Source organism: Gigantopelta aegis, chromosome 6, assembly GCF_016097555.1.
Source record: "Gigantopelta aegis isolate Gae_Host chromosome 6, Gae_host_genome, whole genome shotgun sequence".
Taxonomy (NCBI): domain Eukaryota; kingdom Metazoa; phylum Mollusca; class Gastropoda; order Neomphalida; family Peltospiridae; genus Gigantopelta; species Gigantopelta aegis.
The window spans coordinates 73,432,912-73,577,090 of record NC_054704.1 but is presented as its reverse complement, the minus strand read 5'-3'; the positions used below and the strand labels follow the sequence as shown (position 1 = coordinate 73,577,090).

The 144,179-nt window shown below is 35.6% G+C and overlaps 4 protein-coding genes across 7 annotated transcripts in view; 2 read left to right on the top strand and 2 right to left on the bottom strand.

Annotated features, from left to right (window-relative positions):
• The window catches only part of LOC121375034 (folate receptor gamma-like), a 15,816-nt gene extending 15,735 nt beyond the window's left edge, over window positions 1-81 (bottom strand). Inside the window, exon 1 of one of the 2 annotated variants that reach the window (XM_041502242.1) lies at window positions 1-81. This exon is cut by the window's left edge and continues 48 nt beyond it. The gene's annotated coding sequence lies outside the window, so the exon portion shown is untranslated. The other variant, XM_041502245.1, reaches the window with a different exon arrangement.
• Window positions 82-6,018: 5,937 nt separating this feature from the next.
• LOC121375813 (proton-coupled amino acid transporter 4-like) lies at window positions 6,019-32,053 on the top strand. The gene is made up of 9 exons (XM_041503468.1): window positions 6,019-6,631; window positions 8,126-8,216; window positions 10,020-10,108; window positions 12,374-12,466; window positions 13,963-14,047; window positions 16,684-16,959; window positions 18,019-18,197; window positions 26,903-27,075; window positions 31,449-32,053. The coding sequence occupies exons 1-9, from the start codon at window positions 6,387-6,389 to the stop codon at window positions 31,682-31,684; spliced, it is 1,467 nt and encodes a 488-aa protein (XP_041359402.1). The 5' UTR covers window positions 6,019-6,386; the 3' UTR covers window positions 31,685-32,053.
• Window positions 32,054-46,336: 14,283 nt separating this feature from the next.
• LOC121376353 (CRAL-TRIO domain-containing protein C3H8.02-like) lies at window positions 46,337-99,945 on the bottom strand. Of its 2 annotated transcripts, none has more exons than XM_041504201.1 (8): window positions 99,786-99,945; window positions 96,740-97,072; window positions 94,306-94,441; window positions 57,506-57,532; window positions 56,082-56,278; window positions 52,679-52,763; window positions 50,720-50,931; window positions 46,337-47,879 (listed from the first exon to the last, which is right to left on the bottom strand). In XM_041504201.1, the coding sequence occupies exons 3-8, from the start codon at window positions 94,372-94,374 to the stop codon at window positions 47,783-47,785; spliced, it is 687 nt and encodes a 228-aa protein (XP_041360135.1). In that variant the 5' UTR covers window positions 94,375-94,441; window positions 96,740-97,072; window positions 99,786-99,945; the 3' UTR covers window positions 46,337-47,782. The 2 variants fall into 2 exon arrangements, with proteins under 2 accessions (XP_041360135.1, XP_041360134.1); XM_041504200.1 differs by having other exon boundaries at window positions 94,306-94,405.
• Window positions 99,946-100,148: 203 nt separating this feature from the next.
• On the top strand, window positions 100,149-125,674 carry LOC121375887 (DNA-directed RNA polymerase I subunit RPA49-like). 2 transcript variants are annotated; one of them, XM_041503573.1, is made up of 12 exons: window positions 100,152-100,495; window positions 102,798-102,910; window positions 104,310-104,386; window positions 105,288-105,373; window positions 108,343-108,401; window positions 109,455-109,608; window positions 110,904-110,993; window positions 112,252-112,348; window positions 114,845-114,984; window positions 120,658-120,757; window positions 124,116-124,238; window positions 124,812-125,674. In XM_041503573.1, exons 1-12 carry the CDS (start codon window positions 100,444-100,446, stop codon window positions 124,969-124,971), a joined length of 1,251 nt encoding a protein of 416 aa, XP_041359507.1. In that variant the 5' UTR covers window positions 100,152-100,443; the 3' UTR covers window positions 124,972-125,674. The 2 variants fall into 2 exon arrangements, with proteins under 2 accessions (XP_041359508.1, XP_041359507.1); XM_041503574.1 differs by lacking the exon at window positions 110,904-110,993 and having other exon boundaries at window positions 100,149-100,495.
• The last annotated feature ends 18,505 nt before the right edge of the window (window positions 125,675-144,179 follow it).

Here is a 144,179-nt window from a genome sequence, read left to right as displayed (position 1 = left end):
AACTGAAATTGGACATTTGTTACGTTGATTGTTAACGTCTTTTGTCATAACATTTAACAGATCATTGATTGCCAGTCGAATTAGAGTTATCTGTCCAATTTTGATCATGTGATTTTTATTTTATAGCAAGTGTGACAGATTATCATCATCATTGGTTATAGGACAGGAAGTCTGTTGACATAGTGATGCACTTGATACTAGCAGAATGACAAAGAATGTGTATTCCTTTTGGGCTTTAATTTAATTAACTTGTTAAAAATTCCACATATATCCAATAGCATTTTGAGATGTCGATTTGTTTCCCATGCGTTTCACCCGAACACTGACAACCAATGCGACTGGACATCTCGTACTTTGAACAGCGACTCTTTCAGTTTCCGCTCTATTTAAAAAGTCGTTTTTGTTTTAAAGTGCTGCTGCTACCAAGTATGGATAGTTTATGAACAAGGCTATATTTGTGAAGCTAACATCAAATAACAAAACGTTTGTTCTAGAAGTAAGTAATTGTGGCATGTTTCTGGTTTCATCGATTCATGAGGTCAACCTTTATAACAGTAACACCAAACAATGACCAACAGCCCCAATTTCATCCAGCAGGGCTATCTCTGACATTCGCCAAATTCGCCAATTGTGAAATTTGATAGTAGTTGGCAAATTTTATTTTAATTTGCAAAATAAGTTTATGTAATAATTGACATTTTGTTCCAAAATAACTGGTTTTGTTATAATTTTGCGAAATGTTTCACCAACATTCACAAACTATTTGAAATGTACCTGGTAAATAGACTGATTTTGGGGGTAACCTGGTTCACAGTATTTCACGATACTATTGAACATATAAACCAATCTATTGCGTACATTTTTTTTGCCTGATCTGGCTAAGTTAATACAATTTTACTAAATAATAGTGATACAGGGTATGCACTTGGGGTATTTTTTGACTGGCCAATCGGGCCACTCACAGCAATACTTTGACTCGCCCGTACAACTTTTGAATGACCCACAACCGAATTTTGTTTTTAAAAAAGAACTTAATTAAATTGCAATTTAAAAACATGTTATCATATCATACAAACAATAATAACTCATATCGTTACCATTTTGAAAATTAATATACCAACATTTTAAGCAAATGTGCATTAAATATTGTTGAATATGCACACCAGTCGGAGTCCAAAAGCCTTGCCTGATCATTCCTTTAAGGACATAAGGGACAAACATCGTTAAATTAGGCTTGACAGTTTCACTGCAGTAATATTAATAAATAAAATGACACCAAAGTTGTAGACGTCGATTTTTAATTTTGTCAGAATTATTTATGGACAGTAAAGTCTGGGGCAAGTTGTCCAAACACTCAGGCGAGTTGGCTTTGGGGCAAGTTGACCAGCATTCCTATTTAACACTCGTACGTGCACAGGTAATGATAGCTGTTGTTGACATCATTGGCAGTGACGATTGGGTGTTTGGTATAGTAGACTCGGTATAGTCCGTAAGAAACGAAAACATTCCAACACAATGTAACTTCGGAAAACCTCAGGCTCGTAAACAAAATCTGTTTGCGAAACATACCGTAGCGAAATGTGACGAGTTGTTCCGATTGTAACTAAATGGAAAGTAAAGATGGACATGGCCGAGGTGTTCCGATTGAACCTACGAATACATTTACGTGGCCAAGGTTTTCCGAATACGTAATCAAAACCGGCCGAGGCATTCCAAATGGTTTTAGACTGTTCGATATAATGGGGAAGTGGTCGCTATTATTTCCTATATGGGTTTGATTAACTTACCGATCTCTTACAAACATTAGTTATTTGCATTTTGATACATAATACATTATGCAAAAAATTTCAGTCGCCAAGTGAGCGATACATGATAAGGTTTTGACTTGCCCGACGCTATTTTGACTCATCATGGGCGATCGAGCGACCATAAAGTGCATACCCTTGTGATAATCAGGTATGTCACCTAAAGACACTAACAATGGGGGGGTTGACATGGGGGCAGGATATTCATATTTACAAAATAGACTTAACTGCAACATTTGACAAATGTTTTTCTCTAGCCATCGGGCATGGCAATAGTAGTTATTTACTAGCCCAACATTGAATATCACTAGCCATGGGAGTGGGGCTACCATAATCTAGAAGTCCTGTCAGACTAACCTATAGTTTGAAGTTGGGTGGAGGTGACCAGCGGGATATTTTATCCCATAAGTGGACCAATTGGGCTGTTTTTCATTCCAACTGGTGCTCCACAACTGATGTAAAAAAGATTATGCAAATAAAAAAAATCCTTTGTTGCTAATTGAAAAGAATTGCCTATGGAGTGGCAGCAGCAGGTTTCCTCTCGTTATCTGGGCTGCCTGTCTGTAAAATAGAAGACAGCTAGTGTAATGACCATAAACCTTTCTATTAAAGGGACAAACCCTAGTTTCCAAAACCTGATAACATGACGTAGTATGTATCACAGTTTTAACATCCTGTTCTTTGAGCATGGATCGTTATTTGATGTAAACTTTATCATCATGTTATTGAGTTGTACCAGTCAGTATCAGTGTACCATCATTGTTAGGGCGGGACATAGCCCAGTAGTAAAGCACTCACTTGATGCATACCGGCCTCAGTGGCGTCGTGGTAGGCCATCGGTCTACAGGATGGTAGGTACTGGGTTCGGATCCCAGTCGAGGCATGGGATTTTTTAATCCAGATACCGACTCCAAACCCTGAGTGAGTGCTCCGCAAGGCTCAATGGGTAGGTGTAAACCACTTGCACCGACCAGTGATCCATAACTGGTTCAACAAAGGCCATGGTTTGTGCTATCCTGCCTGTGGGAAGCGCAAATAAAAGATCCCTTGCTGCTAATCGGAAGAGTAGCCCATGTAGTGGCGACAGCGGGTTTCCTCTCAAAATCTGTGTGGTCCTTAACCATATGTCTGACGCCATATAATTGTAAATAAAATGTGTTGAGTGCGTCGTTAAATAAAACATTTATTTCTTTCTTTCACTTGATGCACAGTCTGTTTGGGATCGATCCCCGTCGGTGGGCCCAATAGGCTATTTCTCATCCCAGCCAATGTACCACGACTGGAATATCAAAGGCCGTGGTATTTTGCATATATATAAGATCCCTAGCTACTAATAGAAAATTGTAGCAGGTTTCCTCTCAAAGACTATGTCAAAATTACCAAATGTTTGACATCCAATAGCCAATGATCAATAAGTCAATGTGCTCTAGTGATGTCATTAAACAAAACAAACTTTAACCTTCACTGCTAACTTCAAAACCTGGAAACTGTTGTGTATCGCATTTTCGGAAATGAACTATTTCCCATAAACGGTACATACCAAAGCCTTTGAAGTACTAGACATGATGGAGAACTAGTTGTGTCAGAACAAAATAATGCATCTACCGATAAGGGGTGGGGCGTAGCCCACTGGTAAACCACTCGCTTGATGCACAGGTTGGTTTGGGATCGATCCCCTGTGGTGGGCCCATTGGGCTATTTCTCGTTCCAGCCAGTGCACCACGACTGGTATATCAGAGGCCATGGTATGTGCTATCCTATCTGTGGGGTGGTGCATGTATAACGATCCCTTGCTACTAATAGCAGAAATGTACGGGTTTCCGGTCTGACTGTGTCAAAATGAAAGCTGTACTAGAAAAAACATCTACTGGCACACGTTCTCTAGATGGTAAGGACCACATAGATATTGAGAGAGGAAACCCACTGTCGCCACTTTATGGGCTACTCTTTTCAATTAGAAGCAAGGGATCAGCATATACCACAGCCTTTGATATTTCAGTCGTGGTACACTGGCTGGGATGAGAAATAGCCTACTGGGCCCACCGACGGGGATGATTGTGATCCCACAGCACCAAATTCCTTGTCAAATTACCTTTCCAACAATACCAATTTTATGAAGATTGGCCCAGTAGTTCCTGAGATATGAGGGTTTAAAGGTTGGTGGCCACGCCCATTTTGGCCGAAAATCTCAAAGTTTGGGGGACCATATCTCCCACACCACTGGTCCGATTTTGAATTTGGTGCTGTGGAATCCCAATCAACAAGTATACCAAGTTTCATAAAAATCTGGGTTTAAAATATGTTTTTTGGGGTGATTTGACACAGAATGACCCTTGGGCTGATTTCATATGTCTAGATTATCGGTGGGTTTTGGAAACATGGTTTAAACCTAGGTTAAACTCCGAGTCATGTTTACTGTGGTTTTCAGTAATCCTAGTTTAACACTGGGTTACAATTGTATTGGTTGTTTAAACCTGCCCTTGAGGTGGTTTTTCGCTGGGTTTGCTCAAAGTAACTTCATGGATAATTTCGGAAGCAAAATCGTGTTTTACATTAGTATTGCAGAGCCATGAAATGTGAACGTATTTTAGAGATCATTTGAAGCCACTACAGAAACAGTGGCATAGCTGGGGAGGGGGGAGGGGGGGCATGGCCCCCCTAATCCCGGCAAAATTAGGGGTGATCAGTGGCCTACTCAATATCATTGTTTACTTGGCTGCCACGTGACCCCCCCCCCCCCCCCGCCTACGCCACTGTAAAGAAACGAATACAGGGTGGGGTTAGGGGGTTCGAACCCCCTCCCCCTTTAGACAAGATGCCCTTTTGCCTGGGTTTTTTTTAGCACTACTGTATAATTAGATCCGCTCTTTCACCATGTTCGTGGCGAATGAACAACAAAGTGCCTGAGATATATAGAGGATAATAAACGAAATACCAGTTATTATCAAAATTATGTCCCAAATCAAATAATTTTTAGTTGTCGCGAGCTTTAGCAAGTGACAAATGAAAAGTATTTCACACGGGACATACATTGATAATTACTTATTACACGCACTGGTGAATAAACCTCACCCCTTGTTTTTAGACCGAGTTCCAACCTTTGTTCGTACATAAACCGCACCTTTAACTAAGCTGCAGTTAAAATAAAGCCACAATCTTAATTACAGTTAATTATTGTTTCTATTTAATAATAATAAAGAGATCCATTCTCTCTTAAATTCAAACAATAAATTGTTGATTGTGTTGCTTTCAGTTTCATTTCACCTAATGGGAAAGTTTCGTAAACAAAACACTGTTGACAAACCCCGCTATTTTAACAAAAATTACCAACAGCTATTCAGGGTTCTGTACAATCTAATTAAAATTAGCTCCACTATTACCTGTGGATCTAATAGCAGCCCATTGGAGCTCATGTCCAGTTGACCTTTCATTCGACTTTACTTGCAAAATCATACCAGTGATTTGAAAAGAATTTGAAAACATTCGGGATTATGCTGAGGGTATACAAAATTATTCGGGTGAATTAAGAAGTATGCCGGAAACTAATTGCAATATAAAATTTTATATAAAATTAGTGTCAAGACTAAAAAAAGAACTGTGATGGTGTAGCCATAAAATCTGTTTATGCTAGTATACAATACAGAGTTTATTACTGCACTTTTCCCCCTCTTTTTTCAATGTTGAAATAGACCAAGTTCACCTGCTGCATCAATAGTCTCGCCCGATATTTTTAGAATTTGTATGCTCCCGAATAACGCTATAAAAGGCGAAGTGTAATTGGTCGATATTTAAATTGTTACTTATAGGTGAAATGTCACCTGGACATGGGAGTCCATGCAATGCTGTTAGATCTACTGGCAGACCCAGTAGAGATAATTTTAATCAGATTGGGTTCTGTAAGCATTTGACATGGATTATAACTAATATTGTGAGTAAAATGATGGAAATACATGGTGTAATGTTTTCAAGCCAGCTCATTTTCCTAAATATGTCCATCATTTTTGACAGAATGTGAAGGTTTGCTTCACATTTGGGGGGGGGGGGGGGGGGGGAGGTAGCTAATCCTCCATCTCAAATGTGAATGCTAATAATATACCGGTAACGAGTTTCAACTACAAAGTGATGAAGTGTAAGCTATTCCTCGCTTATGTCCCTTTCCAAATCTGCGGGTAACCCATGTAAAAAGTGTGTGTTTTACCCGTGTTTACAAAACCACGCTTTTTACATGTGAAATACACCACGGGTGTATGTCGTGGTCAGTTTTTTCAGCGTTTTACGTAAACCAGTGTTAAACCTAGGTTTTGATATAACCCAGTGTTTCGAAACCCAGACATATGAAATCGGCCCTTTGGGTTTTTTTTCCAGTTTAACTTCTACATAGGCTAAACTCTGTATGCTTGTTTGTGTGAAAAACATTACTGGTGAGATACATGCACCTACCTGGCTACTTTTGCTGAAAATAAAAAGCGTTTTCTGTAATCAAATTCTGTGAATAGTAGTAGTAGTTTGTATCTGATTCTTAATTTAAGATAAATACTGATGTATCTGATTAATATATTTTAGGATTGAAGAAAAGAGAACATGGCTGATGCACGTGAAACCTCGGCATTGTTGGCGGACATGGCTGATGCACGTGAAACCTCGGCATTGTTGGCGGAGCCACAGAGAGAAGAGGTTTTATCAACCAAAACCACGCCAACAGTTCTAGCTCCTCCCATTGTCGACTCGGAGATCCTGCAGCGTGTTGAGATTGAGAGTTCGTATAGTGGCTACATTGCCCAGAGTGGAAACCACGAGGCTGACTCGGCGGGAGATAATAAAACAACGTTGGTTTATTGGATTACTTATAGTTAAAATCATCATGTAATACCGGGGGGGGGAGGGGAGTTTAAAAAAAATCCCTTGCTCCAAGGACATTTCCATTTTTAATGTATTTTCTGTGGGAGCACAACCCGACCCCCACACACACGCACACACACCTCAGATTGTCACGTATCACAGTTTGGACCCACTCTGCACAATTTACTGTTCACGTGCCTGAATAGGAAGGATGGTTCTTACTGTTTTTCTCTATGCTATACATAGCAGAAAAATACAAAACATGTCTACCATATTTTACTTAAAAATACCCTTTTATGTAGTTGGAGAAAACCCTATATTACTGAATGAATGAATGAATGTTTAACGACACCCCAGCATGAAAAATACATCGACTATTGGGTGTCAAACTATGGTAATGCAAACAAATAAAGTATATCAACATCAATATAAGAACCCAAGATTTAAATAAAAACAGTGTAAAGAACTGTGCAAAAACACAAATATCACAGATAGATACTAACTTTTACTCAAAATTTCAATTTTGTTCTGTATTGGCCATTCTCAAAGAGAACATTACACCCCTGCACCACGGTGAGGTTACAGCACGCGCAGGGGCCTACATTACTGTACTCTTATTATGTTTCCTGTCCCCTCCCCCTTAATTATTGTAGGCTAGGTACAGCTCTGCAATCAGTTACAATCAAATTAATCATTACTTGCCAAATATGAAATACATGTAGTTTTAATTACATGTATAACTGCTTGAGAATTCGTTCAGTCTACGTAACCCAGTGGTAAAGTGTTTGCTTGATCCACGGTCTGTCTGGGATCGATTGGGCTATTTCTCGCTCTAGCCAGTGCACCACAACTGGTATATCAAAGGCCATGGTATGTGTTATCCTGTCTGTGGGATGGTGCATATAAAAGATCCCTTGCTGTTAATCGAAAAGAGTAACCCATGAAGTGGCGACAGCAGGTTTCCTCTCTCAATATCTGTGTGGTCTTTAACCATATGTCCGGCATTATATAACCGTAAATAAAATGTGTTGAGTGCATCGTTAAATAAAACATTTCCTTCTTTCCTTGGTACTGGTTAAAGGGAGAGTAAACTCAAACATGAGACTTATGTGTTGGAAAGATGCATACCCGGACCACCAACACATACTGACACTTTAATAAATGATAAACACATAATTTCCTTCCTTCCTTCGTTCAGTCTTAATATATTTTTATGTTTGTGACCGATGAAAGTTCAAGCTTGCTGTGTTACACACACCTCAGCTCTGTGGGATGTCTTGCCACTTGTGCTACAGAAAATCCAGCAAGTGGTTTTTCATATGCACTTTTCATCAGCAGGGCTATAGCTCTAGGGTGTGGACAATTTCACCAAATTATTTTTTAAATTAAAAAAACATTTGCAGAAACCAACAAAATATCAATCATAACAGGAAATTATTTGACCAAATTAAAACAAAAGTACAATTATTGTTTCTTTGCAGCAACTTGCAGTGTCTAATGCACCTTCTGAAAGGAAATATAGGAACAGGCATTTTAGCAATGCCCATTGCTATTTTGCATTCTGGACTTTGGGTAAGTACAACTGACCCATTGAACTGCAAAACTCATTATTCTTAAGGGGCTATGGAACAAGTGGGGCTGCAGGAGCCATGCCCATCCCTCCCCACACACATACATACTTTTCACTGGAAATGCCAAATTTGAAGACCTGAAATTCTAAATGTTTTCAGCCATATTCCCCCCCCACACACACACACACATATTTCACTAGAAATACTGAATTTGAAAACCTGAAATTCTGAATATTTTCAGCCATATCCCCCTAAACACGCGCACACACACACACACACACACACACACACACACTTTTCACTAGAAGTGCCGAATTTGAACATCAGAACTTCTAAATATTGTCATCCATCTCCCCCCAACACACACACACTTTTCACTAGAAGTGCCGAATTTGAACACCAGAAATTCTAAATATATTCAGCAGATTTCATACTGTACAGGTCTCCGAATCCTGTCTTAACAAGTTTAGGCACTTCAGACCCTCAAGTGTCCTTAACAGTGACGACAGTGCTCCACCACTTTCAAATACACCCTGCTGACTTTGTCCTTCTTATTGTATTTTATATAATTATATTATGTATGTCAGGCCTCAGATAATTGTGAGAGCGATAGATTCATTCATGCGTCGCTCGCGTAAATATAGTTTTGTGTAATCCATTTTTCATTCGCACATTGAATTTATGACATCATTTACATGGTCATGACACATTACGTAAAAAACGAAATGGGTTACCTGAATTTGTTTTTGCTTAACTCATAAATGGTTTGTCAAATGTTCAATCCTCAGAGGTCTTTATAATGTGACATACATTGTTTATACATAGAGGATAATAAATGAGTTACCAGTTATTCTCAAATTTATGTCCCTCGTGAAATAATTTTCAAGTGTCACGAGATTTAGCGAGTGACAAATGAAAATTACTTCACGAGGGACATAAATTTGATAATAACTGGAGCCGAGTTTGTTATTCTATTTATTACCTCAGCTTTTTTTTCCTTCTAAAAACCTTTATTTTCCACGCACATGCACGAAGGCCAACCTGTATAGAAATGATGTAAACCACTAAATACGCACTGTTCTGAGAATTGCTATAACTTTGTAATTTAATCACGTTCATAAATAATTTAAAAAACCCAAAAGTGTTCTTTATTCTGCTACAAACTCTATAAGGAATTGCATTAAAATGACATTTTGTTATAAATTTAACACCAAAAATAGAGAGCCGTAAACGCAAACTCTTTAAACCACATGACGTCATTTTGTGTGTTTGCCAAATCGTGATGACGTCATATTTAGTACCGACAAGGTCATTGGTTTGTGAGCATCAAATTGTCCAATAGTACTCTCCGTTAGAACAATGCAGAATATTTCTCACTGAGAAAATATGGAAAATATTTTCCCTGTTATGAGTGACCGCTGGGGTAATAAAATGTAATAATTACTATAAATCATAACATTAATGCAAATAAGTATTAGTATGAAAAATGTGATGTATCAGTGCAAATAATACTCTGTCAATTTTTGTTTGTTTACTTATACTGTACATAATTTTGTCAAATATTTGCCACTTAAAGTAAAGTATCAATTGTCCATTGTTTATTATACAAAATTAAGGTATTGCACAATATGAAATATTAAATGGTATAGAATATAATCTGAACCACTTACACTAGTAGTATAATTGTATGCATGCAAATTTAAGTTGCCATGCCTCTTTTGGTAGATTTTCTCCATTGAAAATCTTTGCAATACTAATACACTTGTTCATTGCAAGTGAACGTAATTATGTATTTCTGTTTTAGGTTGGGTTTGCTGGTCTGTTAATAATAGCAGTTATTGCCATTCACTGCATGCATACACTTGTCAACTGCAGTCACATATTATGTAAAAGGTTTGTCAGTTTACACTTTGCAATTTTAAAAATGTTTGTTTTTGCAAAATGTATCCTATCTGCATGATCACTAAAATGTTTTTAAAAGGTGCATATTGAGCATATATAACAATAATAAAGTTTAAAGCTAAAATTTAAACATTTATTTTTGCTACAGTGATGACAAGGCTAAGCACAGATAAAAGTGGTATAATGAGTTTGCTTACTTTAAATAAAACTTTATGTTAATTTCTTATAAAGAGTTGTGAGTGTTGTCGTAGCACTTGTTATTTTGGTTATGATGTCAAAGTAGATGTTGGTTTGTGACATAACACGTACTTGTTTGAATTTATTCAAAGAAAACCGCAAAATTAATCATATTTAAGCTGAATAAAAAAATAATTTAAACAATAAAATTATTCATATAAAAGAGAAAAATTAATATTAGTGAAGGAAAGGAAAGGAATATTTGTTTAATAACACCGTGGCACATTTTTATTCTGTGGCTATTTGTAGTCCAGCACTTGATCGAGGTAGGACCGGCCTCGGTGGCATCGTGGCAGGCCATCGGTCTACAGGCTGGTAGGTACTGGGTTCGGATCCCAGTCGAGGCATGGGATTTTTAATCGAGATACCGACTCCAAACCCTGAGTGAGTGCTCCGCAAGGCTCAATGGGTAGGTGTAAACCACTTGCACCGCCCAGTGATCCATAACTGGTTCAACAAAGGCCATGGTTTGTGCTATCCCGCCTGTGGGAAGCGCAAATAAAAGATCCCTTGCTGCCTGTCGTAAAAAGAGTAGCCTATGTGGCGACAGCGGGTTTCCTCTAAAAACAGTGTCAGAATGACCATATGTTTGACGTCCAATAGCCGATGATAAGATAAAAAAATCAATGTGCTCTAGCGGCGTCGTTAAATAAAACAAACTTTACTTTTTTTTGATCGAGGTATATCTTTCATATGCATCTTCTCACAAACAGGGCCGGGACATGGCCCAGTAGTAAAGCACTCGCTTGATGCACGATCGGTCTGGGATCAATCCCCGTCGGTGGGCCCATTGGGCTATTTCTCATTCCAGCAAGCGTACCACGACTGGAATATCAAAGGCTGTGGTATGTGCTATCCTGTCTGTGGGATGGTGTATATAAAAGATCCCTTGCTACTAATGGAAAAATTTAGTGGGTTTCCTCTCTATGACTATGTCAGAATTACCAAATGTTTGACATCCAATAGCCGATGATTAATAAACCAATGTTCTCTAGTGGTGTCATCAAAAAAAAGAAACTTTTTCTTCTCATAAACAAGACAGCACATGCATGACGTTTCATATATTAACCTACTGCAAGTCCGACAAACACTATACCACCGTTGTCCAGTTTGGGATTATCAAAGTTTGAACCTTGATATAAAATCCTTTGACTGTGATACATTTTATTCTTACTATCATTATGTGTTAGATTTGTTTTGCATTTATATCTGGGTATTAAAATTTTACTATTGTAACGGGGGAAAATATCATTATTTCAAAATCTTAGGTAACCCCATACATTTCACATGCTTTTTACCTAGTAGACAGGGCTTCTAGATTATGATAGTCCCACTTCCATGGCTAGTCATATTCAATGTTAGGCTAGTAAATAACTACTATTGCCATGCCCGACGGAAAATATGAATATCCTGACCCCACTCCAACCCCCAATGTTAGTGTTTTTAAGCTCTATCTCCCTCTTTAGGTGACATATCTGATTATTACTATTATTTAGTAAAATTATATTAAAGTAAAGCAGGGCTAGTGAATTTTTAATCCTGACTAGTAAATTTTTTAAATCACTGATCCCATGGCTAGTGGATTTAAAAAAAATTCTATATTGTAGGTAATCGATTGTTCGGTTACGTGAATTATATCTGTACACTGTTGAGTAACCTAATCTTAATCATAGCATGAGTTATACTACATTGATATTCTAAAGGTATTTTACACAAATTGATTTGTAAATGATTTAGTATTTTTTCAAGTGATCAAAATCAGTTTCGAAAATGAAAAAACTACAACTTTGCAACTCGTTAATTTCAAAACTGCTGATCACAAAGTAACCTATTTGTGGTTCTAATGAAATTAAATTTGTATACCAGACACAGAAATACTGTGCCCTGTATTAAGTTTCTAAGAATTTAAGTGCTGTTACAGTATCATTCTTTGATTTGTAAAAACTGTTAAGACCCCTACTAGCCATGTGTTTAACTAAAACAGTTTATAAATGTTTTATATTGTTTTAAATCCTACAGGACATCTAATATAACTCTTGATTATGCTGGTGTCATGGAGGCCAGTCTTAAAACCGGAACGGAAAAGCTTCAGAAGTTTTCTAAAGCAGGAAGGTTGGTATTTAAAAAAAAAACTGCCCCCTTTCCTTTTACTTCACTTCTTTGAATTCCATCTCATTTCTTCCCAATCTGGCAGCTCCTCCTAGCTTTTAACTTCTTTCACTGTCCACCTCCACATCCCAGTCCTTGTCTCTCCAACTGTGACAGGTGCATGCTTGTCTCTTGTGGCTATCCATGACACATACCTATCATTTCCCATCAGCTTTTAGCTGTGGGCTTAGTCTGACCACTTCGGAAAGTGTTCAGTAGTTACTTCTGGCATTGTCAAGAGGCACTTGTAACAACTTACTTTGCCCCCCTACTACCGGCAGTCGGTAGCGCCGTAGATCAGATCAGTTTTATTGATTAATCTTAATCTCTTTAGCCAGTACCCTAAAGTATTATATTATGTTGTTTTATTATTTTTATGTACACAACCCATGTTTTACCCTTGGCATGTGTTGTTCTAATTGTAAACACGGGGCTGGCAATAAAACAAAAAAAAACAAAAAATCTTAATCTCTTTTTTTTTTTTTTTAAATACTGTCTTGAATGTAGGTGCACTTTTGTCTTATAAAATTTATAGATCTGGGCCCACATTTTCGAAGCAATCTTAGCCTACGAAATCGTAAAATTATCGTAAGCTATGACGTCACTATGGCGTGTGCTGTAGTGACATCACACCCTACGATGGTTTTACTATTTCGTAGCACTAAGAGAGCTTCGAAAATATGGGCCCTGAAATGTATAGATCATGAAGGACTTTGAATTTATATGAAATGTATAGAAATGTTTGTTATGAGAATCATCATTTAGACAACCGAAAAAAAAGGAAGATACTTGTTAAAATTCCTGGCAAATGTGAATAACATTTATATAGAGTGATTAAGACAACCAGTTGTATTAAGAGATCAGCATAAGATTCTCTCATGAATCTTATTTAACAGCCAACTATAGGATAAAATATTATGTCTTTTAATTTGCTAAGCAGAGCAAGCTATTGTCTAGCATACTGAGCCCATTTTCACAAAACATCATAAACCTAGTTTTGCATATGAACATAAATCTACGACTAAACCACAGTTCCTATTACTACTAACTACAACAAACATAGTTTGAATATACATTTTTCATTTTCTTTTATCCTTAAACATTTCCATCTTCCATAATGATGTAATTTTTTGCTTGAAATAGATGCTACACGGGGAAACATATGACTGGTATAACTGCTGGTCGCACACACAAATTTAAGATTTTTTATGAAATTGGCTCCTGAACTTGATCTTCATCAGCCATCTTTTAGATTACCTTAATTATGCTTGATGTTTAATCATAGATGGATAGAAACATAAAGGGTTGAAATTACAAAGACCATTTGTCTTACATGCATGTATGGTAACTACATACATTGAACACCTGAGGTTAAGAAAAACAGGCTTCGTAAGTTCGGCCAACATTTTTATTATTGTGTAATTGATTTTAAATTAGTTTCTCCCTTTTTTGTTCTTCAGAATTCTTATCAACGTTTTACTTATTGTCACACAGTTTGGATTCTGCAGTGTATATATTGTTTTTATTGCTCAGAATGTCCAACAGGTGAGTTTTTTCTGTCTCCTTTGATGAGAATATTTCCAGAAATAATCTTCAGTATTATGCAGTGTTTAACATATAATGCAAAATATATTTTTCTTGTTGATTTAGCACATTAAGATTTCAAAATTACTTCCTAAATTGATACAAATAGAAAAAGAGATTATTGCACATACTTGTGCACGTGGAGTTGGTAGAGTATTTGCCAGAGGTGTTTGGGTCATGGGATCAAGCCCCCACAGTAGACCCATTATCTTTTGGGTTTTTTACCCATCCCAATATATATATATATATATATATATATATATATATATATATATATATATATATATATGAAGGGTCCACGGGAAAAACCTACTATGTCCACTTTTGACATATTTGTTGATTATCAACTCCAACCCATAGTTAGAGTATGTACTTTTAACTGCAAACTACTCCAATATTATAACATGTTCATTCACATGGTACATGTATAAGCATATTTAAAAAACAATTAATAGCAAGCGCCATGATATCTATGTATATTTCAGTGACATTACGTCAAAATAGGTCACATGGGTGAACTGTCATGTCATGTCATAGGGTTTTACGTGCACATTCAGAACAAGCTGTTGTAGTGCACGCCTGTCGTGGGCACAAGAGCCGGCCTCCTCCGTCTATGACAGGAAAGGTGTGGGGAGGGGAGAGGAGGGACCGCCTGCACTGGCAGGTGCAAGGGAGCACCAGCAGCCCGATCAAATCGGTAGCAGGTGGGTGGGGGTGGTGGTGGTGCTATGGAATTTGAATGGAGCAGTTAAATGCCAAAGAAAAAAGGGTGTGCAATTTTGATTGAGGGAATTTGGCGCAATTTTGAACGGTCGGTCGAAAGGTAAATGGCCGAGCTAATATAGGTTTTGATATTAGTGAATCGAGAGTAGCTCGTTAATTTTAGACCTTTACGATGCTGTGGTGTCTCCCTAGGTTGCCCATAGGGCCCTTATAAAGGGCCTGACCGCTTCTGGTCAAGGCATCACCAAGTACCAAGTTATTACCAGCAGCAAGTATTGGGGGTTTGGGTGGGGGAGGCCGATATTCTTTTGTTCAGCTTACCCCGGGTGCATTGCAATTGTGTACTCGGAACGGTATTCTTTTGTCTGGTTCCTTATTAGAGTATGTACTGGGCCATTAAATGGGGGCAGGTGCATTGTTATCATTAGTCAATGCACCCTGTGTACTGATGCAGTGAGAGTGTAGTCTGTGTGTGAATCCTAGTTTTGTGTTAAGGTTGTACCTATTGTCTTAAGTCCCTATTCTAGTGAGTTCAACGGTCATTCACGACCACCCATCCCCATCCGTCCTTGTATAGCATTGAATACAATGACGGAGGGGGAGTTAAACTAGCCTAAAAAGCCTAGTGCTTGGCATACTTAACTTTATTACCAATGCAATAAACGAAACTAACGGTGGCAAGTAGCAATTGTATACATATATGCACCAATCTAGATACTTAATTTGAAGAATTTTGATTCCCGCCCCCTAAATATAGGAACTTTCAACATGTAATACACCTAACTTTCAGTCGAGATAATTATGGTAAATTTGATCAATACATAGAAAGTAGTAAATAACGAAATGAAAATAAGGTGGAGTTATTGTGAACCAGACGTCATATTATCAAAAACATAAAATACAAGGGAATGATCTGTGATGTCCAAACAAAGAGTCAATGTTATAAACTGGACAACTTTAGAGAGGTTCTCTGCACAGATTTTTAAAAATGGACCATGAAAAAGGTCCAGTTTTTAGGGAATTCCGGTTTATAGAGGGTTCGGTTTTGAGAGGTTTCACTGTATATATATTTATCATATATTAGCTAGCATATTCAGTGTAATCAAAGTATGTGATAGTTTTCAGATATAGACTTTCAGAATTTGATAACGTTGCAAATTAGATATAAATTAATCGAGGTCACATCATTACATTTATTGACATTTAAACAAACGGACAGTGAAACGTACTATGTACAGTGACACTCCATAACTGATGTATGCATCATGATCATCAAACAAAAACATTTCAATAGCAACTTTACACTAAAAACTGTCCAGCGTTCAGAAGACAAAAATGTTAAGCACTAGTTTATTTTTATGTAATGATATCCAAAATGACATCATTCAAGTTTGATGTCATTTCCATTTAAAAAGACACAGTGTCACATATTCTTACATCATTTGAATATCGGGTAATGGCTGACTGGAATTAAAGTTGCATATACAGTTTACAAAAACATGTTGTATTAAGCTTGAGGTTATATGCTACAGAGATTATTACCCTCATGTTTTGGAATAGTCAATATCATATATTAGGAATAAAAATAATGTATTATGCTTGCCAGAAGCTCACACAATACAATTTATATTCCTATTATTATATGATATTGATTATACCGAAAAACACTGGTAATAAACTATAAATATATATATATATATATATATATATGTATAGTTTATTACAAGAATGTTTTTTGGTATCATCAGTATCATATATTAGGAATAATAATTGTATTGTGCGAGCCTCTGGCATATATATCATTTGGTTTTTAGGTTGGGGGTTGGGGTTTTTTTCTCCAATTAATCTCATGTTTTTTCTTCTTCTTTTTTCAGGTTGTTGAATCATTCCACCCACATGATCTAAATATCCGGATATACGAGGTTATTGTGATGTTTCTCCTCATTCCATACACATTTCTGAAGGATCTGCGAGTACTTGCCCCATTCTCCGCCTTTGCCAATCTGCTTTGCATTTGTAGCCTGGTGATTATCTTTGTCTACATCGTTCAGGGACTGCCAGATGTCAGCAGCAGGCCAGCATTCAGTTCCTGGAGTAACCTGCCCCTGTATTTTGGAACAGCAATTTATACATATGAGGGTATCAGTTTGGTAAGTATGCAAGTGATGAGGAGAAAAGGAAAGAATGTTTAGTGTAGTAAAGGGGAATAACTTATAGTCCATCCCATCCTTCGATGAAAATGTTTTTTGTAAATAATTTCAGTTTGGTTTGATATACGAAAAAAAGTAAAAATGTTTTGGAAATAACAAAATATACTATGTTTGTGTGCAATTTAGAAATCAATTGGCTCAAAAATAAATAAGTAAATTCCATAGTATGAAAAAATGGTTTCCGTGTGGAAAGGACTATCGGCTGCCATAAGTTCTTTGCGCCTTTCCTGATATATATTAGTCTATAATTAAAATATTTACATTATACAATACTTTATTATGTTTGTGGTGTGTAGTTAAAAATATAGAATACATTTTATTGAATTTATTGTTGGTTATCCCACTTTGGAATAGGTTTAATAAAATAACACATACTGAACTTCCTTAAAAATGCACCACCCAGTTGTTGTTGCTATGATCTTATGTGTTAAGTTGCCATAAAAAACACAATAACTGTAAGCCTTATATACAATTTGGGGGATATTTATTGCCTATCAGAATCCATCTAGTTCTACAAAATCAGTTAAATGTTTTATTTTTAATTTTCATTTCCTTTTAACAACCACAAATCTGGATAGAGTGAGTCTAACACTATCAGCACATTGTAAACTATTTGGTGTTTGACACATGCTTATTTTAATACTTGGTCTAGAAAGTAAGAAGGAACATCATCTGGTACCACATAAGCTTCTGCTGAATACCAGCAACTAACAGAGACAGATCTAGGGGGAGGACCAGGGACCCGGGCCTCCCTAAATTTTGCAACAGTTATAATTTTATTATATATTAATTTTCATTCCTCCCCTAAAGTTCCATTGGCATTCAGTGTTGTTAAACATTTATTCATTCATTCATTTTGTCAGTGTTGTTAAACATTCATTAATTCATTCATTGTCAGTGTCCTTATTCATTCATTCATTCTGTCAGTGTCGTTAAAGATTCATTCATTCATTCTGTCAGCGTCGTTAAACATTCATTCATTCATTCTGTCACTGTCAGGTTTTACCTTTGGAGAACAGCATGAAGAACCGCAATGAGTTTGCTGGCTGGACCGGTGTCTTGAATCTTGGGATGATTACCGTGACTGCTCTCTACTCAGCAATGGGATTCTTTGGCTACCTCAAGTTTGGAGACACTGTTCAGGGCAGCATCACATTAAATTTGCCAAATGACGATTGGTTAGTGTCATGTTTTCATTACATATGTTATTTATATTCACACTCAAACAGAAATACAGTGGTTTCCACCGAAACGCATACTGCACAATGGAATATTTGGTCTAATTGCAATATTTGTTGAAACACCGAACCATTTCCTATAGATTATATGCAAAACGTGCTGTTTAATTAGCAAAATAGCAGAAAAACAATTTAAATAGAGAATAACTAGTTCATGACGTCGGATATCTCCTTTATCCTGTGAACAGGATAAAGCAGATATTCGACGTCAGTAGCTAGTTATTATTTTTATCCTGCAGACCATAAAAATTAAGGAAAAAAGCTATTATTTCTGCCACATTGTAGAGGTCAAATGAGCAATTGTTTTTTTTTTAATTGGTTTTTTTTTTTAAATCCCACTGCCCCCTTCCTTTCTCTCCTTTGAATTCCATCTCATTTCTTTCCGATCTGGCAACTCCTATCTTTCAACTTCTTTTGCTGTCCACCTCCACTCACAGTCCTTGTGCTTGTCTCTTGTGGCTATCTGTGTCACACACCTGTCATTCCCCAGCCATTCCCCATCAGCTGTTAGCTGTGGGCTTAGTCTGACCACTTCGGGGAGTGTTTAGTAGTTACTTCTGGCATTGTTAACAGGCACTTGTAACCACCTACTATGCACCCCTACTACCGGCGGTCATTAGTTAGTGCTGTGGGTCAGACCAGCTTTATTAGCGGCAGAGGACGAGGATGCCAGGTGGGTGCAGGGGAAATACACAGAGACTGCACCCGTGGAGGAAGTTGAGACAGGTAGGCGATGGTGTAGACAGCTCAGAAGACAGAGTCGGAGGAAACTGACAAAAAGGGTCGAAATAGATTGAAATCGTGGGAGAAATTAAGCAAATGAGCAATTTTGTAATGTAGCTATGTGTGTGACGTCAAAAGTCATAATCTGCTAGTATACGTTTATGACTTTGCTGTAATCGGTCATCATAATCTGTCAATAGAAACAGTGGTTGCAGGATAAAATGTGTTTAAATTCAACAAAATAAATTAAGCATGCCTTTATTGCTTGTCAATAGAAGTTTAAAATAAATTATGTAAGTGCTGTAATCACCAACTGCTAATCCACTAAAACATGCAAAGTTGTCCATCTTTGTTGTGTCACGTGAATCAGCCGGATATCGTAAGCCTGTATTACAGTCTGTAATCATCGATAAAACTTGATTGGTATATGTTGGTTAATTATTTTTACTGTTATTTATTTTAGCTAATAGATACATAATATTAATAAAGCGTTTATCGGCAAATAAAAGAGTTAACTTTGAATTTTGTTGTGAGTAGCTGTGAATGTGAGATCAATTAATGTTTACTGCTGGTTGCTAAAATCATTAAAAGACTACTAAAGAAGAGGTTTATTTAGCGACTGTGAGTTGTTGATGATCAAAGAGCTGGACTAGCTATTTTGTATCACAAGACTTAGTATAAATTAAATTAAATAAAGTGACAAAAGAAAAGTACTTGTTTCTTTGAAAATGACTACGGGTATATCAATGAGCAATTAACTGATCAATTATCAAAACAACTCATTTTCTCAAGGGCTTCTTTAGCTTTTACTTTTAAGTATGGCCACATGGAATGCACAATTATTCAATCAGAGAAATGGCTACAAAATGAAAGAAATGTGACCTTTCTCTAGTAGACAGCTATGAAGCAGTTAAACTTTTGTGCCAAAAGATCTCCCAGAGTGATGTTGCGAAGAAATTGGGTTGTTCCCAGTCCCAAATGTGCAGAATTTTTGCCAAACGAGAGGACATCAGATTAGTATTCGAGTTGAATGCCAATCCAGCGAGAAAACAACAAACGTCAGGAAAGGCAGCAAACATCAAGGGCGCCCTAACAGATTGGTTTGAACATGCTCGAGTAAAAGACATCCCACTGTCTGGACCCATCGTAGCAGAAAAAGCCAAAGATCTCGCTAAACACCTTGACAAAGAAGATTTTCAATAGAAACAACATACAGTGTAGTATACAAGAAGTTATATGGTGAAAAAAAAAGATGCTGACATCAACGTCGCTGACAACTGGACAACAACTGTGTTACCCGGCAACCTAATTCGACACCCAATAGCTGATCTCTATTTTTGTGCTGGGGTGTTCTTAAACATCCATTTATTCATTCATTCGTGTTACCCGGATTGCTACAAAAATATGCACATGACGACATCTATAACGCCGAGGAAAGTGGCGTGTATTACAGAGCATTACCAGACGGAACATTAACAAACAAATCTGAAAAGGTCAGCGGTAATAAGAAACAAATGGAGAAAAATACAGTGCTGGTGGCATGCAACATGTCGGGGAATGGTAAACGGGAATCGGTACTACAGCCCTGTGATCGGGGAAATCATCAGAAATTTGAAGGGGCAATACAGAAGCAACCCCTGCAATTAAGAAAATGTCCATGAAAAAAAAAAAACATGTCTTGAAAAAATAATCTAATATAGTGCACAGCAAAAAAAGTGCAGTGATCGTTTCAAGCCTTTATAACTGAACCCTTATTCTATAATGATAATATAAGAATTAACAAGAAGTCAGTTTTTGGAAACATTGGATAGATGCTGGGTTTTTACAAATCTGTGATTTAATAAATAGAGATGGATCCTTTATGTCTTATGAAGAATTTTCCTACATAAGTACAAAGGCTATTCCCTTTGTAGAATTTTTCGGCATTATTTCTTCTATTAGATTGTATCTGAAAAAATTGAGCATTAAAAAGGAAATGACAAACTTAGCCTTGAATCAACGTGTTGCAATCTCCAGTCTGACATCAGTCAAGAAGGGTTCAAAAGCGATATATTTTGTGTTACTTAATTCTACTGCTCAATGAAAAACTAAAGCAAAATGGGAAAATTAGTTTAATTGTGATACTGATTGGAATAAGATTTTCTTGCATCCCTTCAGGACCACCAGTGAAACCAAACTTACGTGGTTTCAATTTAGACTCATACATAGGATTCTCACTACCAATAGATTTATGTATAAAATTAATAAATCAGATAATGATAAATGCACTTTCTGCAGATCAACAACTGAGGATTTATACCATCTATTTTGGGATTTCCCTATTGTCAGTATCTTTTGGTCGCAACTTTTAAAATGGATTAAAACAAACTGTCTTCATGTTGAGAATCTCAAATTAAATGCAGAATTCATTTTATTTGGTATACAAGAAACAACTAAAACAGATGTAGGTCTGGATTTTTTAATCTTGTTTTCCAAATTCTTTATTTATAAAAGCAAAGTGAAAAATATCTTGCCAAACATTGAACATTTAAAGAATGAATTGTACATAAGATACCAAATTGAAAAGTATTCTTACTTCACTAAATGTAGAAAAGCTGATTTCGATAATAAAAAAAATTGTCAAAATATGCAACACTTTTTCAAAAAAAGAGTACAATATGAGAAGGTACAAATTTCTGAGGATCATCTGCATGAATAATATGTATATAATATACATGAGTATGCAAAGGCATGGGTGGAAACTGTCAATTGTAATATGGGATTATGTGTGAATGACTGGATGTATGTTTGTCTTGTTACATGTGTGTCTGAAAAAAAAAAAAAAAACATTTTTTTTTTTTTTTTTTTTTATTAATTCAATTGCCAAATGTTCTATTCCCAGTGTTGGTGAGATTATTGTATGGTGATGATTCAGTGTTCCCCAACCCTGACATGACCTATTTTCTGGGGATAATAAAGAATTTGAAAAAAAAAGGAAAAAAAAGAAGAAGTAAAGTGCAGTGGAAAATGAAAACTTTACAGCATTGCTGATTGCTGTGGATAATTGCAGGGGTTGAAAAGGCATGTAGTAAAAAAAAAAAAATTGTTGACATCAACCAAGACACCGATATAACCACCACTGAACATGTAAAATAAACTGATGATTCTTGATGCCATACACATACTGGCTAAATCCTGGAATGCAGTGACAGAAACTATTGTAATGATGCTGTTACAGGAAAGGGGGTTCACCACACCTGAGATGACAACTAGCGACAAACACAAAGATATTACCCCTCCACCTGGACTGATCAGTTCACAGAGTATGTCATAAAGATGAACAGCTTGCAGTGGCATAGGGAAGAGGAGCCATGGGGGCTATTGACACCCCAATCAACTTTAAAAAAAAAAACAACTATTAAATTTTATAAAATCAAACATACATACATACATACATACATACATACATACATATACTACTCAAAAGAATTTAAGGGTCAAAAATTTATAACCAAATAAGTTTCAGAGTGTATTAGATTGATGATGTAAACTACACCAAAAAATTTATTTATTGTTCCATATTTACAAAAAACCACAAATAAACATCACTGTATACAAGAAAGTCACATGACATGCTGTCAAAGTTGAAGGTTGTCAAACATGGATTTTACACATTAGAACATTCGTTTAATAGTGTGTGAATACACTGGCGCGAATACACTCGACACATCGTTGCCTCATGCTGTTGATCAGACGTCTGAAGAACTCTCGGGGAATGGCCTGCCACTCTGCCATAAGAAGTTGACCCAGATCATGAAGGTTGACCGGAGGGGCATGGTTATCCCGAACTCTCCTGCCTAATTCTTCCCAGGCGTGCTCTATTGTGGGCCAAGTCAGGCGAATATGCTGGCCAATCCATCCTGGCGATACCTTGTTGTCTGAGAAAGTCCATTACCACCCTGGCGCGGTGGGGTCTGGCATTGTCATCCTGCAGAACTGCCCCGCCGCCAATCTGCTGAAGGCCTGGGAGAACCAACGGCCGGATAATCTCATTCAGATAGCGGATTCCATTCAGATTGCCATCCACCACATAGAGGGGGGTCCTGTGGTGGATAGAGATGCCGCCCCACACCATGACGCTGCCACCACCGAACCGATGACGTTGTCTAACGTTAACGTCAGCGAAGTGCTCCCCAGGACGTCTGTAGACACGAACCCGACCGTCGTTGAACTGGAGACTAAACCTGGACTCATCAGTGAACATCACTCGACCCCACTGAACACGTTGCCACCGCAGATGAAGCGTGCACCAGTGACGTCTGGCCATTCTGTGACGTGGTAGGAGTGGTGGTCGAACAGCCTGGTGACGGCAGCGTAGATTATTGGCTCTCATATGATTGCGTATGGTTTGATCAGACACTCGAGTTCCAGTCGCAGTCCGCAGATTGTCACGTAATCAGCGTGCAGTGGTTGTGCGTTGATGTAGAGCCATATTGGTGATGTAGCGGTCCTCTCTATTTGTAGTGCTTCGGGGTCTTCCCGAACGTGGACGATTTCGAACAGAATTCGTTGCTTGGTACCGTTGCCACAGTCGGCCAACGACACTCTGACTGACACCAAGTCTCAGAGCAACATTTCTTTGCGTATTGCCATCCTGAAGCCAAGCAATAGCCCTTCCTCGATCTTCGATAGTCAGTTGAAGTCGTACCATTGTCGAATTTGGAGTGTGCACCGTACACGAACGCAAGCTCCAATTATACGGAAATTCAGCATTGGGAACATGGAATACACGTGCAAAGCGTGCAAATGAAGCGCTTTGTGAAAAAGCAAGTTATGGGCACTTAGCAGACCTTTCGCTTTCGCCCTAATTTACGTGCAAATGTAAGCATGTTTTCGCCATTAGAACTAGTCGACAGTGTCAATGACAGTGGATTTTAATTCATTTATGGGTTGCTTAAACCCACTTTCGTCAAAATGGAACAATACCATGCGTGACATTCAGAAAATAATGTCGAAAATATCGTCTGACCCTTAAATTCTTTTGAGTAGTATACATACATACACACATATATATAAAATCCTGCCTGTGCTAGTAACAGCTTGAATGCTACAATACACCAACAGATGAGGAAATATGCAGCTAGAGACGTTGACGAGTTCATTTTACCCGTGAGAGCGGGTGAAGCAAGGAGTACATGCTTTATCCACACTACGAAGATACCTTGGTGAAAGTAACCACGATCACTTTCACTTGTATAAACTTGAAGATGCATATGAAGCTACAGCTGCTAATAACAGAAATCACAGAACACATTAACTGATTCCGTGATTTAATGACTACATGAAAGTGAACATTACAAATGTGAAACCTCAGACAATTTAGTTCTATTTACAGGGTTTTTTTAAAATTTAATATTAATGAATTGGCTAAATGCACAAGAAAATGTGTTTGTTTAATAAGTATGTTTAACCATAGCACTAAAATAGCTTTGAAAATCCCCAGCAGAATAGAGATTTTCGAAATTATCTTAGCACTACGAAATTGTAAAACCATCGTAGGCTACGTCGTCACTGTATAGCACATGCCATAGTGACATCATACATGTAGCTTACATTGGTTTTATGATTTCATGGCACTAAGATAGCTTTGAAAATATGGGCCCAGTATTGGTTCTAGCTACTGTAAACCGTGAAAAAAATGCTTGCGTATAAATTTCGCGTCGTTCGCGAAAATAATACGCACGCACTATTTTCCAGTTTGAAGTGTGCTTAAAGTGATGTCTTGATTTTCTAGTAAACCATAAAGGAAAACACAAACAAAATACAGTCATAATTCAATTTATTATAAAAAGATTCACTCAACAGGCACAGCCTATACAGAGCTCTCCTTGATGGCGACTAATCGTTAATTGTTTTACGGTATGTAACTTCAATCGATGGCGACTAATCGTTTATTGTTTTTATCTACCAAAGGGTGTTAACAGTTAACAACTGAAGCTGTGAGTTGTGATTCTAATACAGGTGAAGTGGGTAGGGCCTAATCCCCTCTATTGACTGTACCAGGCACAATTGCTTGATTTAGGATAACAGAATATTGATTTACAGACAGTAACTTTATAACAATTACAGTGAGCTGTCTTTATCCATTTTTTTTTTTTTTGAGCTGTCAACGGTCATTCGCGAAATTTACACGTCGCGAACATGCGCTACGGTATACATTCGCGAAAAAAACACATCGCAATATTAATACGGTTTACAGTATTATGTTTGTTTTCACATTGAAATTGACATTTCTTATTTTCATACATGTGTATATCTCTTTGAGATCCAGTATAGTTGGAATGTTACAAGACTAACTGGCAACAATACTAATTTCTTGGTTTTCTTTTCTTTTCATTTTAACCTAGGTTATATTTAATGTATATATTATGTTTGTTAGCTGTTGTTTTCATTTTAATCTATGTTTAAATTAATGTTAGTTAAGTGTTGTTTTTATTGTCTCGCCTTTTTATTTTTAATTACAAATCTTGAGTATTTAGCTTAATGTTAAAGGAATGCTAAAGCAAGGCTTTTGGACTGGTGTGCATATTCAGTTATACATAATTCACATTATTGCTAAATATATCAACAAGTATACTCGTATAGTTAATTAATAAAACGGTTAAATGTGACGGCTATTATATATAACGGGCGCAGCCATTTTGTACCATCCCAGTGAATACGCCCTCTGGCGAGCTGGTGGTTACGTAATACCTAACGTGTCACGTCAGGAATTAGTCTTCAAACTGAAGAAACAAAACATACCTGATTTTTGCGAATGCATCGCAATATTCTGTAATAATATCTATCACAGTAACACAGCAACGTGTATATGTGGTTTATTTTTTAATACAAAATAAACTACCATTGTCAAAGTGTTGAAATAACTGTATTATATAAATTAACCCGCATATTGAAATAATAGTTGGAGTGTTTTGCTTAATTGGTCTTTTCTTTCCGTGGCCTGTACCTGTGGTTCTTGATTGGCAGGTGTATATTTAGACGGTCCCTAGACACTGTGTCTAGACACACTAAAAAGACGTGCCTCTTTTATTAAGATCACAGGGTATTGTGTGATAACTTCAAATCGTAATAGACTTTACCAGCTTTATTACTGTAAGTAATTCTGTAAAACCCTTGATTAAGTAGACTTTCCCATTTAAAATCACAAAACTGACCAATTACGTAGTCCCAGAGAAAAGAAAATTCGTTTTTGCTCGAACGTATCCTACCAATAGGCCTAATAATATGCATTTTTTCTTCGGATTATTTAAAAGAAAAAAATACTATAACTCCATTTCGTTATATTGATGCAAATTGAAATATATTTAGTTAAATAGTTTATTATACTATCTAGTCATTCATGTTGTTTTACAAGTCAGGTTGATGAAAGCGAAGCACCTTGTCGTAAATTAGAGCATTTGTTTACACTGTGCATACTAGACAAGTTGGACCTGAGCTGACGTCACTTTGCCCCAAGCTATACCACCGGACGTCACAAAAACTAAACAAAATGGCTGCCCCCAGTTAGCAGGAATAATCATGTTTTTTTATTAATTCTAAAATTACGCGTGTTTCATTTGTTAAAGTGTCAGTATGTGACAGTGGTCCGGGTATGCATCTTTCCAACACGTAAAGTCCATTTCTCAGAAACTGTAAGCCCTATCATTGCATTTATGAATATTTATCTCAATGCATCTAAAAAAAAATAAAAAAAATATTAAATTAAAATTTTAAATATTGAAAACAAAATTAGTTTTTTTTTCACTTCATTAGTCTTTTTTTAAATGTGAATGGAGATGCAACTACGAGAGATACTGAATACGTTTATGGTAATCGAGATATCTATTTCTGCAGAAATCTTATTTTAAATTAATGTTGGCTAACCGTTGTTTGTATTTCAGGTTATATCTATCGGTGAAACTGATGTTTGCTATTTCCATGTACGTAACATTTGGAATCCAGTTCTACGTGCCGATGAAGATCATCTGGCCATCTATAGAATGCCGTCTCACGTCAAGAAGAGTTATTATCTTTGGGGAATATGTCTTCCGAGTGCTACTAGTACTCCTTGTCTGTAAGTCTGTCAGTCTTTCTTTATTAGTCACTTATTGTGCTTTCATGGTATGATACATGTATACCCTACATTCAGAAAATACATTTATTTTAGGCAAATATTATTTCCACTTTTCTTTTTAAAGATGCAATATTAAACAGAAAAAATGATGTGCACACTTTTTTTTATCCACTACGCGGAGTTATATACAGTATTGACATCATTTTTGGGGGTTAATTTAAGGATTGTCTGTTATTTCTTTTACCGTATACGCAAAAATGTTCGCGAATAAAATATACCGCGAACATGTTCACAGCACCGCAAATTTAATTACACACGAATTAAGTTATTTCCGATTTGGTATAATTTTCACGGATACAAAAAAAACAAGCAGTCAGAGGTACCTGTTAAATTTATACCGAGTTTCGTATGCACTTTGTCTTTACCACCAAATTATCCACAAGGTCACGTGGTTCTGTAAACCTGCATGGTCACGTGGATTTGATCGAAGTGACATACAGTTGGGTGTAAGTCTGTTGTTATGTAATCTTAGTTTTGTTTGTTTTCTTTGTAACCTTGAATGGAAGTTTGTGGGTACCATCAATAATTAAAAGTTATTTCTTCTGATATTTGCGTTTTTCAATTTTGTGTATCGCATGTGTGTGTTCCATCAATAACATGTCTTGTCAGACATACATACAACATTGACATCTCGCTGACAGCATGGTAACATGTCCAAGTGTGTGCATGAAATTGTCATTGAAAAGAGTTTGGCAAATGAAATATGGGTAATTTTGATTTTATTATCGGAGGACACAGTCGCGAAAATGTAAAATGAAAGCCCGATCGCGAATTATTTTAGCTGTGAAAATATTTGCGTATACGGAACATTCATCGGGGTATGAAAAAAAAAATTTCATCCGCAAACTGTGAATCGGCGAAGCCATTCTCACATACGTTTGCAGATGATTTTTTTGGTTCATACCCAGATGAACGTAAAAGAAATAACACACAATACTTATAATTAAATATAAATCATACTTGCTAATAATAACACTAAAAGTTTGTACTTTATTTTGAATTATTTTTGGTCTATAAACAATAATGCTGAATAAGACAACTTGCCCATATAATATGACGTTCCCTGATGACGTAATGGGACCAATGGGATGACGTTATGTTGTAATGAATGTAACAGAAATTTTATTATCATAGAGTAATCAATAGTCGTGCACATTACATTTTTTCTAAAGTTCACGAGCACACACGAATCAGAGACATCACATTTATCAACAAATGATAAAACAACACATCCTGGTCCGTTAACAGAATATGTCTAAAATGAAAAACATTTTGACAAGTGATTTACATCATTTGGGGTTTTTTGATCAGTGAAAAGTCAGTTTTCTCTAATACCAAATATAAGGGACGTCCAAAGACAGAAATTGCCAAACATGTATATAGAATGGACTGCTCGACTATTTGTTACATTTTACATGGCACACCAAAAGTGGGTTCTATTTACACACTTGCTTTGGAAAATGAATTCAGCAGTAAATATTAATAACAAATAGTGTGTTATATACAGCAAAGGACTAACTATTTAAGTAAATAATATTTGTTTTATTTATTTTCGGTTACACGTGTTTACTGTTTGTTCTTAGGTGCGCGACTATTATTTACTCCAGGATATACTTGCATGAACCAAAAAATTTATTTTATATTTTAATATGCATTGATATGAACATCTACATGACCTTGCTTTGAACATCTACATGACTGTATGAATAGAATTATAAGTGCTTGACGCCAGACCTTGCTTTGAACATCTACATCACTGTATGAATAGAATTATAAGTGCTTGACGCCAGACCTTGCTTTGAACATCTACATGACTGTATGAATAGAATTATAAGTGTTTGACACCACACCTTGCTTTGAACATCTACATGACTGTATGAATAGAATTATAAGTGCTTGACGCCAGACCTTGCTTTGAACATCTACATGACTGTATGAATAGAATTATAAGTGCTTGACGCCAGACCTTGCTTTGAACATCTACATCACTGTATGAATAGAATTATAAGTGCTTGACGCCAGACCTTGCTTTGAACATCTACATGACTGTATGAATAGAATTATAAGTGCTTGACACCAGACCTTGCTTTGAACATCTACATGACTGTATGAATAGAATTATAAGTGCTAGACACCAGACCTTGCTTTGAACATCTACATGACTGTATGAATAGAATTATAAGTGTTAGACGCCAGACCTTGCTTTGAACATCTACATGACTCTATGAATAGAATTATAAGTGCTTGACGCCAGACCTTGCTTTGAACATCTACATGACTGTATGAATAGAATTATAAGTGTTTGACACCATGTAGACCTTGCTTTGAACATCTACATGACTGTATGAATAGAATTATAAGTGCTTGACGCCAGACCTTGCTTTGAACATCTACATGACTGTATGAATAGAATTATAAGTGTTTGACACCATGTAGACCTTGCTTTGAACATCTACATGACTGTATGAATAGAATTATAAGTGCTTGACGCCAGACCTTGCTTTGAACATCTACATGACTGTATGAATAGAATTATAAGTGCTTGACGCCAGACCTTGCTTTGAACATCTACATGACTGTATGAATAGAATTATAAGTGTTTGACACCATGTAGACCTTGCTTTGAACATCTACATGACTGTATGAATAGAATTATAAGTGCTTGACACCAGACCTTGCTTTGAACATCTACATGACTGTATGAATAGAATTATAAGTGCTTGACGCCAGACCTTGCTTTGAACATCTACATGACTGTATGAATAGAATTATAAGTGTTTGACACCATGCAGACCTTGCTTTGACACCATGTAGACCTTGCTTTGAACATCTACATGACTGTATGAATAGAATTATAAGTGCTTGACGCCAGACCTTGCTTTGAACATCTACATGACTGTATGAATAGAATTATAAGTGTTTGACACCATGTAGACCTTGCTTTGAACATCTACATGACTGTATGAATAGAATTATAAGTGTTTGACACCATGTAGACCTTGCTTTGAACATCTACATGACTGTATGAATAGAATTATAAGTGTTTGACACCATGCAGACCTTGCTTTGAACATCTACATGACTGTATGAATAGAATTATAAGTGCTAGACGCCAGACCTTGCTTTGAACATCTACATGACTGTATGAATAGAATTATAAGTGCTTGACGCCAGACCTTGCTTTGAACATCTACATGACTGTATGAATAGAATTATAAGTGCTTGACGCCAGACCTTGTTTTGAACATCTACATGACTCTATGAATAGAATTATAAGTGCTTGACGCTGTATGAATAGAATTATAAGTGTTTGACACCAGACCTTGCTTTGAACATCTACATGACTGTATGAATAGAATTATAAGTGTGACCTTTTGACACCATGTAGACCTTGCTTTGAACATCTACATGACTGTATGAATAGAATTATAAGTGCTTGACACCAGACCTTGCTTTGAACATCTACATGACTGTATGAATAGAATTATAAGTGCTTGACGCCAGACCTTGCTTTGAACATCTACATGACTGTATGAATAGAATTATAAGTGCTTGACGCCAGACCTTGCTTTGAACATCTACATGACTGTATGAATAGAATTATAAGTGTTTGACGCCAGACCTTGCTTTGAACATCTACATGACTGTATGAATAGAATTATAAGTGCTTGACACCACACCTTGCTTTGAACATCTACATGACTGTATGAATAGAATTATAAGTGTTTGACACCATGCAGACCTTGCTTTGAACATCTACATGACTGTATGAATATAATTATAAGTGCTTGACGCCATTCCTTGCTTTGAACATCTACATGACTGTATGAATAGAATTATAAGTGTTTGACACCACACCTTGCTTTGAACATCTACATGACTGTATGAATAGAATTATAAGTGTTTGACACCATGCAGACCTTGCTTTGAACATCTACATGACTGTATGAATAGAATTATAAGTGCTTGACACCAGACCTTGCTTTGAAAAACATTGAGGCTGAAGATTACATGTTCCCCTAAGTTATCATGGAGAGTCATTTAAAATACTGAGCACTAATATTTAATACTTTTGTTGTAATTTTTTTCTCATAAAATTCACACACTAAGGGGAGCTAAAAATTGTTCTTCCTAAACTACACATCTCAGGAGCGTAATAGGGAGCCGGAGCGATAGCTTCCCTTAAACGGCGAGTTCTATGAGACCAAATAGATTTAGGGTAAATAAGATATGTATTTCCCCTGAATTTTTGTCAAATATTATATAATAATATAACACCGTTAAAACTATTTTTATTTGTTTTGTTTTTTCAGTTTGCTTTGCCATTCTTGTTCCTCATCTAGATCTGCTGATTTCACTAATTGGGGCGTTCGCCAGCTGCTCTCTCGCTCTCATCTTCCCACCTATCATCGAAATGTGTACGCACAGTGCTGACAACCATATATCAATAATCATGATCATAAAAAATGTTTGCATTGTTTCTGTTGGAATCTTAGGTTTTTTTACGGGTACTTATAGTTCTGTGACACAAATTATAAAGAAGTTTTAGTCATAGAAAGAGAATAAACTTTTGTTTTGTCAGTATATGTTGTCTGGAAGCCATATGTGTATTTGCAGTGAACATTACCATGCATATTTTAAAGTTAGTGTATAAAACTAATCAGGGCTCACCCTGGATCAAAAATACCTGTAGCCAAAATATTAGCCAAATGGAATTTTTATTAGCCATATTGAAAATGCTTTAGCCAAATTAACAAACATACAGAAATATGGGGGTGGATGGATGTTTATTGAGGGTAGTTGTTTTTTCTTTCTTCCTTTTTTCCCAAATAAAAATTTGAGAGCTTTTTTTATATAGAGCTCATTATTTCTTTAAATAGCAATCTTTAAGTTAATTTACCATCCTCGGTGGCGTCGTGGCAGGCCATCGGTCTACAGGCTGGTAGGTACTGGGTTCAGATCCCAGTCGAGGCATGGGATTTTTAATCCAGATACCGACTCCAAACCCTGAGTGAGTGCTCCGCAAGGCTCAATGGGTAGGTGTAAACCACTTGCACTGACCAGTGATCCATAACTGGTTCAACAAAGGCCATGGTTTGTGCTATCCTGCCTGTGGGAAGCGCAAATAAAAGATCCCTTGCTGCCTGTCATAAAAGAGTAGCCTATGTGGCGACAGCGGGTTTCCTCTAAAAAAATATGTGTGGTCCTTAACCATATGTCTGACGCCATATAACCGTAAATAAAATGTGTTGAGTGCGTCGTTAAATAAAACATTTCTTTCTTTCTTTATGTTAATTTGAATTGTTGGTTTTTTTCTTCTTTTTTTTTTTTCTTCTTTTTTAAGTGACCCATCAATTCCCCACCCCAAACAATTTCATAATTTGTGCCATGTTGTTGCTGTTGATTTCAGCGTCGTGTTAAATGCTTGTGATTTCTGCTTGCAAAATACCTCGGCTAAAAATACCGACTTCACAGTATACTCTATTTATTTAAAAACAAAAAAAACAACAAAAAACGTTGATAAAATTAAAATGTTCGGTCTTTTTAAAATCCAGCTAACTTATTAAATGTCACCTCACAGTCTTACAAATTTATAGCTAAAATTATCTAACAAATATGATTATTGTAAACTACTTTTATTCATTGTACATTTAACTGCAATGTGTATAAATACTGCATGTTCATTTCCCACGATAGCGATCTTGCGTGCTCTCGACCATGGGTACGAAATTAACAAAGACAAAGGAATAAACAAAAACTGCAGTTAGGTATTCATTGATGCGAACAACTATTGTTTTTCTACAAATTTACATCAAGATTTACTTTTGCGTAATCATATTGTTTAACGTCTGCATCGATATCTCTTGACACGCGGGTGTCGGCTGACTCTGAAGCGTGATGTATATTCGCACCGAGAGCTGTCCTCAGTTCAGCCAACGAACGTTCTTCCTAACGTTCGCGAACTATTTGATTGGTGTTCGTCATGTCCATTTGGTTTAACGTGAAGTGCACAAACCAGTCTAGCGAACGTTTTGTTTTCGCTCGGTCTTGCTGAACTCTGCCCTTGAAATAGCCTACATGTCTTTCGGCCCTGAACTGGCATGTGTATTAAAATTGACACGCTTTGTCGGGCTGTTTTTATTACTTTGGTTCAAAGATTTTACAAAGTAAAAATAACAGGTTACAGATCTTCCAGACATTGCTGTCATACATGTTGAATGCATGCCGTTAAAATTAATAGCCGTGATTATTAAAATAAGCAAACATTATAAGGCCTACGCTGAATTCTGCATGACACAATTTTTTTGTTACCGGTCGCGAGATCGCCATTACGCTAATTGAATATTTGGTATTACTATTATGTTTGAGGTGTTGGATAGATTATGTAACCGTTTGTTTGCATCAGAAGAGAGAAAATGGCTTGGCCAAAATTTTAGCCACTTGCAAATTGTATTAGCCATTTTTTTTTTAAATTAGCCAATGGCTAATTTGGCTACCGACAGCGTGAGCCCTGACTAATGGGGATGTTATATAGTGCATATGTTTATATGCATGCATAATATCAATATTGTTACAATATAAAATCTACGTACAGTTTTGTTGAATTTCATCACAGAAGATTGGTTATAATATTAGATCTTTATTTGATGTCAAATTACTAATCTGCCATATGAAAATGAAATTATATATTTCTCCTTGATTTTTTTTATTTGGATCCTTTACTTTTGTCTTTCAATCCCTGCTGTACAAATCGCACCTTTCCTTTTCATGTTAAACAATAACCAGTATGTTTGTAGAACTAAATGTTTAGTTTTTATAGTGCAAACTAAAAAACAAAACAAAAAGGTTTTTTTCAAAGAAATTGTGTTGATAATGTTGGTGTCTTTGGGTAACATCAGTATGCAACCATTATTGACAAATAGATCAATTAGTGTCAGTTAAGAGGCTTGGTAATTTACCTTATATTTTGTTCCCCTGTATTGCCTCTTATTTTCACCATCTAGCTGAAGCAAAATGTATATTACTGGGGTGGGTCGGGGTTTTTTTTAAGATCATCTAAAAACAAAATGTGGGTTTTGAAACAAACAAAAATGACTCCATAACTAATTCAGTAAAAGTTCTAGTAAATTAATTTTTTATCTGCTTCACCAACACTGTCTTCGTTATTTTGCTTGTTAAAAAAATATTTCAACACTGTCTCATTGTCTGAAGACTGACTGCAAATTATCATATATTTGGCATCCAGTGACTAAGGATTAATTAATCAATGTGCTCTAGTGGTGTCATTAAACTTTAACTATGTCATTGGTCATTGCTGAGTCGATTAGAGAAGACAAATTAAAAGTTTTCTTTTGAAATATTAGTAATCTCATTTGAATGTTAATAAACTACTGTGCATGATTGGCTTGTTATTGCACATATTTGATACTGTCTTTATAATGCAGAGGGATAAAATTATAAATTCTTAGTGCCATTCATCATTAAATCTGATCATGTTGATTGCTGATGATGACAAGTTAATTGATTTATGCTGTAATCCAAAACAAATTATGGGGATGGGATACTGATACTATACTGTACCGGTGTCGTGAATTCTTTTTAAATGTCATTTTACACATTTAAAAAAACTACTGAAATCTCACAAAGACATGTATGTTGTGTTACCTTTACTCTGACAAAAATTTACATTTTATTTATTGTACTGAAACTAACAAATTCTAAGCTATGGATTAAAAATCTGTTTAAAAAAAGAAAAAAAGAATACAACTCGGGCCAGATATGTCATACCCCAGTGGTCACTTATAACGGGGGAAAATATTTTTCATATTTTCTCAGTGAGAAGTATTCTGTATTGGTGTAACGAACAATACTATTGGACGATTTGACACTTAGAAACCAATGATCATGTCGGTACTAAGGATGATGACATCACAATTTGGCAAACACACAAAATGACACATTTCTGTTTTCAATGTTAAATTTGTAATAAAATGATATTTAAATGCAATTTGTTTTTTTAACAAAAAACTTTGGTTTTAGAAAATTATATAAGAACATGATTAAAATACAAAGTTAAAGCAATACTGAGAACAGTGTGTTTACATCGTTTCTATATAGGCTACATGTACATTAACATATATCGAAAATAAAAAGCTTTAATGGGGCGATCACACTGGCCCGAATGAGCTTCCGTTTGTTTTCCGTATACGAAAGTGGTGTGATTTTTTAAACTGGCCGAATGTCCCTCCGAATGTGTTTTCCCCAATGTATCACCGAATGCTTTCCGTTTGTTTTCCGAATGTTTTCAGTATGGTTTCAGAATGCTTTCAGAATAGACCGAATACTTCCCGCATGTTGACTTCGAAAGGTTTCTTTTCCGTATGCTTTCAGAACACGGCGAATCGACCTAGAATGGACCGAACTCTTTCTGCATGCTTTCCCGCAAGGGTTCGGAAAGGGTTCATCATGTTCTATGTCTATTCGGGGTGTTCAGAAAGCATACGGAACATACTGTGCATTCTGGAAGTGTACGAGCAGTTCTGAAAATGTTCTGAAAGAATACTGGAAGGGTTCTGGCTATTCGTTATACATTCGGCGGCATAAATGAAAAAAAATCCGGAAAAGATACTGAAAACGTTCGGAAAGCATTCGTCAAGTTCTAGGTCCATTCAGGGTGTTTGGAAAGCATACGGAACCCAGCACCTCCAAATTTTCATTCCGAATGCACCAAGAACTAGACGCATGCTTCCCGAACGTTTTCCGTACATGTCGTATGCTCCTAGAATGCTTCACGAATACTTCCTGAATACACATGGACGCCACATTCAGATGGTCGATGAAAATTATTTTGAACATGCACAACAAATTTTTGGAGCTACCGAATGCCGTTCCGTATGCATCCGTACGGAGCCGAACAGCCAGTATGCTCCTAGAACACACGGAATGCTTCCCGAATATGATCCGTTCGCTCCCCGAACACCCAAATTCCTATTCGGAAAACAAACGGAATAGCATTCGGGCCAGTGTGATCGGGCCATTAGAGAAAAATATAGCTGGGTAATAAATAGAATATCAAACTCGGTACCAGTTATTACCAAATGTATGTCCCTCGTGAAATAATTTTCGTTTGTCATTCACAAATTAATTTAATCTCATGACAAGTGAAAATTATTTCACTTGGGATATAAATTTGATAATAACTGGTAACTCATTCACTATATTAATTTAATCTCATAACAAGTGAAAATTATTTCACTTGGGATATAAATTTGATAATAACTGGTAACTCGTTTACCATCCTATATACATGTACATGTATCTTTGAAGGTTGAAATTTTTCACTTGGGATATAAATTTGATAATAACTGGTAACTCGTTTACCATCCTATATACATGTACATGTATCTTTGAAGGTTGAAATTTTTCACTTGGGATATAAATTTGATAATAACTGGTAACTCGTTTACCATCCTATATACATGTATCTTTGCAGGTTGAAATTTTTGTTTTAGATTTATCTTGCTAATATATCTACAGGATACTAGTAATGTAGAATTGTTTTCATTTGTGCTATTTGTTATTTTGATTAATGGTGCTTTCCTTGAAGTAACTTGATACTCTGCAAAAATATACATTCAGATGACCATTTTATGACAAGTGTTGTATGAATACATCAACATTTGAAGACTGTTGATTAGTTTGTATGTTAATTTTCTTCTTGACTAGATTTGATAATATAGTGCCTATACTGACAAAGTGTCTTTCATTCACATCGTAAATGTTTCCGATATGATACCACAACTATTCTTGACTGGATGTAAAAATAATAGTAATTTTAATAATCCCTTTTTTGTGTGTATTGGGGATGGAATAAGACACTATATCTTAGGAACCATACACAAAGTAGGTACACACAAAAAAAAAACACCCACTAAAGTTTCCCACATGTACGTTTCTTGTATACAAACATGCAAATCATGACCGCCACACGCAAATCAGACGATTCGTACTGAAAACTATTTTCATTATGTCAGTCCATCAATCTGTTGTAATTCTATTTTGTTTCTAATCTTGCAATATATTTTTATTATTATTGTATTTACCATATTTTGAGTCTCATATAAATTTATTTTGATTGTTACCTTTTAACTCTGTGAAATTGTTATTTGCCTGTCCTGTAATTAGCTTTCATGTTTGAATAATGAAATTAATTAAGCTACAAAAAATAATTAACTTAATTATATTTAAAAAACATTCCTTATAATAAAATTTGTTTTCAGATTGTGTGCTTAAATGGATGATTTTGTTTTGATACATGTTTATTGATGTATTGATGTTACAGTTCCAGTTATCCATTGTTCACATGTAAAAATAACAACAAAATTATTAAGGATATATATATATATACACATACATATATATATATATATATACACATACATATATATATATATATATATATATATATATATATATATACAGTCGAACCTGTCTATGGCGGCCACTCGTGGGACATGACAAAAGTGGCCGCCGTATGCAGGTCATATATAAGTCCGAATTTAAAAAAAAAATACACGTATGTTGCAATAGAACTATTAAGGAGGCATATACATGTGCAAAAACGTAATGAAAAACAAGACAAAAAATTATCATCGATATGAAATTTTATTATCTGAAAAAGAGAATATTTAACAAACAGAATAATGGAGCACTGTTCTGCGCATTAAAGTCACTGATTATCCTTTAATGTTCACTTGCTAAAGAAGTCACGTATCTTGCGTTTAATGACCACCGCCGATGACTAGTACATCGCACCGTTAATCCAGATTAAAAACACTTGTTAATTAACGAACACAGCTAAGCGACCGACGACCTTTAAAGGACCGCTGTTTATCAAGCCAATTGGTTATATCAACAAAAACATCTTACGTTTTTTTTTACGATTGCCGACATTTCTTTATAACTTGCACTAAAAACAATTGTGGCCGCGATAGCAGGTTCATTTTCGCTTTTTTTATGACAAAAGTGTGGCCGCTGGCCGCGTTGAGCAGGTGGTTGCCATATAGAGGTAAAATATATAGTAAAATTCATTGGGGGGACCTCAGGGTGGCCGCCATGGACAGGTGGCCGCCATATGGAGGTGGCCGCGAAGGCAGGTTTGACTGTATATATATATATATATATATATATATATATATATATATATATATATATATATATATATATATACACACACATATACACACATACATATATACACACACACATATATATACTGTAAATCGTGTATATATATATATATATATATATATATACATATATATACTGTAAATCATGTATATATATATATATATGTATACAAGTATATGTGTGTGTATATGTGTATGTATGTATATATGTATGTATGTGTATATATGTATATGTATATGTATATGTATGTATATGTATGTGTATGTATATGTATGTATATGTATATGTATGTATATATATATATGTGTGTGTGTATATATATGTGTGTGTGTATATATATATGTATATATACTGAACAAAATAAGAAACTTTCGCTATCTTTGCTTGAACATAACTTGATGAAAACAAACCGGGGGAATAATTGTTATATATGCGTTTAAAGAGTGTTCCATGATGAATCGTTTGGCCATAGGTTAACAGAAACTGGGAAATTTTTTGATCAAGTGTGGTAGGGGTTAAAAATAAAAACACCCACTTAATAACTGGTATGACCACCTCTTGAATTGCACTGCAGTGCATCGCAGGTGCATAGAATTGACTAAAGTGTTGATTTCTGCCTGTGGAATATTGTTCCATTCCTGAATGAGCGCTTGACGGAATTTCGTTGACGTTAGCGGGTGGGTTGGGACAACGCCTCAATCGTCTGTCCAGACTATCCCAGGCATGCTCGATGGGGTTGAGATCAGGACTTTAGTGGGCCAGTCATCAATGAAATTAATGTTATTTGTCCTAAGAAAATTTACAGTGTCTCTAGCTGTATGAGAGGTGGCATTATCATGCTGAAAAATCGAGATGTTGGCATTGTTATGGAACAGAGGAATGACGTGATGAGCGAGAATGTCATCGCGGTAACGTTGAGCATTTAAATTGCCATGAATGACGACTAGTGGTGAACGATAACCATGGGCAATGGCTGCCCAGACCATGACAGAATCCCCACCTCCGAAACGATCTCGTTCAAGAACACAACAGTCAGCATAGCGTTCATTTTTCCTACGGTAGACCCTGCCATCACCACGTTGTAAAGAAAATCGGGATTCATCCGAAAAAAGAACGGTATTCCAGCGTCGCCGTATCCAACGAGTGTGTACACGTGTCCGATTTAGACGATGACGTTGCGTTAAAACGCATCCGACGTAAGGACGTCGTGCATGTAAACCGTTCTCCCGCAGACGATTACGAACAGTTTGCCCACTGATTCGGTTATTGTGAAGCCCAGGTGTGTTAGCAGCAGTAGCAGTGGCAGTTTGGAATCGATTGTGCAAATGCGTGTTCATGATATAGCGGTCTTGACCACGTGTTGTAACATGCGGACGTCCACGAGGTGGCAAGTCGTTGGTGCTTCCTGTCGTTCGAAATCTTACGCGAAGATTTCATATCGCTCGACTAGAACTCCCAACATGCCTTGCAATGTCTTCTGTCGACATGCCAGCATCAAGCATGCCAATCGCCCGTTCGCGTAAATTATTGGGTATTCTTGGCATACTAAAAATGCTACAATGTAAAAAACGTTAATTTTTTTACAAATTTTGAAGCGTTTTCGTTCACTTGACAACAATGTCAGTGAGACAAGTAAAACAAATTGACCGAATACTACACGGGACATGTAGAACCATGCATGCATGTGCAAATTGAATTTCACGTTGTCGACGATTAACAGTGCAAAAATAATCGATAAAATTCATGAATCCTGATAATACAGCTCAAGGCTAATACTACCTATATAATTTCATTACACAATGAATTCTTTAACACAACAAATACTATATGTACAAATCGGAAGTTTCTTTTTTTGTTCAGTATATATATATATATATATATATATCTCTACAATAAGCTTTTTGTATCTGGCAGCAAAACGAAAACTACACAAATATATAATACATTCATTCACAAGTATTTTGTTATTTCTCAAAATGTTATGTGACAGCTATGCATATTTATTGTTACTGTTATATTTTTGTACATTCAATGACATTTTCTATCATACATGTATTGATATACTTCAAATTACGTACATGTATGTCAGTGTGTTCAACTTCTATCTGCAACAAAAATTATATGTATGTAGCTTTATGTGCTTAATGTGAGAAGTATATATAAAAATGTTTACTGCTAAACTAGCTCAGAGGTATATTTATGATAATCTGTAATGCTTTTCTTGGACATCGACGAACTACAAATGTACATTACATTTTTAATAGCTGTGACAATGATTTGTTAATGTATTCAGTTTTCAAAAAGGTATAGCTTAGCGTCTCTACCTGTATATGTTTAATATTTCAAAGATGCTTAATTTCTTAATACACTGCAGTTTTTAACTGTAAAGTTTCAAATTATGGCTTCTTTATTGTTGTTAGCTTTATTGTTGTTAGCATGTTTGTTATTATTAGAATTAGCTCCATTTTTCATTTTTAAACAGTAATAATTAACACAGTGCATTTAAAAGGTCAAGTCTCAAAATAAGTGTTATTTGTGATAGAATGTAGATCAGGGTTTTTTTTCTCATGTTAATCATGAACGAAGAATGTAATAACATAATTATATTTTATTTTTTTTAGTTAATTGTATTGACATTGTACATATGCTATATGCCACAACTGCTGAATTTGTAGATTCCTAGTCTTTTGTAAGTAATAAAACAATTACAGTAAAATATTTGTCTGTTGTTCTGTTTGTACAACCATTGGTTTTATAGATGTCAGTATAATTTTCTTCCAAATCATGTAAGTTTATAGTACAAAAAAGAACTCTTTTAAATCCAAAACTACATGTATAATAATACTCCACTGCAGTAAGTAAAGTTGATACTTTACTTTACAAGATCATAATAGTGTAGGATTTGACATTGGTTTTAATACATGTTTTTGTACTGTATTGAAAAACAGCATGTAAAAAAACAACGTAAAAATTGAATTCTGTAATATTTATTAATGATTCAAAATATTATTTTGTTATGTACATTAATAGCTTTACTGTTCATTTTATTGCAACAAAATTATGTGTAAACATCCACTTCAGTGTATGGATACACACAAAATTAAACAACAACTAAACAGACAACAAATAAATAAAACTACCAACAAAAATGTTGGTGTACATATACATACATACAGGGGCCGTTCAAATATTACGTAACGCTATTTTTGTCAAAGTTAGACACGCTAGACCATACCTACACCCCCAAAATATTACGTATGTTTGGAAGCCCCCTTCTATTCAAAAACCAGTCATGCGATGGGTGTAATGTAATTTTAACATACTGTTTTACAATTTGGAAAAGCACAGATATGGATTTCAACTCTATTTATAATCCTTAATGTGCGTATAACTAACTAGGCCTACATTAAACATTGTCGCCATGACAAGTGTTTATGAAAAAAAAGAGTAATGATAAAAAACGGTGCATTACATAACGCTGTTAAATACATCCAACCCACCCCCTGTAATGCCACATTTGGACCTACACCCCCCACCCCCCCTCGAGTGTTACATAATATTTGAATGGCCCCACATACATACAAATGAGAGTATTTTATTTTAAAATAACAATCATAGCTTATAAAGTACTACTGGCAGAAACCAACAGAATAATAAATACAGTTTATAGCCCATCTACATGTTTCATCAGGTTCAGACATCTAAGGGTCCAATGATTCTCTGGCCTAGAATAAAAAAAAGGTGTTTTTTTGTTTAACGACACCACTAGAGCACATTGATTAATTAATCCTTTGGCTATTGGATGTCACATTTGGTAATTATGACTCGTAGTCATCAGAGGAAACCCGCTACATTTCTCCATTAGCAGCAAGGGATCTTTTATATCCAATTTCCCACAGACAGGAAAGCATACACCATGACCTTTGACCAGTTGTGATACACTTGTTGGAACGAGAAAAAATTCAATCGGTTGAACCACCTATGGTGCAGTGCATCACAAGATATTGATCACCCTTGGTGGAACCTTGTTTTGTTTCTTCCAACCAGTGGTACATCAAAGACCATGGTATGTGCTATCCTGTCTGTAGGGAACTGCATATAAAAGGTTCCTTGCTGCTATTTGGTAGGAGTAACATATGCTGATGTGTCATTGAACAAAACATTCATTTCCATTCTCGGACCCTGCACACCAAGAATCCAAATATTATTCCAGAATGACAGTATGTTGCCAGAATAGCAGTATGTTGAACAACCGATTAAAGAATGAAGGAAATGTTTTATTTTATGACGCATTCAACACTTTTTATTTGTAATGGATACATATGGTTAAGGAATACACAGATAATGAGAGGAAACCTGATGCTGCCACTTTCTTCGATTATGTGTTATGTTATAGGGATTAACGTGCACATTAAGAGCATGCTGTTTTAGTGCACGCCTGACATGGGCACAGGTGCCGGCCTCAGCCAGCTCCTCTGTCCAGGACAGGAAAGGTTGGGGTGGGTGGAGAAGGGACCGCTTGCACTGGCAGGTGCAAGAGAGCACCAGCAGCCCGACCGAGGTCAGTAGCAGGCGAAGGGTTGGTTGGTTGCTATGGAATTTGGAATGTCCCGTAGGATTAATGCCAAAGGGAAAAGGTGCGCATTTTGAATGAAGGAAATTTGGCGTGATTTAGTCTGTTAGCCGAATGAAAAAAGGGGAGCTATATAATTTTGGAACTTGGTTTGCCGAGAGTAGCAGCAAGAGATCTTTTATATACACCATCCCACAGATAAGATCATACATATCTTGGCCTTTGTTACAACAGTTGTAGAGCACTGGCTGGAACATTAATTAGCTAATGGGCGAACAACAGATTATGGCATTTAAAAGGACAGACCCTAGTTTTTTTAAACACTAAGGCATATTTTTCACCTAGACTAGTTTCAACCCCTAAAAATAGACACTAAGTTTGGTTAATTTACAAACCTGTAACAAATTTTTGATACAACGGAGTGAAACAGAATCTGTGATGTTGAAATACCCTTAAAAATAAGAATAAAACACGACTCCATAATCATTACTTCTCAGACACACGTGCATTTTTATAAATATGAAAAATGCACTTCGTGCTATTAGAAACACTAGGATGACCAGAAACACTTCGGTTGTATGGAAATGGACAATCTAAACAATAAAATATAAGTAATGTTTGATTTCAATGATCATAAATGGCTCTAATAGTGAAAAATATGACTTAGTGTGTAAAAACTAGGGTCTGTCTCTTTAACTATACATATAAATCACTTCCAATAAAAAAAGTAAGATTAGTTAATATTATGAGTTCATACTTTTATTAGAACAAAAAGGGATATGTTCATGCCTGAAATAGAGGTAGTGACATGATAAAAAAAAATCGGTGACACTTCAAGTTATGAACCAAATATGTTCAATTAAAAGGTAGAACTAGTTTTAATAAGATGAAGCAATAGGTTACAAAGGTTACAATACAGACAGTAGGCTATGAGACAGCAAAGACTGTAACTGCCATAAATGAGTGTAGAAACATGGAAATAAACTGCAAAAACTAAGGCTCATTTTCCATTGAAGCAATTCTGCACCCGAAAATGTGCTTTTCCGTATCTGTTTTTGCAAGTGGATTACTATTAAAAATTTGACATCATCGAAGTACTTTTAAGCCGAAAGTAAATTAATTATGAAATGACCACACTGAAAAACTTACAATAACCATAAGTAGAATTGTGTGTATATGCACTGTATCAATAAACTTGTGCATGCAAACGTGCATAAAATCACGTTAATGGAAAACGGGCCTAAGTCAGTGTACATAGAAACATGGATAATGGGCAATAATTTGGATGACAAACAAACAAATTCAGTGTATGACAGGTTACTATCACAAAATACAACAATTCAGCTGCACTTCTAAGATGGGGAGCAGAATATAATAAAAAATATTCCATTTGAAAAAAATATATAGCGTTCATTTTGAATATGGATTCTGTTAATATTTCACTGGGATTAATGAGGCTGGGATACATGTTGTATGCAGGCAAGGAGCTAGGGGATACGAGGGGGGTCTGGACCCTGTTCCAGTCATGACTAAAACAAACATTTCCACTAATTTAAAAGTGCATTCACTGCACCATAATATAAAACTTCCATGTAAGTAGTTGCATGTAAACACTGCCCTTGCAAAACATTCTAGATCTGTATCGGTATATGCACTATTTTCTACTCCAATGAGAAAACCATAACATCAAAACTTATTGTACATGCAGTCCAACTTTGTGCTGTTCTTTGGTTATGGCAGCTATTTGTTTTTTTCTCTCTGATTCACCTGTTTCATTTTTCCCCAACCTTTGATAGCTGACAAGATGGGTAGTGATTAAATATTCACTTGTAGTTATTATACAGTGAAACCTTTCTAAACCAGACATTGAACAAACTGGAATCCTGTCAAAACCAGCCAAATTTTATGGTCTTGAATTTTCAAAATTCTAAAACGCAAACATTCTAAACACCAGATCCTGTCTAACTGGAATAAATATTGTGTCCCAGGCATGATCCAATTTAGACAGGTTTGACTGGTAGTAATAATAATAATAATAATTTAATATTTTAATGATGGTACAACAGATTTCACTTTATATCTACAGCACTCGATGGCAAAGCAATATTATAATGAAAACAATATTCATTGAATTATCAAATACATATGACAATTATGTCCATTGAATTATCAAAACATTTTTAATAGCATATACAATGTAAAATACATTCATAATTATCTTGTTTAAAATTGTCCTTTTACAATATTTAATATTTGTTTTGATTTTTTAAATACACAAAAATGCCTGAAACATTAAGCTGATCAAGATAAGCTGTTTGTTAAAAGAAAATGATTTTTAATTTGGGATCGAAATAAATACATGCTTTTTGTCTAATGTTTCAAAGATTGTTTCAAAGATTTTTAGAGGTAAATCAACAAAATTGTTGAATCACTATTTCCACATGCCCAGTAGTTTGATAGCATAGTATTTATCGCAGTTTTGAATCAATATTGTTGAAACACTATTTCCATATGCCCAGTAGTTTGATAACATAGTATTTATCGCAATCGGAACATGCAATTGATACATCACAAATGCATACACCCAAAACAAATTAAACTCACATTATATCTTACTAGAATTTTACACATATATTTTGGTATTCACACTTTAAAATTAATTAACATGTACAACAAATCACACAGTTTGATATGCAATACTTCCAAAACTCTCTTTCACAGTTTGAAAACCTATTGCTTCGAAATTATCCAAGAATTGTACCAAAATCACTGATACTTTTTAAGTTTATTTATTGATGTTCATTGAAGACCAGGTACAGATGATGAAACGTTGACTTATGGTGTTTTTTTTAAAAGGTACTTGTATTCATTAATAAATGACAATTTATTAACTCTTAAAACTTTTAAATGGAACCAGTCATCATTTTCCTCATAACCAGATTAAACCCTCTAATTAACATTCAAACAGTTAAAATGTATGAACAAATTGAAAACATTTTCGAGGTAAGAGATACAATATGCAATTCTGTATAATGATTATTTTTATTGATAAATAAAACAAAGTAATAAATGAGTGGCTGTTAGAATCCATTTATCTTATCATTAATCAACAAGCTAAAATTAATATTGTATTTCTTACATATCCTCAAAAATCAGATTTAAAATAAATATAAACATCTAGCATATAGCATTCAATATAGGTTAACTTATGTCACACAGCAATCAATTTTGATCATGCTAATTTCATTGGATAGTATGGTGGGCAGGATCTAGCTCAATCAGTAGAGTGCTTGCCTGAGGTGCTTTGGTCACAGGATCGAAACTCCTCGGTGGACCCATATTCTGTGATTGTTTTTTTTTCCCCATCCCAACCAACGCCCCACAACTTGTATATCAAAAGTTGTTGTATGTGCTGTTCTGTCTGTGGGAATGTGTATATAAAAGACCCTTTGCTGCTAATGGAAAAATGTAGCAGGTCCAAATTATCAAATGTTTGACAATCAATAGCCAATGATTAATTTTCAATGTGCTCTAGTGGTGCCATTAAACAAAACAAATTAACTTCAACTTTTGGATTATATGGTTGTGGTAACCACTCCATCACCTAGGAGCAAGTTCAAGTTGTTTAATGTACACATTCAGGGCAAGCTGTTATAGTGCACACATCATGGGCAAAAGTTCTGACTACCATTAACTCTTCCATCCAGGATGGGACAGAAGCAACCAGTGGTATGTTTTAATAGATCATACAAAAAGTAATCTTATGTGGTATTCTACTAGATGTGTAAATTTTTTTTTTTTAAACTGATTTTTCAATGGCAGGTTTTGAATTTAACCATCATAATGACGGCAAGTGTCAACGATGCCCTCCTTACTTGCTACTGTGCCCCAGAAATTGTTATTAATTGTGACTGGCCCCTAAATTAAAATAGCCTACTCTTTACTAAATAATATATTTCATATATGTATCTTCCTAAAGACAGGACAAGATATTGTATATCATAGTCTTTGTAATATTAATAGCAGGACCTACTACATATCGAAGAACTTACCACTGAGCTACATACAGACCCTGTCCAAACGAGGAAGTATGCAAAGAGATGTTATTAATATCATCTCAATAAGTAACTTATGACTGTCATTCTTGGAACACTGCATGTGGTAGTTTAAAAAAAAAAAAAATATATTCCAAATTATTTATCACAGAACTAAAGTTGGTATTCCTTGGGAAGTACTTGATTAGATGACTAAAGTTTTGAAATGTACAGTATTAAGTACATGTATTATAAGACCTCTAGCAAAAAAACAAGAACAAAAATTATATTACTTTAAAAAATATAATTCTAATTTAAACATAAAATCTGCTTTTGTGATTTGTCAATTACTATCGATTACTTATAAACTATAATTCATATTTTTTATTTCAATAGATAACTTAAAATGTTACAATTGTATTTATTACTTAATAAAATATACTTATTCTAATTTCAAAAGACAAAAATTGTTGCTGTTACTTGACATTCATAAAATATAATTCATATTTTTAATTTTAACAGACAAATGTGTTGCTATGACTTATCAAAATTTATATTAATTTACTAAATACAATTCCAATTCAACAGATAAAATGCATTGCTGTGAGTCAAATATAAAATATAATTCATATATTTAATTTTAGTAGACAAATGTGTTGCTGTGACTTATCAAAATTTATGTTAATTTACAAAATACAATTCTAGTTTCAACAGATAAAATGCATTGCTGTGAGTTGCGCTAAAACTGACATGTTAAGAAGAAATGTTCATCCGCTGTATGTGACAATGACATCGCTAGTTGAGTGAGATGAATGAGGTGGAAAGCTGCCAAGTCTTGTGACTTTCTGTTCTAATCGTCTGGTGGCAGGGCGTCGGGATGAATGTACTGACACAGCTGCTGTATATCGGATACAAACGTCACTTTGCGAGCCGTTACTTCATTTAGCCTGTCAAAGAGATAACCAATACAGTTAGGCACAAATTCCATTCTATGCAAATAGGAAGGAAGAAAGGAAATGTTTTATTTAATGATGCACTCAACACATTTTATTTACGGTTATATGGCATCAGACATATGGTTAAGGACAACACAGATGTTGAGAGAGGAAACTCGCTGTTGCCACTTCATGGACTACTCTTTTTGATTAGCAAGGGATCTTTTATATGTACCATCCCACAGACAGGATAACACATAACATGGCCTTTGATGTACCAGTCGTGGTGCACTGGCTGGATATGCAAATAGGTTGAGTAAATTGCATGTGTGTATCTGTGTATTCAGTCACTCTATGCATTATAGATTACATGTACACATATAGATTGCTGACAAATGGAATTTGCGCCATAATCAAAGTAGAAAAACAAGAGAAGAAAAAAACAAAAACGTTTAGCAAAACAACACATATTATGAATCAACAGAACAGGTGCATAGTAATAAAACAAACCATATGTAAAAAAAACCCCAAAAAACCTCACTATATATACATGTTTATATCCAAACTAGTATTACCATATTCAACAAGGTAAAATGACTTACCTAAATATAACAACCTAAACAAAATGTATGCATATATAGTCTGTCATCTATTTTGTCATCGCTGACCTCATCATCATAGAGCAGCCAAATTGATATACCACAGGTGGGAATTTGCTATGTGATACCAAAAATCTCTGTTACCATTTTTTTCAATGGGTATGTAAGAAAGCCTACCATGTACGAATGTATATTAACTACCATGGACGAATAATAACTCAAAAGTCTGAACAAAATCATAGATGAGTTGATGGTATGATATTAACACAGTCATTCAGAATAATAATACTTCCTCAATAACCAATCGATTAAATCTGTGTCAGTAATAAACTCTAAATATAGCAACTAAATGTATATATTGATATATTCAAATACCATGAACAAGTAATCGCCTAACAATGTGAGAACATCACAGATGAGTTGATGGTATAAATAACACAGTTATTCAGAATAATAATACTTTCTAAGCAACCAGTTGATCAAATCTTTGTAAGTAATTAAATCTAAGTACAGCAACTACATGCATATATATATACTCTTCAAAAGAAGAAACGCAAAACCACATTGTCGTAACATTTGGAGAATTGATTTAATTATTGAATGGTGAGTCCGATAATTACCAAATGTTGCAGGATTGTTCACAATTCACTCTAGTCTATTGTGAGTAAGTGATAGGACACACCACCAAGGTCAAGGTCATCTGGAGTCAATACCGGGTGTGGCCTCCGCGTGTGTTGACAACTGCCTGGCACCGCCTGCCCATTGAAGCAACCAGAGTACGGATGACGTCCCGGGGGATGGTGGCCCACTCGGCCTGCAAGGCTGCTGCCAGCTCGGGCAGGGTCTGGGGCTGTGGTTGTCGCTGTCGGAGGCGTCGGTCCAACTCGTCCCATAGATGCTCAATTGGGTTCAAATCCGGTGATATCGATGGCCAAGGAAGGACATTAATGTTGTTGTTCTGTAGGAAAGCCGTTGTGAGACGTGCTGTGTGAGGCCTGGCGTTGTCATGTTGGAACACTGCATTGGCGTTGGCCATAACTGGAACGATGTGTGGCCGGAGGATCTGGTCAATGTAGCCCTGTGCATTCAGGTTGCCCTGCACGTGGACCAGGTCAGTTCTGCCAGTGTGTGAGATGGCTGCCCACACCATGACACTACCCCCGCCGAATCTGTCCACTTCCTGCACGCAGTTTGCCGCATAACGTTCACCACGATGCCTATACACGCGACATCTTCCATCATGACGTCGGAGCAGAAATCGAGACTCATCACTGAACCACACCTGTTTCCATCGCAGTTGAGGCCATTGTCGATGAATCTGGCACCACTGCAGTCGGAGTCGACGGTGTTGTGGTGTTAAGATGACACTTCGAACTGGACGTCTGGCACGATTCCTACCTCACGTAGGCGGTTCCGTACGGTCTGGTCGGATATCCTGCGCAAACCTGGTATTGCTGCGGCTGTGGAGGTGGCAGTAGTCAATCGTTCCCGAAGGTGGCGTACCCAGATGTAGCGGTCCTGCCCGGGGGTAGTGACCCGTGGTCGACCGGATCTAGGGAGGTCACGTGTTGATCCATGTTGCTGGTAACGGTCCCACAGTCTGGAGATGGTGCTTGGGGACACATGGAATGCCCTGGCAACGGCCGTTCTGGATTCGCCTGCGTCTAGTCGGCCGATGGCATTGTTTCTCTGCGGTTCACTGAGACGTGGCATGTCCTGGATTGTCAACTGTCGGCCAGATACAGAGGCCAGGCAAGCGAACACCCTGCACTTTTATACTGTCAGTGTTCATGTTGCACATGCAGACAACGCACGTGCAGTGGTGACATGGTTTGCACGTGGCTGCGTTTTTGCGAATATTCACATTTTGGAACTTTATTGTACAGTAGCTGCGTTTTATCGAATGTAACCGTGGGAATGTGTTTGGGACATGCAATGACCTTATATTCACAAAGCATGAACCGGTAGGAAACATAAAATCGGAGTTATAACCCATTTGTACCCTTTTGAGTTTCTTTTTTTGAAGAGTATATATATATATATATATATATATATATATATATATATACCCATCATGGATGAATAATGGCCCAACATGAGAACATCATATACATGTATGAGTTGACAGTATGACTATAATACAATCATTAAATATTATAATACTTTCACAACATCTAACTGATTATATATCTGTGTAACTGTAATTAACAAAATCTAAATACTGTAACTAAATGTATAATTATATACACTCACCATGGACGAATAATGGCCCAACAACCTGAGAACATCATAGGTGAGTTGATGATTAGACAAATGCCCAATCGTTCGGGATAGTACTTGCTCAACAACCATATCAGGTTCTTGATAAACTGATAGTCCATACAACTCAGACTGAAGTTTTTCAGATCAAATATTATGCACAAGTTGTCGATGATTTCTTCGTTACATTTCTTACAAGCAGTTTCCTGGAACAGAAAACCACAATTAATATAAATACACAGTTTCAAAGAAAAGGAAAATAAGTTTAATAATACCTCAACAACCCTGGCAATAGTCTCCATGGCATTTTCCATGGCAGTTTTGTGGCTAATATTATGTGTAAGAGAGGAGTTTAATCTGTTAGTATTACAAAAATACATAATTAACTAGACAAAGAAAATTGAAAGTGTCATGGTAAAGATAAAAACTTTGTTTTGTTTAACGACACCACTAGAGCACACTGATTAATTAATCATCGGCTATTGGATGTCAAATATTTGGTAATTCTGACACGTAGTCATCGGAGGAAACCTGCTACATTTTTCCTAATAAGCAAGGGATATTTTATATCCACTTTTCCACAGACAAGAAAGCACATACCATGGTCTTTGACCAGTTGTGGTGTACTGGTTGGAATGAAAACAAACCCCAATCAGTTGAATGGATTCACCATAGTAAGATAAATGCCATGAAAATCTGGCAATGTCTACAGCATTGCAAACTGCCGTTGTTAATTGCCATGGTTGCTCAATGACAGAATAGAGTGGGAAAAAATACTTCTGCCACATGGGATCTTTTATATTCACTTTCCTCCAGACAGGACAGCACATACCACAGGCTCAGATGTCAAGTCGTGGAGCACTGGTTGGGACAGGAAGAAATTATCAAAGTCAATGGGCAATATCAAGTGAGCATGATCTTTTTATATTTGAGAATCAAAATACATACATAATTTCGTAACCATAATCTAGGTGTAATTAGAAGTCACTGACTATTATTTCAAAGGTATACATTTTCTCAGTTTTGTATAAAGTATTTCGAGCCATCAGGATGATCAATGTCTATGCTTATAAAATCTAGACTCGAGACATTTGCAAAGTTTCCACAGATCTATACATTAATTGCTGTTCAGAAAGCTAGGTGAAGATTTAAAACATGTACAGCTACCAGACGCTGAATTTATTTGGGGGGTTTTAGGATTCCACCAGAATTATAAACAACACCACTAGAGCACATTAATTAATCATCGGCTATTGGATGTCAAACATTTGGTAATAATTATGACTTGTAGTCCTCAGAGGAAACCCACTACATTTTCGTAATGTAGCAAGGGATCTTTTATGTGCACTTTCCCACAGACAGGAAAGCACATACCACTGCCTCTGTCCAGTTGTGGTGTATTGGTTGGAACGAGAAAAAACTAAACATGATTTAATATAAATATTTTGGGATTCCATCTTATAAGTCTTACGCTTCTGACCCAAAATCTAAGATTTGCTGAATCAGCCTGATTACATACATGTATGTATTATAATGACAATCTTTTTGTTTGTTAAAGTTTGTTTTGTTTAATGACACCACTAGAGCACATTGATTTATTAATCATCGGCTATTGGATGTCAAACATTTGGTAATTCTGACACGTAGTCATCAAAGGAAACCCAGTACATGTTTTCTAATGCAGCAAGGGATCTTTTATATATGCACTTTCCCACAGACAGGAAAACACATACCCCAGCCTGTGACCAGTTGGCACACTGGTTGGAATGAGAAAAAAACAATCAGTTGAATGGATCCACCAAGGTGATTCGATCCTGCGATGCAAGCACCTCAAGCGAGCACTCAACCGACTGAGAGGCGGGATTTAGCTCAGTCAGTTGAGTGCTTGCTTAAACAAAACAAACTTTAAACTGAGCTAAATCCCACCCGTACAAATTTAAAAACTGTACTTACCAAAATATAGACTATGAATTTTGTAAATTTATCTATATCTCTCTCGTATACATTGTGTTTCCGGGCTATGACGTATATCACAGGTCTGTAAAAAATATCAAAAGAAAAGAGAAGCCGTTTAAAATCCTAATTTACATTCAACAAACCAGGAAAAACAGTCAATGTGTTAACCATTATTTACTCTTCTGACATCACCTATTGCACAGTTATAACTGAATAATTTTTCAGTTATTTCACAGTTGTGATTCCAAAATCCATAGTTGTGAACACAGGACCGAGTTAAAAAAAACAAATTAGGCCAGTGTCAAAACAAGCATTTAATTTGACATTAAAAAGGGTAAAAATATTGGTTTTAGACACATAGCTCAGCACCTTTTCAACTATGGCTATTTGGTAGCAGGGCTTCTAGATTATGGTAGTCCCACTCCTATGGCTAATGATATTCAACATTGGACTAGATAACTACTACTACCATGCCCGACGGCTAGAGAAAAAACAAGAGTCAAATGCTGCAGTTAAGTCTATTTTGTAAATATGAATATCCTGCCCCCACCACCACCAACCAATGTTAGTGTTTTTAAGCTCTATCTCCCTTTTTAGGTGACATAATTTCTGTTGACTATTAATTAGTCAAATTGTATTAACTTGAAGTAAAGTAGGGCTAGTGAATTTTTAATTGTGGTAGTAAATTTTTAAAATCACCGATCCCATGGCTAGTGGATTTTATAATTTGGTGTGTAACATATGGTGATTTTTTTTCAAGAGAAATCCACTGTTAAAATTACCATATAGGCTACTCCTAAAAAAGTATAGGCCCCTATTTTCAAAGCCATCTTAGCACTACAAAATCGTAAAACCATTGTAGGTTGTAAAGTCACTACAGCACACGCCATAGTGACATAATACCGGGTAGCTTACCATGGTTTGACGATTTTGTCGGCTAAGATTACTTTGACAATATGGGCCCTGGTTGTTTCATATTATTTCCCAAACAGGCAGGGCAGTACATATCATGTCTTTAATATACCAGTCACGGGACACTGGTTGGGATAGGGAGAAAACTTAGCATATCGAGGGCAATCTATCTTGCAACTCAACACACTTCGGTAATTGAGTACTTTCAGGGCTAGCATTGACATTCGCCAATTGCGAATTTTGAAAGTAGTTGGCGAATTTTATTTTATTTTTGTGAAATAATTTCATGTAATAATTGACATTTTCCAGAAAATAACTGACAGTTTCTGCAATTTTTGAAGTTTAATAAACAATTTGGCGAATTGTTTGGCTAGCTCACCCGGAGCTAGCCCTGCCTTTAATCAGTCAATTATACCAACATCTGAGCTAAATCCCACCCCTGTAATGGATAAAAGAAAGAAAAAAAATGTTTTATTTAACGACGCACTCAACACATTTTATTTACGGTTATATGGCGTCAAACATATGGTTAAGGACCACACAGAGTTTGAGAGGAAATCCGCTGTCGCCACTACATGAGCTACTCTTTCGATTAGCAGCAAGGGATCTTTTATTTGCACTTCCCACAGGCAGGATAGCACAAACCATGGCCTTTGTTGAACCAGTTATGGATCACTGGTCGGTGCAAGTGGTTTACACCTACCCATTGAGCCTTGCGGAGCATTCACTCAGGGTTTGGAGTCGGTATCTGGATTAAAAATCCCATGCCTCGACTGGGATCCGAACCCAGTACCTACCAGCCTGTAGACCGATGGCCTACCACGACGCCACCGAGGCCGGTTGTAATGGATAAAGAAGATTGTTGCATACAAGTTATCATTTTGTAGGGCTCATTTTTGAAAGGAATACCCAGGAATCTGATTTCTTTCACATTCCCACAAATGGAAATCGGGAGAATCTAATTAGATTTTTGTAACATAAATCTGAACAATTAAAGCAAGCACATCGACCGACATTCTATTTTCAGGCAACATGTTAGAAAATACCATTATCATGTCCAGACAATAATTAACATTTATTAGCATAAAATTCTGAATAAATTGGTCATATAGCACATTGTGAAAAAAATACCTGAAAAATGAGATGATGTAAAATTGTGGAAATGAAAGTGGATATTAAAAAAAAATATATATATATACATTCAGTCAGCAATTTTTAAGCGAAAGCTAAAAGGAGTTTGTAAAAATGGATCATTAATTTTATTAATTAATATTCCTTGCAATTTATCTTGATAACATATTTACACTGAAGAACAGACTACGTTAGAGAATACTGTATATATTCCAAAGTTTGAATTTTCAAGAATATTTTCTTAGCATCTACACATTTTTTCATTTATTCTCCATTACATAATTTTATGTGTTAAGCACACTATGAAATGTTGGTTATTTTGTTAGTACATGTACAGTACATACAGCAATAAAATGTTTATGAGGCCATCTGTTTTATAATGATGATATGTGTATTACACTATACAAAATATAATATTTTTATTGCTGATTTATCATGAAATGAATATTTTAGTCTTGCTAAGTTTTCTATTGTATTTCATTATATGGATACAGTATATGATTTGAATTACATATCATGTATGCAAATGTAACATATTAATTAACAATAATTTCTGAAGAGAGAATGTTTGGGTTTTTTTAATTTAAAATTTTATTAAAAAGAAAAGAACATACAACTTTATTATTTGGGGAAATGACTGAATATGTAAAATTATAATTTCCCGGTATTTTTTAGCTTCTGACGAGCCTATTTAACCACACTATTAGTTTTATTTGTCCAAATTAAAAAAGAAAGAAGAAAGTAAAAGAAAATAAAGAAAAGGTTAGGGTGAAGAAGAGAAGGGAAGGAAAGGGTAGAGAAAGAAAAGAAAAGAAAAGGATTGTAAAGGAAACCAAATGAAAATAAACTTTATTTTAAAATATATGGTTGTTTTGCATCTAGCATAAAACAGCTTGTCTAGAAAGAACAAATGCACTGCCACCACATAAATTATTCTTATTTATTAGCAGAAAAAGGTATCTTACGAACAAATGAATTTTTTTAAACAAAACCCCAGCACAAAAAAATACATCAGCAATTGGATGTCAAATAAATTAATTCATTTCAAATTATTTCCGTGAGAGAGAGGGTGTAGTGGTCTTACACATACCCACTGAGTCATTAAAACTCACTCGGGGGGGGGGGGGGGGGGGGGGGGGGGGGAGACCGGTACTGGCTTGCAACCCTGTACCTACCAGCCTTATGTCTGATGGCTTAACCATGACACCACCGAGGCCGGTCAAACAAAGGTAAATAAGGCCTTTTATATGCATTTTTTATGCTGACTATACAGGAGATAGTCCTAACAAATGATGGAGCATCAATTGGAGCAGGTCGTTTGAATTATCACTGTGGACAGCAGCCTAATGAGAATTACCTTCCTTGTGAGTCTCTGTTCCTCAGTATATGTATTTTCCCGATGGAGATTTCCCTCAGGATGTCGTCATCATCCGGAGACAGATTCTCAACCCCATACTCGTGTCTCCACTTGTTGCACTTCAGCAGCTGTTTGAATGCAGGATCCACATCGCCAAACGCTCGCAGAAATCTCCGCAAAGAAGAGTCCGTGTGTGTCTGGTAGCCAAACAAATAAAATAATAATAAAGCCATCATGTGGTACAGATGATATCAGTTGATTATATATTTTATTACATGCCCATTTAATCTTACTGTAGTAATAAAGACAATTCTGACTGTGCAATAAAAAATATATTTCATTGAACACATGTGTACGTGTGATACAAAATCTTGCATGCGTAGTACATGTTCACCTGAATGACATCATGTCCTTAGCCAGGAATTAAAAAAAAATGTATGTTTTGTTGAACGACACCACTAGAGCATATCGATTTATTAATCAACAGCTATTAGATCTCAAACATTTGGTAATTTTGACATACAGTCTTAGAGAGGAAACCCACTACATTTTTCCATTAGTAGCAAGGAATCTTTTATATATGCACCATCCCACAGACAGGATAGCACATACCGCAACCTTTGATATACCAGTCGTGGTGCACTGGCTGGAACGAGAAATAGCCCAATGGGCCCACAAATGGGGATCAATCCCAAACCATCTGCACATCAAGCAAGTGCTTTACCACTGGGCTACACTGCCCCCTAGCCAGGAATGATGTCATGTCCCTAGCCAGGACGCTCAGTGTTCCGTCAATTCCATAAATTCAACCTACTTTACGAAGTAAGTTGAGTTAATTAATTGAACTTTTGTTATTCATAATACAGAAAGGTAGTATGCAATAAATACAGAACCACATACCAGTTGTTTTGCAATATTATTTAGTGCACTACACGGTCTCGTGATATAATATTCTTGTGCAGTATAAACTTGTGCAATAAATAACATGGCAAAACAAATTGGTATCTGGTTCTGTCTATGTATCACCGTTTTAGAAACCCACATAATGTAAGACAGTTAAAAGGGAGAATATGATTCTCAATTTACACTTTTAAAAACAGAACTTTGATTAAATTACAAGTTGCTTCAAACAGGCCATTTACAAGTTGTATGTATATAAACGTGTACTTTCGTTTGGGCTTACATGGTAATGATACAAATTTCATGCTCAAAATCTGCAATTTCATATCACACTTGATAAGGATGCAAATCATAATTGAAAAACATAAAATATATTGTATTCCTTACAGCAATGTAAGTTTTTCGAAGGATGGCATCAAAAAAAAGGGACCCAAAATTACAAATAGATGGAACTTGAGCTTTTGGGTGTGTTTATATATGGTACTATAGTAATGAGAAATGTGATATACAACAAAAATACAAACCTGGGATGGATCAGCCTCGAATATTATCTGAAGATAAAATAAAATATATTCAATAAAAATACAGTATTAATTATTACATACATACATGTATAAACTTTTTTTTAAATGTCATATCCACCATGAAAACTAAAAAAATACATTGACAGATATATTAAAAAATAGCAATGAAAAGTTGCATATTTAAAATCATCTTCCAATTTCATAAAACAATTAAAATTAAGTTTTGGGTTTTTTTGGGGTTGTTGTGTTTTTTGCAATTTTGTTTGGTCATAAAAGCAGAATTATGCAGATAAAACTTATACAACTCAATGTTTTATCAATCTAATTAAAATTAGCTCCACTATTACATGTGGATCTAACAGCAGCCAGTTGGAGCTCATGTCCACCAATCAAAACCTTACTTGCAGAATCATGCCAGTGATTTAAAAATAATTTGAAAACATTCCGAATTATCCTGAGGGTATACATGTTTCGTGTGAATTACGAATGCCTTAAAACATGTTTTATTTTATAAAATAAATAATTTGTAATATAATTTAACTGAAGACTGATTTAGTTTTTAGTTTTTTTAATAAATAAATAATTTGTAATATAAAATTGAAGACTGATAACCCATCCCGAACGTATTGGTATGGTTCGCTGTACTGCGGCCACTAAAATAGACTCACCCGATATTTTTAGAATTTGTATGCTCCCAAATAACGTTATAAAAGGCGAAGTGTGATTGGTCAATATTTAAATTATTATTTACAGACGAAATGTTACTTGGACATTGGAGACTACGCAGTGTTGTTAGTAATCTGATTAAAATTAGTTCTACTGGTCTAAATAAGGCATTCGTAATTCACATGAAACATGTCGTATACCCTCAGGATAATTCGGAATTTTTTCAAATTATTTTTAAATCACTGGCATGATTCTGCAAGTAAAGTTTTGATTGGTGGACATGAGCTCCAACTGGCTGCTGTTAGATCCATATGTAATAGTGGAGCTAATTTTAATTAGATTGATGTTTTGTATAAGCAAATCTAAGATAATCTTATCGAAAGCCTGGTCACTAACTGTTTAATATAAACAAGCATTCTGAGAGTACTGCTAAAGCAATACATGTCACCTACCATGCACAACAATTTTTCCTATCTCCTTATTAAACCATAACTATGAAAAATTGGTAAATTGCTATGGAAGTCAAACATGATCTGTAAACATGGTATAAAGCTTTTTATTACATACCTATTCAATCTTATTATAGTGATAAAGGCATTTTAAAACCGTGTGATAAATTTATTTTGTATTGCACATATGTGCGATCTGGACCGGAACTTTTAAATGGGGAATTCCCTTTTTCATTTTACTGCAGTTAGCGCCTTTTATTTACTGATGTCATATATGATTTACAAATGACGTCATATCGTATTTGAAACATTACACAAGGCTGCCGCAGAGTATGATTCTTAACATTAAATGAATCCATGAAAGGAGTTTTGATCATAGATTGAACAAAGTGTTGTTATGATTTTAAATTAAAAAAAGTTTTTGTAAAACATAAAAGGTAAATGTATGTAATAAATACAGGACTTCACATATGTTGTTTTCGCTTCCTATTTATTGCAAGAGTTTATTTTGTGCAAGAATATATACCACGAGACCGCAATATTTTTAGGCATTGCAGAAAAACACGACCGGAAACAAACTTTCATATCTTCTAAGTTCAATGACCATAACTCTGTCAAACATGAGTAAATTGCAATGAAAGTTAAAATTGATCTGTAATAATACATGATACACAAAATATCAGCTCAATATCTCAAAGCATTGTGAAAAAAACCAACCCATCTGGAAAACTATTTGTGGGAAAATAAACAGACAGACAAATAGAAAGATGAAGATGAAAACTAGTTTCCTCTGGTTGGACCTGTCAAGGACTAATAAAATGTTTACGAAGACTGTAACAGACGTTTTACCATATGAATGATGTAATTATGTCATGATCGCTATGTACATACATGTAGCTACCATTATTTCCCACCCACTCCTATTTGAAATATGTTGATGTTTGTATAAACACTGTGGAACAAATTGATCTGCATGTTGTGCAGTTGCATTCATAAAACTGGCTTGTGTATATTGATTTGACTAGAGACAATTGAAAAGATACTTTTATAATAATAAGTACATATACTTAATAATTTGGGGGTGGGTGGGATGGATATTATTTTCTCGGTCAGCTTTAAAGAACAACTCTTTTGTTACGACAGGAAAAAAATATATATATATATTTACAAAGTAAGTTACAAAATTACAAAGAAAAAACGTACTCTAATAAATCTAACATTTAACACCATTCTGTTAATTGCCCCTGTATGGTTTTTAAAAATTTTTATAAAAATTTCACTCACTACTTAAAAAACATGATTTTCAAATCAGTTAAATTGTTAACTCAAAAAACATATTTGACAAAAAACACGAAAAAGCCTCAGTCAACCATAACTAATTTGCATGAATTCCTCAAAACAGTTTGCTGTGAACTGAAGCTGAATTAGATAAAAGAAACAATTATTTCCTCTGTCAGGCAAAGATTAAATTGCATTCAGTCAAAAATAAAGTTGTTGTTTGTTTACAGTGAAAAAGGAAAGGAACGAACTATTTATTGAACACCACCACTGCGTATTCAATTTGGTGTGACCGTGTTTATCATAATATGATTATTTAAATAATTAGTCTAAATATATGGTGAGAGAAAATCTGCTGCTACTGCATATTCCCACCAACATGAAGGAACAGATCTTTTATATGTACTTTCTCATAGACAGGACAGCACATCCCATGGCACTCTACCACTACGGGGTGGGACATAGCCCAGTAGTAAAGCGCCCGCTCGATGTGTGGTCGGTCTGGGATCGATCCCCGTCGGTGGGCCCATTGGGCTATTTCTTGTTCCAGCCAGTGCACCACGACTGGTATATCAAAGGCCTTGGTATGTACTACCCTGTCTGTGGGATGGTGCATATAAAAGATCCCTTGCTGCTAATCAAAAAGAGTAGCCCATGAAGCAGCGACAGTGGGTTTCCTGTCTCAATATCTGTGTGGTCCTTAACCATATGTCTGACGCCATATAATCATAAATAAAATGTGTTGAGTGCGTTGTTAAATAAAACATTTCCTTCCTTCCTTCTACCACTATGTTAGATCCTGCTCAGTTACATGTATGTAATAAATCCTAGGATCAAACTAACCATACATTTAATTAAACTGAATATTTAACAAGACCCTCAGCATGAAAAATACATTAATTGGTTGCTATCAGTGTGACAAATAAAGGTATATAATACAATGATCGTCAAACGCCCGAAAAGTCATTAATAAAATATCTGTTAAGGAGTCACATTTGTGAAAGACACAACGACACACATCAACATGACATACTAAAACAAAATATTCAAAATGCTAATCACAACTAACCACTAACAATTAAACACTAGCCCAGATACCGTAGTTGAAGTGTGTGCCCAGGATGCTTGAACCTTAATTGGTTATAAGCACGAAAATCAGTATAAATCAATATCTATGGTTGGTGGGTATAGAAAGATATTGCCTCCTACACCCCCACTCCCTACCCCCACTGATTAATTCTGGAAAAGCCCTATAACTGCTATAAACGCTGATCAACGTGAGATGATTATGGAGCACACAATACACAACTTGACTGCCCTGAAGCCCGGGATTGTGCATGACCAGTATGACCGAGCCGGCTTTGCAAATAACCGTGTTGCTTCAAGTCTTATTCATTTGTGATATCCAGCTCCAAAATCAATTACTAAAGCCTGCCCATCGTGCAACAGCACATCAGTCTCAAGCCATATGGAGATCAAGTTATTTTTTATTCCCGAAGCAGTGTGCATGCACTGAGTAATGAAATGTGGATGGAAAATTCACTGATTTAAATAATGTATTGTTCTTTGAAGAAAAATCATCAAAAGCTAACAAATCTTTCTAAAATAGATTGTTCATAAGAGTCTAAGAGAAAAGGATACCAAAATTAACTGGTTTGAAAACATGGATGGAGTAAAAATACATTATTGATTTCTTCTTCTTTTTTCAGCAGGAAAAATTTATTTTAGTCAACATTTAAATAAGATTGAGTAGTCTTTTCCCCATGTGCTCTCATTTTAATTGACAAACTACAATACAATTTTTAACACTATAGAGAAGGGTTCGAAACAGGAAGTAAAATATGACCGGTTGGGTTTTGGGGGGGGGGGGGTTGGGGGGAGGGTGCAGGGTTTAAAGTAGGCCAATAGAAATATGGCCTGCCTAAAAAAAAAATATGGCTTGCTGGAAATGAGACCTCTGAGATGTATTCTAGAGCATTGTAAAATTAAAATATAACAGATTCACAAGCTCAGACTCAGCTACATGTAAATAGAAGATGAGATGATCATGGCACATACAATTGTCTCTTGAAAAATTACATGAGTTTTAATTTTTTTATTTTAGCAAGTGTATTTTTATTTCACATGCTAAGTCTAAAAAATGGGACTGTTTTTCGCAGCTGCCATTTCGAGCCTGTAGTGCTAAATTAATTATAGGACATGATATGTACTATCCTACCCATAAAAAAGGTACATAAAGTAAGCAACTGTAAATCCTATCAAATTTAAAGTTCTCCTCTCAATGATGCATGTGGCATATTTCACTTGACATCTATTTACATTAATTTATTTATTGCAATACATAACAGCAAACTAATTTAATCCTCACAAAACGTTAATGTAATTAAAACTTGACAGTGTTTAAAAAGTTTAATATATTCTGAAAATTTTCTTCTAGGTACCAAGATTTACATGTAGTTGGTGTACCTTTAAAAATGGCCTCTCCAGAATAAACACACACAATTGTTTTTTTACATATTTGAAATTCGCAGAGACAAATCTGACAAAAGCCTCCTACACTTTCTATACAAATCCAAACACAGTATGATTTTATTTATTTTAAGGAAGTTACCTCACAAAGATTAGGAAATTACAACTTTTTAAATATCCTTTATGTTAATAAATGTTATCTTTAAAGATGAATCTTTCTGCATCCACATAGTTTACGTACATTATTCATAAAACAAAACAGGTATGGATTTTTGTTTTCTCTGGTGAAAGAAGTAATGAAATAAAAGAAATCAATATTGGCCAGGAATTCCAGGAGGTATAATAATGAACATAAATTTGTTTCCTACTCAAGATAATTAGATATATATTCCTGAAATATACTATGGATATGGAAACTAAGATACAGTAGTAATAACACCTCAGCACATTTTAAACCATTTTAAACCATGACTATTTTGTGTCTAACATGTATGTATAGTCTTTAAATACTTGGTCAAGGGATCATCTCTAAGCATTTTCCCATAGATGATGATCATAGAGCTTGGTGCATGTACAGTCATTTCCTTTCGGTTTCCACGCTAATGTTGATGCATAGCTTCTGTACTCTTGACTTCAGTGGACTTGGTTTGAGTTTGGAGTTTTTCTTCTCCTAGGAAAGTTTCCGTACTAGGATTCTGAGCCTCTCCAGCCCAGTTTTGATTTGGGAGTTTGCTTCTCCTACACAGTTGTCTTTCTTGACTCACGTCCTTTGTCTGTCCAGTCCATATTAGTCTAGTCTCTACCCTTTGACCAGTCCAGCTTGGGTGACCTTACCAGGAGCTGATGATCCAGCAGGCATAACTCTCCGAGTCATTGAGACATGCAAGCTACCTCAACACATCAAGAAATGGACCATGAGATAGTTTTCCCATAGACAAGGCAGCTCATAGATACTAAGGTCTTTGATAGATCAGTCATGAGACCCCATTGGACTAATTCTCATTTCAGCCAGTACACCACAACTGGTATATCAATTGCTGTGGTATGTGCTATCCTGTCTGTGGGATGGTGCATATAAAAGATCCCATGCTACTAATGGAAAAATGTAGCAGGTTTCCTCTCTAAGACTATATGTCAAAATAAACAAATGTTTCACATGTAATAGCCGATGATTAATAAATCAATGTGCTCTAGTGGTGTTGTTAAACAAAACAAAATTTCAGTCATGAGACATTGGCTGCCTGGGACAAACAAATAGCAGGTCCACCAAAAACAATCAATCCTTCAACTTGTCACACACTCACTGAGTTGCATAGACAAGATGGTACATAAGTACCAAGGTCTTTGATAGATCAGTCATGGAACACTGGCTGGCTGGAAGAAACAAGTGACAAGCAATCCTTCAACGTGTCACACACTCACTGTGCTGCATTCCCTCCAGCTGGGGAAGATGGTGGTGAGAGATGAGGATGGAAAACAACTCGGTTAGGTTTTTTACACAGTTGGATGATCAAAAGTTAAAGTTAGGTTTCATACACAGTTGGCTGATCAAAAGTTAAAGTTAGGTTTCATACACAGTTGGATGATCAAAAGTTAAAGTTAGGTTTCATACACAGTTGGATGATCAAAAGTTAAAGTTAGGTTTCATACACAGTTGGATGATCAAAAGTTAAAATTAGGTTTCATAAAGTTAGGTTTTATACACGGTTGGATGATCAAAAGTTAAAGTTAGGTTTTATACACGGTTGGATGATCAAAAGTTAAAGTTAGGTTTTATACACGGTTGGATGATCAAAAGTTAAAGTTAGGTTTTATACACGGTTGGATGATCAAAAGTTAAAGTTAGGTTTCATACACGGTTGGATGATCAAAAGTTAAAGTTAGGTTTTATACACGGTTGGCTGTTCAAAAGTTAAAATTAGGTTTTATACACGGTTGGATGATCAAAAGTTAAAGTTAGGTTTTATACACGGTTGGATGATCAAAAGTTAAAGTTAGGTTTTATACACGGTTGGATGATCAAAAGTTAAAGTTAGGTTTCATGCACGGTTGATTGATCAAAAGTTAAAGTTAGGTTTTATACACGGTTGGATGATCAAAAGTTAAAGTTAGGTTTCATACATGGTTGGCTGATCAAAAGTTAAAGTTAGGTTTCATACACAGTTGGATGATCAAAAGATAAAGTTAGGTTTCATACACAGTTGGCTGATCAAAAGTTAAAGTTAGATTTCATACACAGTTGGATGATCAAAAGATAAAGTTAGGTTTCATACACAGTTGGATGATCAAAAGTTAAAGTTAGGTTTCATACACAGTTGGATGATCAAAAGTTAAAGTTAGGTTTCATACATGGTTGGATGATCAAAAGTTAAAGTTAGGTTTCATACACAGTTGGATGATCAAAAGTTAAAGTTAGGTTTTATACATGGTTGGATGATCAAAAGATAAAGGTGTTTTAGTTTTTTTAACTACACCACTAGAGCACAAAGATTTATTAATCATCGGCTAATGGATGTCAAACATTTTTCAATTATTATTAGTTTCAAGGGATCTTTTATATAAACCATCCAAAAGACAGGATAGCACATACCACGTCCTTTGATATACCAGTCATAATGCATTGGCTGAAATGAGAAATAGCCCAATGGGCCTACTGACAAGGATAGATCCTAGACCGACTGCATATTAGACAAGCGTTTTGGCTGATCAAGCATAAAAAAAGAGGATAAATTGGAGAGGTGGTAAGGGGTGAGATACTTTACAACTACATGTGAAGCTAATTCTTTCATGTTTTTTCATACATGGTGGGTGTTACACTGAAATTTATCTTTGGGTACATTGTTGCATAATCCTTCCTCCCCCCCATCAATGTTTAATTCATTCAGTGTAAAACAATTTATGCTCTTATCCCTCACATAACCCATGCAATCATTTCAAGAAAAATTCTATGAAACAGCTTGAATTTGCTAGTTAGTATTGATCAACTGGTATATTATGCAACTTGTATTAAAAATTATGACTGTTCAAGAAACCAAAAAATTAATGCAGGAAATTTAAAATGCAGGTAGTTATTTGAACAAGACGTCTTTGCCCAACCACATCCTGGTTAGACTGGAAATTATTATTAAAACACTCTTCTTTTTATGACTTATACAGTGATTGCTTTTATTCAATATCAGTAACACTAATTATTTTGTTGAATAAATTCATCCAGGTCAGGTCAGGTAAATTTTTTACATGCGTATATACCATTGAAGCTTCACGCACGCCTGTCACGGGCTTAATCTCCGACTTTCGCCAGTGACTAAGTGACTAAGATAGCCACAAGAGACAAGCACCTGTCGCGGTTGGAAAGACAAGGACTGGGATGTGGAGGTGGACAGCAAAAGAAGTTGAAAGATAGGAGGAGTTGCCAGATCGGGAAGAAATGAGATTGAATTCAAAAGGAGAAAAAGGAAAGGGGACAGTGGGATAAAAAAAGTTTTTAAAAAAAAGTCCGGGCCAGGAGGGGGGGGTAAGTTTGAGGTGGGCGGAATTTGAATTAAAATTTAGAAGTTAGGTCAAGGGACCTAAAGCCAAAAAGAGCTGCTACATTTTACTCATGTCTGGACAAAATTAAAATTCAAAAATAATATTAGAGTGCTCGGCCTAAAAGGTTTTAAGGAAGAAGGAAATGTTTTATTTAACAGTGCACTTAACACATTTTATTTATGGTTATATGGCATCAGACATAAGGTTAAGGACCACACAGATATTGAGAGAGGAAACCCGCTGTGGCCACTTCATGGGCTACTGGTTTCGATTAGCAGTAAGGGATCTTTTATATGCACCACCCCAGAGACAGGATAGTACATACCATGGCCTTTGTTACTCCAGTTGTGGAGCACTGGTTGGATCGATCCTAGACAAAAGGTTTTAAGGTGATTTGAGCACTTTTGACGGGCTGTCAAAGTAAAGTGCGTTGGACTGTTTATAAAAAAAATATATATATAAACATTTTAACCACAGCCAAAATATTTTTAAGTCCAACTTAGCCCAAAAAATGGAGGTTACATATAAATTCATCCACAGAAGATGATCAGAGCAAAGGAAGGGAAGGGAACTCGTTTAACATGCCCATATCCAAAAGATTCAGGCACGTCTATCCTGTGTTTGGCCTCTCATTTCACCAGTGGCCAACTCCAGGACGGGAGGTGATCTGAGCATCTAAGTCAAAATGCCATTTCCTCATTTATCATTTTCTTCTGTCCGGTAGTTCAAGGTTGGGGTACTCAAGCAAAACTAATCTAACACGCGAGACATAACTATGGTAATAACTTGTATAGATTAAAGTGACTGAGGCCATCTGAGACCATATTTAGTGTAGCCAAACTAAGTGACAGTTACATGTAGGTTTTGTAGACCACAAAAAGCCATATTTTAATTATAATATTCTTAATATTTTCATGAAAATTTTATCAGTTTGAAATTACATACCATTAAAAAGGATATTCTTTCTTATAATATTTTTATCTATGCTCTATCACTGGTGCTTTGTGTTGGTAAAGCTACATGCATTTCTGAGCAACTTCCATGTTTGGATTTCATGCTTATGACTGCAGAAGTTTGATCGCTGGTATCATAAAAGTTACATATATCATCATATGTGATACATTTAAAACAAAAATCAAACAAAATAACTAAATTTAAATAAAATGTATTTTTGTTATCTATTGTTTTAAAAAATGTTTTTCTTCTTCTTTTTCTTCTTTTTCCAAGCCTAAAACTAAGACTAACGTCAAGCTACAAATTTACCAGAATTCCATGAAGCTACAAATTCCAGATGTTGGCTTGGGAGAGTAAAATTATGATTTAGAATCCCAAAATAACAACATTACAGTATTTTTATGATTCTAGCCAAATCTTAAAACTAAATCCCCCAATCCAATGCCTGATTAATGAGACTGTATAGACCATGTGGCTATAGCCATCTGTATGCTTCTCAAAGAGACACTTTCAAGAGGTTAATTATAATTCTTCTCACACTCATCACGTAGACATCTCATTTACTCAGACCCTGAACTGTATATATTCCAGGGATTAAAAAGTTTCAACTCGCCCACCTCGTGGTGGTGTCATGGTTAAGTAAAGGAAGGAAGGAAATGTTTTATTTAACAACGCATTCAACACATTTTATTTATGGGTATATGGCATCAGACATATGGTTAAGGACCACACAAATATGAGAGAGGAAACCCACTGCTGCCACTTCATGGGCTACTCTTGTCGATTAGCAGCAAGGGATCTTTTATATGCACCATCCCACAGACAGGATAGTACATACATGTACCACAGCCTTTCTTACACCAGTTATGGAGCACTGGCTGGAATGAGAAATAGCCCAAATGGGCCACCGACGGGAATCGATCCTAGATCGATCACGCCTCAGGAGAGCACTGTACCACTGAGCTACGTCCCGCCCTCGTGGTTAAGCCATCGGCCATAAGGCTGGTAGGTAATGGGTTAGCGATCCGGCACTGGCTCTCACCGAGAGCAGGTTTTAATGACTCAGTGGGTAGGTAGTAATATTTATCATATAATATCTTACATTTTCAGTGCAATCAAAGTATGTGATATTTTTCTGATCACATACTTTAACAATTTGATAACTTTGCATTAGATGTAAATTAATGGAGGTCACGGCACTAGGTTTATTGACATTTAAGCAAACGCACATGGGTGACACTCCATAATTGACGCATGCATTCATAGTCATCAAATAAAAACATTTCAATAGCAATTTTACACTGAAAGCTGTCCAGCATTCAGAAAACAAAAAAACATTAGGCCCTAGTTTATTTTGATGTAAGGACATACAAAATGACGTCATTCGAGTTTGACGTCATTTCCATTCAAAAATACACCGTGCCACATATTCTTACATCATTTGAATATCGCGTAATGGCTGACTGGAATTAAAGTTGCATGTACAGTTTACAAAAACATGTTATATTAAGCTTGAGATTATATGATAAAGAGATTATTACCCTTGTGTATTTCGGTATCGTCAATATCATACATTAGGAATAAAAATAATGTATTATGCTCGCCAGAAGCTCACATAATACAATTTTTATTCCTAATTTATGATATTGACGATACCGAAAAACACTCTGGTAATAACCTCTATATATCAATTATTATTGGTTTGTGGTTAATAAAAATGTATAAAATTCTATTAAAAACAGGATTGAGATCAATGTATATGCACTGCAGTGTACACTACACTGGAATTGCCAAATAACATAATATTTTAATATATAAAGCGAGCATAATTTCCATCAGATTTGCTAAAAGTTTCAGAATAAAATAAATAAAATATATTCTACTAGCAGTGTTCGAGATTAAAAGTTTTGGGCAGTATCCCAGTTGGATACTAACAATTCAAAATCTGGTATCCCACCTGAGAATTTAGTATCCCACTTAAATGAAATTCATAAATAACATCATAACAAATTTGGATGACACTGTTCTCATTCCCAATCTATTGCTACACCGCAAAATCACAGAATTCATGAAATTCGCAATCAAACGGAATTGGCAAAAAGATCTGCATTTATTTTTGCATAATATTGACATAAATTAATATTTAGCAGTAATCAATAAGTGTTTCTGACATTACTAACGATAAACCTACCTGTATCAATTTTCTGCAGATGTGGAATCGATCAATATCGCAAATAAAATTTGAAGGGAGGAAACATCCAACAAGAACAAAGAGATTTAGCGGTTCCCAGCATTAGACTGAGTACGAGTTAAGGGAGATATTGTTACGGCATAGCATTAGACTGAGTAAGAGCTCAAAAATACTGTTACTTAACTTCACTGTTTCAGCAAAAAATAAAAATGCAGGATTAAAAAAACCAAGAACCTTATATGGTATCCCGGTGGGATACTGGGTTCTTGAAGTCTGGTATCCAAAATTAAATTCTGGTATCCCCGGGATATTGGGATACCATTAATCTCGAACACTGACTTGGTAATATAAAAAGCTGAAGGGAAATTGCAGATGAGTTAGGGTCACAAGGGTTTGAAACATGCATTATGAATTGTATGTTGAAATCCTGCAAGTGCATGTGACATATGTCATATCTTTGAAATCATGGTCATATAAATTGACATCCATTAAATATGGACAATTCCTCTACCCCCTCCAAAAAAACCCCAACAAAACATGACCAGGACCAAGACCAAAGTGTTTAATATGCACATTCAGAGCAAGCTATTGTAGCGCACACCTGTCCTGGGCTCCTCCGTCCAGGACAGGAAAAAAAAACATATTGGGACTCATTCTATATACACCATGCACAAAAAAGGAAAAAAAAAAGTTTTATCAATGATTAATAATATAATACGGTTATATGGTGGTTATTAGGTCCTCCCAAAGTTTCAGAAAACAATAAATGAAATAAATATATATTCTATCAATATATACATGTATAGACAGACCTCGTTACAACGACCACGTTCGTCCCTGGGTCACTTTGTCATTATATAGAAATTGTCGTTGTATCGAAATATGTTCTGCTTTACAACACCACTAGAGCACATTGATTTATTAATCATTGGCTATTGGGTGTCAAACATTTTGTAATTTTGACATATAGTCTTAGAGAAAACCCGCTAAATTTGTTCCATTAGTAGCAAGGGATCTTTTATATGTACCATCTCACAGACAGGACAGCACATACCATGGCATATCATATACCAGTCGTGGTACACTGGCTGGAATGAGAAATAGCTCAATGGGGCCACCGACGTGGGTCGGTCACAGACCATTATTAAATATATTAGTATAATCTCGACTCATTCACTGTCAGTCTAATCATTCTTTGGTTAAAGACATCTATGATTGATACCTCATGTACTTCGTTTACAAAAGAAGGAAATGGTTTATTTAACGTTTACAAAATGTCATAAATCTAGTAGACTTGATTGTTCGATGCAATTTTGCATTTACGGCTCTCTGTTTTTGGTGTAAATTTATAACAAAATGTCATTTTAATGCAATTCCTTATAGATTTTGTAGCAGAATAATGAGAACTTTTCTTTTTGAAAATTATCTATGAATGTGATTAAATTACGAAGTTGTAGCAATTCTCCGAACAGTGCGTAAAGTGGTTTACATCGTTTCTATACAGGTTGGCCTTCATGCAAGTGCATTGAAAATAAAGGCTTTCAGAGAAAAAATAGCCGAGGTAATGAACAGAATAACAAACTCGGTACCCATTTTTATCAAATTTATGTCCCTCATGAAATAATTTTCAGTTGTCACTTGCTAAAGCTTGTGACAACTGAAAATGATTTCACTCGTGACATAAATTTGATAATAACTGGTATCATCGTTATATATATATATATATATATATATATATATATATATATATATATATATATATATATATATATATATATATATATATATACATACAGTCAAACTTCGATAACTCCACCTTCGATCTCTCGAACTGAAGCGACGGTCCCGGCCAAATTGCTATACAAACTAGTAATAACAGCCTTCGAAAACTCAAACTTTGAACACTCAATAAACTCGATCTCTTGACCTAATTCTTTGGTCCTGACAAAGATTTAACAGATTGTGCACCTCTGAAACTTGACGCGTGTGGATTGACCAAACTATCGTTGCTGATAGTATTTTAAAGACGAATGAATTGTCAATCAGATCAATCAGACGAAGCGCACCTGTCTTAGGTGGTCTGAGCTATCGAGGATTAACCAGAAGGAAATGATCCAGTGTTTGGTTGTCGGTGTCCGTACATGGCGGAGGGCCTCTCTACGTAATACACACTAACAGACACAGTCTGGTTATCTTCAGAGAGCACTTGTAGTCATAGTTAGCATTGGGGTAGGTGGGTTATTAATGTTAGTACCTGATTTGCATTAGTGCTTTTTAATAATTTTTATTATTTGAAATAATTGAAATAATAAAAATTAAAAATGTAAATAATTTAAAATAATAAAATCATCCAACTGCAATGAAGTTTAAAATTTGAACTCGTATATTAATTTAAAAAATTCGAACTCCTTGAAACTCGAACTATTTCCTCGTCCCCTTCAAGATCGAGTTATCGAAGTTTGATTGTATATATATATATATATATATATATATATATATATATATATATATATGTATATGCAGATGAGAAATTGCAGGTGGTCGCAATTTAAGTTACATTGTTGCTGTTGGCATCATGCCATGACAAGTATCAGAATGTAGGCAGCACTCAATTTTTACGGTTGTCCAGTCGTCTGTGACGACGTAATATTCAGTCGGGCAACTTAATTCTATGATACTAGTTGACCGTTGGACGAATTACTTTTTTTTTTACACCAAAAGGTGAGTTGTGTCGCATAATAATGTGCAGTTTTCTTACCCACAATTGCTTTTAAATTGTCGTTATCTAAACTTAAAGCGTCAGTCAATCAGTGGAAATCACGTGGGTTTGTTTGCCACTCGGAACTCCTCGGCCGATTCTGTGTGACATCGGGGGAAATCGTAATCGGCTGAAGTATTCCAAATAGTAAACATTTCAGTGCATTCGATTGGAACATCGAGTGCATTCGATTAGAAAATAGCTGATGTATCGCCAAATCACAAAATTAGCATGTGTATAACTACAAACATTTAAAAACATTATTAAAAAAGTAATGTATTTTATTGTCAGATAGTACATATTACATTTTACATTGACACCATATTAATTCCAAAACTATTGGTTGCTGTTTTATTGGAATATAAATACAACTCTAGTTTCAAAACACGGATGAAATCAGGGCAACCAAATTTTTGGAGGGGCAACCTCAATGTGAACCTCCGGGCAAGCGACCAAAATCCTTAAACTTGAGCACTGGTAGGGGTGGACAGAAATAAAATGAAACTAACAAGGAAGGAAAGAAGGGATAAATACTATTCCCACAGAAAAGATGGCACAATCAACTAACAGGAAACAAGGTAGATTAACTTAGAGCAAGCATGACTGACATTGTTAATTAAATGGCCACTCTCAGATATGTCTCATATGTCTCAGCAAACAAACTAGGCAAATGATCAATTTCTCACTGCACTGTCACAGACATGTATCGTAATCACTGGTGAAGTCAGAGGTTGAGCTGAGTAATTTTATTAACGTGTCTCTATCCAAATAGGGGCAGGACGTAGCCCAGTGGTATAGCATTCACTTGATGTGTAGTCAGTCTAGGATCAATCCCCATTGGTGGACCTATTGGGCTGGTGTAACAAAGGCTGTGGTATGTACTATCCTGTCTGTGGGATGATGCATATAAAAGATCCCTTGCTGCTAATCAAAAAGAGTAGCCATGAAGTGGCGACAATGGGATTCCTCTCTCGATATCTGTGTGGTCCATAACCATATGTCTGATGCCATATAACCATAAATAAAATGTTTTGAGTGCATCGTTATATAAAATATTTCCTATCCAAACATGGTTTAGGCATATCTATCGCATGCTCAGTATCTACATTCCTATGCCTTAAGTGAAATTGATACTGGAACACATTTCATTTATTCCATTTCAACTTATTTTCGTGCTTATATCCAATTGAGGCTGAAGCACGCAGTCCTGGGTATACACCTCAGCTAAAAAAAGCTGTCTGTCCAGGTCTGTGGGTTAGTGGTTAGTGAGAGAGAAGAGGGCTGTGAAACCCAGTATTTACCAGTATAACCAATGGCTTAACCACAACACCACCGAGGCCGGTATTGGAACAAAAAGATCCACAGCTTGCTATTTAAGGGGAGCCATCACTCTGGGTTCTCATCACTCCCTTAAAATTAGTCCAAGGCGAGTAATGTTTAGCTCCCCTTAGTATTTGAATTAAAAAAAGAAATAATTACTACCAAAGGATTAACTATTAATGCTCCATATGGCAACATCTTTAATGGCTCACTATATATAATCTAAGTTAGGGGAGCAATTAATCACTCCCCTAAAAAATGCTTTACAGTGAGGTCTGAATTTAAGATTGCTTAGATTTTGAGTTTTACTGTGCAACATACATAGAAAGCATGTGTCAAACATTGAAAACAATTTAAGTAGTTCACTATACAGGGTTTTATCACCTATGTTTCTAGACTCTGTTAATGGGCACCATTCCCCACCATTCTACAGAGGCTATGTCGTTTTTTATTCCCAATTTTGGAGTAAAAAGGTCCCAATCTGAATGCAAATCTTATTCACTTGACAAACCTTCCCTCCCCAATAACATTTTGTAATGCACAATAGATATATTTATTTGAATAAACACAAGTACAGTATATACATATATATATATAGCATTACTTTTTTTATTCTAACTTGGCTTAATAAGATGTTTTTGAAATGAAACTGAAAAGTTCCAATTTTTGGTAAAAAGACGCTAAAATTCCCAATTTCAAAGCCATGGGTGTCATGTCAAATTTTAGAAATAAAACTCTGCTATACGTATATAATACCTGTAGTGAGAATGTTTTAAAGATATAATAGGATATACCCTGACTGACAAATCATTTACACACTCTCTTACACACCCATTGTTGAGAACATCATACAAGTTTTTATGATATCACATGTCAATAACACACGTGTGGTATCAGTTTAAAGATATATGATTGGCTGCTCCCTAGGTAAGCACAGTCATACAGTTATCCAGTGAAATAAGAATTATCAAAATTGATTACTCTGTGACATATCAGTTCACCGACACACATATGTAAGTTAACTGCAAGCACAAGTAACATAAGTACATTTTTTGTTGGAAAAGACATTTATTTTAAACCTAAATTTACCCCCCCCCCCCAATATATATATATAAGAAATAGAATACAACATTCCTGTCTGTTAGTTATCATTTGTTCTACAACTCATTTAGAAATGTATTCAACTTGCTTTCATTTGTTTGATATATTTGAAACAACTAGTAAGATAAATGGTATCTATATACATGTAACAGCCACTCATAATATTTCCTGTGTAAATCATTCCAGTAATTACAAATTGTGTCATGACAAATCACCTTAGCTGACATCGCAACAGCATTAAAGCATTAAAACATGTCAATACAAGCTCGAATATAACTAAAAAGTGAAATATGCACTAAACATGTCAATGCCAGTTTGGAATATAATTGAAAACTACACAATTTCTAATGGAACTGCTGGCACAGCTGGGTTAATCTTGTCGATGATGCAATCTCTGTCCTGCATGTAAAATAATTACATTCCAGTGACTAATATGGCCACTAAATTTAGACAGAAGTTTGGCAAAATTCATTTGTAATGGGATAATCAAAATGCCACAAAGTACCGGGTAAAGACACATTAATCCTGCTCAATCTAAATTTGGCATTTTAGCAAAACAATAATCTTGAAATATACTCTTCAAAAAAAGTAGGGGAACCTGAAATATTAATGTTAATATCAACTATTAGACCGAACATATGTTTTGACCACAGACATCCTAGTAAGGAACATTCAAGTCTGTTTATCAACACACTGAAACACATTCCAGTTGCCCCGTACATGTGCGTGGGGTGTCATTCTCGATTTTGAGAATTTCCAGGAAGGTCCATTAATCACTGTGGAACATTATTTCTATCAATCGTTTTTCATTCTGTTGATCATACAGTTGTTATTGTTTTGTTTTTAGTCATTTTTATTGTTTGAATTTTCTATTTACTGATAAAAAACCCCGTCAACTATCAAATTTCACTTCTGACCCCAATCATCCTTCAAGATCTTTGGTGTTCATAAAACCTATTGTAATACTGAACTACCGGTTATAATGTTTGCCCAATTAATTCACTATTATCATATAACCATTCCCCACAGTTATTATACCTTACAATTTTGGCAATTGTAAATTCTTATTAGAGTTCCCCTACTTTTTTGGAAGAGTATATATTCACTAAATTGAACCTCACTTTGATTTTTCCTCTTTGGTGAACCCTGGCATTTATTCAACAAACATTTTTTCATTTTAAAATCTATTTTCTGTCATATATATCTTTTCAGAAAATGTACAAAAAGATTTCTTTAAATTTTTGTGTGTGTAATTATTATGGTTTGTTTAGTTTTGATCATCAAGGATTCAAGCCTACTGTACATGCCCATGCAAATCACTGTGGCTGTGCCATTCAGTTTTATACTGAGGTTTTTAACAACAGGGAGACGTTTTTGCTCAATAATACTGAATGAATCATGACAACAAAGATGTAATCTTGTCCACGCAGCTACATGTTTACCATTACCATTAGACTACTGTGGTGATTTTATAGCCATTTATGAAAATGATGACAGTTCCATGTATTAGTATTGACAACTGATGCATGTTCAGGATGGCCACGGTTACTCACTAGACTGGTTTTTTATGCCTAATGTAAGAGGAATTTGATATGATAGTAGATGATGGTACCAGTCAAATTATTTGTGAGTGCTCAGCCTCCTGAATATCTCACATATTTAAAAGAAAAGTACTGGGATCTTTGAAGATGATAAATGATGCCATGGATTTAAAACTCAGAGTCTCTAGTTTAATAAAAAAATAAATTAATAAAAATAAAAAATAAAAAATCCTGAAAATCCTGAAAATCTACACATTCTAGTTTAACAAGACTATCACAAAAAAAAAAATCAACCTCTTGTAAATTAATATTTTTATTTTTCAAGTTAAAAGTTGACTGTCTTCTTTTATGTATACACACTGAGTACTAATTAACCAAATTTTATATACACACACTGATTTTTGTATCATTTATATCAGTCTTTATTTTTAAATTCTCATTTATGTATGTCTGCCATTTTCTAATTTTCTTGTCAAAATACTGTACGTAAAGAAATTGCACAACCTTCTTGGTTTGCACACATTATAATTTACGCAAGTAAGATTCATTGGGTTTTTTCCCACATATTTATCATAGATCAGTTGAGTTATTTACTTCATCATGCCTGATTACCGGTATGGAAATTTACTTCTGTTAAATTTGGACAAAATTTGTCTCATTTATGGACTAATTCTGTATAGTTCATTTGCTCTGACCATATACTCTAGTCAATAGAGCTCACTTGCACCGGCAATAATGTTCTTCAAAGAGTTAAAATTATGTATTCAAAGGTGGGTAGTTTGGTTTATTTAATTTCAACACCACTAGAGCATATTGTTTATTAAACATCGTCTCTTGGACGTCAAACATTTGGTAATTCTGACATATAGTTGTAAAGTCCAACAGGAAACCCACTACATTTTTCCTTTAACATCAAAATATGTTATATGTCCACAGACAGAATAGCACATACCATGGCCATTGATATATCAGAAATGTGGCACTGGTTGGGACAGAAAAAACAAACAATCAGACAATGGCTCCACCTATGGGGTTCGATCCTATGATCCTGCATTCAAAAGACCTCAGGCAAGTGCACCACTGACTGAGCTACATCCCACCTCTTAATTATGTATTCAGTGCCACAGTATACAGAAATCAGAAAGAAAGAAAGAAATGTTTTATTTAACGATGCACTCAACACATTTTATTTACGGTTATATGGCATCAGACTAATGGTTAAGGACCACACAGATATTCAGAGAGGAAACCCGCTGTCGCCACTTTATGGGCTACTCTTTTTTCGATTAGCAGCAAGGGATCTTTTATATGCACCATCCCACAGACAGGGTAGTACATACCATGGCCTTTGATATACCAGTTGTGGTGCACTGGCCGGAACGAGAAATTGCCCAATGGGCTCACCGACGGTGACCGACCCCACGCCAACCGCACATCGAGTGAGCGTCTTACCACTGGGCTACGTACCGCTCCACAGAAATCAGAATTATAACTATCAAGGAACATTTTGTTCAATATCGCATCGTGATTCGCTACTCAAGTTTCAGAGATCCCTACACAATTCTAAAACATTAAACAGTAGTTGCTAATCAATTTTCAATTGACTAGATATATTACTAATCAAGATTTTTTTTTTTTAAACCCAGTTCCCTGACTATAGGAATCAAATTTAAAATACTTCAATAAGAAGTAGAGACAAATGGGGGTTTTTAAACATGAAATTAATGCAAATTCATATTTGTTTTTTTGTTGTATATATTGGACACAAAATTATATGAACCTGTCTGAGAAGCATTTCTTTCTCTCACCTAACACAGCTACAACATGTAATGCAGCAGCCATATAGCGGTTGTGATGCAAATAACCCTTTTGTATGCTTATTGATATTCTGAGAGTCACTCAGAGCCAGCGGGTGTATATGTGTGCATCTTGGAGTGGTTCTGGAATTCATTGTAACCACGATGAGTCATCTTTTGACAAGACTCGTGAGCAACACAGTCTCGATAATCACGGCATCAATATGGTCAGAATTCCGCCAGTCTTATAGTCTTGCTATCAGCGATTTGCAATATGCTGGTGCCGAAATGAACAGATCTTAAGTCAGTAGTGTCATATATATATATATATATTCTGAAGCTCTAGGTATTCTCAGTAATTTGACAAATGTTTTGAAGAAAAAAAACATGAACAAAGAAAGAAAAAAAGAAGGAAAGACATTAGAAAGAATGAATGAATGAATGAATGAATGAATGAATGAATGAATGAATGAATGAATGAATGAATGTTTAACGACACCCCAGCACAAAAATACACATCAGCTACTGTGTGTCACAAATGGTAAGTGAAAGAAAGAAAGAAAGAATTAAAAAATAAAGAATGAAAAATATTTTTAATAAAGATAGAAAAAACAGGCATAAAGAAAGGCATATGTTTCCTCAGTACCCTAGTCATATATATATATATATATATATATATATAATATATATATATATATATATATATATATATATATATATATATATGCTGCAGTTATTAATACCCTGGCAAAACTGGCCTATAGCTTATTACGAAAACATGAAACCATTCACACTTTTTTAAAATTTGAATATGTGCTGATGTGTTATATTAAGATACTTGTTGAAGTTTTCCTTGTTCTGCCTTTTGGCCGTAATGCCCTAAAAAATCTAGATTAGTCTAGGCCAAATGGCCTTGCCCTCTACTTTGCCAAATTCAAGGCCTGTGTTTTTTCAAATCCTGCATTCTGATTGACCTTCCCATCCTTTGCCATGTCTCCTACCTGTTGTGGACACCACCTCTGACTTTACCAGAGTTCTGTCCAAGTCAAGAAATTATATAAAAATCGAGGTTTTATTCCCACACAAAAGATGCACAATTAACTAAAAGGAACAACTAAGCATAGACTCTTCATGATAACCCATGTACAGGTTACCACAAATTACAGGCCTATATGTATATGTTAAGACTCATTTATCAAGTTTACAATACCGGTCTCGGTGGTGTAATGGTTAAGTCTCTGGGCATAATGCTGGTAGGTACTGGGTTCGCAGCCCGATACAAGCTCCTACACAGAGTGAGTTTTAACAACTCAATGGGTAGACAGGTTTCTGCCAGAGGGTAAAATGGGTATTGCACCATAACCAAATTTTTATGCATATTTTATTTTTTAAAGTCAACTTCTTGACAAAATTAATTACTCTTATCAATACTGTATCATTTTCTTAACCCTAACACTAAACTTAACCCATTTTCTTTCTGGGGGAGGCCATCCATGACTGTGGTTGCATTCAATTCCATAGCGCCATACTCAAGAATGTCTTTCTGGCAGAAACACTAGTAGATATAAGACTACTACACAGATTTTCTCTCTCACTAACCCACTCTTATGGACAAACAGCCCAGATAGCTGAGGTGTGTGCCCAAGACGGTGTGCTTCGTGAACCTTAATTGGATACAAGCATGAAAAAAGTATGAAGAAGACGTTTACAATTCCCATTCTTACTACAATAAAATCCCATCACAGATATAAGATACTGAAATGATTTGTTCTGGTAATAATTCTTGTACATGTATACACGTTTATTATCTAACATTTAGTGAAATATCTTAAAATATCAGTGAAATAAAAGGGTTATCAGTCACTCAGTGACGATAATACATTTTAGAGTGAAAATTTCACTATTTCACTCTAAAATGTGTTATCGTCACTGCAGAAAATGTTATCTTCACTGTAAGAAAGCCAGAACTATTTTTCTGCTGGCATTTTAAAAATAAAGGTAAATTGCCAAAAGTTATATAATAAATAGAAAATTTCATGTTTTTTGTCAAATATGATTTATATCTCATCTCGTGAAGTTTTCAATCATATTACACTCGTGAGATATGATTACAAATTTCACTCGATGAGATATAAATCATATTTGACAAAAAACATGAAATATCCTCTATGTATTTTATGTCTGAACAACACACAAATGATCCAAATTTAGGTAGTGTAGTTTTTGTTTAATAAGATTGTGTGGAAAACGAATTACCATTCTCAACTTTATTAATATACAATATATGTGATAACATCCTGGCAATCCAAACAATCAATTCTGGATTTATTTTGATACCTGAGGAAGTAAGAAAGATTAACTGAGTTTGCATGAATGACACTGTTAATGGGATGGCCACTCTCAGATATCTCATCTCGGCAAACAAACCAGTCAAATGATCAAGTTAGTACTGCACTGTCACAGACATACGGGACCTACATTTCTGTACCTTAAATGGATCAATATTAATTGGAACATAAAAATCACTTACATTTCTTACTGTGCAACATAGAATACATAGACGATATTTCATGTTTTTTGTCAAATATGATTTATATCTCATCGAGTGAAGTTTGCAAACATATCTCACGAGTCGTGCTTGCACGACGAGTGTTATATGATTGCAAATTTCACTCGATGAGATATAAATCATATCTGACAAAAAACATGAAATTTTCTATTTATTATATAACTTTTGGCAATTTACCTTTATTTTTAAAACACCAGCAGCAAAATAGTTCCGGCTTTCTTAAAGAGAAGATAACACTTTCTACAGTAACGATAACATATTTTAGAGTGAAATAGTGAAATTTTCACTCAAATGTGTTATCATCACTGAGTGACTGACTGATAACACTTTTATTTCACTGATATTTTAAGATATTTCACTAAATGTTATATAATAAATGGGTTACACTTAATTCATAACAATTCTAGTAGCATGCATACACATACACTATATACAGGGACAACCGGAAATCCCATCATTTTATCCCGGCAGGATCCCAATTGTATTTTCACTTGGGTTATCTTATATATATATATATAAAGGATTCATCAAGAGTTTTTTAATATGGAAAATATCAACCGAGTTTATGTTAATCAGTATTTGTTGAGGCTCTGCTGAGACAAATACTGATTAATTAACTATATATTTTCCATATTAAAAAACACAAGTAGCGAATTCTATTTATCCTATAACATTTCTAAAATAACATTTTAATTTGATATTTAGTAAATCACAGTTCTAAAATTGTCTCCATCAGTAATATGACGTAATCGAGATTAGCACAAATGTAGTTTGACCTCACATACTTTAAATAAGTCTTATCAAAACATTATGCTCAGATATACAGGTCTTGAAAACTTGACCCATTGACAGAAAAAAAGTTTTAACTGGATTAATAATCATAAATATCAAATGGGTTTATAACATGGATATTATGAGTAAACTAAAAGATAAATTATAGGACATAACCTGAATATGTTCTATTTCAATTTGAATATAATTGAAAATCGTAAAAAATAAAATGCACTACCGTACACATGCTGACGTCGATTTGAATATAATTGAAAAGTGAAATGTGCACTAAATACATCAATGCCAGTTTGGATTATAACTGAAAACTACACAATTTCTAATGGAACTGCTGGCACAGCTGGGTTAATCTTGTCGATGATGCAATCTCTGTCCTGCATGTAAAATAATTACACATCAGTGACTAATATGGCCAAAAAATTGAGACAGCAGTTTGGCAAACAAATAACAAATTGTAAATGGGTAATCAAATTTCATTTTTTCTTGGCATATAAAGTACCAGGTACAAGTACATGTGTATATTAATCCTGCTAATTCTGAATTTGACATTTAGCGTGTGCATGCTAAACATTCACTAAATTTATTAAAGGCGCAGACCCTAGTTTCAGACCATGAAAATGGACACTGAATTGAGTTAATTTACAAATCTGCAACACATTTGGATAAGATCATAACAGAGAGAAGCTAAAATATGTGATGTTTAAATGGAGACATACTGTCTACAAATAACTATAGCTCTTCTCGATATAACCATTATTTCTCAGACAAACATGCATTTTCAGAATTATGCAAAATGTATTTTGAGAATTACAAAAATCTGGATGACAAGTACTACTTCAGGTGTGAAAAAATGAATATTTTAAATAATAAAATATAAGTACTTTCTAATTTAAATTATCAAAAACGTCTTTAATAGTGAAAAATATGTTGTAATCTTTACAAACTAGGGTCTGTCACTTTAACCTCAGTGCTCACTTTGTATTTTTCACTTTGGTGAATTCTGGCATTTACTGAAGAAACATTATAAGTTGTAGAAGCATCACGAGGGGTATATGGCTTTTTATGTACCCTCTGTGTGTTCTTTTACCCCGAGCCGAAGGCGAGGGAGTAAAAGAGCACACAGAGGGTACATAAAAAGCCATATACCCCGAGAGATGCTTCTACAACGAATTTATCTTGCCGACATGTTAAATCATATAGCCAAATAATCAAAATAACGCCAGACAATAATTGTTAACAATTTATTAACGGAGCCGTACCACGCGGACGCGAACGAAACCACTTGCCAGTGACGAAAAATAGTTCCATCGATAAACGAGTTTTTAACTTCAAATGTTTGTAATACGAAATTGTCTGAAACAGATATTAATATACTTGATTGATTATCAATGTTATTTATAATATAATTATTGCTTTAGCATTAACTGGGGTGGCTGGAAACTGTTGGAAATTACAGATGGGGTATAAGAGAATTTGGCTCCGCCCACAGGGGTATAAGGGATTTGTCCAACGGCAAACAACCAATGAGATTAAAGAATTTTACATGAAGGCGAGATAATCTCTCTTAATTTTGTTTACAAAAACATTTATTTTTTTCTATAATTACTATGGTCTGTTTAGTTTTCATTGTCAAGGACTTAAGCATAATAAACATGCACATGCAAATCATTATATGGCTGTGAGTCTGAGCCTTTCTTTTTTATACTGGAGCAGACAACAGGGAGATGGGGTTTTTTCTCAATAATACTGAATGATTCATGACAACAAAGATTTAATCTTATCTACATCATTACCATTTAACCAGGGACATTGTGATGCTTTCATAGCCATCGGTGGAAATGATGACAGTTCCATGCATTAAGCTGCAGTGTTGACAGCAGATTTAACAGAAAACCAATGGGATGTATTAAAAGAAAAATAGTATGCTTAAACTTATCAGAGATTGCAGTGTTCAAACTCGGCCAGCATGCAATAACATGGCTGGAAGAATAATCGTGCCACAAACTATTAATGGACAATGCACAACTATTAATATACCGTTTAGTTAAATCATGATGACCTTTCAATAGCCATGAACAGAAAGCCAGGCAAATTACACCAGTAAAGATAAGCTAAAATCATTCTAGGATTAGACTGGTTTGCAAAATGTTTATTTATTGGGCAGACGTGACATGGAATAAGCTGCGATATATAGCCATAACCATTAAACAAAACAAACATGATGCCTGTAATGGTGATGGTATTGATTTTATCATGGTAAAAGTCAATAAAACAATAATAAATTGTCTCAATAACCTTTTAAGTGTTTGTTTTAACCCACAGTTACATGTACAACTACATAATGACTTGTAACTTTAGCTATTTTACAACTAAACAGAAACACTAGCATGAATATAACTGCAAATATGCAACAAAAAAATATTTAAAACAATAAATTATAAATATTTTTTTCTAAAAATGTGTTTGTTTACCTTAAAGCATATGAAGAGTTCATTTATAAAATGCAATATACACCAACTTCCAGATTTTGGAGTTAGTGATAAAGCCGTATACTCATATTAATACAATTCAACAATACAACAATAAATCTCATCTATGTCTATTAATTGAACAGGATCTTAACATTTCTATATGTGATATACGTTGCAGCTAAAATATGGGTTTTTTTTCTCAAAATGATGTAAATTGATATATTATGTTTTGGAATTGAACTATTTAGATATAATCATAATAATAAATGGGTGTTTTTTGTTGTTTGTTGTTTTGTGCTCTCTTTTTTCTTCTTCTTCTTTTTTTATGTGTTGTTTTTTTGTTGTTGTTTAAGTATAAATCAACATACCACTTAGTAAAGTTTATGTATGTAATATGTAATTGTAACAAACAAGCCAATCCCTATTAGAGGGGGTGGGACGTAGCTCAGTGGTAAAGAGCCCGCCAGATGCGTGGTCAGTCTAGGATCAATCCCCATCAGTGGAACCATTGGGCTATTTCTCGTTCCAACCAGTGCTCAACAACTGGTGTAACAAAGGCTGTGGTATGTACTACCCTGTCTGTGGGATGGTGCATATAAAAGATCCCTTGCGGCTAATCGAAAAGAGTGGCTCATGAAGTGGCGACAGCGGGTTTCCTCTCAATATCTGTGTGGTCCTTAACCATATATCTGATGCCATATAACCGTAAATAAAATGTGTTGAGTGTGTCGTTAAATAAAACATTTCCTTCCTTCCCTATTAGGGTAATTGAAACAACACATGTCACATCCGAGCTTGTATAAGCATTCAGTTGAATGCTGAAACCAATATAAAATTGACTTTGGATTAAGTTTATTATTTTTAAGTAACAGAAAGAATTGCAATACATTTTATGTATGCTACAGCTGACATGCATTGCAGTACTTTCTATACACAGTTTTGACTACTGTCGGCAAATCGCAATGCTTTCATCACCCAATACATAATGGTTCTACAGTAATTATTATCTATGAATACATGTAGGTGTTCCTCAAGTTTTTCACCAGTCAACTGTGATTGTGTACAAGGGATCTTTTATATGCACCATTCCACAGACAGGATAGTACATACCATTGCCTTTGTTACACCAGTTGTGGAGCACTGGTTGGAATGAGAACTAGCCCAATGGGTCCACCAATGGGGATCGATCCTAGACCAACCATGCATCAAGCGAACACTTTACCATTGGGCATTGTCCCACCTTTGTGACTGTGTACAATGCAAGTGTTCATTATTTTTACAAGGTGACATCAATTTTGCCTTCGTGTTATTGACAGGGCAATTAAAATCAAGTTGATAAAAGCAATGTTTTTGCTCACTTCACCTTTCTATGTGAGCCCGGTATGGTAAAACAAATTAAAGTATATTTTCCAACACTATCAGATTCCTTTGTAATTATCAATATATTTCAATATTTTGACATTGAAGGTCTTGTTGGGGGGTTGGGGGATGTAGCCCAGTGGTGGAGCGCTCATATGATGTGCAGTCGATTAATTCCTAGTGGTGGACCGGCCCATTGAGCTATTTCTCATTCCAGCCAGTGCACCACGACTGGTATATCAAAGGCCTTGGTAAGTGCTATCTTGTCTGTGGTATGGTGCATATAAAAGATCCCTTGCCGACAATGGAAAAATGTAGCAGGTTTCCTCTCTAAGACTATATGTCATAATTAGCAAATGTTTGACATCCAATAGCAGATGATTAATAAAATAATGTTTTCTAGTGGTGTCATTAAACAAAACAAACTTTAACTCTTTGAAAGTCTTGGGGGGTGGGGCAGGATGTACAAGTAGCAGGATGTAAGTGGTCAGGCACTCACTTGAAAGATCAATTGTCTTCGATAAACTCTGGTTTTTCTCCCATCCCAACCAGTGCTACACAACATGTACATCAAAGGCTGTGGTATGCACTATCCTGCCTATGGGAAAGTGACTATTTAAAAGATACAGGTCTTGCAGCTATTCATGCAGTAGACCTATCCTGGAGAGGCTACCCTGTCCTCTCGATTGCATTTCCAGAACAGCGTGTTCGAAACCAATAATGCAAGGAGTCCATAAAACAATGTTCATTCTTCAACAGAAGTACTCTTAATGGTGACAAAAGGCTTCCCCTCTGACTCTTTAGTGTCAACATAACCATAGATACCAGATTAACAGCTGTACTGGTAGTTTAAAACATGCCCAGATGACATGTTATTACGTAACGGTACACGCAAGACATGAAATATTCAAGGGGCAGGCAGCAAAAATTAATGCCTCTCAAAATGAACTACATTGAAACCCCTCTAAACCGGATACCCTAGGGACAAAGTAAAATGTCCAGTTTTAAGAGGTATCCAGTTTAGAGAGGTTAAGGTCTGTACTGATTTTAAAAAAAGGACCGTGAAATTTTTTTCCGGTTTTGGGGGAATTCCGGTTTACAGACGGTCCAGTTTTGAGAGGTTTCACTGTATATACTTTCTGTTAATCAGATATGTCAAAATTACCAAATGTTTAATATCTCATAGCCGATGATTAATAACTCAATGTGCTCTGGTGGTGTCATTGAACAATAAAAACTTTAATTTTTCCTGTTAATCAATTTCACAGGCAGCTTTAACTTTCCATCTTATTTTGACAGTACTCCATATATATCCAGAATTCTCCTTTTTAGAGAGGTGGTAAAGCGCTCGCTTGATGTGTGGTCAGTCTGGGATTGATCCCTATCAGTGGGCCCATTGGATTATTTCTCATTCCAGCCAGTGCAGGATGGTGCATATAAAGGATTCCTTGCTACTAATGGAAAAAATGTAGTCAGTTTCTTCTCTAAGACTATATGTCAAAATGTCAAAATGTTTGACATCCAATAGCCGGTGATTAATAAATCAATGTGCTCTAGAGGTGTCGTTAAACAAAACTAGAGGTGCAACGATACGGTCAAAACCGTATTGCAATATATTGCGATATAAGAAACCGTATTGCAATATGTATTGCAATATATTTGATATTATTTAAATTTAATATTTATGGGGGGGGGGGTTATGAAAGCAGAAGACATAACCTTTTTAATGATCTTTATTAGTTTCAGCTGTAAGGCTAAATGTTTTAGGTCATATTTTTATTTTTTAACACAATACTAGTCTACTAGAACACCAGCCTTACTATCAGGCTTATCCATTGCTGCTCGCTTGACACTGAAATGTACATATTAAGTCGCAATGTTTCGGCAGATCGACCGTACCAGAGGTTATTGGCCAAGGTATTTTTAACAATCGGCTGAAGTATTCTGAGTTCAATCGTCACTTGTTGCTTTATTTCTTTGAAGATGATAGCCGTAGCCGTATTCTAATGTAAATGAACAATAAATAATAATATGTAAGTAACAAAACATTTATATGTAATTATCGTTGTTTAGTCGTTTTTTGTTTAGAATTTAGAACCACGTATCACCGACCTATCACTTCATATGTCAACAAGTAAGCCGACTATGCTTGACGTGATTGTTACATTTCCTGTCATCACCAATTAATAAAATGATGGGGTTTCTGTTTGTTTGTTTGTTTGCCTATTTCAAGTCAAATAAGATACAAGGAAAAAATAGCGTGTACAAATCGCGATATGCGAAACTGTACCGCGGTTCGTATCGAGCTGATCAATTATCGCGGTATACCGGTTTATCGTTGCAGCACTAAACAAAACAAACTAACAAGTCATCCACACTGCTGTTAATTTTTATTTTTCAAGATACACAAGCGTAAAAATGGTTATGAGACTTTTTTTCATAGAACTGCTTCTTAGTGTCATAAGCATTTGCTTCCTAATTTAAAGTCGATAAACACAAATGGCTTCACACTCGACGAAATGAATTTCAAGCCTTGCCTCGACCATAAACATTTCTTTCCTGTTAATTTTGGTTTGTGGGCGATGGTTACTGGAAAATTGCCTGCCAACATGTATCTCACACACGATCATTTCTAAAACAGCCCTAGGATATAACACTGCACAGTCTTTTCACAGTAAACATGTCACAGCCATGAAACACTTTCTCTGACAGCCACAGCATTGACTACTCATTTCTCGCAGCTTACAATGGCCGTTACACTCTTGGTCATCCTGCCTGTCAGGCCCTGGCTATCACAAATAATTAACACAAACACTATAGCACGAACATGCAGATCAATATTACCATTGTATGTATGGCAGATTTAAAAAGATCATAAAAACCTCTTTATATCATATAACATATATACATGTGTTACAAAAGGGGGCGGGATGTAGCCCAGTGGTAAAGCGCTCATTTGATGCATGGCTGGTCTGGGATTGATCCCTGTTGACCGGCCTCGGTGGCGTCGTGGCAGGTCATCGGTCTACAGGCTGGTAGGTACTGGGTTTGGATCCCAGTCGAGGCATGGGATTTTTAATCCAGATACCGACTCCAAACCCTGAGTGAGTGCTCCGCAAGGCTCAATGGGTAGGTGTAAACCACTTGCACCGACCAGTGATCCATAACTGGTTCAACAAAGGCCATGGTTTGTGCTATCCTGCCTGTGGGAAGCGCAAATAAAAGATCCCTTGCTGCTAATCGGAAGAGTAGCCCATGTAGTGGCGACAGCGGGTTTCCTCTCAAAATCTGTGTGGTCCTTAACCATATGTCTGACGCCATATAACCGTAAATAAAATGTGTTGAGTGCGTCGTTAAATAAAACATTTCTTTGATCCCTGTTGGTTCCAGCCAGTGCACCATGACTGGTATATCAAAGGCTGTGGTATATGCTATGTTGTATGTGAGATGATACATATAAAAGATCCCATGCTACTAATGGAAAAATGTTGCAGGTTTCCTCTCAAAATTATCAAATGTTTGACATTCAATAGCCGATGGTTAATAAATCAATGTGCTCTAGTGGTGTCATTAAAAAAAAAAAACTTTGTATTACAAAAGAACCAAGACATACTGTGATATACATTCTGTTTAATTGTCTTTTGGAATCAATATTTGTTTTAAATAAGTAATACTTTCAAGATTCGTGAAAGCCAATTAATACAGTTCGTATTTCACAGGCTTAATTTGTAACTATGATCTATATATACAGAGCCGGTTTATCTGAGTAACACATGTAGCACATGCTATGGGCCCCACACGTCAGGGGGCCCTGCAGTGATGTGTACCTTTATTTTTCCCAGGTAATTTTTTCCCCTCCCCAAGGGGGTTGCAAAATATATATCCTGGGAAGGTGGTCCCACTGTTATTTGTGTTACAGGCCCCGCAGATCCTTAAACCAGCTCTGAATATATATTGGACATTTTACTATCAATATACATGTATGTCATTAGTGATAATGGAAGGAAGGAAGGAAATAGTTTAATCAATGATGCACTCAACACATTTTATTTACGGTTATATGGTGTCAGACATGGTTAAAGACCACAAAGATATTGAGAGAAGAAACCCGCTGTCACTACCTCATGGGCTACTCTTTTCGATTAGCAGCAAGGGATCTTTTATATGCACCATCCCATAGACAGGATAGCACATATCACGGCCTTTGATGTACCAGTTGTCGTGCACTGGTTGGATAGTGATAATGGTGTCAAATGGTATATTTACTACCTACAACCAAAATAAAAAATCATTTGATTAAAGGATGTTTTTATGGACAATTTTAGGAAATGAAAACAAACTACAGTCAAACCTGCCATGCAAACAGCCACCTGTGGCTACTAACATTTCTTCCACATGATTTTCAGCATTAAGTGGTCACCTGTCTAACATGGCCAGCAGCCACCTAAATCAGATCCCAAATCATTAAAATACATGTGTTAAACGGCTATAGTAAAAAAACAATTACTGTTCTATAAATTTATCCTTTCACACAATAGCGACCAGGTACCGGAAATAGGCAATTATCACACATTCATATTCTGTATCCATTCCATCTGACATCTACACTGTTTATCAATTAAGGAAATGTGACCGTGTGGTACCTGACATCTGTCACCTCTGAACTTTTATACTGTGACGGTATAAAACATGTACAGACACTATCAATTGTTTTTAAAAAAAGGAAAGTAAAGGAAATGTTTTATTTAATGATGCACTCAACACATTTTATTTATGGTTATATGGCATCAGACATATGGATAAGGACCACACAGATATTGATAGAGGAAACCCGCTGTCGCCACTTCATGGGCTACTCTTTTCGATTAGCAGCAAGGGATCTTTTATATGCACCATCTCACAGACAGGATAGGACATACCACAGCCTTGGTTATACCAGTCATGGTGCACTGGCTGGAACGAGAAATAGCCCAGTGGGCCCCACCAACGCAATTGTTTAAAGAATGAACAATCAAATTTTTTAAGTCAACATTTTAAAAATTGATTTACAGTAAATTATGAGAACACACCCAATAATTAATAGCATAGACAGTAAAAATAAAACACATTTAAAAAAAAAATTAAAAGTCACTTTTGAATATTCCCATGTGTGGCCACCAAGACAGTCATGGTTTTACTCTATGTACTCAGCCATTTGTATGCAGGAGGGATTTCATTATCTGAACAGTTCACGGAAATATGCTTGACAATAATTAATTATGGATAAAGTATTGTTTGCAATAATCCTGGAACCATATCCCATGTATTAATCAATCTCCAGGTCTCTCAACCGGAAATCAAATTCAACATTGGAATGTTTGTTTCCCAAGAGCTGTTGATGACTAACAAATAATGGATTACTGCACTGACATCACAATTAGTTGGTAAAATGCTGAAGCAAACACCTTATTCCATACTGATAGCATACAGGTTTTCAGAGTACTCAAAATTAAATAAAATAGAAGAAGTTTCTTTTGTTTAACGACACCACTAGAGCACATTGATTAATTAATCATCGGCTATTGGATGTCAAACATTTGGCAATTCTGACAAGTAGTCACCAGCGGAAACCAGCTACATTTTTTCTAATGCAGAAAGGGATCTTTTACATGCACTTTCCCACAGACAGGATAGCACATACCACGGCCTTTGATATACCAGTCGTGGTGCACTGGCTGGAACGAGAAATAGCCCAATGGGCCAACCAATGGGGGTCGATCCCAACCCGACTGCACATCAAGCAAGCACTTTACCACTGGGCTACATCCCACCCCATAAATAAACTAGATGACAAGATTGTACATTAATGACACTGTAGCTCCTCCAGTTTATATTCAATTTAGGTTCAAGTATGTTTTCATGGGTACATAACTCATAATGCATGTCAGTACGGCCTGCATGCCTTGAACAGATATTACAAGTACACTGTATATTCAGAAATATGCAACAACCACATGGCTGGTCTTATTACAGATTAGCATTCCACTTGAGGAGAAATACATGTAGGAAACAAAGCACTCTATCCAACTGTTCCAGCATTTGCCTCTGAGTAATTTTGCTATAATTATTAGGTCAAAGTATAAACCAGCATTTAATTGCCATTAATACTAATAGAAGAAAAAAAAGCAATAATTATTTACCAGCACATTTTAAACTACAGCTATTTGGTGAATACCAAAAATATGGATATTTTAACATCTGGTCTAGAGAGCAGCAAGGCATCTTTTAAACAGGGCTTGAACTGAATAATTGGTCTCCCACAGCAATTTTTAAAAGAATTAATTGCCATGGGTGAAACAGTCCACCGACGGCAATTTTGAGCCTGCCTATGGCAATTTTGTTAAAAGTGACATTTGCAGCAAATAAACATGACTGAAAGGTTATTTTGCTGTATGTAGACATATTTCAAATGTGCCAATGTTAAATATTGGCAGATAATGTACAAAAGGCCTGGTGGTTATAAAACTTTTAGAGTAGACTCAAGACTGTAATAGAGTCTGAGACACTAATGTCATGACAACGCCATACAAATTGCATGTGTGTGACATCATTAGAGATTGAGTCTGGACTCTTAAAAGTTATATAAGCACAGGCCCAGGTATATAAATGTTTCCATTGTTAAGGAGTTTTACCGACGGCCTCCTGAACCATTTGGACACTCACATTTTCCATAATGGTAAAAGTTTTTAAAAACTGTTTCCACTGAAACCACCTTAAAATTAAATTTATCTAAAAATATTTTAACATATTAGACATTTTGTCAGTGTGAAAACTAAGATTATCAGAAAAATAAACAAACAAACTGGTGTGCACACAAGCCAGTAAGGTATAAAATAGAGAAGGCTACAATATAGCTTGGAATTGGAAAACAAAACTGGGTAAACATACTTTATGTGCAGCCATTTATTTTATTATGTTAATATACAAAGACATCAAAATATCATACCAGTAAGCATTTTTTACGCTTATATGAATCAGTAAGATTCCAAGAAAAAACTAATATGTAGAAAACATTTTGTTTTAAAAATGTTGATCAACAACAGTTTAACTCAATCAAAAATAGATTAGCACCTGCTGTTTAATATTTTAGAATTCTGTATTGATCTCTGCAACGTGCATTGCAAATTATGGCATGATACTGAACAAAATGTCCCCTGTTATACCAATATCAATAGTTTGTCAGTATAATTATTGTATCAAGAGGTTCATTTTATTTCATTTAATTTTTGTGCTTATATATCTAGTTACGGTTCAAGCATTCTACCCTGGACTGTCTGTCCAGGACAGTGGGTTAGTGGTTAGTTGTTAGTGAGAAAGAAATCAGTCTGTAGTTAATTTGCATCAAAACTGAACCTATGAATTGGCATATATATCTCTATAATGAATAATGTTAAAACTTGTATTAAAACATATTATTGTATGTAAATAAAAATAGTTTCTTAACAAATTACCATCAATTTATATCTAGATTAAATCTCATTTTAATACAGGGGTGAAGTACTCAATAAAGCAGTACACAGAAACTAAAGGTAGAACTGTGTGTGCTTTACCATGACTGTTCCATCACTTGTCTTAATTCATACCTGTACCAAAAAAATATGAGTTAACCTACATGTACCAGGTATGCAATTTGATGGTAATTTGTAAAGAACCTTTTTTATTCAAAAAAATGTTATTTGAGTTGCTATGGGTTTAAAACTTATATGGTTTTTTATATTAATTTTAACATTATTCATTATACAGTTATATATGCCAATTCATTGGTTCCCTTTTGACGCAAATGGACTATATATATAATGGCCGTATATACACATCCACATGCAGGCATTAAAACATGCTCTATGTATTATAGAGCCAGTACCGGAGTGAGAACCCAGTACCTACCAGCTTAAACGGCGATGATTTAGCCACAGTGTTACTAAAGACAATAACAAAAATGTCTCCCTGTTTCCTTGCTGTGACTCACCACACACATCTTACCACCAGCCAGTGCTGACAGTGCAGTTAGTCAGACACTGTTGACTTGTATTTCATTTGATGCAGAGAAATTTGTACTCTTTGATCTGGCTAATTATACATCTGACATTTTGGTGAAACTACTAATACACATGTACAATGAAAGCGAAAAAAGTGTAACAAATAATTGGAAGTCTAATAATGTAGCTGAACATGACTTATGCAATGACAAACGTTTGTTCTCTATCATTATAACTTCTGTGTGACATCATTCTGTCATTCCAAGGCTATTATTTTAACCTATGATTTATAAACCAGCATTCCTTCGCAAGTCATCTCAACTCAATTATCTATTCACATCAGATGTATGAACATCAGAAATTGTATATTTATTAACACAATGAGGGTTTCACATGATGCAGGAATCCTGTGTATTTGACGCAATATTTACCTAAAATACTCCTAAATATAATTTGTGTGTGTCATGGTTAACGCAAAATATTTCCAATGTCAATCGATTTTACATTATTATAAAAAAAATTAAATACATAAAAACCTAATGACTACGAAGTTCAAAACAAAAATAGCTGAGCAGTTTAACTGGTTCCCAACCTTATCAATATATTTAAACAAGACAGTTATTCAGTGAATTATGTGATTTAAGAAATATATCATAGATGACTCCCATTTTTTAATGCATGACTAACAAAATAAAACTCTGTGAGTCATGATGACTCCCATTTTCCAGATGCTAGGTGGAACCCTGCACAATATATTGATAGTGCTCTGAGCAGTAGGATGCATTTCAACCATTTCATACCTGATTCTTACAGAATATGACAATGAATTTCTGTACTTTCTGTACTGTTTAGGATAATCAATGTCACCGTGTCAGTTGCAGGGCTCACTCGAGAAAGAATTTTGTTTTTGCCCATTTTTAGATGACAGGTATTCCATGAAAATATTTAAAAGTGGCTACTGTAATTTAAACAACACTTTTATTAGGCAATTACTGAATGCTGTAGCCACTTTGTATAAAAATTAGCAACCAGCTAATTTGACTGTGGGCAGGATGAACCCTGTACCCTGTACTTGTCCACAAACAAATTTAATGTTAGAACTGTATTTTATCTGTTAAAAAAGAAAACTGCGGGTGGACACAACAGAGTATTTGGATGATACCACTAAAATGAAAGGTCAGGTTACGTAAACCCAGGCTAGTAGAAACCAAAATCTGATGTGAGAGTACTAGACCCATTTCAATTTTGGGAAGCAAGTTGTTATTTCAATGATCTAGCATCTTAAAAGTAAAATATCATAGCAGTGTTTTTGATGACAATATTTGGCTGTTTTAAAGGTTATTGTTTTTCTCAACAACAAAAAAAGAACAAAAAAAAAAAGAACAAAAAGTGTGGGAGGCATATAGCCCAACCCCTGGTCCACCTTCCGAGTTCCTAAGTGCCTGGAACCAACTTTGTTTTTATGCATTATCATAGTCATTTGTGCAGCTATATAATTCAACAACAATTTTCTTAACAACATTACAATTAAACAACAACTTACTTTGCATCTTTCTTTTAGCTCCTTGAAATCCTTTTCTTCCACTTCATCTGTAGATCCATTTTCTGCCATGGTATACGTTAGCCTTCTTCCAGAAAAACATCTGTCAGAATACAATACGTAACTTTATTCCTGAACACTGAAAGCAATCACAAAATCGACAGGCCCTTTATCATTCAATGTCCAAACGGACATTGTTGTGCATATATCACTGTAGTATCTGTCACTTGAAATAAATCTTAAGAAAGATAAGAAAACTGATCAATAAATCACACGTGGTCTACTGAACACATAAATTCAACATATATCATCTTCCTGTAAAACACAGCTGCTGTATATATATATATGTTTTTTAAAAAGCACCTGCTGTATATACAGTGATGAAAGTGGATTATGAAACAAAACATCTGAACATTTTATTATTAGTGGTTGGATAGTGAGACTGGCTCTAAGGTTAGGGTTGCTCAATGGTCTAAAATGGTAGTCCCCATTCAGACTGTATGCAAAGCACCAACCAAACATTTTGGATGGAGGATATATGAAATGTTTTGGATAAACAGAAAAAAAACTAGAAACACTGTACAGACAATTAAAAATCTGGAATTCTGGATAAATCCGGAAAACTTTCATCTAGGACATCTATATAAACATAGCTGCTACATAATATTTGTTTAAAAATAGCTGTTATAAAATAGCTGGGTTTTTTAACAGCTGTACAATTTCACAAATTCTTGCAATATATTTAAAACAACTGTAATAAAATTTCTATACACATGCAATAAATTTCAAACACATTTGCAATATGTTAAAACAGTCAAAATAAATTTTAAATGTTTTTTCAATATTTTTAAAATAAATTTCAATCACACTTGTAAAATATTTCAAACTACTGCAATAAATGCCAAGCACACTTGCAATATAACTTTAAAACAATTATACAGTCACTGGCATTCCACGTGAATTTAAAACAGCTACATTAACATTCAATCATACCTGCAATCATGCTGTATAATTATAAAACAGTTGGATGCATTTCAGTCACTGGCAATATATTTAAAACAGTTTTATTCTTTTTAAAACACACTTGCAAAACATTTCAAATACAGCTCAACATATTTACATTTCAGATATGTGCTTGTTTATATACAGAGCTGTCATTTGAAACAGCATTTCAGCTACATTTTCTTTAAAACCTGTAATTTATAAACTGGATGAAACATTATACTAATATATACATTTGCAAAAGGTATTTTAGTTACACAGTGCACTGGCGTAAGAAGTGGGGGGGGGGCAAGGGGGGCAAGGGGGGCAAGGGGGCATGTGCCACCACAACTTTTCAGATATTTTGCTTTATATTTGCTTAAATATAGTTTAAAATGTGTAAATAAAAAGTGTCTCCCCCCACACACACTTTTTGGCACCTGTTACGCCACTGCAGTATAAAAATAATTAATTAATGTTACCTGTAGCACTCTAAACTGATTAATAAAATTGTATCCATACATGTACATTATACATGAATCATATATAATTTGTTTTTACAGGAGGAAAAAGAGTGAAATTGCAACAAAAATACTGGAAGTAAACAAAACAATAATTAAAATTACAGCATGACTTGATTTTAATTCATTGGAACTTGGTTTTTGTGCTTAAGTTACATGGGTACCTAATTAACATTCAAGTACACTGTTCTGGGCACACCTCAGTTATGTGGGCCATCTGTCCACAATAGTAAATTAATGGAGAGAAGTTGGGTGTAGTACATAGCTTAAACCTCCCCATTGAGCCATTAAACCTGTGTGTGGGTGTGGGATCCATACAGTACTAGGTTACAAAGTTAAAGTTTGTTTTGCTTAATGACACAACTAGACTACATTGATTAATTAATCATCGGCTATTGCATGTAAAACATTTGGTAATTCTGACACATGGTCATCAGAGGGAACCTGCTACATTTTTCCCCATTAGCAGCAAAGGATCTTTTATATGCACTTTTTTAAAGACAGGAAAGCGCATACCACACCCTTTGACCAGTTGTGGTGCACTGGTTGGAACGAGAAAAAACACAATCAGCTCATTAATCCACCGAGGTGATTCAATCCTGCAACGCAAGCACCTCAGGCGAGCACTCAACCGACAGGTAAATCTCACCCAGGGCTACTAGGTTACAAACCCAATACCTAATAAGCTGCTTTTTCTTGGTTCTTTTTAATAATTTATTATCCTCACATCAATTGGCAATGCTATGGTTCAGTACCAAATCGCCTTAATTCTGATGACTTAACCACCATGGCCTGGTATGACTTAATTGATAAATCAAAAGAACAATAAGAATATTTGCAGCAATTTCTTAAAAACGTATAATTTAGCTTATCTCATTTAATGCAGTTACACATTGCACCGACCCATAACCCTAAACACCACAATAAAAACATACCTGCTATGACATGTCCTGAGGAATATTCCAACATCTGTTAGAAACTCTCCAGTATTGGTGCCATGCACAGTTCTTCCCAGCAGTTTACTGTGAGAATGGCCCGCTCCGTTACAAGGGCCAAGACATCTAAACTATGCCAGGTGGTTAATGCCAGAAACTCCACTACCAGGAGAGCAGGTTCACCATCAATGTATTGATTGATTTCAGGCAGTGCGGTTTTTCAACACAGCAATTTGATGTAAACTCTTATCACAACGCCACTGGTTTAATTATCTCTACTCCGTCTATATTCCACCAGACTTAGTTCTATAAAGGGTGTGTGAGCTGAAGTGCCTGTAAGATGGGAGACAAATAATGAATAATTAAACAGCATGGCAAAACCCACATTGTATTATTAACTATTATTAACTTTCATGCCAATATTATCATCTATTATTTACATTTACCACATGCTGTAACAGCTTGTCGGTTTGTTTATTCTCTGCTCATTTACTTTTGTATGATATACACATGGTATACATGTACTGTGGGAAAATGCATAAAATATCCCTTGATAATTGATAATAATAATAATTGTAACTGGTGTTTGGGCAGCAGGTGTCTTTTAATTATAATGCTATATATATATAAAGCATCAAAATTACATATATGTTTAACAGCAATAACAAATAAGTAAAAAATGTGTGAGATGTTGTTAAATTCCTTTTGTTAAAACCCAAAATAATCAACAGACTAGAAAATAAGAAGGTGAAAATATCAATGATATGATCAATCTGCGAGTGGTTTCTTTATTCTCAAATTAGCTACAACAAAACACCAAGTATGGCCGGATAAACCTAAACTTAGTCATCGCAATGGCAATAAATCAATGAATGATGACCAAACTCTTCTCTTGTTAAGGAAGGAAGGAAATGTTTTATTTAACAATGCACTCAACACATTTTATTCACTGTTATATGGCATCAGACATATGGTTAAGGACCACACAGATATTGAGAGAGGAAACCTGCTGTCACCACTTCATGGGCTACTCTTTTCAATTAGCAGCAAGGGATCTTTTATATGCACTATCCCACAGACATGGTAGTACATACCACAGCCTTTGATATGCCAGTCATGGTGCACTGACTGAAGAACATTTTTCCAGGACACAAGCTCAAGCCTGATCAAACTAATGCCCAGGATTTATCATCTGAAGTATGCACCAGATGAACTATAAACAATGGATAATTGATTTGAAGGTGGCAGAGCATACATACAATTTTTTTTATCACATTTGTTACTCAAATCTAAAAATCAACATCATTCCTCAAAGACAATGCTGATTATATTAAAATCAAACTTCCTAATTTAAATGTAAAAACTACCCACTTTTAATTTTTGTTTACATATAAAATGCATATTTGTATTTTTAACAAAACCAAAAAATATATATACATACATATTTTTGTTATGAGAAGTAAGACTACAAATTAAGTGTCCAGGTGTCTTACAAATTTAACTTTACTGATCAAATTACTGATCCTATATGTATATACAACCTATCTCGGATGAGTAATCTACCTCTGAGCTACATGCTAACCCAAACATAGAGAAAGCCATCACTTGGTGAAAATTCAAATATGAAAGGATTCAAGTTGAAGAGCAACCATCTATTAAACAAAACCATAATTAATGTTAAACTTGACATTGACCTTCCACTAGAATCAGATTCATATAGGGATGAATTTATTGTAATTAAAAGACTTAATCATTTGCTGAACACTCGCACCAAATATGAAAGCCATCTTTGAAAAGAATCATGAGTTCAAAGCAGTCAAAAAAAAAATTTATAATAATAAATTCAAATAACTTTGATCTCTTAGAGACACATTTATCAGACTGGGATTATGGCGAGGAAAGATTCACCTGATGAATATTTCAACAAAATCTGATTCAGCTGAAAGGATTCTGAATTAAAAACAATTATTGCAACTTTAACAAAGTCCAAAACAACCTTGACTAGAGGTTACATTCATTGGGCTGGGGTGTGCAGTCGTGCACTTTGTAAAATTCATACAAAATATGATAATCACCCATTAAAAGTTTCAAGTTTCAAAGCCCAAATCATAGAGAACTGTTTAGGACAGGAAAGGACCCAATGGGTCCACCTGAGCATTTCAATCATATAATATAAGCACCTCAGGTAAACACATCCCTAAGCATCCAGATAAAAAATATTATCTTATTAACTGATTGTAAGTTGCATGCATGCCAAATAAAAGGAGTAGATTTAAAAATAAAATAGTATATCAAATAGTTCAAAATTAGAATGACATTTGTTTTTAATATTTAATGTTATAGAGCTAAGACAAAACAAAAGTCAGTGGCTTAGTGTGTCCATATGCATTTGTGTATTAAATTGCACTTTTCTGTCTGGGTGGCATTTACACCACTCTTGAAATATTAAAACTTTTAAAATATAATAATATTATAAGCGAATCAATAAATGAATAATAATTATGTGGATATTGGAAAGAAAATAATTGCTACCAATTGCAGACAAACAAAATAAAACATTCCAGTTTTTTATTTATAAGTGTTTGCAGAAATGGTTTTCAGGGAAAAAAATAATTTAAATGTTTTAAATACATCAATAAATATGGATTGCCATTTGTGTATATTGTTTGAAAGGCTTTGTATATTTTATGATATCTGTTTTATATTTAACAATTTCTAGTCATCACTGTGTGTTTGAATCTTTGATAACTGTCAAATGCTTATTCAAGTTTTATGTTTTTGTGAAGTCAAGTGTCGAATAAATCTACATTTAGTGTTTTAAATTCGGTGGGTATCATTAAACGATCATGGAAATGTTGATGTTAAATTTTATTTTATTTTTTATTTTCATTCAGACATTATAGATATAATTTCAATATTTAATGCTCACGCACCCAAAGGTTGAAAGGGTTTATTATTTACATTTTTGTTTGTTTTTGTGGGGGGTTTTCGCAAATAAAAAATAAGTTTTACAAAAATCATACAGATGCACATTATAAATAAATACATTGATGGATTATCTTCTAATAACGATACTCTTGACAGTCTTGTAGTCTCTATAACCAACAATCAACGGATGAACGTATTCCAAATAATTATTTTATCATGTTTATGATGAAGATCTGTGGACATTTTTATGACGGAAAATTACGTAATAGCTGAGATTGTCAAAGAAATGTTCGACTATTTCCGCCTGTTTTCAAGAAAACTCGGAACATTTTGGCCGATTACGGATCAATCGGAACACCTCGTCACATTCCGCTACGCTAGAAATGTACGAGGAGTTCCGATTGGATTACGGATGTCAAGGAGCAGTTTTGACGAACATGTCCGAATGTTTCGATAATTTGACGGAAATTGGCGAGTCTATACATGATGTCCTTAAACGTGTAAAGTATTTAAATATTACAAATAACTAATGTGAATGATAATACCTGACAAAACTATACCGAAAATTTATTAAATTATCTAAACGTGTAAAATTTGGATTGTCGTTGAAGTTTTTTTATTTTATTTTAAATGTTTTTAACTAATGAATATTTCTCTGCGCATCACGTTCCTGAGCACGTGGGTAAATAGTGACACAAAACATGTGGAAGAAGTGTTAGTTTTTTGAAATCAGACATGTGAGTTTTGATTTTCAAAACAACGAAAAATAATACAAAATGACCACAATATCCGTTGATGTTGAAAGAAAAAATGGGAAAACTGTCGTTGGTAAGACATGGCTATAATTAGGCAATCGGACTGGTGACGTGCACACATTTATTACCATGGCATGTAATCTGTTTACGTCAGAAACTAATTTTCGTCATCTGTGATTAAACACTCAGATACCCGATATATATATTTTTTAAATGTCTTTCGGCGAGTGGATTGCTTTATCAGTACCTGGCTGTCGTTATTACACAAATCTTTGTAATATCTGTCCCGACAATAAAGTAAATGACCGTCAAAACTATAAACTACTGCGTGATTCAGGAATAATGTCGGATAACTAAGGTCGACGATAGTCACTTTTCGCATCCTTGTTTTGGCTTCATACACAATAAATATAATATATCTTACTGCAATTTCACTTGAAATCCATATTTCGTAAAAGGTACAATTTTTTATCACAAGATTTTTCTCAAACACATTCAGGTGCATTAGTAATGATCAAACAAAAAATTTCAATTGCAATTGGTACCCAGTGTATAGTTAGAAGTAGGGCGATCTCGCCACCGTGGCGAGATCGCCGTAAATTCCATATACTGCTGGGCGAAATTGCCGTACTATATATATCTTAACTAAAGAGGAATTTTATTATTTAAAATGTTTATATTACTATCATTTACTGCATGAAATGATACGAACAATGTTCAAATCAAATGTGATGTGTCCTTTTTTTTTGTCTTTGCCTGTTAAAGTGTTTCTTGTGACTCTGTGAGTATAGTTTTCTCGCAGTGACCACTGTGCATACCGTTTTAAAGACGATTAACACTATTAATAGTGAACTCTAATCAACATATAGACATAAACTGTTATAATGAATTATAATTTCCCTGTAATGAAACTGAAATTGTGAAATGCTAACAAGCAATATATCTTTATATCTGTCCTTGTATCTTATTTCGTTAGTTTTCTGTTACTGGTAATTTAATGTGATAATTTCTATAAAACCGTAGATGTAAAGAACATATTGAAAAAAGAAAACATACACAAGCTTTTAGTTTGACATTTTATTAATTTGTAATATATAAGTGTACTATGAAATGGACCACGCCCAACTTTTTGAGAAACCAATATCAAACTCAAAACATGCACTGAATAATAATAAGCTTAAAGTACTGTCATTCGGGCCGACTTTTTTGGAAACAGTATGGAAGACAAAACAGACAGATGGATTTTCAGTTTGAATTTTATTAATTTGTTACATTAATATGTTCTCAAACAATAAGTAAGTGTACAATGAAATGGTACACAAAACGTCGGCGATCTCACCCAACCTTGCTAATATGGAGTAAACTGAACAAAAGCAATGACAGAAAAAACAAAAGCTTGGGAATAAAGAACAGTATCAAACCCAAAACATTAATTAAATATTATTATAATAACCAATTTATTGTAATAAACAGTGACATTCCCGTCTGCTTATATGTATATAGAGTACAGTGATTTCGCCCAACAGTATATGGAATTTACGGCTATCTCGCCCGTGGCGAGATCACCCGGACGAGATCAACCGGTGGCGAAATCGCCGGACTCCTATGGTTATTGTTACTATAAGGAGATGAAAAGTGACATCATTGGATTACTGACATTATTCAAATTAAAAATTAGCTATATTATTACAATGCTTCATCACATTAAAATAAAAACTGGTAGACCCCTGTCAAACTTCTATAACAAGCAGACAACACTGTTTACATGTCGGTATTGTTTTATTTTTCATAATTCTGGATACAATATTAATTTAAAGTTCTAAAAGATGAAAGAAATACAAAGTACCTTTTGTCAAATATATCGTATCAAAAGAATACTGTTGGATATATTTGATTTATTGTATAAAAGCCAAAACAAGGGTGCAAAAAGTGACTGTTGTTGACCTTAAAGTCACAGAGGTATTCTGAATGGGATGTTTTGAACAATTTGACAATCATGGTATTTTAACTTTTAAATGTTTTGTTAATTACACACACAAAGCCTTGTGATATATTGAAATGTTCCGCTTGTAATTGAACTCTCAAAACACTTTAAACAAATCTCTGATTAGTACATGTATATGTACTTCATGTTGACCATGTACACTGTTTACGTAATGTTTTAAAATAACTATAATAATAACAACCACACACAAACTTGATCCTGTTCTCTGTAAATCAAGTGATCATCTTTTAATTTTTTGATGGTCATAATGTTTGTCATACAAAATTAATGCTTTTGTTTTAAATAAAGTGTTTCATAACATGCACAACATAGATATTTTTATGATGATAATATGGACTTCTTATACATTGTATTTTCGTTTGTGTTTCAGCCGATTTTAGCAGTACTGGTAAACTGAAGGGAAAGGCTCATACAAAACTGCGATTGGGTCATTTCTGCAACAGCAACACAAGCAGTTCAAGAAAGAGGTCACAGCAGATAGTGGTGATGTGAATCCCTGAATCATAGTCATTTCATACCATGGTCTTTTTGTACCACAGTCATTGAGGCACTTGCATTTGTGCCACACTGTAGCCATGTTTTACTTTTGGACATGCTACAAATTGTGATATCAGGGTTCACCCTGTCCATTGCCAAATTAGCCATATGCTATGTTTTTAAACAAAATGTCTATATCATTTGGTATTGGCTAATCAAATATTCCTTAAATCAACCACATTAAGAGTAATAAGACACAACAATTGCATATCTAAAAGTACATTTTGTATTTTTTTTTTTTTTTTAAAGTATATATTTTTATTTAATATTATTATTTAAAAAATTGATATCAATTGTTGTGTCTGTTGGATCATAAATAATAATCATAATATAATCAAAATAATAATAATATAATAATAAAGGGAAAAAAGTTACCAGTGTCACAATGATAATTTTTTTTTTACGTGATATTATTTATAAATGTGGTTTTTAATGTTTTTTTAATTTGAAACATTTTTCCGGTACGATTTGATTACATGGTTTTAAATGACTGGATATTGTTTAGTTGGATCTTTAAAAGAAAAAAAAAGCCCTTACAAAACATACAAAACCATCAACAACATTAATCTGGGACGAAATGATAGTGGTATGATCTGACTATAGGACAAAACAGCTTAATTTATAGTAATTTCATACTGTGACAATATTAAATGGTTTTTTGAAAACAACTTGCAGACTTGAGCCAACTATCGGCAAAAACAGTTGGCATTTTGTCAGCTAGATTAGTGTCTAGGATCTTATTCCATGGTTCTCGCTCCAGCCAATGCACCACGACTGGTATATCAAAAGCCATGGTATGTGTTATCCTGTCTGTGGGATGATGCATATAAAAGATGCCTTGCTGCTAATCGAAAAGAGTAGCCTATGAAGTGGCGACAGCAGGTTTCCTCTCAACATCTGTGTGGTCTTTAACCATGTCTGATGCCATATAACCGTAAATAAAATGTGTTGAGTGCGTCGTTAAATTAACATTTTCCTTCCTTATTCCATACTTTTAAGTTCATTTTCTACTGTATCGTAGGTCAAGACAAATTGTTAAATTATTCCATACTTTTAAGTTCATTTTCTACTGTATCGTAGGTCAAGACAAATTGTTAAATTATTCCATACTTTTAAGTTCATTTTCTACTGTATCGTAGGTCAAGACAAATTGTTAAATTATCTAAAAATTGACTAAATTCACAGTAATAAACTAATATATTATGACTTAATTGATAAGATGACAAAAATTCCAGTACTAATATGCATATTGTTTTACTTACTGTGAATATATGATGGCTAAACTTAAAATACATGGCATTGTATAATTTTTTATTTTTTTTATTAATCAGGTTTATATTTTTAGGTTGGAGAGTCCAACAAAATTTATTATGTTGGGAAAAACTTTGGTGAAGGTGCACAAGGATTGCAAGGGCAGTGCAAGTGAGTACATAATGTTAAAATTTAAAATATATTAATACAAATATTGTACAAACCCCTAAATATTATCAATTTAATCAATATATTTATTTAGATATTAAGCAAATAGAAGGACATCATTCTTTTGAAGAAATATATTTTGTATCATGAGTAAAAACTAATTCAATTTAATCATAGGAGAGAAGGAATGTAAAGTTTACATCTTTATCAGGATAATGGAGAAATTGAGAAGTTCGACCCAACGAGATTTGACTGTGCATACTTCTTTCTCAATAAATCTCAGAAAGGAAAACCTTTTTACCTATTGTTATTTGATGGAATATTTGGTAATAGTGGTCCAGTGTCTAATGACTTTTAGCTTTTTATTAGTGGCAAAAAAACACTGACGGGAGTAAAATACATGTATAATATATTTGTTTCCATTCATAGACATCAACCTACACAGGGTGCGATTTTGGTTTAAAAGATTTAAGTGCCATAGTTTCCCTGTTTGAAAATCTTTAGAGCCCTGCCGTGCATCTCCAGTAGAACCATGGAAAAGATCGCTATTCAAGACTATTTCCCAGGATTTTGAGATGTATACTGACAGTCATTTTGAAGAATCAACATAATTTGTACAAATAATTTTTACAAGCCATGCAGGATCGTATGCTAGCCAAACTAGAGAGTCGTATATAATTTTTGCGAGCCTCAGGCTCCTGGACTTTCCTCAAAATTGCACACTGCTACAAGTAACAGTAATTTATACTCTTTTTGTGTGTCTGTATTCTGTGTGTGTGTGTTTATTTATTTGTGTGTGTGTGTGTGCTTATTTGTTTGTGTGTGTGTGCTTATTTGTTTGTTTAGATTTGTAGTTAATATTATGAAATATATAATATTTTTCAAAATTTGTTTTAATTTACAGATACTATGTTGGTATTGTAAATGAAGTTACTGGCAAAATGAGTGTTTGTGATGCAGAAATTTTCAAAATGCAACCCGTTTTGAAAGGTAATTATTAGTCCCTGACCTGTCCAACCGGAGGGGACTATAGGTTTCATCTCCATCCTTCTGTTTGTTTGTCTGTCTGTCTGTCTGTCCGTCCGTCCCACATATGTTTGCCGGATGTTTTTTGCAGAAGGCTTTGAGATATTGAGCTTAAATTTTGTGTACAGCTTTATCATGTACTGTTACAAATCAAGTTTGACTTTCATGACGATTCCCCATTTTTGACATAGTTATTGCCCTTGAACTTAGGCAATGTGAAAATTGGTTTTCCAGACTTCTTTTTTAGAAGGCCTTGAGATATTGCACAGAAATTTTGTATATAGGTTATCATGTACTGTTGGGGCACAGGACGTAGCCCAGTGGTAAAGCTCTCGTTTGATGCACGGTCGGTTTAGGATTGATCCCCGTTTGGGCTATTTCTTGTTCCAACCAGTGCACCACTGGTGTAACAAAGGCCGTGGTATGTACTTTCCTGTCTGTGGGATGGTGCATATAAAAGATCCCTGGCTGCTAATCGAAAAGAGTAGCCTATGAAGTGGCGACAGCGGGTTTCCTCTCTCTATATATATCTGTGTGGTCCTTAACCATATGTCTGACACCATATAACTAAATAAAATGTGTTGAGTGTGTCGTTAAATAAAACATTTCCTTCATGTACCATTATAGATGGAAGTTTAACTTTCATGGCAATTTATCCATTTTTGTCAGAGTTATGGCCCTTGAACTTTTGTTTTGCAATACCTAAAAATATTGATGTGAAATTTTGTATATAGCTTTATCTTGTACTGTTACTGATCAAATTTAACTTTCATGCCTATTTACCCACATTCCACAGATGTTTGGCCCTTGAATTTAGGAGATTGGGTTGGGGACGTGTATTGTTTAGCAGTACTCTCAAAATGCTTGTTAATTCTGTTCTTGCATTCAAAATTAAACAAGTTAATTTGTTTTAGTTTTTTGATACTTTTAAGTACTTAAAAAGTGCTGTTTCATTTCTTACCCACCATCCTGCTAGCTGTATTTTTTTTCTGTAATATGTCACCACTAGTAGGCAATTATCTCTTGACCTTTTCTGGGAATTAGATTAGCAAAATATTTAAGTTTAAATGGATGGAATAATGCAATTCCTGATTTTAAAATATTAAATTTTTTTGTTAGAATAAGCCTACTATTTTACAAAATAACACAGATCTAGACATTTATTATATTTTGACGTGGATTTAATTTTACTATTATTTAACAAAAGTCTTGCAACATTTTCATATGCCAACACTGGTGTTGCATACTTTAGAACCAGCAAAAAACTGAGGTTCTTGTTAATTCTCTTGCTTGCTGTAGATATAGACCATACTTGTAATATATATAGGATACTCTTGTGATATCATAATTTATCAGCACGAGTTGATCAAAATATTAAAATCCGAGGCTTGCTGAGGATTTTTATACTTTTATCACAAGACACAAGGGGGGTGTTCTTTTATCATCCGTTATCATTCTTTACATTTGCGACAATTGTAAACAGTGTCAGTAATGCGGGTTGAATGTCACTATATTTGGCAGCGGTAGACTCGTTAACTAGCAGAACGACTATGGCGTTATGTCACTAATGATAGGTTTAGCGCTGAAACATACACATTGACATAATAAAAGAAGCAATATATCTCCAAGGAGAATATCGCACAAATTATAGTGCCAGTGATATCTCATACAAAAGCTTTTAATGGATGATTAATTTGAATGTGTACCACCTACAAACATGTTGTGTTTTTAACTTCAACTAAAAATACAGGCTTACGCATCCATTTTCATGTGTGGTCGAGATGTAGCCAGTGGTAAAGTGTTCCCTTGATGCGCGGTTGATCTAGGATCGATTCCCATCGATTGACCCATTGGGCTATTTCTCATTCCAGCCAGTGCTCCACAACTGGTATATCAAAGGCCGTGGTATGTACTACCCTGTCTGTGAGATGGTGCATATAAAAGATCCTTTGCCGCTAATCAAAAAGAGTAGCCCATGAAGTGGTGACAGCGGGTTTCCTCTTTCAATATCGGTATGGTCCTTAACCATATGTCTGACACAAAATAACTGTAAATAAAATGTTTTGAGTGCGTCATTAAATAAAACATTTCTGTCTTTTAACTTCAACTAACCGGCCTCGGTGGCGTCATGGCAGGCCATCGGTCTACAGGCTGGTAGGTACTGGGTTCGGATCCCAGTCGAGGCATGGGATTTTTAATCCAGATATCGACTCCAAACCCTGAGTGAGTGCTCCGCAAGGCTCAATGGGTAGGTGTAAACCACTTGCACCGACCAGTGATCCATAACTGGTTCAACAAAGGCCATGGTTTGTGTTATCCTGCCTGTGGGAAGCGCAAATAAAAGATCCCTTGCTGCCTGTCGTAAAAGAGTAGCCTATGTGGCGACAGCAGATTTCCTCTAAAAAAAATCTGTGTGGTCCTTAACCATATGTCTGACGCCATATAACCGTAAATAAAATGTGTTGAGTGCATCGTAAATAAAACACTTCTTTCTTTCTTTAACTTCAACTAAAAATGCAGGCTTACGCATCCATTTTCATGTCGTCTTCGTTTTTTATATTTAGTCGTTCATATACATGCTTGAATTATGTGACACATTCATCTAACAACATAAATTTACTTTCATAAAACTTCGAGCATTTCCATTAGAATCAATTTGTATAAAAGAATTTCATGTTATTTGTAGCTTAGCTTCGCATTAATTCAAAACAAGAAAAACGGCAAAAAATGGGAAATGGAATTTGCCAAAATCTGAAACAGAAAATCTTCCTCTCTTAACTTTGTTTAACAAATGAGCTCAAAAGAAAAAATATTTTATTGATGTTCATAGAAATAGCAGCAATGTTTTAGGCACACACCACAGCTATGAAAACTGTTGGGTGGGGAGGAGGATTATTTTTGTAAGTATCAGTATATTTTTCCTTATTTATCAGATGGACCTGCTGAGTTAGTTTTTGATGAAGACCAGTCTAATATGAGCTTCAGAGAAAAGGTATGTGAATTAGTTATTGTAAGTTGACATTGTACATTTGTGTTTTGAAAACTATCATTTGTGTGTTAGTTGTTTTATTCAGGGCTAGCTCTGGCACTCGCCAAATTTGCCAGTTGTGAATTTCAAATACAATTGGTGAATTTTATTTTAATTTGGCAAAATAATTTCTTGAAATAAATTATATTTTTTCAGAAAATAACTGGGTTTCTGCCATTTTTGAAGTTTAGTAGGTAATTTGGTGAAATTTTTTGCTAACCCAGAGATAGCCCTGTTATTATTGATATTTCATGGTGTACACAATGTAATTGTAAACTACTTGTACACTTAAATTACACTGACGTTTACAGAAGTTTATTTATAGGTTCATTTTGATAAAGCTTGATAAGAGAAACTGTGTTTTAACCAAATAGTAATAGTTTAAAATGTGCTAAAGTTTGATTTTAAAGCAAACATTCTTTTTCTGTTTCTTTGTGCTTATTAAAGATAATGGGCCAAATTTACGAAGCCTGTTTTTCTTAAACGCAGGTGTTTAACCATTATAAATGTATGTTGTTACACACGTGTATATGTTTTGTATATTTGGCCCTTAGTGGGGTTTTTGTTTTGCTGAAGTCTCATTCATGTTTTCATTCATAATAAGGGTGGGACGTAGCCCAGTGGTAAAGCGTTCGCTTGATGCATGGTCAGTCTAGGATTGATCCCCGTCGGTGGACCCATTGGGCTATTTCTCATTCCAGCCAGTGCTCCACAATTGGTGTAACAAAGGCCGTGGTATGTACTATCCCACCTGTGGGATGGTGCATAGAAAAGATCCCTTGCTGCTAATCGAAAAGAGTAGCCAATGAAGTGCGTCGTTAAATAAAGCGGGTTTCCTTTCTCAATATCTGTGTGGTCCTTAACCATATGTCTGACGCCATATAACCGTAAATAAAATGTGTTGAGTGCGTCGTTAAATAAAACATTTCCTTCCTTTCCTTTATTTCTAAAGATTTATGAGTTTTTTAATTGTTTTAGTTTTCCTGAAGTCTGATTCAGATTTGTCTTTCATAATAGGCTGACCTGCTGACAACGGCTTTTGGCAGTGCCAAGCAGAAGAAAGGTGTAACTAGACGTCTGCAGACACAGGTCAAAGGTGACTCGTTTGAAAAATCACTGACAGCTGCAGCAGATCGTGCTCTCAAAGAAGGCGGCAGCAAACTACTGGCAGGTGAGAAATGTCTACCAAATGTATATATACAGTGAGGGGACAGGCATAGCCCAGTGGTAAAAGTGCTCGCTTGATGCACAGTCTGTCCAGAATCAATGCCCATCAGTGGGCTATTTCATGTTCTAGCCAGTGCACCACGACTGGTATATCAAAGACCATGGTATATGCTATCCTGTCTGGCAGAGTGTATATAAAAAATCTCTTGCTAATAATGGAAAAATGTAGCGGGTTTGCTCTATGAGTATATGTCAAAATAACCAAAAGTTTGACATCCAATAGCCGATGATTAATAAAACAATGTGCTCTATTTGTGTCGGTAAACAAAACAAACTAATACACAGGGGGAGGATACTGGCGATGTACATACCCTTCCAAACATAAAGGGTTAAATTTACAAAGCCTGTTTTTCTTAAACTCAGGTGTTTAAGCATTGCAAATGTATATAGTTAGATGTTTGTAAAACGTAAATAGGCTTTGTAAATTTGGCGCCTAATGTTTGTGATAGCACAAACAGTAATTTGGTATGTTCGAAAAAACAAACATTAACACTGAGTGGTAGGCTCCTTTTTCACTGTTTGTTAGAATCCATAAAAACATATACAGTGAAAACTGATAAAACCAGACCCATGGTTCAAGTGAAAGCAGGGCTCGAAATAGCTTGTGGCCAGGTTACCAAATGCGACCAATATCCCATTTGGGCAACTTAAATATTAAAAAAATAAAGGTGTTATTCGCCCAAATAATAATATGTGGTCGATCTTCTTCAGAGCTGTAACATATGAGCCACTATTAATATTTGTATTCCACATTAAAATCTTGCTCATGGTTCTCTTACCATAATTTGCCAACATCCATTATTATTTTTTGGGCCACCATATGTTTTGGCGAGTTTCGAGCCCTGGAAAAGTCTTGTTTTAAGAGGTATCTGGTTTAGAGAGGTTATTTTTTGTACTGATATTTAAAAAGGGACCGTGAAATACTGTGGTTTTGAGGGAATTTCATTTTATAGAGGGTCTGATTTTGAAGGGCTTTTCAGTTTGTGTTAGAATACGCAGACTGGTATATTGGTGATAAAAAAAATAATCTATAAACTCTATTATAATTAACATACAGTTAATAATTGTATGATGAAAAATCGTATGGTACATTCAATATCATTTTTGTTTGGATTTTAACAATTCAAATAATAGTTGTGTTACATTTAGCTCTCTTTGTGCATTGTCTACACATTTAACAGATAAAGTGTCCAAAATGTTATTTTGTTTCATAAACAAAACTTTTTATATGTTTTTAAGGAATGAACAAAAATGTAAATGAAGTTACCACTATTCCTCCATGCAATCGGGATGCTGAGTTTCCAGAATATGTTTATAACCTCGATGATAGTGAGTGAAATATTTTAATAATTTATATGTGTTGTATGATGTCAGCCAAGGTTGAGGTCATGTTAGATTCAATCTCCGAAGTGTACAGTTGGTTTTTAATATTTTAATAATTTATATGTGTGGTATGATGTCAGCCAATATTGAGGTCATGTTAGATAAGTTAAAGTCCTTTTCCAACTTCTCTACTCTAAATAGCAATTTACAATTTATATTTATTATGTCATACAATAATGGTGACATTGAAATTCTCAGCCATGTATTAACATTTATTGAGGGCTGTATTTCTAAACGTAAAGTTCTTGTTCCAGCTATCAGTGGGGCAGTAATTTAATTTAATTATTTCCAAGTACTTTAACCATTTATTTTTATAATATACTTTATTCCTACAAATATAATACAAATTTTGTTTCTCCATCTGGCATGTACATTAATATTGTTATTATTATTAATTGTTGTTGTTATTATTGAAGTTGTATGTTTATTTTTTTGTTTTTCTTATCTGTTTGCTGACACACAGGCTTGTTTGGTAATATGCAATAAATTCAATTCAACTGAATTGAAACCTCTGGAATGTACGGTTGTTTTTTAAAAACAAAAAGGGGAGTGCTGGGTGCTCCACTGGGTATTTTTGTATATTGATCTCATCTTCATACATGTAAAATATCTTAATCCCATTGGTTATTTACACTAAGACAAAATGTTTCACACTGCATAGGCAGTCTTATTTGTTTACATTTACCATAGTTTGACACCCAATAGCCAATGTATTTTTCATGCTGGATCGTCGTTAAACATCTATTATAAACATTATTATTATTATTATTATTATTATTGCATAGGCAGTCAAATCATTAATAAATCGATGTGCTCTAGTTGTGTATCTAAACAAAACAGACTTTAACTTTATATTGTTAACATGTCGGTAAGATAAATACATTTGTTGTATACGGATCACTCACGGTAAATGGATTTCTATGTACCCTTTGGCTTGGAATAAAAGAGCACTCACAGAGTACATAAAATTCCATTGAACCCTTGTGATGGTTGTACAGAACAACAAAACAAAAGCTGATATTAATTTCATTTTTTTTATTTAAGCTAGTGACACATAATTATGTCCATAAACTGATTTATTTATCGGATCCGTTTATACAATTGTAATATTCTGCCCTGCCTCCACCCCGCGTTTAATAAACTCATCTCTTAATAGTCTGGTAATATTGATGTATATTCAAGATGTTGTGTATTTTTGTTTCAGTTATTTCTCCAGGAGAGATGGAAGCTCTGACAGATCCTGCGAAAACATTTTACGACAGCACACAAGAACAGATCAAACAGTGGGAACAGGCAAAAAGGTTTATGCTCTCTCTCTCTCTCGCTCTCTCGCTCTATCGCTCTCTCTCTCTATCGCTCTCTCTCTCTCTCTTGCTCTCTCTCTCTCTCTTGCTCTCTTGCTCTCTTTTGTCAGAGCCCAATGTGCTGTCCTGTCTATGGGGAAATGCTTATACCAAATAAAATCCCACAGGTGACAATGTCAATGTGTATGGTTAAAAATACTACATGCATGAGATAAACCAAACTATAACCCATAAATATGAACATTACAAAACTTTCCTCCAAAGTATTAGCGGAACCTTTTATGATTCTTTTTCAATATATAATAGGATGGGTTTTTTTATATATATTCCACACTAGTTAAATGCACTTTGACCAGGCCAGATGTTATTTGGTATAGATAAAACTATAAGATCCCTTATTGCTGACTTGTAAAAGTATTATAACATAACAGCAGGTTTCTTCTCACAGTCTCCAGACTAATATGGTTGTGTCGAGATATTGCTAGAATGTGTTCATTGAATATTCCTTTCCTTTCCATGAAAAAAGTATACTGAAAGGCAAAGTTATTGTGACATGGATTGTTTGGAGTAATAAATTTGTGAATGGATTTATGGATGTAAACCACAGAAAATGTGCATGAAACAGCTTAAAGAAATGCAACCAAGCAGTTGTTGTAGCGATTGCATGCTTTGAAAAGAAACATGGAATATTCGGGAGAAATCCTGTCCAGTGTTCACCATAAAAAGCCAGACATTCAGTCGCAAATCATTGCCACTCTGTGCAGCTTGCAGAAGTCCAGAAGTCAGAAAAACACCATTAGTGAACTGTTTGATGCAGTTTCGTCATGCCATGCCTCAGTGAAAATGACAAATGGCGAGTCAGTGAAAATGACAGATGGCGAGTCATAGCGTCCACAGAAACACTATATGGCACTTATGGCAACAATATCAACAAAACAACCAGGTCAGGGACCGTCCCCGTAGTGGCCAACCACCTGTGACAACCCCATACCAAGACACATGGATCTGAACCACACATCTGCGAAACAGATCCTTCCTTAGAACTGGAATGGCATTACCGGGAACTTTCTCCAGCGTTTAGTGGCCTCAATGAGACGACGGTGCAAGGTGGACACACTTGCTACTGACTGTGTAAACCTCGCTCTGGACCCCCTCTAGTGATGTGGCTCATTTGCATATGGCATGTGCGCCATTTTTCTGGACTATTGCTCATTTCCATACCTTTGGACATTTCTCTTTCCATGTTATAACGTTTCATACACGGCAGAAAAAAATATCAATTATCTTTGTCTTTTGTGTGTCATAATAACTTTTGCCGTTTAGTATATTTGATATCTCCATTAATTTTTATTTAGTACAGTACTTCGTATAGTACTTAAGCACTACTAGCTCGAAGAATTATGTAGAAATTTTTTAATTAAATAATGTGATATTTTTTTTTACCTCGATGAATGCTTAATGTTTTTTTACATCTGGTAAAGCGCCCACTTGATGTGCTGTCTGTTTGGGATCGATCCCCATCAGTGGGTCCATAGAGCCATTTCTTGTTCCAGCTGGTGCATATTGGTATATCAAAGGCTGTGGTATGTGCTCTCTAAGACTATATGTCAAAATTACCAAATGTTTGACATCCAAGAGCTCATGATTAATAAATCAATGCACTCTAGTGGTGTCAGAACAAACAAACGTTCGTTAAAATTTGCGACCCTGGCCATGACCCTGAATTCTAGTTGAATTCATATGAGTGTATCATTGATCATTGATATTTTGTTACATCTTATTGTCAAAATTGCAGATCCTAGCTTCAGCCCATGAACATTAACTCTAACATTGGTTAATCTACAAACCTGTAAATAGAGTAGAACAAGATCTTTGATGTTCAAATGGGGGCTAAAAATAGATATAGCTTGTCTCCATAACCATTACTTATAATTTTTAGAATTATGAAAAATACATTTTACAGTATTAGTACCAATGACCAAAAACATGAATATATGGAAATGATAATTAAATAATGTCTGATTTCAATTTTCAAAAGGGCGGGACTTAGCTGAGTGGTAAAGCGTTTGTTTGATGTGCACTCGGTCTAGGATCGATCCCCATCGGTGGACCCATTTGGCTATTTCTTGTTCCAGCCAGTGCTCCACAACTGGTGTAACAAAGGGGGTGGTATGTACTATCCTGTCTGTGGGATATAAAAGATCCCGTGCAGCTAATCGAAAAGAGTAGCCCATGAAATGGCGACAGCGGGTTTCCTCTCATTATCTGCGTGGTCCTTAACCATATGTCTGATGCCATATAACTGTAAATAAAATGTGTTGAGTGCATCGTTAAATAAAATATTTCCTTCCTTCAATTATCAAAATGGATCTAATAGTGAAAAATATACCTTTGTATGGTAGTGTTTAAAAACCAGTGTCTGTTACTTTATAACTTAACTTAATGACTAGTTTGAAAAAAATAAATGACTTTATAGTTTTGTTTTTATTTCAGTTGTCCGCAGTTTGTGCTCACACGTCTCGCTTATCTCCCCCTCAACGAAGAAGCAAGATGGTGGCATTCAAAATGTCTTCTTTTTATGAAATATTTATGCAGACTTTACCTAGTCAATGCTAAACAGATGAACAAAATATGTGAGTTGACTTTATGATCATACTGTTTAATAATATTGCAGCAAAACGGGCAGAATTAAAATTTACAGAGTTTATGGTATTAAATGTCTTTTTTTTAATATAGTGTAACTACTAAATAAAAAATCAGACCTGAAATACAGGACTATAACATTTACTAGTAAAAGTTTCTGTGAAATATTTGTTTCTTACTGATCTGAAGGTTTTTTTAATTAATATTAGCTAATTGCTTTGTTGGCTATGCCACGGGCCTCTGAAAATTGCACGAACGATTGTTTCACTCGCGCGTCAATCACGCATATCTAGTTTTGTGTTACCCATTTTTTGTTCTCGCCAGAAAAAATAAAGACATTAAAAATATTTGACACCATCATTTGTCAATGTTCAAAATAATAATACATTTGTAACTGTTTATGCAAAATAAAATGGGTTACCTGAAAACAAATTGTCACTTTTAATTCTAACAGGCCTGATGCCATAACTATAAAGTGGGCAATTCCATGATGTCTGGTGTTAATTTGCAGGCATCTTAACTGATGGTGAATGATGTTACCAAAAAAAAGTCAATTTAATTTATTCATATATGGTGAAACTTGTAAACCAGACACCTTTGAAACCAAGTAAAATGTTCAGTTATAAGAAGTATCCAGTTTAGAAAGGTTACGTTCTGTACTCATTTTTAAAAAGGGACCATGAAAAACGTCTGGTTTTAAGTGAATTCTGGTTTACAGAGGGTCCAGTTTTGGGAGGTTTCACTGTACTTACCTTTGGACACCCAATAGCTGCTGTGTTTTTCATGCTGAGGTGCTGTTAAACTATCATTCATTCAATCATGTGAATTGTGAGTTAATTTAATTAACACAAGCAGCAAATTGTGTCTCAGTTAGGGGATAACCATACTGTGTTTTCCGATTTGCGGACGTATATCGGTGGTTTTACTGTCGCAAATTAAACTGTTTGCTGATTGATTTTAAATAGGAAATTGTCACATTTTTAGTAAGAATAAGCATATAAATGTCACCAGCTAGTGACGTCATTAGGCAGCCCATTAATAGATGATGGAGGGTCGGACAGTTAGCGGCTCGAACATAGATGTGTAATTTGACATATTTAATCTGCTCCAATGATTAGATAATGACTAATAAAGAATAATATGTTCATTTCTGACATAAAAACCTCTCAGTATTTAACGACTTCTGTATGTAATATGAAAGCTACAGAAATAGTCTTTATGACGTCATTACAAAACAACCTGGTTCTTTGCTTAACCTATGACGTATTTCTGCCAGAAAATTTGTGACCGATATATCAGTGATTTTACCACCTGAAATTTTTAGTAGAGATCCAATCAGATTCGTTCTAACAAATGTGTTGAATTAGAATTGCAGGTCTTTCCCCAGGATTTTTGTACGACGCTTACATATTTAGCATCATTATAACACAAATCAAGCCAAAAGAAGTGGGGTAGTGGATTGAAAACAGTTAAGTGTTTTGCCTTCAATTCATCTAATCATGTTGGGGTTTTTTTAAAGTAACCCAACAATTTCATAATTTGCGCCATCTTGTTGCTGTTGATTTCAGCATCATGTTAAATGCTTGTTGTGATTTCTGCTTGTAAAATACCTAGGCTAAGAATGCCGATTTCACAGTATTTTCCATTTATTAAAAAAAAAAAAAAAAAAAACGTTAATAAAATTAACCCTTTTTAAAATCCAGCTAACTTATTAAATGTCACCTCACAGTTTTACACTTATATATCTAACATTATCTAACAAATATGATTATTGTAAACTAATTCAGTGTACGTTTAACTGCAATTTGTATAAATACTGCATGTTCATTTCCCGCGATCGTGATCTGCTTGCGTGCTCTCGACCATAGGTACAAAATTAACAAAGACAAAGGAAATAACCGAAACTGCAGTTAGGTATTCATTGATGCAACCAACTATTGTTTTTCTACAAATTTACTTCTGTGTAATCGTATTGTTAATGTCCGCAACGAAGCCTCTTGACACGTGGGTGTCAGCTGACACTGAAGCGTGACGTTTATTTGCACCGAGAGCTTTCCTCAGTTCAGCCAACGAACGTTCTTCCTAACGTTCACAAACTATTTGATTGGTGTCTGTCGTGTCCATTTCGTTTAACTTGAAGCGCATAAACCAGTGTAGCGAACGTTTTCTTTTATCTCGGTCTGGTTGAACACAGCCCTTGGGATAGCCTACGTGTCTTTCGGCCCTGAACTGGCATGTGTATTCAAATTGACACGCATAGTCGCTTTGTTTTTATTACTTTGGTTCAAAGACTTTTCAAAATTAAAATAATAAGTTACATATCTTCCAGACATTGAATCACCGTCACATTGCTGTCATACATGTCGAACACCTGCCGTTAAAATTAATAACCTTGATTATTAAAATAAGCAAACATCATAAGGCATACGTTGTATTCTGGATAACACTGTGTCTCATTACCGATAGCGAGATCACTATTACGCTAATAAAAAAATTGGTATTATTATGTTTGAGGTGTCGGATAAATTATGTATCCGTTTGTTCACATCAGAAGATAGAAAATGGCTCAGCCAAAAGTTGAGCCACTTGCAAATTTTATTAGCCATTTTTTTTTGTAAATTATTTTTAATTAGCCAATGGCTAAATTGGTTACCGACAGCGCGAGCCCTGGATGTTTTCAGTGTGTTTTGGGATAGGGATGTTAGGATAGAAATTACTGATTGCAAACTTAACTGTACTTTTAAAAAGTGCTTCACCTATCGTTTATTCAGTTAAATAGTACAGTTGATTCTGTCAATGGGCATCTTCTTTGATCAGCCTTGAAACTTGCAATTGATTGCTCAGCACGGGAATCCCGTTACACGTAAGCGCCTTCCTGACGGATTAGCGGTCCCAGTAGATGTGGTAAAATGACCAAACACCAATTGTGACTGGTCCATTGTTAGGTATTTAGGAAGTGTTTTACCTGTCTTAGTGACTAGGTGTGCATGATATACTGGTACACAAGTTGTTTGCAAGAGGTAGTCGACTGCCACGCTAGTACTTGTAATAATTGTTTTTCTAAAGCACTTCAAATCAAGGCGTAGCGGCAATTGATTTAAGGCGCTTCCACGCCGTCAAAGCGCTTACTTTACGGACCAAGGTGTGTTGGGCCGCTACGCCTAACGGCCCTGGGGAAACCCCTGAATTGTAGATCACACACCTGAGATGAGCTGGGTTGTTGGACTAAATTGCACTAAGCGGATTTGTAGCCAATAGCCAATATATAGTTTGTGCTGGAGTGTCGTTAAACATTTCGTTCATTCATTCTGTAGTATTTTTTATATCCCAGCCAGTGTCCAATGACTGTTCATCAAAAGCCATGTTATGTGTTGTACTGTCAATGGTGAAATGCATTCATTTCAATTTATTTCTGTGCTTATATCCAATTAAGGTCCAACCACACTGTCCTGGGCATACGCCTCAACTATTAGAACATTTTGGCTAGGAGAGTGGGTTAGTTATTAGTTGTTAGTGAGAGAGAAGAGGGTGTAGTGGCCATACACCTACCCATTGAGTCGTTAAAACTTGCTCTGGGTGGGAGCCGGTAACGAGCTGCGAACCCAGTACCTACCAGCTTTATGTTCGATGGCTTAACCATACCACAACCAAGGCCGGTTGGTGAAATGCATATAAAAGATCTCATCTTGCCATTAGGTAGAAAGAAGTAGGCTGTGTGGAAGAAGTGGATTTCTCTCTCACTCTCTAGACCAATCCTGCCTGTGAGATGGTATATTTAAAATATGCCTTGCTACTAATGGAAAAAGGTAGTGTGTTTTGTCTCTAAGACTATATTATGTCAAATTACCAAATGTTTGACATCCAATAGCTGATGATTAATACATCAGTGTGCTCTAGTAGTGTCATTAAACAAAACAAACTAACTTTTTTCTCTCTCTCTCTTGACCAAATGTCAAAACAAGCAATGTTAAGACATGAAATAGTTATCCATAGGGCTATTTTCCATTCCAGTCAGTGCACCACTAGTGAAATATCAAAGGCTGTGACAAAACTGGTATAACACAGGCTGTGGTATGTACCATCCTGTCTGTGGGATGGTGCATATAAAAGATACCTTGCTGCTAATCAAAAAGAATAGCCAATGAAGTGGCGACAATGGTTTTCCTTTTGCAATATATATGTCGTTCTTAACCATACATGTATGTCTGACGCCATATAACTATAAATAAAATGTGTTCGGTGCTTAGAAGTAGGTTGTGTGAAAAAAGTGGATTTTTCTCTCACTCTCTATACCAATGCTGTCTGTGGGATGGTATATTTAAAATACTGTAGATCCTGAAATTAATGCGATCATAATAGTAATGCAAAAAATGCGAATTGTGTTATTCGCATTAATAATATGTCACATTTATTTATATATTTTTGTCTATGTGCCCCATGTTATTAAAACAAAACAAAGATTAAAATTCTAATATATTTATAACACACAACTGGAAAACAATCCATTGTAGGCGAGACAGACTAATTGTCCAATAGTTCAGCAAGCTGCCAGCCACTTGTGACGATTGTAGGGTCTTTGGCCACCCTTTCAATAGCCAACATGATCCATCACATGTGGAAGTGTTTTAGCACGCTAATCCTGAGGTCGACAGTTTCTTTGTTTTTACTGTTCAAGTTTGATGCAACTTTGTCGGGTGAATTGTTCTTTCATTATGACTTTGAAATCACCATTCACAGATAAAAATACAGTTGTAATAGTACATACATGTTTAACCAGATTTAGCTAAATATACACATTACGTAAATGATTCCTAAAAACATATGCTTTAAGTTTATCTCACCAAAAACACAGGGTATTAAACAGGGTAATTGATGTGTACACAGACATGTTAGTGAGTTGATCTCATTGAAGAGACCTTTAACTCGGATTTAACCAAAAAGTACACAGACGTGCATTTTTAGAAAAGGGAGGCCACTCGCATTAATTTCATGTCGCATTTTAGTCTGCCCACCATCACTCGCATTAATTTAGGGATGCGTTAATTTCAGAATCTACAGTACCCTTGTTACTAATGGAAAAATGTAGTGTGTTTCCTCTCTAAGACTATATGTCAAATTACCAAATGTTTGACATCCAATAGCCAATTATTAATAAATAATGTAACTGTTCAAATAGTAATTATTTAATATATGCTGAGGTGTTATTAAACAAATTCCTTTCCTTTCCACAGTTGCAGAGAACAGTTGGGCACAATTAAATGCTTCTTGCAACATGACTCAGTCTTATTAAATTATGTGTACTTTGGTGAGATAAAAGTTAGTCTTTGTAGGTTGTTTGCACCATTTAAGTATTTTACACCTTGTACAAGTTATAATTTTTTTTAATAAATGTTTTATTTGCTGGTTTAGGAAGTGTGGGGTGTGGGGGGGGGCATGTGCCCCTCACTTTGTAGCAGCAGTGATTGTTTTTATATGTTTATACATGTATTTTTATATATATGTGTGTGCCCCCTCACTTTTTGGCACCTTCCTACACCCTTGTTATTTATTTGTCAGTGAAGGTATAATATGTTTCCTGTTCCTTTTCTTACTTGTTTTTATGTATATGAAGAATAAACAACATGTCAGGTAGTCAGTCAATTTCTATTTGTTATCTATTTTAGATGAAATATTTCCTGATGACTGCCCTGATATGGTGAAAACATCATTGCTCAACAGATTTACACTACTAGTAGAAGGGACAAATAAAAAAAAGCCAGTGAGGTTAGTTTCTTTCTCCCTAAATTTACATTTGGATTATTCAGTTATCAATTCTTTTGTTAAAACAATATTGAAATACCATTCATACTTTTAACTAGCGAAGTGATAAAATATTTCAATAAACCTTTTACCTCTTTAACATGACTGGCCTTGGTAGCACCATGATTACGCCATTGGACATAAGGCTGGTATGTACAGGGTTTGCAGCCAGGTACCGGCTTCCATCCAGAGCAAGTTTTAACGACTCAGTGGGTAGGTGTAAGGCCACTACACCCTCTTCTCTCTCACTAACCACTAACAACTAACCCACTGTCCTGGACGGACAACCTAAATAGCTGAGGCATGTGCCCAGGACAGTGTGCTTGAACATTACTTTGATATAGGTACGAAAATAAGTTCAAATGACATGTTTAAAAGGGGCAGCACACAAGTTTGGATGAGGCGGGATTTAGCTCAGTCGGTTGAGTGCTCGCTTGAGGTGCTTTCGTCAACCACAACTTGACAAAGGCCATGGTATGTTTTCCGGTTTGTGGGAAAGTGCATTTAAAAGATTCCTTGCAGCATTAGAAAAAATGTAGCGGGTTTCCTCTGATGACAACGAGTCAGAATTGCCAAACTTTGACATCCAATAGCCAGTAATTAATTAATCGATGTGCTCCAGTGGTGTTGTTCAAACTTTAACTTTGAGTTTGGATGATTTAAGAAATTTTATATCAAGCTTATGACTCTTATGAAATAATTTTGAATAGTACCAACTGGTACCTCATTTCATGTCCTATAAAACTGTAGTGAAGTGTTCATGAAAGAAAGAAAGATTTTTTTTATTTAACGACGCACTCAACACATTTTATTTACGGTTATATGGCGTCAGACATATGGTTAAGGACCACACAGATCTAAGAGGAAACCTGCTGTCGCCACTACATGGGTTTACTCTTCCGATTAGCAGCAAGGGATCTTTTATTTGTGCTTCCCACAGGCAGGATAGCACAAACCATGGCCTTTGTTGAACCAGTTATGGATCACTGGTCGGTGCAAGTGGTTTACACCTACCCATTGAGCCTTGCGGAGCACTCACTCAGGGTTTGGAGTTGGTATCTGGATTAAAAATCCCATGTCTCGACTGGGATCCAAACCCAGTACCTACCAGCCTGTAGACCGATGGCCTGCCACGACGCCACCGAGGCCAGTGAAGTGTTCATGAGAAATTACCTATTGTATCTACCAAGCATGGCTTTTGTGGGCTAGTGATGTTGATATAAAGGAAAAACATGAAATATGCATCCACAGAAATGCACAAATTTTGTGATAATCTGGAATGTTACTTGTAGATGGGTAATCATTATACAAGATGTTTTTGAAATGTTCTTTGGAGAGGATAATTATTATACAAGATGTTTTTTAAATGTTCTTTAGAAAGAGTAATTAATAGGTACAAGATGTTTTTGAAATGTTCTTTGAATATGGGTAATTATTGTACAACATAATTTTGAAATGTTCTTTGGAGATAGGTAATTATTATACAAGATGTTCTTTTATCAGGGTTGAAAATTAAAATGAAAAAGATGGTCGTCAGCAGGGCCAGTTGAAGACAAATCTTACTGGCCCTTCTCAAATTCAACTAGCCCTCCAATTTAACTGCACAGCTCAAATCAAAACTAGAATTTTCTTTGTTGAATAATGACCATGTATATAGTCCGTTTGCGTCAAAAGGAAAACGATGAATTGGCATGTAACTTCATAATGAATAAAGTTAAAATTCATATTGAAAAACATATCATTAATTTTTAAATCCATACCAACCCAAATAACATTTAAAGAAAAAAAGAATCCAGTATAAATATAAATGTTAATTTACAAGTTACCATTAAATGATACAGATTAAATACAATTTTTAATACAGGTGTAACGAAAAATGCTAGAACAGCCAAGGTATACAGCTTCACTTGCATGGTCTCTGAAGTAATCGATAATGTAGTACAGAGAGACTAAAGGTACAACTGGGCATTTTAGTAAATTAGTATGAGTGGCAGTCCTCTTTATGGCAGTGCAAGAGGGAAAGAAAGAAAGAAAGAAATGTTTTATTTAACGACGCACTCAACACATTTTATTTACGGTTATATGGCGTCAGACATATGGTTAAGGACCACACAGATGCAAGAGGGATGAATTCTCTGATAAAGGATTTCCTCAGGAGTGGTTGTCCTATAGAGAAGGCACTAGATAAAGGCACCAAATACCCATTCGACTCTGCATTGTGCGAGATACGACCCTGATCTCGTATTCCGGTTTTGTCGTTCAGATTACTTTGGAAGTTCCATCAGTTGCTTTAAAACCTGTATTAGAAAAGATTTAACCTATGCAGTTTTATTTTAACAATTTTTTTATTTACACTGAACTTCCATAAAAAGTTATTCCAGATTGTATGGGTTTACAATTTAATAACTTAATATGTTTTTATATGAATTTTACCTTTATATTCCATTGAACTGACTTTTGGAATAATTCATGAAGTTACGGAAAATTCCATTGTTAATGTCAGTTAAAACTACAAGATAAATTTTGATTGTGTCCCAGAATAAAATACTAGTAAGCTAATTAAATAGGATTAATTTGTACCATAACATTTAATAATGTCAAAAAGTAGGTCCACTAGATAATTATGACGTATCCAGTCCGTTACAATAAGCCAACGACTTTAAAAAACCCCCAAATGAAGTGTCTGCAATACGTTTTAAGCTATATTTGGTTACAGCCCCAAACCAAAATCGCAGAAGCTGAGATTGGATCTGGTCAGTCTGGCCCTGTCAAAATATAGAGCATACTCTGTAATACTGTCTGCGGCCAGATCTGTAGTTCGCTCCAGCACAGACGCGGTGTGTTTCATCACATTCGATTCACTTTCAATGCGTTTCTTTTTTAACTAGTACTCTAAAACCAGACTCTAAAATCAATGGTCGCCCACTGGACTACCTCTGTAAAATTCTTAGTCTCCCTTAGCCAATAAAGGTCGCCACGGGCGACCGGGCAACTGCTAATTTTCAACCCTGTTTTATAGCAGAGGGATGGTGATGCAGTCTGGAAGGGCCATTGGGCTATTTCTCATTTCAGCTAGTGCACCACGACTAGTGTATAAAAGGCCGCAGTATATGTTATCCTGTCTGTGGGATGGTGCATATAAAAATGTAGTGGGTTTCCTTTCTAATACTATATGTTAAAATTACAGAATGTTGGACATCCAGTAGACAGTGATTAATAACACAGTGTGCTCTAGTGATGTCGTTAAACAAAACCAACAAACTTTTAAAGTAGGTTCAACTGTATAAATGTGTTTGTTATTCTTCTCTCTCTCTTTTTTCAGATGTATGTCAGCCTGGGTGAAGGACAAGCTAGCGTACTATATCCTTGTTCTTGGTCTCATCATTGATCATTTCAGCACAGACCTACAGTACTTCCAGAAAGATCTCAGGATTGGGCAAAAAAAGTAAGCTTAGAATTCAAGATTAAAAATTTGTTAAAAAGTAACTTGCACACACATACACACACACACAAAAAGCCTGAAATGTATTCTTATTAAATTTGTTGCACTTAATAGCTTACAACCATAGGAAACTACAGGTTTTGTCTCAGTACAGGAGAGAACTACATAGTTTTCAGGACTTTTTTTTTCCCTTTGCAGTGTCTCATGATATTGAATTGAAATTTTGTGTATAGCTTTATCATGTGGAGTTATAGATCAACTTTGACTTTCAGAGATTTGCCCATTTTTGACAGAGTTATGGCCCTTGAATCTAGGAGATATGACAATGTGCTGGGCCTGGTAGGAGACATGTATTGCTTTAGCAGTACTCTCAGAAGGCTTGTTCTCTAATTACCACCTCAAAGATTTAATATGTTTCGTAAAAACACTCTTCAGTTTCTGATATATACAGATTTTTTTTTTTTTTTTTTACTCATTTTGCATGATACTCATTCTCATAACACTCATTATATAATACTACATTGTAATCTTGCAAATGTCATCACTACATACATTTTCCTGTCCATTAATTTTCAGATTATTGATACTGTACCAGATGCTTGGCTGTAAAATCACGAAGCAGAAAGATCCCAATGGAGTCCAATCAAATGACACCTACATTGCAACACTTTCTATTCCACTGCAGCCAATGTTGGACTACAAAGTGAAAGCTTCAAAATCAAAGAAATATCGCTAGTTTATGACAAAACAACGGTGCTGATAAAACCAAACATTTACTCCCCTTCTTATGGCAGTGAAAGACTAGTTAAGAGACACTGGCCTCAGTGGCTTCGTGGTTAAGCCATTGGACATAAGGCTGGTAGGTACAGGGTTCACAGCCCAGTATTGGCTCCCACCGAGGAGCAAGTTCTAACGCCTCAGTGGGTAGGTGTAAGACCACTACACCCTGTTCTCTCTCACTAACCATTAACAAACTAATCACTAACTCACTGTCCTGGATAGACAGCTCAGATAGCTGAGGTGTGCCCAGGACAGCGTGCTTGAACCTTAATTGAATATAAGCACAAAAATAAGTTAAAAGGAAAATTAAGAGACAAGCTGATTTATGTTGTACCTCATTTGACAAATAAATTAAGAACCTCTTACAGCCTTTGGCAAAAAAAATTTCAGTATGCACTTTTTTTAGTTTAGTTTGTTCAGCATACATGCCTTCCATATGTCCATTCCTTTATCCCATAAATTATGTTCTTTTGGTGGACAGGTGCAGGATGTGGTCCAATGGCGAAGCACTCACCTGATCCCCATCAGTGGTCCCATCCCATTGGACTAATTCTTGTTCTAGCTAGTCTTTTACAAAGGCCCTGCTATGTTCTATCGTGTGTGTAGATTGGTGCATGTAAAGATCCCACAACTACATGTAATAAAAAAATTTCAAAGTAGCTTGTGGCAGTGTGTTTCTTCTCTCGTTATTTTTGGTCTTTAACAATTCAACTGAGACCATATTATTGTTAATAAAAAATTTATTGGGTGTGTTGTTGAACAACAGCAGATTTCTTCCTTCTTTTGAATGACTGCTGGATGTAGTATTAGACCATCAGTAGAGCACTTACCAGAGGTCCAGTGGGTCACATAGTTAATCATTCTTGTTTCAATCTGGAGGTTTTCCTGTCTCAACCAGTGCCTTTTTTACATTAGAGCCTGTGGTATGTACTGTCCTATGGGAAAGTGCAGGTACAAGATGATTATCCCTTGCTTCTTTTCAGTAGTAGCAGCACAAGTAGTCACAGCAGATTCCCACCCCACCACAGCCATGTCTCTCTAGACCAAGTTTCCATATAATCATATGTTCGGCATCAAACAGTTGTCCCCATACAAAATTGATTTCTAGGCAAAACTTAGAACAAAGATATGGTGTTGAATACATGTATTTTTTCTATTTTAGCACAAAACTGTGTGATTAAATAGAAACTAGAAGTAATTTTCCTGACATGGTCATTATTTAAAATAGAAGTGCTGGGCAAGATCTGCCCCGGATTGGGCCCCTGGCTTCCCAGAGACCGAACCCTGGGGCGGACATGCTCGAAATCTTCATGGTATATGAGCATGCTAAAGTATACCGCACCACTGGGCAAGATCACTAAATTGAACAAAGTGTCGGGAGATAATGCATGAATGGTGCATGAAATTTCATGTTAACTGTTCATCTACAAAATATGCATCTGCACATGATCTGTAATAAGTGAAAATATTCCCCCCATCAATCGCCACAAGTGTTCAAGGCGAATGATATGTAGCTCCCATTAGCATGTGAATTTATATGGTATCAGTATGATATCATCTTAAATGGCACCCCATGGTCTGAGGTAGGTAGATCAATTAATCACTCCCCTCAATATGTTTTCCTGGGGAGGTCTGGAACACCCTGTTTTGGTCTAAGTTTACAATAACACTATATTTTTTAAGTCACTGAAACGTTTTTCAGATTTTGTCTCGTTATTTGGATTTCTGATAACAAAAAACCCACATTCAATCATTTGAAGTAGTAAAAACAAACAAATTCATAAGTCATGCATCTTTTATTTCTGGTTAAAATACAAGGTAAATATTGTACAATTATGCTTGTTCAATAAAAACAAATAAATACATAAATACAATGGATCTTGTGATGTAAAAATTAAAACACACAATGTAGATTTAATTAACATGGGTTAAATGAAATACAATTCTCTAGGTAGCAATTTCTGGGCTCAAATTTTTTTTGTGGAATGAAAAGTAATCTGCTTTTGACATCATAATCTAAAACTACCTGGTAGTAAAAGCAAATGCTCGAAATTGAGAAGCAGTTTCAAGCCACATTGACAAAATTCACTCTTATTTTATGCAATATCTATTTTAATATTGGTTGTTCTAATGATAATATAGATGACACAAATTTCTTAATGCAAAACCTGCTTGTGAAATTGATTATGAAAACCCATGTTGTGTATTTTGAGTGTCAATTGTCTCTTAATATCTGTCAATTTTATGCTTATGATTAATTCTTTACTGGTCATTAGTTCGATGGGGGTTTTAAGTTCACACATGACATTACATGCAAATGCTACAAGAGGAAATGCAGCATCAGTATCAGGGCTAGAGATTGCTACAAAGCTGAGGCAGTAAAGGGTGTGCCCCAAAAATAAGTATACGACAATAAGCAAGCCCAAATTAAGTACAAACATGCAAATCTCAAAACATTTGGCCTCAAAATCAATGGAATGTTATGCTATAATTAGATTAAAATAACATGAAATGCATTTCTGAATATGTACAACTCCATACCAGCTGTTATTAACATTACTGCACTAAAAAGAGCTTGGTGTGCTCAGAACAGACAAAAAGTCTGTTATGTCCAAATTAGTGTGAACTAAAGCTCTGCGTAGCCTAAACACAGTCATCCTGTTTGAGAGAGGGCTGTCGCCTTTCTTGTAGCATTTGTACAATGTGTGTGTTTCATTTCGTGGGTGAACTCAAAAATAATCGAGCTAAAGGGATCTGGGTCCTAATTCACTAAACTCTCGCAACTTTGCGATCTCGCAGTGCAATGCTAAATGACTTAAAAAGAGAATGCGTTGTTGTCTAATGGAGCCTAAGAGACCTTTGTGAATTAGTCCCCTGTTTTGTTGTCAAAATTGACAGTTTTTAAACCTAAATAATTCCTTTAGCCCTCTCCTTGCATATTAAGAGGGTAGAACTAGAAGAAGTCTATAATTAAAAACAACAACAAAACCAGATTATAATCAACCTGTTCAACATGTAGATTGTTTTGCATACTCTGTATTACCAATTGGTCTTGAACAGATACCTTGGTTTTTAGCATATATTTATCATATTTAAGACTTCATTAAATAAAAATAAAATGTATGCCTTAGGCTTAGGATTGCAATAAATAGCTAATATAAATAGTAACTAACTAATATAAATAAATAAATAAAATTATGATGATATTTAGCCACAACCTCTTTAAATATTTGTAAAAAATATTTCATTAAACTTCATACCTTTAAATAATAAGACCACCTACATTTCAATAAATAGTCGGTCTTTAAAATCAATTTCATTCTATTTGGTTAGTTCAGAAATTCTTTACACTGCAATCAGTTTTTAAAAGAAATGTGTTAAAATGTCTCATAAATTTAAGACTTGATAATATACAATTCTAATACATTAATACTGTTTTTACCATTTATTGTAAGACATTACTTTAGCAGTATAGAAATAAATAAATAAATAATTTGTCAGGGTTTCTGCCAGAGGGTAAAACGGGTATGGCGCCATTTCAAACAAAATTGGTTACTCTTATCATTACTGTATGATTTTCTTAACTCTCCTAAACGTAACCTATTTTCTTGGGGGAGCGCCCTCCCCCCCCAGTTCCATATCGCCATACCCAAAAATTTCTTTCTGGCAGAAACACTGTCTGTCCCTTAAAATCATTTCATTTTGTATAATTGTAGCTAGTTAGGGTCAAGCCACGACCACCATTTTAACAGTTACAGGTGTTAAAAGAATCATGCTGGTGACTGATTCAGACATTTTATTGAACAGTTTACAGTATTTTAAGATACACTAAATAAATATTTGGTTAAAAGCTTTGTATCAATAAATATAATAGTAGCATTGAGTAAATATAAATAATTAATATTAAGTACACAATTAAATATGTATAATCTAGTATTTTGTAAACATCCAGGGTTAGCTCTGGGACTCGCCAACTGGCGAATTTTATTTTAATTTGGCGAAATAATTTTATGCAAATCGTAATAATTGATATTTTGATACAATTACAAAATAACTGGATTTTCGAAGTTTAACAGATAATTTGGCAAAAGTTTCTGCTGACCCATAGCTAGCTGGTAGGACATCTATGGTTTGATTATAATAGATTGAAATTATACCACAGATAACTGTCTAGATATAAATCAGTCCATTACAGTTATTCCTAATGTATTGAATCAGTTGTATTCTGATTTGTTTATAAACAGAACTACATGTTGCACTCTAAAGATTAAGATTTGTTTACTAATACAAAATACAAATACAGCTGTAGTTTGAGTAAGCTGGTGTGTCTTTGCTGTCAGTAGTTTTTGTGAAATGCTTTTACACAAAATAAATGTATTCATTTTAGAAATATCATGAAACAGAAACATTTAATATTAAAATGGAAAATAATGTTATATGACCTAAATTAACAAAAGCTGTAGCCATAAGATATTGAAGAATTGTGTATGATGGCAGTAAAATTAATGTGGATGATCTATCCTGAATGGTTAAATAATAAAAAAAAATATACTGTAGATTTCAGCTTTGGATAACATTAGTAATATGGTTATTATTGTAAGCCAGATACATGAATTACTCCATTACTTGTCAGTTTTTATGGTTATATCTAGCAACAGTTTACATATATCATAAATTAATATACCAGTAGTAAGGTAGCAGTAAAGGTAATTTGGAAGAGGCATACATTCTTAAACCGTGTTAGAAACAAATAGGGTAAACCCAAATGTTATGCTGCTTAAATTGTTAAAATGGACAAATTCAATAAAAAGGACAAATCATATTCTTAACAAGTAAAAATTCTATGTACATAAATAGAACTAGATGATATAGTAAAAATACTGTATTGATAAAATATAATTAATAAATATAGAGATTAATGAATAAATTATTTCATTTTAACATTAATGAATACATTATTTCATTATAATAACTTCATTTTTTTTTTTTATTATTGAGCACCAAACAATGGATGTTTGTTGATCCACCTTTGGTTTTGGGCATCAAGTTCTCATTCACTGGTTTAGGATATCAACATCTTCCAGATGGAGTGACACACATCATTAGTGTGTTTTGTAAGAAGAAGAATCAAATATGTAAACAATACAACACATCCTTGAACATTGTATGACATTATTTTAAAGTTGGAGACCAATTGGATTTTTTAATGATTTCAAGTCAAGGTACTCTTGTTCTGGAACTGGAAGAGGCAGAAGCTTAATGGATTCTGGAATGGTGTCTCTTGCTGCGGTCTTGATGAACTGCCGGATGTTGTACCTACATATGTGATGAAGATTCGGTGGATTTCTGAACTCAGAAATGTTGATTCTTTCTGCCAGTTTGGGATGCGCACTGTAGTATTGAGGTTCTTTTTCATCGCCTTCAAAACTGGGTTTTAGTTCTACAGTCTCTCGGATATCAATGTGTAAAACAGCCCTTAAAAAACAACTGAATATTTCCAAAGCTTTTTTCTCCTCAACTGCAACATCATTCTGGGCGTGTAGCCATGTATAACTTTTAATAACAGATATGCTGTTGAGGCAGTTTATAATGTAATGAATGGGCGTTTGGGCATTCAATTCTTCGTCCCCTGATAGCACCAAAGGATCGGCTCCATACCGGAGAAGTGTGAGAACCACATCGGGTTCTTTTCTTATTGCAGCTGCCATTAGTGGTGTTATTACCTCCCCGTCATTAATCATGCCGTTCATGATTTGATATGGCAAAAATTCCTGCAATAACACAGACCCATTTTCCTGTGTTTGCAATGGTACGATGTTCTGTAAGTAATAGGTTAGGGCTGGTTTCACTTCTTCAAAATTGGAAGCTTTCGCACCTGGGTATAATATTATTGTGTGCACGTTGTTTACGTTCGTGATGGGATTCCCCTGCCGTGTTACGTGGCCGATGGACATGATGCTAAAAATAGAATGAAGACTTCCCTCACAAAGAAATATTTCTCGTATAAGCTCGCTCACAACTTTGCTTGATCTGATGTTTAGTTCGAAGCACAGTCTAAGTGCAGTATACAACGAGTTATGTATACGGTTTACGCTCTTATCACAGGGTGTATTGTTCTCCGTTGTGCATCGTTGCCTGTGCATACGAATAAGGCTGTGAACAAACCCAGTGAGGACCAGTTTGTTTACGTGCTCGTTCGAGCTCCCCAGCTGCCATTTACGTTTTCCGTTGAAACATTTTGACCAATGTAAAAATCGCGCAAGTGTTAACGAATGGCTGAATGAAAGTAAATGAATAACCATTTCGCAAAGAAAACTATCTTCACCTGAACGATTGTTGATATATTTCCTGATGAAGAATCGGAAGTGCAACGTACACAGTATCGTCTGCAACTTGTAGCTGACACTTTAACTGCCTCTTACTTCCTAAAACTAACAGTTTCAAAGTCCGGTTGAGTATATTGTCATAAAATTAATATATTGCTGCATCCGACATGTATTTTTTTTTTAATAATCCAAACACTTTAAACTGAAACAGCTTCGATTTTCTACGGTAAACAAACGGACAAGCAGGGTCATGTTTTCCTACTTCGGGGTTATAAATAAATACCAAGAGTTATCGTTCCTTTATAAGAGGACGTTTTAAATGTTTTGGTTTTTTTTAATCAATGCCTCTCAAATTTAACCCTTAGCACTGGCGTAGGAAGCGGGGGAGGGCAAGGGGTCATGCCCCCCCCCCCCCACACACACACACACTTCAGATATTTTGCTTTATAATAGTGGAAATATAAAAGTGCCCCCCCCCCCCCCCCCACCACCACCACCACCACCACCTTTTTGACACCTTCCTACGCCACTGCTTAGGAATATATTATACACACAAATAGAAATAATTATAGTGTCCAGATTTTACCGGCCTGACTTGGAAAAGTTTTGGGGGTTTTCTCCTAAACTGCCCACCTAAGATATATTTATACAAAACGTGACTTTATTCATTTGTTTGTCTTTGTACAAAACGTACCTTTATGCACTTAAATTCCATACATTACTGTAGGCCTATAAATGTTCTTATTTACATTTCCATACTTAGGCTATATGTTTTAAAATGAGCCATGACCTTTGTTTTATTTATATAGAGAGAATTAAAAATTATATTCTTTCGTTTAACTACACCAATATGGCAAATTGATTTATTCATCATCGGCTATATTGAATAAGAGGATAGATAAAATAATTTATTTCATGTAAACATTCCACATTTGGAACACCATGAACACAATGTTTCAAACAAAGAAAAAAAATGAAATTGTTAAGTATTAATTATTATTATATATAATAATAATAAAATCTATTCATTGAACTGGAAAACTAGCTTGCAAATAAAACCTATGCAGGCTGGGTCCTCGTTTATCATAATAAAAATAAACTTTTCTTTAGGCTGGAACTGAACTAAAATAATGTATTTGATGTCAAACATTTGGTAATTTTGACATATATTCCCAAAGAGGAAACATGCTACATTCTTCCATTATTAGCAAGGGATCTTTCATATGCACCAACGCACAGGATAGCACAGACGACGGCCTTTGATATACCAGTCGTGGTGCACTGGTTGGGACGAGAAGTGGCCCAATGGGTCCACCGACGAAGATAAAACGCATTCGAAATCATCTGAGCAATATTTCTGTGAAATACACTTTTCTTAAAATGTTATTCTATGCATATCAGTGTTGTAGCAGGCCCGTATAGAAACCGGAGAAAGTGGGAAGAGTTGGGGGGGGGGGGGGGGGTGCTTTTTTTGTACTCATGAGCGTATGCGTGTATTTTAACAGGGTGGGGTCTAGACTGGCGACCGAAGTTTCGGGGGGGGGGGGGGGGGTCGAGTCATGCTCCCATGAGAAATATATTGAAATAATAATTGGGTGGGGAACAGTTGACCCACTTGTCCACAATCTGGTACGCTTCTGCCTCCCACTAGAGATTGTGCCCCCTCCCTCATTTCGGGAGCAAATCGTTGCCTTCAGGCAAAAACGTCGGAATACGTGTTGATTTGTTTGGAACCCTGTTGTGCTGCTTGGTAGTAAATGCAAATATGAATAAATGAAGGCAGGCCTACGTTATCCAGATTCGTGCATTTGCGTTTAATTCGGGCAAAAATCAGTCTGGTACACACACACGAATGGGAGAACGTTGGTCTACGCAGAGCATGCCTCTTGCAGACGGAGATGGAACATATATTGTGGCATCTTTTCCCAGGCGGGTGTGCAGGAGAGGGTCTAGATTGTGGCGAGTGAAGGTTTTAAGGGGGTCGAATCATGCTTCTCCGGAAAATACATTGAAAAAAAATCTTAGAGAGAAGGATGGGGTCGGTCCCAACCTCTCTCATCTGCACACGCGCCTGCTCCTTTGTAGGCCTACGGCTTTTATTATCGTAACACTTTTAAACTTTTATATTGTTTTCGTGTTGTACTGGCGGGCAGATTAACGGATATTAGGGCCTACTGTATATTATATTCTCGGGGTGAACACATTTACTATTGGATGTCCGCGGTAAACGACGATCAACATAAGTACCAAAACATTAATAATATCAATGTAAACACAGTGAAAGTGTTACATTGCTCATACAATTTGAAATTATATATATATATATTTTTTTTTTTTTTTCTTTCTTTCTTTTTTATTCTTTTTTTTTTTTTTGGGGGGGGGGGTTATCGTACATAAATATAGAACGGATCTTTCAATTAACATAGACATATTAACAGATTAATAATAAATGCATAGTTTAGTGGGATAAACTAATTTAAAAACCCCAAACCACAACATATTATTGTAACTTCAAACTCCATAAGGCCTAGAACAAAAACTGTATTTTTCCGGAAACGTACTGAACACAATTTTGTCGGCCTAAGGCAGGTCGGATTTATCTTTTCATTTTATATATAGGCCTACTATATTCACCTCTACGGGTTGATATAAAAAAGTTTTTCACGTGTGTGTGTGTGTGTGTGTGTGTGTGTGTGTGTGTCATGTATGTATGTATGTATGTATGTATGTATGTGTGTGTGTGTATATATATATATATATATATACTGAACAAAATAAGAAACTTCCGCTAACTTTGCTTGAACATAACTTGATGAAATCAAACCGGGGGAATAATTGTTATATATGCGTTTATAGGGTGTATACTACCAAATCAAATCCCATAGACGACAATAGTAACATATGCGGCTAAAACTCCTACCTGCAACGTATCAACCGACATAAACGCCACGGATATAAATACTACCACCCCTTACACTTAAAGTGAATCAGAAAAAAATGGGGGTCAAGCTGCTCGTTTCTGAGATAACGGGTAGCGTCTATGACTACCCTAGTTTCGCACAAAATTTGAGTACTTTTTTTTACAGGTACCCCATACATGTTTCAAGCACAAGGCTACTTGACACATTGGTACTAGATGAAATAAAATTGCACATTTATTATACCCAGATGAAACTATTATTTTTTACAACCAACACACTCACATTTATAACCAATCACAGGACTTGTGGTGTTCACTTCTCTATCAAAAGTTGGGTGCACCTCGAACTTTGACCAAGCCGGAAGTTATTTGGTTTAGTACTACCTTAAAGAGTGTTCCATGATGCATCGTTTGGTGCAAAAATCATGGCCATAGGTTAACAGAAACTGGGAGAAATTTTGACCAAGTGTGGTAGGGGTTAAAAAAAACACCCACCCACTTAATAACGGGTATGACCACCTCTTGAATTGACCACTGCAGTGCATCGCAGGCGCATAGAATTGACTAAAGTGTTGATTTCTGCCTGTGGAATATTGTTCCATTCCTGAATGAGCGCTTGACGAAGTTCGTTGACGTTAGCGGGTGGGTTGGGACGACGCCTCAATCGTCTGTCCAGACTATCCCAGACATGCTCGATGGGGTTGAGATCAGGACTTTTAGCGGGCCAGTCATCAATGAAATCAATGTTATTTGTCCTAAGAAAATTTACAGTGTCTCTAGCTGTATGAGAGGTGGCATTATCATGCTGGAAAAATCGAGATGTTGGCGTTGTTATGGAACAGAGGAATGACGTGATGAGCGAGAATGTCACCGCGGTAACGTTGAGCATTTAAATTGCCATCAATGACGACTAGTGGTGAACGATAACCATGGGCAATGGCTGCCCAGACCATGACACAACCCCCACCCCCGAAACGATCTCGTTCAAGAACACAACAGTCAGCATAGCGTTCATTTCTCCAACGGTAGACGCGCACCCTGCCATCACCATGTTGTAAAGAAAATCGGGATTCATCCGAAAAAAGAACGGTATTCCAGCGTCGCCGTATCCAACGAGTGTGTACACGTGCCCAATTAAGACGATTTAGACGATGACGTTGCGTTAAAACGCACCCGACGTAAGGACGTCGTGCATGTAAAACGTTCTCCCGCAGACGATTACGAACAGTTTGCCCACTGATTCGGTTATTGTGAAGCCCAGGTGTGTTAGCAGCAGTAGCAGTGGCAGTTTGGAATCGATTGCGCAAATGCGTGTTCATGATATAGCGGTCTTGACCACGTGTTGTAACACGCGGACGTCCACGAGGTGGCAAGTCATGGGTGCTTCCTGTCGTTCGAAATCTTACGCGAAGATTTCGTATCGCTCGACTAGAACTCCCAACATGCCTTGCAACGTCTTCTGTCGACATGCCAGCATCAAGTATGCCAATCGCCCGTTCGCGTAAATTATTGGGTATTCTTGGCATACTAAAAATGCTACAATGTAAAAAACGTTAATTTGTTTTACAAATTTTGAAGCGTTTTCGTTCACTTGACAACAATGTCAGTAAGACAAGTAAAACAAATTGACCGAATACTACACGGGACATGTCGAACCATGCATGCACGTGCAAACTGAATTTCACGTTGTCGACGATTAACAGTGCAAAAATAATCGATAAAATTCATGAATCCTGATAATACAGCACAAGGTTAATACTACCTATATAATTTCATTACACAATGAATTCTTTAACACAACAAATACTATATGTACAAATCGGAAGTTTCTTTTTTTGTTCAGTATATATACATACCACTCAAAAGAAGTTACGGGTCAAACGAATTTTTAAAAATTATTTTTGTAAGTGCTAAGGTAATTTTTCCCCTCTCCCCGAGGGGATTGCAAAATATATATACTGGGATGGGGCACCTGCTGTTATTTGTGCAACATGTCCTGCGAATCCTTAAACCGGCTCTGAATATATATTGGACATTTTAGTATCAATATAGGGGCCTACATGTATGTCGTATTAAGCCAGATAGGGTTAGAATATTCCCCTTTGTGTTGTCATTTGGACTATAGACATTACGTTATTATGGGATATGCAATCATTGCACTTATCTTTAGAAACTTTTTAAGTTAACCCAGATTTCCTTTTCATGGATTTGAAGCAAGAACTTATTCAGAGTAAACTGACAAACTGCCTCGAAACACCCATTGTAACACCTCATGTACCATTTGCACGTATTCTGCACGAGTGTCATTCCATGCATGCCAATTGTAGCAATAAAAGGAATGAGCGTGTTCTTTTCGTCGTCACTTTAAATTTGAAGATGGTTCGACGACAACTTAGCTTCCAAGACAGGGGAAGGGCCATTGGTTGGCTACACGATGGACAAACTCGGAGAACTATGGCTAAATGTAAGCCAAAGCGTTATCGGTAGACTCTGGCAGAGGTTCAGGAAAACTAATGCTATTCAGAATCGCCCCCATTCTGGAAGACCTCGATCAGCAACAGCACGAGAAGACCGCTTCCTGATGATAACGGCGTTGCGACAGCGCTTTGTAACCGCACGGCATCTTCGGGATCAAGTCAGAGCTGCCACAGACAACAACGTGTCCGACCAGACCATTAGTAATCGTCTGTGAGACCGAGGCTTGCGATGCCGGCGCCCTGGAGTCCGACCACAGCTACAGAACGGCTCGCCAAAATTGTTGCAGACGTCATATCCGGTGGAACCGTGGTCAGTGGGCAGAAACATTGTTCACAGATGAGTCACGCTTCTCGCTCCAGTTCAGTGATGGCCGACTCATGTATATCGTCGTCAAGGACATAGATTTGCTTATGTCAACGTTGCTCAACGTCTACCATTTGGAGGAGGAAGTGTGATGGTGTGGGCGGTGATATCCATGAACCACAGAACCCCTCTGTACGTCATTAACGGAACTTTGAATGGTCAGCGTTATCTTAACGAGACTGTTCAACTTCTGCAGCGGATTGGACCAGGAGCTTGGTTTCAGGACGACAACGCAAGACCTCATCGTACCAAGGTGGTGACGGACGTCCTGCAGCAGCAGAACGTTCAGCACATGGATTGGCCTGCATATTCACCGACTTGTCACCCAATGAGATTGCGTGGGATTAACTAGGGCGGCGAGTTTCGATCACATCACGTCCCTGCCATCAACCTCCGGCAACTGGCTCAGTAATTAATCGCAGAATGGCAAGCGATTCCTCAACGTATTTCCAACGTCTGATGAACAGCATGCGCCAACGTTGTCAAGAATGTGTGAATGCTAATGGTGGTTACACCAGTTACCGAAGCTTTTGCTACTTGTGTGAACATTATTTTTGGGGGTGCATCATCGGGTTAATAAACTAGTGTTTAATCAAAAGGTTTTTTTGTGTTTTCTGTTTTTGAGCCATCAAAGAATTATTTTGTAAAAATGCATAGTAATTTGTTTGCAATCCTGTTTGGCAGTAATACTGATAAGACTAAATGTTGTTATCCAGATTTTGGCATTTTCGTATAATTTTGGTAAAATTAATGCCCCCATCCACCCACCCCCCACCCTCGTACAAAAATGGGAGTTCGTGCGCATGTACACCCAACCCTTCGTGCCATAACGTCTAGGTCATTTAAGACTGCTTCTGAAAACAAAACAGTTTATTGAATTACTTTCATATGCATCTGACAATTAACCAAGCACTACTTACTTTTTGATATACGATTTTTACTTCGCAAGTAATTCCGACCATTTCGTGGATACAAAACACCGAAATTAATATTCTGTGTATGTACAGAGGATACGGTAATTAACTGTGCAGCCATAATCACATTTTTGTTGTTACCACAAGTACCTTATGCATGCCATCTCCATAAACACTCAATATATAGAGAACATTTAAAAATTGCCAATGGCCAATAACCCCACCACAACCACCACCACCACCGTCAGCAAGGACAACCTTTTGCTTAGCTTACAATTTAAGCAGTGCTTAATTAATTTTCAGGTGTATATTTCATATCATTTCAACTTATTTTCATACTTATATCCAGTTAAGATTCAAGCACGCTGTCCTGGGCAAACACCTCAGCTATCTGGGCTGTCTGTCCAGGAAAGTGGATTAGTTGTTTATTGTTAGTGGTTAGTGAGAGAAAAGAGGGTGTAGTGGCCTTACACCTGCCCATTGAGTCGTTAAAACTCGCTCTGGGTGGGAGCCGGTACCGGGCTGCGAACCCTGTACCTACCAGATTGAGGTGTATAGTTAGTATGTTTGTTCACCCAGATGAGTCTTTCAGCAGCCTTCAAAGCAAAGTAAATAGGGTTTTTTTTTAGAGAACTTTGTTACAAATTTCTCCAGTTGCTGTTTTATTTGTAATTATTTATAACGATGGCTTTCTTATTTGGTACGAGTACTCAGTAATCGAGTCTTTCAACAGCACACCTCTCCGGTCTATGTATCTGACTTCAATGTAAGGTCAATGAACTTTGTTTAGTACATGTGTATTAGGTTTATTGTTGCTTATAACTTTCGAATCCTTTCATGATTTGCTTTATATTTGGCCGTGTCTGCAAGCCAAGGTACCATTCCGTTTGACAAATGCAGTTGCAATACCTTGGCTTATGAAGATGATATTTGGTAGGCATATACACTTTCACCAAGAGCTATTCTTTAAACTGCATATTTTTGTGTTAATAAGTGTGCTTACAGAGCAAGGTAGAAAATTGTTAACAAAAAACAACCCAACTACATACTAATAATAAATAAATAACCCACAAACACCTGTTGTTTCAAACAGTTTTAAGCTACTACGGAAAATATTGTAAATTAAATTAAATGAGGTTATGGAATGTATTACACAAGGTTATAGGAATCTGGGTGTTGGACTAATGCTCCCTACCTACTTTAAACCATCTACCCACAGACCCACCAAACCCACCCCCAAAAACCCTCACCCCCAAAAGCTACAACAAATAAATATCGCTGAACAAAAAACTAAATAAAACAACTTCTACAAGTTCTGTGAATTGGTTTATGTTTTTTTCACTATCCAGCATATGACATGCGGGCCATCATGTGTTTGCCATTTTGGTTCATCGATTGCATTCAGAACCATTTTGTTTTTCACGCATTTTCTGCAGCCACTCCTTCGTTACCAAGGATATTATGTAGTAGGCTCTGTAATCCTCGTGAAAAGTGTGGTACAGTTTACCGAATCTGTGCCATCAGATGCTATTGTAGTTGAAAGGAGAAGCTGTTTAACGACGACCCTACACATTCTAAAGCCGCTTACCCTTGTGTTAAAGGTATGTACCTTTTCTCTTTCATATAATCTGCAATTAGAACTACCGTAAACATCAGAGGCCATTTCATCAAATGTTAGCTTAACCAATAGTTAACAGAACTGTTCAAAACCAAGGACTGACTCATTACAAATAATTGAAAACATAATGTAGATACTTGAGGTAGAACAGCCAAAGGTATCCATACTCAATCAAATTTAAAGTTTCTTTGTGTAAAAATAATTAAAAGAAAAATATTAGAGTAGTGCTAGCTTCAAACTACCAACTGCCAGGACATAGTTGGCCAACGTTCTGCTCTCACGACTTCTCTGACTGTCCAGTTGCTTGTCTGAGTGCTCTTACAACTCGATTCTTGTCGTATAATCCATTAGTTGTTAATCTGAGCGCACTCGTCGTAAGTCGGAAGTTGAGGAAATTACAACGCAATCGTCGTGACTGTTTACAGTCGGAGACTAGCATTACGCAACGTTAATTTAAGTGTGCTTTGAATCATTGGAGCCAATTTTACAAAACATCGTAAGTTTACGTCTGCGACAAGCAGTTATACCGGTCGTACGTTTAGATGTGTTTGGCATCTATTTCACGCAGAAAATTACATCATTATGGAAGATGAAGCATTTTAAGGACTAAAGAAAATGAAACCTACATGTGTACTTTTAACTGCATTTATTGTACTATAATAGTAATAAGAATTGTGGTTTAGTCGTAAATTTACGTTTACGTGCAAAATCAGGCTTACGATGTTTTGTGAAACTGGGTCCAGGACTTTGGATAACAATTGGTTTGCGAACATTTATGTTTTAAGCATCATTCTAAGTAATGTATAATTTGAGAAAAAAATACTCCTGACAGCCGAACATAACTGGGTATTGATATGTGTAACTTTTTGACGAGTTTCCGTCAATAATCTGTTCAAACATGCCTGTCGTGGTCACAGGTTCTGACCGTGTCAGATGTTCTGCCCACGACAGGTGAAAATAGCATGTATCAGCTCCCTTAAATTATGACTTTGTGGCAACACTTAAGTCTTGGAGAAAATGAATGAATGAATGGATGGATGGACGGACGGACGGACGGACGAACAAATGAATGTTTACCAATACCACAGCACAAAGAACAAATCGATTACTGAGTGTGAAACAAAACTAAGTACATTAATGAAATGGAGTTAATAATGTGAAAGCGACAAATGATCCTGAAATTAGCGCTCTGTTGCATTCCCATGATGACCAGGACGAATACAATCTTCTTATTCGTATTTAATGTGTATTAACACTCTAGTGATACAACCGTTGTTTAAACGAATTTTGGCGAATTCTATTTCATTCATTCATTCATTCATTCATTTCGACTTATATTCGTGTTATAGCCGATTAAGGTCCAAGCACGTTGTTCTGGCCACACACACACCTCAGCTGTGTGGGCTGTCTGTCCAGGACAGAGTTAGTGGTTAGTGGGAGAGAATTCTATGCAATGGTCTTACACCTAACCACCGAGTCGTTAAAACTAGCTCTGGGTGCGAATCCTATACCTACCAGCCTTATGTCCGATGGTTTAACCACGACACCACCGAGATCGGTTTCACTTTCTCAAAGAAAATATATTATTATTATTATTATTATTATTATTATTCAATAATATTTTCCCATTCAGGTTCTCGGTAACAGAAGTCTCCGTTTCGAGGTGGTTGAAACTTGAACATCGCAAGCAGACCGTAGATCTTATTTGGTACGAGTACTCAGTAATCAGTAATCGAGTCTTTCAACAGCACACCTCTCCGGTCTATGTATCTGACTTCAATGTAAGGTCAATGAACTTCGTTTAGTACATGTGTATTAGGTTTATTGTTGCTTATAACTTTCGAATCCTTTCATGATTTGCTTTATATTTGGCCGTGTCTGCAAGCCAAGGTACCATTCCGTTTGACAAATGCAGTTGCAATACCTTGGCTTATGAAGATGATATTTGGTAGGCATATACACTTTCACCAAGAGCTATTCTTTAAACTGCATATTTTTGTGTTAATAAGTGTGCTTACAGAGCAAGGTAGAAAATTGTTAACAAAAAACAACCCAACTACATACTAATAATAAATAAATAAATAAATAACCCACAAACACCTGTTGTTTCAAACAGTTTTAAGCTACTACAGAACATATTGTAAATTAAATTAAATGAGGTTATGGAATGTATTACACAAGGTTATAGGAATCTGGGTGTTGGACTAATGCTCCCTACCTACTTTAAACCATCTACCCACAGACCCACCAAACCCACCCCCAAAAACCCTCACCCCCAAAAGCTACAACAAATAAATATCGCTGAACAAAAAACAAAATAAAACAACTTCTACAAGTTCTGTGAATTGGTTTATGTTTTTTTCACTATCCAGCATATGACATGCGGGCCATCATGTGTTTGCCATTTTGGTTCATCGATTGCATTCAGAACCATTTTGTTTTTCACGCATTTTCTGCAGCCACTCCTTCGTTACCAAGGATATTATGTAGTAGGCTCTGTAATCCTCGTGAAAAGTGTGGTACAGTTTACCGAATCTGTGCCATCAGATGCTATTGTAGTTGAAAGGAGAAGCTGTTTAACGACGACCCTACACATTCTAAAGCCGCTTACCCTTGTGTTAAAGGTATGTACCTTTTCTCTTTCATATAATCTGCAATTAGAACTACCGTAAACATCAGAGGCCATTTCATCAAATGTTAGCTTAACCAATAGTTAACAGAACTGTTCAAAACCAAGGACTGACTCATTACAAATAATTGAAAACATAATGTAGATACTTGAGGTAGAACAGCCAAAGGTATCCATACTCAATCAAATTTAAAGTTTCTTTGTGTAAAAATAATTAAAAGAAAAATATTAGAGTAGTGCTAGCTTCAAACTACCAACTGCCAGGACATAGTTGGCCAACGTTCTGCTCTCACGACTTCTCTGACTGTCCAGTTGCTTGTCTGAGTGCTCTTACAACTCGATTCTTGTCGTATAATCCATTAGTTGTTAATCTGAGCGCACTCGTCGTAAGTCGGAAGTTGAGGAAATTACAACGCAATCGTCGTGACTGTTTACAGTCGGAGACTAGCATTACGCAACGTTAATTTAAGTGTGCTTTGAATCATTGGAGCCAATTTTACAAAACATCGTAAGTTTACGTCTGCGACAAGCAGTTATACCGGTCGTACGTTTAGATGTGTTTGGCATCTATTTCACGCAGAAAATTACATCATTATGGAAGATGAAGCATTTTAAGGACTAAAGAAAATGAAACCTACATGTGTACTTTTAACTGCATTTATTGTACTATAATAGTAATAAGAATTGTGGTTTAGTCGTAAATTTACGTTTACGTGCAAAATCAGGCTTACGATGTTTTGTGAAACTGGGTCCAGGACTTTGGATAACAATTGGTTTGCGAACATTTATGTTTTAAGCATCATTCTAAGTAATGTATAATTTGAGAAAAAAATACTCCTGACAGCCGAACATAACTGGGTATGGATATGTGTAACTTTTTGACGAGTTTCCGTCAATAATCTGTTCAAACATGCCTGTCGTGGTCACAGGTTCTGACCGTGTCAGATGTTCTGCCCACGACAGGTGAAAATAGCATGTATCAGCTCCCTTAAATTATGACTTTGTGGCAACACTTAAGTCTTGGAGAAAATGAATGAATGAATGGATGGATGGACGGACGGACGGACGAACAAATGCATGTTTACCAATACCACAGCACAAAGAACAAATCGATTACTGAGTGTGAAACAAAACTAAGTACATTAATGAAATGGAGTTAATAATGTGAAAGCGACAAATGATCCTGAAATTAGCGCTCTGTTGCATTCCCATGATGACCAGGACGAATACAATCTTCTTATTCGTATTTAATGTGTATTAACACTCTAGTGATACAACCGTTGTTTAAACGAATTTTGGCGAATTCTATTTCATTCATTCATTCATTCATTCATTCATTTCGACTTATATTCGTGTTATAGCCGATTAAGGTCCAAGCACGTTGTTCTGGCCACACACACACCTCAGCTGTGTGGGCTGTCTGTCCAGGACAGAGTTAGTGGTTAGTGGGAGAGAATTCTATGCAATGGTCTTACACCTAACCACCGAGTCGTTAAAACTAGCTCTGGGTGCGAATCCTATACCTACCAGCCTTATGTCCGATGGTTTAACCACGACACCACCGAGATCGGTTTCACTTTCTCAAAGAAAATATATTATTATTATTATTATTATTATTATTATTCAATAATATTTTCCCATTCAGGTTCTCGGTAACAGAAGTCTCCGTTTCGAGGTGGTTGAAACTTGAACATCGCAAGCAGACCGTAGATCTTATTTGGTACGAGTACTCAGTAATCAGTAATCGAGTCTTTCAACAGCACACCTCTCCGGTCTATGTATCTGACTTCAATGTAAGGTCAATGAACTTCGTTTAGTACATGTGTATTAGGTTTATTGTTGCTTATAACTTTCGAATCCTTTCATGATTTGCTTTATATTTGGCCGTGTCTGCAAGCCAAGGTACCATTCCGTTT

Excerpts from the sequence above, each read along its gene's own strand:
- LOC121375813 (XM_041503468.1), top strand. The coding sequence starts at position 6,387 with ATGGCTGATGCACGTGAAACCTCGGCATTGTTGGCGGACATGGCTGAT. Across the intron at positions 16,960-18,018 it reads CATATGAGGGTATCAGTTTG|GTTTTACCTTTGGAGAACAG; the intron begins GTAAGTATGCAA and ends TGTCACTGTCAG. Across the intron at positions 18,198-26,902 it reads AATTTGCCAAATGACGATTG|GTTATATCTATCGGTGAAAC; the intron begins GTTAGTGTCATG and ends TTTGTATTTCAG.
- LOC121376353 (XM_041504201.1), bottom strand. The coding sequence starts at position 94,374 with ATGGCAGAAAATGGATCTACAGATGAAGTGGAAGAAAAGGATTTCAAG. Across the intron at positions 52,764-56,081 it reads AACAGAGACTCACAAGGAAG|ACCTGTGATATACGTCATAG; the intron begins GTAATTCTCATT and ends TATTTTTTACAG. Across the intron at positions 47,880-50,719 it reads TGGGCCATTATTCGTCCATG|GCTAAATGAAGTAACGGCTC; the intron begins GTGAGTGTATAT and ends TCTCTTTGACAG.
- LOC121375887 (XM_041503573.1), top strand. The coding sequence starts at position 100,444 with ATGACCACAATATCCGTTGATGTTGAAAGAAAAAATGGGAAAACTGTC. Across the intron at positions 104,387-105,287 it reads GGATTGCAAGGGCAGTGCAA|ATACTATGTTGGTATTGTAA; the intron begins GTGAGTACATAA and ends TTTAATTTACAG. Across the intron at positions 105,374-108,342 it reads AATGCAACCCGTTTTGAAAG|ATGGACCTGCTGAGTTAGTT; the intron begins GTAATTATTAGT and ends CTTATTTATCAG.